At 38.5% G+C, this 144,179-nt stretch overlaps 1 protein-coding gene across 1 annotated transcript; it reads right to left on the bottom strand.

Moving 5' to 3' along the window:
* Positions 1-78,650: 78,650 nt before the first annotated feature.
* On the bottom strand, positions 78,651-135,552 carry APTX (APRATAXIN-like protein). Its single transcript, XM_089437280.1, has 6 exons — positions 135,186-135,552; positions 134,808-134,971; positions 95,493-96,451; positions 79,812-80,634; positions 79,548-79,718; positions 78,651-79,429 (listed from the first exon to the last, which is right to left on the bottom strand). The coding sequence occupies exons 1-6, from the start codon at positions 135,295-135,297 to the stop codon at positions 79,088-79,090; spliced, it is 2,571 nt and encodes an 856-aa protein (XP_089293406.1). The 5' UTR covers positions 135,298-135,552; the 3' UTR covers positions 78,651-79,087.
* Positions 135,553-144,179: the final 8,627 nt, after the last annotated feature.

Genomic DNA, 144,179 nt, shown 5'->3' with positions numbered 1-144,179 from the left:
CATGCCTTAGGCGGTTAGCACTCTTGTTCTGAGTCCACAGTGCCTAGTGGACGACTGTAAACTATGTAAAATATTTTTGACTTAATGATATAGAAGGAACGTCTCTTGCTTTAGCAAAAAAAAGATAGTTGGAAGTTGGAAAAAAGAAATATTAAAAAACATAAATAGTGAAAACTATTAATTGCTTAAAAAAAAATGAAAATAATTCCCAACAACCTAAACCAAGAAAGTAGCTTGGAAATTTAAAGTTTTTGTATGGATGAGAGAGAATGGTTAGTTCCTAACTAATCCTTGGAATGGTCATTTAAATTTATATGGAGGATCTAACCACGTTTAAGTTCAAGGATCTAAGGGTTGCCTTTAAGCATGCCATTAAGCTCCTATATAGTTAAAAATTTGAATATAATCTATGCAAAGAAACAACCCCTAAAAGATGATAATTTCAAGAGTGAATCAAGAAAAAAATTCCCCAGGTATTACTAGCCTAAGTTATTACTTTGAAGCAACAAAATTAGAAATGCCCAGAGTTCATGAATATAAATAACAATAGCAAGAGAAATCCACACCTAGATAAGAAGTAGCTCTTATTAGATGACCTTGATCCAATTATTTAGGTTGCATAAAATAGCTCCAATTACCAACAAAATTTGCCACATTATAGCCTCATAGGATCATACTTATAAGATACAAAATTCCCACACAATATTTTCTCCAAGAAATAGAAATGAAGCACTAGTTTAGCTCACTCAACAACAACGATTGCAAGTGAGGGGAACCTCTTATTTATAAAATTCTAAAATCAAATACCTCAACACAAAAATAATACCCAAGTGGTTATATCTAATGAGTCAAATAAATACTAAAATAATACCACAATGCTCTTGACCTAGTCATCAAATAACACTTTAATCCCTTTATGGAGTATAAAAAAAGGTAAGGTGCATGGCTAGGAGAGCTATCCAACAAATAATGATAAAATAATGTGCATGGGAGGTATGCCTTAGGGAGCGGTGCATAATGGTTACAACCATTAACCAAAAAATAAAAATGATAACTTTGAGCTTGTGTGCCCTCTAAGAATAGAAAAAACCATATCAATCATGAATAGTCTCCAAATAGCAAGTAGCCCAACAAGGCATTGTACACCAAAAATAGCTAGATACCAAGTCCATTGAATAAAATAATAATATCCATGTGATCACTACTCCATGCAAATCTGAAAACATGTGAAGAATAACTTTAAAATAGCAAGGGAACACTAGTTCCAAGATAAATATCATCATAAAGGAGATATGGTGTGAGCATGTCTTATTTCAAAGTGCGATGGACCTAGATGGGGCAAAACTTTGGTTAAATGAATGTGGAAGTGGACAAGCGGATAGGACGCAAGCATAACTAATTGTCAAACTATGTAAGCTCAACCGCTTCCTTAACATATGTTCCAACTTCCAAGTCCATGATTAGTTAGCTAAGGTGGCATATGTGAGTGTGAAAAGGGATAAAGGACACCCAACAAATTTGTGTGAGTGTAACAATATCTGGATATTATTTTTTAATGTGGGTTGCCTCAATGTGTGTGAAAAATGGGAGCGTTGCCTTTTAGTTGTGTTCCACATGAATGAGAAGTTTCATTCCATGGTGATTTTCTTTATTTTTTTCTTATTCTTTATTTTCTTATTTTTTAATTGCAACTTAGGGAACGGGACATCAGTAAAGGTCTAAAACCAATGATAAAATAGGTCGATAATGTAGCACTTCAACCTCAAATTTGGGTCTAATATCCCAACCCATTTTGGCATGTTCACACATGGAAAAGGTGATATAATGAAATATAATATGTCAAATGAAAGGTCATTTATGAAGGGAAAAGTATATGAAAAAAATCACGCCCCATCAAGGAGTAGGTAAATGATGGAATATGGGCACAATATGTATTTTTTCTACATAAAAATGAAAGGGTGATTAAATAATGGGTGGTACCAAGGAAAAATGATGAAGAAATAATGAAAAAGCTATGGCATCTAGGCAAACCACTAATAAATACCCCATCAAGCTAGAGAACATAACAACTAGGAATAAACTTTGAACTTATCATGCAATGACTAATGAAAGTAATGACTGAAACATCATGAGCACAAGAAAAATGAAATAAGATATTTCTCCATCAATAATCAATGTAGTAATATCCATAAAAATATAAATAGAGATAATATGCCTATGAAGCAACTTCAACCAATGATACAAATATGACCAATTAATCTGATAAGTTGAAATGAGTAAAACATGCATGATAATGATACTACCAACTCAGCTTGTAAGAATGCCACCTCCCCCCTTGGTTGGAAAAGGGTTGGATAAACTATGAGGTTACCTCTAAAATAACACGTGCAATATAAATATGTCCCCATATCTACAACTCGTACATAAGAATTCCGTGAGTGTCACCATATTATGTGTCATGAAATGGTCCTTCGTCACCCCATACAATATATGGTATAACACTACCATTTGATGTTTTACATCAAATAGCACCATTGGAAGCCTATAAATTTCAATTATTGGCATTTATGCACCCTATCCCCCTTTTGGGTTTCAATATTAGAGTCCCATAACTCAATTGAAGGGAACAAGAGGAATGGATACAAGAGTTCACTATTACAAATATATTGAAATAATGAAAAGAATACCCCCAAGGTGGTTAACTATTAAAAAAGGCTACATTATAGCAATGATTTTTCACTATCAAATTAGATGGATGGTGGTAGTTCCCTCTACCTTACAGAGCCATGTATTAAGTATGCATGTATCATTTGGTGCAGGTGAAATGGTGATGAAGGTGGTATTCGTGTGTGTGGCTCTATATTGCAGTGATGCTCCACTCTAAAGATAATTGACTCACTTGAGGGAACACTGATAGAAGGGAACTCATGGTGACAATAAGCGATATCATGGAGGCGTTTTGTTTGCAATGACATGGGACAATGGGAAAATTGGACTTTTCTGTAAATCATATCATTAAATACCTTAAAATATATCAGATTTTATGGATGAGCCTCCACTTATATTGTAAGTTGATCACTCATTTTTAGTTGTTTATTAAATTTAGCAATAAGTTCAAGGTTTTAGTTGCTGACTAGATTAAGGGCTCACAAGATTTATCTCAAGGAAATATTCCCTCTAGTTTTCTTACATGTATCATATTTCTCATATTCCATTTAATCTGATTTATTCTAGACCTTTATTTACCAACTAGTTTCTTGAATGTTTCTTTAAGTGGCTTAGTGGTTGTCTTCATTCACTCTAGTTTCTAAATTGTATTGGCTTGAATTTCTTAGGCTATAAGATTTGTTTTAAATGGGGCAAACCTTTTTTTGGTTTTGGTATCTTTGGTTCCATATCACTGATTCTAAAGCTTTAAAGAATTAGAAGAGAGCCTTAAATTCGCTTCTTACTTACTCTTGGTGGTCAGCTACTAGCCTTGATCGCACATTCTCAGGAAGTTAGCTATCACTTATGTATATATTTCTACTTAAATCATATTGATGTTCTCTCTTGGGGTGGCTAGTTTTACATTTGGGGCTTTACTGGTGAGAAGTTTGAAAGGTTCGATTTTAGTCCCTACTTTCACATTAGACCTCTAATTCATTATTTTCTTTAGTTATCCTTCCCTTTTTTCTCAAACGTTTTCAATATTTTTATCTTGTATTTGAAATTGGTGTTGGTATTAACCTTGTGGTGCACAATCTCTAGGCCTTAGATCATTCATTTTTTTGGGTAAGTGGTCTTAGTTTTAATCCCAGAGAGGTTTGTATCTAGTCCTTTCCTTCTTTGGGCAATTAAAATTATTCACTTAGTTGATACTTAATCCTACTCACTTTGTTGGTGGAAAATCATGCCTCAATGTAGAGGTTCTCATGGTGTAACGGGTCACCAAAACAACAATGTTTAGTCCACCTCTCATAACTAGATGGTAGTAGAACATTCTATAAATGTTTATTACAAAAACACTCCTCCAATGATTCAAAAAGAAATTGAGGACGATGAGAGGGCAGCGAAAATTGAGTGCGAACTTATAAAAAATGAAGAGATCATAGAGTAGATTGGAAAATGAGTTCTGAACATAAGAAACACAAGAACAATGAATACCAAGTACATGAAAATTATTGAAATCTTTTGGGAACTAAAAACCATAATGGGCAAGGTATTAGTGGAAAGATCAAAAGTGTAACCCACCCTCCCACATTTACCTGCTTTTACAAGCTCGCCATGGTAAATGTGAGGTGAGTGCTACTATGACATAACCTGAGCTCCAAATTTCAGTTATGGAAGTGGGGTCGACAAACTGATAACTTTACTGACATCCTTCAGATACCACATACCACTCAGAAGGCTGCAAACAACCTCGTGTGGTCAATCCCTGAGCTAGAACCCTTTTTCACTGACCTATCATGCCAACCGCACGCAAAAGAAGGCAGGATCATAGTCATAGGCCTCCAACTGCATGCATAAGCATGCTTCCATGCGGTTATGACCTAACTTCTCCTATTTGTGTCAGTGGTCCTGAGATCTGAGCCATTTTTCCAGGCTAGTCTCATACCACTACCAAAAACTTCTTGTAAATTTCTAGAATCATAGTTAACATGACAACAATGCTAAACATTCAAACTTGAAAATAGAACTTCACCTAGACTTCCTAGAACACACTAGACAATTTGTGAAACATATGGTAAACATGGGAGTTATAGGTCGTGAATGCATATATGATCTTAAATATTTGAACTTCATATGAGAATCACCAAGAAGGTCTAATTCCATCTCAAGTAGTTGCAACAACACTTGTTAGCCCATGCATTCATCAATCACTCAATTACTTATTAAATCATGAACAATAGCCATAGCTAGAGGAACCATAGAGCCATTCATATAACCAACATATAACAAAAACATTAACTATGACAAATCAATCATCAAGTCAAAATAATAACAAGTACAAGTTCCAATAAATCACAATAGGAAAATAGCTCTTATGAACATATGCAAAAGCCAACCAAATCAGAGACTTCCATTGACCACCCAACCATAGATTGAGATGAACCAAATATTTCCTTTACCCAATCACCCCCGTGCCATATTACAAGCATGAATGTGGGATCTCATGGGGTAAACCGAGACATAATAAACCATGGACTCCAAAGTTTAAACCACCTCTACCCTCAAAATGGCATTATCTCACCAAAACTAGTCTTGAGATCACAAAACCAAACCAAGCTTGGATGCCTCAGAATTTATTCACCATAACTTAAGGAAATTTCATGTCTCCACCCACATGTTGAGGGCTTCCCAAAGAAAACCATCTCTACCCCCAAACCTTGAGAATTTTCCTAAGAACACCTCACCCGGTTCCAAAACCTTCCACCAGTCCAAATCTCAACTAGGAATAAACCCCATCACACCATGGTTAATCTAGTAAATGGCAAGGCAAGGTTGAAACCACTGTCAAACCAAGAAAAACCAATTCCAATGACATCAAATGAACCAAATAAACATGTGCATAAACGATGCATTCACACCTCAACTAGGAAATCACATATGTAACTTATTACCTGCAAAATCTTCCTGCTGAAGTTGTTGATCCAACCTTCTCCTTGCTTTCACTTGCTTGTCCCTTTCCTTCCTTCTCTTTCCTTCACTTGTCTTTGCTTGTTTTCTCCTCTTGGATCTCTCTCTCTTTCTAACACTATTATCGAGCCAAAACTGACAAAATATAAACTAGCAAAATTTTTGAACTAATTCTTTGATGCCTTTTAAACATTCATGCCTCTATTTTCTTCATTTTCCTTTATTTTCCTTAGCATTCAAATATTTTTCTCTTCACCTTCCTTTTCTCCTATTTTCCTTTATTTTCATAATTAACTGCCAATTATTGCCTCTTTGCCTTTGCAAATTCCTTTGCCAATTTCCATAGCCATAAATAAACCAAAATTTATGCCCACTATAGTGCTTGCCCAAAATTCAGCTTGGAATACGTGTCCCAAGATCTTGGTCTTGTTTTTCCTTTATTATCCTTTATTACATGAACTTTTAACCAGGGTTGTTACAAACCCCTCCCCCTTAGGGGAACACCATCCTCAATGTTCAATGACACCTATGACCAACAAACCGTTGAAAACAAAACATACTGCTTATGGAACTTTATAACATAGCTCGATACAGTATTTACAAAGACATCCTGTTGAAATCAAAACAAAAATACCGCTTATTGGAGCTTTATAACCCAACTCATCGTGATTTTTACAACCATATTCATATATACATATACCAAAAACTCATTTGCTTGAACCAACAAATAATGAAGGATACAAGTTCCACGTCTCGTTAGCCATCTCCCATGTAGCTTCATTGGGCCCAAAGTGTTTCCATTGCAGTTTAACTTGCTCTATTGTTCAATTCCGAAGCATGAGTTATTTCCACTACAATACGCATTGTGGCTATGGATAGAATTATCCCTCTGATTTCACCTGCAATACAGACCAATCAATCACATGATCAATTTCCTTCAAATATCTAAGTAATGATGCATGGAAAACATCATGGACTTTCATTGTTGGCGGCAGTGAAAGTTTGTAGGCCACTAGTCCAATCTTCTCTAGGATCTCAAAAGGTTTGCAGTACTAAGGTGCCAACTTGGCACATGACCCAATCCTTAAGGAGGTACTCTTGGGTTTGATGAACAAGTACACATTCTCCCCAACTTAAAACTCCTTGAATGCTCAATGTTGATCTACATAGTTCTTATGTATATCCTATGTTTCCTTTAATTTCCTCTTAATAACTCATATTTCATGTTCCATTTCTGCCAACATATCTGGTCCAATCAGAGCCTATTCACTTGATCACTCCAGTTGATAGGATTATTACAACTCCACCCATAAAGAACCTCAAATGGATTCATCTTCAAGGACTCCTAATACCCGTTATTATATGCAAACTATACCAGAGGAAGATACTCCTCCCACTTCCTCTATTGACGCATGACATACATCCTCAACATGTCCTCAAGAATACTATTCACCCTCTCTGTCTGTCCATCTATCTACGGATGATAAGTTTTATTAAAAACCAACTTTGTCCTCAAACTTGCAAACAAATCCTTCCAAAACCTAGAAGTAAACTGGGCATCTCAATCTGATATAATCTTCTTGGGAACACCATGCAACCTCACCATCTCCTTGATAAAATTCTAAGCTATCTCACTAGTCGAATTCGTAGACTTAACTGCAAGGAAGTGAGCTACCTTACTTAACTTTTCAACCACAACCATGATGGAATCATGGTAATTCGATGTCCTCAACAAATTGGCGATGAAGTCCATGGAAATAACCTCCCATTTCCATTATGGAATTGGAATCGGTTGTAACAAACCAACTGGATGCTTACACTTTGCTTTTACCTGTTGACAGTCTAAATGGCTGGTGACAAACTCATCTACCTCGCTCTTTAAGTTCAACCAATAATATAAATTCTAAACTATTGTCAAAGTCTCTTGATATCCTAGGTGATTTGAATACCTTGACATGGAACTCCTTCAATATAAGCTTCTTAAGCTCACTACTATCCGACACATAAATCTTGTTCCTAAATCTAACCAATCCATACGTCGTGAGATGATACTCTTCATCCCTATCACCTTCACCATGTTGTTGTAACCTATGCTTCAACTACTGATACCTGTTGTCATGTTTTCCTTCTTGCAAGATCTTCTCCTACAAATCTATCCCATAAGAATTCATTGTCGTAATGTGATTCACCTACACTCTTCTAATGAGAGCATCTACAATCTTGTTCTTCTTTATCTTGATGTACGTGATCTTGAAATCAAACTCACTTAGAGTATAAAACCATCTAGCTTGCTTGGAATTCATATTGGGTTAGTCAAACAAGTACCTTAGTCCATTGTGATCACTCATTAGAATAATCTTCTAACTAAGAAGGTAATGCCTCCACATATTCAAGGCATGAATGATAGCTTCCAACTCAAGACCACGAGTCAGATAGTTATGTTTATGCTCATTCAACTTCCTTGACTCATAACATACTACCTGTCCTTCCTACACTAGGACTCCACCAAGTGCTCTCTTGTAAGCATCTATATATACCATGAAATCCTTATCAAGATTTGCAATCTTCAAGACCAAAGCATTTGTAAGAAAATTCTTCAACTACTCAAAACTAGTTGCACACTCCTCTGTGGATTCAAACTCTTTTCCTTTTCTCTGCAATGATGTAATATGATAGGAAATCCATGAGAAGTTCTTGATGAACCACATGTAATAACCTGCTAGTCCCATGAATGGGCTAAACTCATCCACATTCCTAAGAGCTTTCCACTCCATGATAGCTATAATCTTTTTTGGGTCCATGATTATACCTTCCTTGGGAACAACATGCCCCAAGTAATGAACTTTAGTCTAAAAGAAACTACACTTGTTAAGCTTTGCATATAACTGATGCTCTCTCAATAATCTCAACAATACTGCTAGGTTTTTTGCATGCTCTTCCTCATTCTTCGAATATATCAATATATCATCAATAAATACTATCACAAACTTGTTTAGATAAGAATGCAACACATTATTCATCAAGCACATGAAAGTAGTTGGAGCATTAGTAAGAACAAAAGGAACCACCACAAACTAATGCACATACCTGGTACGCAATGTAGTCTTGTAAATATCTTCTTATTTGATGCGCATCAGATGATATCTTGATCTTGAGTCAATCTTTGAGAATGCTACTTCTCCTTTCACCTAATTAAAAAAGTCATCAATCCATGGCAAAGGGTACATGTTCTTGATAGACACCTTGTTCAACTGCATGCAGTCAATACACAACCTAAGAGTACCATCCTTCTTCTTCACAAGCAACGGTGGTGCACCCCAAGGCAACAAACTTGGCCTTATGTATCCTTTATCAATCATTTCCTTTAGCTACAACTTCAATTCTACCAACTATGGAGTGCTCATCCTGTAATGTGCCTTTGACACTAGTGTTGCTCCCGGTACCAACTCAAGAGAGAAATCCACTTCCCTATGAGGCGGTAACTATGAAATCTTTGTTGGAAATGCATCCTGAAAATGTTGCAAAATAGGATACCTCTTCAAGACTTCATCATCCTCAACATCCTTCCCTTGTCACTAGAAACATGCACTACAAATAATACACACCATTTCCTACAACTACGTTTTTCCTACATAACTGTAACCATTCTCAATGAGTTAGGCTTCTTCTTTCCCTACAAGATTCTCTTCTATCCATCATCATTCAAGCACTCGATAACCTTCTCATAACAATCTACCTTAGTCTTGTGAGTAAACAAATAATTCATACCCAAAAGCATACTATATGAACCAAACGGAAGCACATTTAGATGTGTTGATGTAGGTATACCGTTCAACTCAAATGCATAAGCTCTCACCTAATGATGAACTCTTTTATTGGTCCTTACAGCCAACTTCACAAACCAAGACTTTGCATGAACTTCTTTATTTAAGCCACACTTATCCACTAGTTCAAGACTAACATAACTATACTTAAATACAGCGCCAATCAAAATGGAAACAACTCAATCACAGAGCTTACCTTCCATCTCAATAATGGATGCCTAATAGTCTCATTACCTATTATCAAGTGTTTCATAAATCTGATGAATTCTCTGACCAACATCCCCAACTATCTACACCTCCTGAAAAATGTAGATCCGTGGTTAGCCACCCTATACAATGGACAATCCCTCTTGCAATGATCATTGCCACAAATTAGGTAGTTAGTACAATGGACAATTTCTTGTTTGATTTTCTAATGTGTTTTTTTGTTTAATTAATTAGGTAGTTAGTTTTTTTGGCCTTTTATTTGACTTCTCTAGAGCATCTCAACATTATTTATATTTCTCTAGTTAAAGCTTGTCTTCCATCCTTGTCTTGATGATGAATCACAATAGAGAATTTGCAAAAAATCCTCGGTGATTAATCCTAAGGAGATTTTCTCTGTTAAATGTGTCTATTGTTCATTTTAATAGTTACTACTATTTGACATTAATATAACAATTTAATTAGAAAATATTCTATCACTAAAAATAAGGGCTTCGGTGAATGCATTTCCTCCTCTCTTCGGGCCATTGATCTCTGCGGGCCATTGATCTCTGCGGCCATTCATATCTTCGTGGCCATTGATCTCTGCGGCCAAGATCTCTACGGCCATTGAAACCTGAGCATCTGTTGCAGTTACGGCATCCTCGTAAAGTCTTCTGCGGCTCCGGCAGATTTATTGGCGGTAGATCTATTGTTGGTTGTTCATTATCGCAGATCTCTTCTGCGATCCGGCCTTCTGCGCTCCGGCAGATCTCTTCTGCGGCTCACGGTAAGGGCTTCGGTGAATACATTTCCTCCTCTCTTCGGGCCATTGATCTCTGCGGGCCATTGATCTCTGCGGCCATTCATATCTCCGTGGCCATTGATCTCTGCGGCCAAGATCTCTACGGCCATTGAAACCTGAGCATCTGTTGCAGTTACGGCATCCTCTTAAAGTCTTCTGCGGCTCCGGCAGATCTCTTCTGCGGCTCACGGTAATAGTATTAGTATATTATTAATACAATAATAAAGATTTTAATATTATTATTGCCGTAAGTTTAAAGATTTGTGGTCTTCTGCGGCTCCGGCCTTCTGTGGCTCCGGTCTTCTGCGGATCCGGCAGATCTCTTTTGGCAGATCTCTTCTGATCTTCGATCTTGTAGTAGGATTGCATGGTATATCTCGCAGATCTCTCGCAGTCTCTCGCAGTTTTTTCGCAGATCTGAATATCCAGCATTCTTAGGGTCTGCGGTTCAAATATTTGCTGCTGTTCCAGCATTCTTTCGATCTGGTGCAGATCTACGTAAAATATGGCTCCGAGCTTCGCAAAAATAACTGGTGGCTCATCCGCCTCTGAAGGGCAATCTCCTGCCCATATCGTGAGTGAAGCCCCAGCTCCCACTATCCAATTGGTCCAGGACTCACTCGATGAAGCTTCGAAGTTCTCCGAAAGTGCCCTAATTTGCCGGTTCAATGGTTTTTGGCCGCGGCTGATAGCACTCCACAATTGGATCTCGGAGGTATGGAAGCCTATCATTTCTGATGACATTAATATCTACCCATGTGCTAGAGGTTTCTTTATAGTAGATTTTGAAAATCCTGAAAGCAGACAATGTATTCTAGATTCCGGCCCTTGGTTTTGGGAAAAATCAGGCCTATTCATGAAGCCATGGAACCCATCATTCGACCCCTCTACAGCAGTGATAACCTCAGCACCAGTTTGGGTGAGATTGCCAAGCCTACCCTTGCATCTCTGGAATCTCTCCTCACTAAAAGCCATCGGAAATGCAATTGGGAAATTTTACTGCAGGTGCCCAGAGACAGAGGAATATGCCAGAACCACCTATGCACGCATCTGTGTGGAAATGGATTTCAGCGCCGGATTCCCAGCTGAAATAAACCTAACAAGTAAAGACTATGTGTGGAACCAGAAGCTTGATTATGAAAGTGTCCTTTTCAGATGTCGATCGTGCTTTGAGACGGGGCATCTAGCCAAAAATTGCCCAAAAGCCTCTGAGAAAAATTTTGCTAGGAAAAACCTCCACAGATCTACATGGTGGGAAGGAGCACAAAAAGAACACTACATTGTCACCAAAGAAGAATATTCTAGCGAAAACTCTGAGTCACAAGAAATCAAGGAAGAAGGAAACATCTCTCAAAGCAAGCAAGGAGAAAGCCCGCCCCAACAAATCAACAGTTATGAGGATTTGAATACCGCAGAAAATAAATCTTCATTTAACAGCAAAGCAGATCTCCTAAACCAAACTTCTCCGACTATAGATCGCAAAGCTAAGACACCAATGTCCCAAGAACCAGAAGAGATGAAGGAGATGCAGGACAAAGGAAGTTGGAAGACCGTAGAGAAAAGAAAGAAAGCTACAACACCAATCTCGCCAAGAAAGACGAGGAGCCAGACAAGTAAAAATTAAGAAAATTATAGGTCCGATAGACCAATTTGGTCTCAGTGGACGTTAACCATCATCATCATCATCATCATCATAACCTAAATGTAATAAACTTGAAACTAACGTTTAGTAGAGTAGGAAGATTTGGTTGAGTTGTTGAGATAATTTCTCAACAACCAATCTTCTTGTTTTGGAATCAATTGGATCTTCCAAGCACCATAAATATGTGATGTATCTATGTGATTTGCAATGTATAATAAAACTTTTTGTTTGTGTATGCATCTTTATTTTTCTACTTGGTATGAGAGTTGGTAGCTCTGGGTTTACTCCTTAGACTAGGGCCCAAGAAAATGTGAGAGGTTGTGAATTGTTTTTTCAAGGGGAAGGGCATCCCCGCTGAAGCAGCAACATATACAATATATACATCATCTATATATCAGAATTGAAACCAACAAACCAACGTCTATTGGGCTCAGGCAACACAGCAAATCCACGGAGCCGCAAAACACAATGTTACAATAAACTATAGAGCAACGCATCACCGTGCCAACCACCAGGGCAAACGACCACCTGCAAGAGGTTGTGAATTGTTTTGAGGTCAAAAGGTGTGAATTCGATCCTTTGAGCACCCCCTTCTCGATCCGCTTGCACGTCTAGACTGTTGCATGTAGCTGCATGACTGGTAAAGGACGATAAATTTATTTTTTCAGTATTGACCAGTGAGTCGAGTGTTCACGTGTGGTAAGGAGTCAACCTACGGGAACCACGGGGTTGTAAACTGTGATTATGTATTACATTACTTAATTTAATCGATTTCTACTAGTCGCTGCTAATTGACGCTCCGTTGAGCCCTTCACCATCACTGCGTTCGATCTGGTCATCTGGGCACAATCTGGCTGTAAAAGTATCGATCGCACTTGATGCTCTGATCCGTCACATGTGTATTGCAGAGTGCTTGGTAGGAAATGGCTGTGATCGCACTTGATGCTCTGATCCGTCACATGTGTATTGCAGAGTGCTTGGTAGGAAATGAAATTGGGACGATTCTCTTGGTCCTGATGATTCACTCCATCAGATGCGTATTGTAGAGTGCCGGGTAGGAAATGAATTTGGGATGATTCTCTGCCCAACAACTCTATAATCGATGCAGATCGATTCAATGAATTTGATTCCAAGGAGAAGTTTCAAAAGGCCTCCTTTTTCGATCGATGGATATTCAACGTGTTTCCTGGGATATTGTTTGCATACAGTCTTCTGATATATATCCAGGATCGTGTGGGATTCGCTGTGGGTTATGTTATTCCCACAGTGATTTGTCTACCACAGAGGGCGACAACATAGTCAAGAAGCAGATCTGCTTAGTAGAACCAATGCACTATTTGTAATGATGTTCAAAATTTTATTGAAAGCCTTTTTTGTGCGAGGTGGAATCTGATATACCCTGCTAGAAATTTTATCGTAATTGTTTGCAACCAGAGTTTAAATTTAAGAAAATGGTTCTTTTATAGTGACCTTTTACTTCTTGTTGAGGAATGTGAGCGAGGTCGTTTATACTACTGTTCGATAATAGTAGTAGCCGTCAGACCCATCATAAGAGCCATGACACTTGATGAATGTCTGTTAGCGCAGTTCTTTTATAATGTAGGCTAGCGATTCAAGTATTGCCTGTGGGCTAGCATTAGAACGTAACATTTATAGAGTAATTGTTTATTTTCTTTCTAAATATGGAGCAAATGGTGGTTGAGAAATTTAATGGTCAAACTTCTATACCAGTAAGGTTAAGGTTAAAGTCCAAATGAATTTAATGCATAAAAATTTGTGGAATTTAGTAAAAGGACAAGAACCAACACCCCAAGATCCAAAACAATTCGTTGATTGATTGAGAAGGGAAGATAAAAAAAATATATTATAGGTCTCTCTTTGTGAGACTCGTAACTTCATCTTATAGATGTAGAAAAATCTTCTGCTCAAATATGGGAAAAGTTATGCCAAATATTTGGGGAAAAGGTTGTGAATGCAAAATAATTATTTAAATTTAAGATGTATGAGGGAGTACTATTCTATTTTAATGGGTCAAACTTCTATACCAGGAAGGTTAAGGTTAAAGTCCAAATGAATTTAATGCATAAAAAATTGTGGAATTTAGTAAAAGGATAAGAACCAACACCCCAAGATCCAAAACAATTCGTTGATTGATTGAGAAGGGAAGATAAAGATAAATATATTATAGGCCTCTCTTTGTGAGACTCGCAACTTCATCTTATAGACCTAGAAAAATCTTTTGCGCAAATATGGGAAAAGTTATGCCAAATATTTGGGGAAAGGTTGTGAATGCAAAATTCACCCGAAATTCCAATTACTTAAATTTAAGATGCATGAGGGAGTACCATTCTATACACATGTAAATGATTTAAAATCACTCATAGGACAGTTGGGTGAAACTAGAACGAAAATAAAAGATGAAGATGTTAAGGCTATTCTGCTAAAAAAATTACCTTCAAATTATGATAATGATATTTTTACCTTAATTCAATTTTCTTCCAAATCATTAGATGAAATGGTAGCGGCTCTTTTAGCGGAAGAAAAGAGAATAAAAATAGGTGATGTAGAGGAAAACTCACAACGTGAGATGGCATTATTCTCTAGGGGCAGAGTTCATAAAAACAAGAACTCAATCACATTTGCAACTCTTCCTCTCACTTTAGGGTGTCTCATCTCCAATTCAAGATAAGTTTCCCTAAGTCATTTCTAAGTATAATTTGTTTGGTCTGTTAATGAAATGATTGTGGAGCAATATGTTGGTGTTCAAATTCATTTTAAGTGTTTCATATGCATGCATCTATATATAGGTTCCAACCAAGCTTCAAGTCTAGTGTAGGATAGTTTGTTTTATATTCTTATACTTGTGTCATATCTTAAAGTTTAATGACCTTATGTTGAATTTATATTTAATCTTTTACAAATAAATTAAGTGAATTGATCAAGTAAAGTGAAAAAATGAAAATGAAATGCTCAATAATGCTGAATTGATCAAGTAAAGTGAAAAAATGAAGATGAAATGCTCAATAATGCAATTTGGAAATAAATTTGTACATTCAAATTTAAATACACAATGGAAAATATAAGAATAAAGTCTTATCAAGGAAATTCCATAATGATATACATAGAAAATGACCATAAATGATTCTCTAAAAGTAAGGTCTAAGGCTAGAATACAATATGGAAAAGATATATTTCTCAACAATATCAAGTGTTGGAAATGCAATTAAAAATAACCAACTTTATAATGGAAAAATAAAGTCATAGGTCATGTTAGAAATACAAATTTATGAATTAATTTAAGTGCTAAAATCCACTTAATTAAAACACAAATATGAAATTTAATTCCAGCAAAAAAATATGACATTCACCTATTTTAAGATCAACAAATTGAAATTCTAGGCTAAAATGATAGTTAGAAATTGGAAAAAAGAAATATTAAAAAACATAAATAGTAAAAGCTACTAATTGCTTAAAACAAAATGAAAATAATTCTCAACAACCTAAACCAAGAAAGTGGCTTCGAAATTTAAAGTTTTTGTGTGGATGAGAGAGTATGGTTAGTTCCTAACTAATCCTTGGGATGGTCATTTAAATTTATATGGAGGATCTAAATTTATAGCTAAAAATTGGAATATAATCTATGCAAAGAAACAACCCCTAAAAGATGATAATTTCAACAATGAATCAAGAAAACAATCTCCCTAGGTATTACTAGCCTAAGTTACTACTTTGAAGCAACAAAATTAGAAATACCCAGAGTTCATGAATATAAATAACAAGAGTAAGAGAAATACACAGCTAGATACACATATTTGAAGAGCTCTTATTATATGACCTTGATCCAATTATTTAGGTTTCATAAAATAGCTCCAATTACCAACAAAATTCGCCACATTATAGCCTCATAGGATCATACTTATAAGATACAAAATTCCCACAATATTTTCTCCAAGAAATAGAAATAAAGCACTAGTTTAGCTCACTCAAAAACAATGATTGCAAGTGAGGGTAACCTCTTATTTATACAGTTCTAAAATCAAATACCTGAATATAAAAATCATATCCAAGTGGTCATATCTAATGATTCAAATAGATACTAAAATAATATCACAATGCTCTTGACCTGGTCATCAAATAACACTTTAATCCCTTTATGGAGTATAAAAAAAGGTTAGGTGCACGGCTAGGAGAGCTATCTAACAAATAATGATAAAATAATGTGCATGGGAGGTATGCCTTAAGGAGTGGTGCATAATGGTTGCAACCATTAACCAAAAAATACAAATGATAACTTTGAGCATGTGTGCCCTCCAAGAGTAGAAAAAACCCTATCAATCATGAATAGTCTCCAAATAGAAAGTAGTCCACCAAGGAATTATACACCAAAAATAGCTAGGTACCAAGTCCATGGAATAAAATAATAATATCCATGTGATCACTACTGCATGCAAATATGAAAACATGTGAATAATAACTTGAAAATAGCAAGGGCATACTAGTTCCAAGTTAAATATCATCATAAAGGAGATATGGTGTGAACATGTCTTATTTGAAAGTGAGTTGGACCTAGATGGGGTAAAAATTTGGTTAAATTAATGTGGAAGTGGACATGTGGATAGGATGCAAGCATAACTAATTGTTAAACTATGTAAGCTCAATTGCTTCCTTAACATATGTTCCAACTTCCAAGTCCATGATTAGTTAGATAAGATGGCATATGTGAGTGTGAAAAGGGATAAAGTACACCCAACAAATTTGTGTGAGTGTAACATTATCTAGATGTTATTTTTTAATGTGGGTTGCCTCAATGTGTGTGCAAAATGGGAGCATTGCCTTTTAGTTTTGTTCCACATGAATGAGAAGTTTCATTCCATGGTGTTTTTCTTTATTTTTTTCTTTTTCTTTATTTTCTTATTTGGTAATTGCAACTTAGGGAATGGGACATCAATAAAGGTTTAAAACCAATGATAAAATAGGTTGATAATGTATCACTTCAACCTCAACTTTGGGTCTAATATCCCAACCCATTTTTGCATGTTCACACATGGAAAAGTTGATATAATGAAATATAATATGCCAAATGAAAGGTTAGTTATGAAGGGAAAAGTATACGAAAAGAATCACGCCCCGTCAAAGAGTAGGTAAATGATGGAATATGGGCACAATATGTATTTTGTCTACATTTAAATGAAAGGGTGATTAAATAATGGGTTGTACCAAGGAAAAATTATGAACAAATAATGAAAAGGCTATGACATCTAAGCAAACCACTAGTAAATACCCCATCAAGCTAGAGGACATAACAACTAGGAATAAACCTTGAACTTATCATGCAACGACTAATGAAAGTAATGACTGAAACATCATGAGCATAAGAAAAATGAAATAAGAGATTTCTCCACCAATAATCAATGTAGTAATACCCACAAAAAGGTAAATATAGATAATATGCCTATGAAGCAACTTCCACCAATGATACAAATATGACCAATTAATTGGATAAGTTGAAATGAGTAAAACATGCATGATAATGATACTACCAATTCAACTTGTAAGAATGCCACTTCCCCCCTTGGTTGGAAAAGAGTTGGATAAACTATGAGGCTACCTCTAAAATAACATGTGAAATATGAAAACATCCCCATATCTACAACTCGTACATAAGAAGTCCATGAGTGTCACCATATTATGTGTCATGAAATGGTCCTTCGTCACCCCATACAATATATGGTGTAACACTACCATTTGATGTTTTACATCAAATAGCACCATTGGAAGCCTATAGATTTCAATTAGTGGCATTTATGCACCATATCCCCCTTTTGGGTTTCAATATTAAAATCCCATAACTCAATTGAAGGGAACAAGAAGAATGGATACAAGAGTTCACTGTTACAAATATATTGAAATAATGAAAAGAATACCCCCAAGGTGGTTAACTATTAAAAAAGGCTACATTATAGCAATGATTTTTCACCATCAAATTAAATGGAGGGTGGTAGTTCCCTCTACCTTACAGAGGCATGTAGTAAGTATGCATGTATCATTTGGCGTAGGTGAAATGGTGATGAAGGTGGTATTCGTGTGTGTGGATCTATATTGCAGTGATGCTCCACTTTAGAGATATTTGACTCACTTGAGGGAACAATGATAGATGGAACTCATGGTGACAATAAGCGATATCATGCAGGCATCTTGTTTGCAAGGACATGGGACAATGGGAAAAATGGCTTTTTCTGTAAATCATAACATTAAATACCTTAAAATACATCAGATTTTATGGTTGAGGTTCCGCTTATATTGTAAGTTGATCACTCATTTTTATTTGTTTATTAAATTTAGCAATGAGTTCAAGGTTTTAGTTGCTGACTAGATTAAGGGCTCACAAGATTTATCTCAAGGAAATATTCCCTCTAGTTTTGTTACATGTATCATATTTCTCATATTCCATTTAATCTAATTTAATATAGACCTTTATTTACCAACTAGGTTCTTGAACGTTTCTCTAAGTGGCTTAGTGGTTGTCTTCATTCACTCTAGTTTCTAAATTTTATTGGCTTGAATTTTTTAGGCTATAAGATTTGTTTTAAATGGGCCAAACCTTTTTTTGGTTTTGGTATCTTTGGTTCCATATCACTGATTCTAAAGCTTTATAGAACTAGAAGATAACCTTAAATTCACTTCTTACTCACTCTTGGTGTTCAACTACTATCCTTGATAGCACATTCTCAGGAAGTTAGCTATCACTTATGTATATATTTCTACTTAAATCATATTGATGTTCTCTCTTGGGGTGGCTAGTTTTACATTGGGGGCTTTACTGGTGAGAAGTTTGAAGGGTTCGATTTTAGTCCCTACTTTCACATTAGACCTCTAATTCATTATTTTCTTGAGTTATCCTTCCCTTTTTCTCAACCATTTTCAATATTTTTATCCCGTATTTGAAATTGGTCTTGGTATTAACCTTGTGGTGCACAATCTCTAGGCCTTAGATCATTCATTTTTTTGGGTAAGCGAGCTTAGTTTTAATCCCCGAGAGGTTTGTATCTAGTCCTTTCCTTCTTTGGGCAATTAAAATTATTCATTTAGTTGATACTTAATCCTACTCACTTTGTTGGTGGAAAAGCATGCCTCAATGTAGAGGTTCTCATGGTGTAATGAGTCATCAAAACAACAATGCTTATTCCATCTCTCACAACTAGATGGTATTAGAACATTCTGTAAATGTTTATTACAAAAACAATCCTCCAATGATTCAAAAGTAAATTGAGGATGATGAGAGGGAAACTAAAATTGAGTGTGAACTTATAAAAAATTAAGAGCTCATAGAGTAGATTGGAAAATGGGTTCCGAACACAAGAAACAAAAGAACAAGGAATACCAAGTACATGAAAATTATTGAAATCTATTGGGAACTCAAAACCATAATGGGAAAGGTATTAGTGGAAAGATCAAAAGTATAACCCACCCTCCCACATTTACCTTCTTTTACAGTCTCCCCTATGGTAAATGTGAGGTGAGGGATACTATGACATGATCTGACCTTCAAATTCCAGTTATGGAAGTGGGGCCAACAAACTGATAACTTCACTGAGATCCCTTAGAGACCACATACCACTTAGAAGGCTGCAAACAACCCCATGTTGTCAATTCCCGAGCTAGAACCCTTTTTCACTGACCTAACACCCCAACCACATGCAAAAGAAGGCAAGAGCACAATTATAGGCCTCCAACTGCATGCATAAGCATGCTTCCATGCAGTTATGACCTAACTTCTCCTATTGTGTGTCAGTGGTCCCGAGATCTGACCCATTTTTCTAGGCTAGCCTCCATACCACTACCAAAAACATATTGTAACTTTCCAGAACCATAGTTAACACGACGACGATGCTAAACCTTCAAAATTAAAACCAGAACTTCACCTAGACTTCCTAGAACACACTAGGCATTTTATGAAACATATGGTAAACATGGGATTTATAGGTCATGAATGCATATATGATCTTAAATATTTGAACTTCATATGAGAATCACCAAGAAGGTCTAATGCCCTCTCAAGTAGTTGTAACAACACTTGTTAGCCCATGAATTCATCAATCAATCAATCACTTATTAAATCATGAACAATAGCCATAGCTAGAGCACACCATAGAACCATGCTTATAACAAACATATAACCAAAACATTAAATATGACAAATTAGTCATCAAGTCAAGATAATAACAAGTACAATTTCTCATTAATCACAATAGGAAAATAGTTGTTATGAACATATGTAAAAGCCAACCAAATTAGAGGTTTCCACGTACCACCCAACCATAGATTAAGATGAACCAAATATTTCTTTTACCCAATCACCCCTGTTCCATATTCCAAGCATGAATGAGGGATCTCATGGGATAAACCGAGACATAATAAATCATGGACTCCAAAGTTTAAACCACCTCTACCCTAAAAATAACATTATCTCACCTAAATTGGTCTCAAGATCACAAAACCAAACCAAACTTGGATGCCTCAGAATTTCTTCACCATAACTTAAGGAAATTTTCTGTCTCCACCCACAAGTTGAGGGATTCCCAGAGAAAACCATATCCACCCCCAAACCTTGGGAATTTTCCTGAGAACACCTCACCCTGTTCCAAAACCTTCCACCAGTCTAAATCTCAACCGAGAATAAATCCCATCACACCATGGTTATCTAGTAAATGGCAAGGAAAGGTTGAAACCACTATCAAACCAGGAAAAACCAATGCCAATGACATCATATGAACCAAATAAACACATGCATGAATGATGCATTCATACATCAGCTAGGAAATCACATGTGTAACTTGTTACCTGCAAAATCTTGATGCTAAACTTGTTGATCTAGCTTTCTCCTTGCTTTCACTTGCTTGTCCCTTTCTTTCCTTCTCTTTCCTTTACTTGTCTTTTCTTGCTTTCTCCTCTTGGATCTCTTTCTCTCTTTCTAACACTATTTTCAAGCCAAAACTAACAAGATATAAACTAGAAACACTTGTGAATTAATTCTTTGATGCCTTTTAATGATTCATGCCTCTATTTTCTTCATTTTTCTTCTAATTTCCTTAGCATGCAAATATTTGTCTCTTCACCTTCCTTTTCTCCTATTTTCCTTTATTATCACAATTAAATGCCAATTTTTGCCTCTTTTCCTTTGCAAAATCCTTTTCCAATTTCCATAGCCATAAATAAACCAAAAGTTATGCCCACTATAGTGCTTGCCCAAAAGTCAACTTGGAATATGGGTCCCAAGACCTTGGTTTATTTTTCCTTTATTATCCTTTATCACATGAACTTTAACCCGGGGTTGTTACAAACCCCTCCCCCTTAGGGAAACACCATCCCCGGTGTTCAATGAAACCTATGACCAACAAACCATTGAAAACAAAACATACTGCCTATGGAACTTTATAACATAGCTCAATACAGTGTTTACAATGACATCCTGTTGAAATCAAAATAAGCATACCACTTATTGGAGCTTTATAACCCAACTCATCGTGGTATTTACAACCATATTCATATATACAAATATGAAAAACTCATTTTCTTGAACCAAAAAATAATGAAGGATACAAATTGTGCATTTGGTCATTCATCTCCCATGTAGCTTCATTGGGCCCAACGTGCTTCCACTGCGCTTTAACTTTCTCTATTGCTCAGTTCCGAAGTATGAGTTATTTCCATTGAAATATGAATTGTGGTTATGGATAGAATTATCCCTCTAATTTCACCTGCAATACAGACCAATCAATCACATGATCAGTTTCCTACCCATATCTAAGTAATGAAACATGGAACATCATGGACTTTCATTATTGCCAGCACTGCCAATTTGCAGGCTACTAGTCCAATCCTCTCAAGGATCTCAAAAGGTATGTAGTACTAAGGTGCCAAATTGGAACATGAGCCAATCCTCAAGGAGGTCCTCTTAGGCTTGATGCACAAGTACACATGCTCCCCAACTTGAAACTCCTTGAATGCTCACTGTTGATCCAAATAACTCTTCTATGTATCCTATGTTGCCTTCAATTAACTCTTAATAACTTGCATTTCATGTTCCATTTCTTCCAACATATCTGGTCTAATCATATCCTATTCACTGGATCACTCCAATTGATAGGAGTATTACAACTCCACCCATAAAGAACCTCAAATGGACTCATCTTCAAGGACTCCTAATACCCATTATTATATGCAAACTCTACCAGTGGAAGATACTCCTCCCACTTCATCTGTTGATGAGTGACATACATCCTCAACATGTCCTCAAGAATCTTATTCACCCTCTCTATCTATCCATCTGTCTATGGATGATAAGTTGTACTAAAAACCAACTTTGTCATCAAACTTTCAAACAACTCCTTCCAAAACCTAGAAGTAAACTTGGCATATCTATATGATATAATCTTCTTGGGAACACCATGCAACTTCATTATCTCCTTGATAAAATTCTAAGCTACCTCACTAGTCGAATTTGTAGACTTAATTGTAATGAAGTGAGCTACCATACTTAACTTGTCAACCAAAACCATGATGGAATCATGCTACTTCGATTTCCTCAAAAACCTGATGATGAATTCCATGAAATGACCTCCCATTTCCATTATGGAATTGAAATCGGTTGTAACAAACCAATTGGATTCTTACACTCTTCTTTTACTTGTTGACAGTCGCTGGCTACAAACTCGACTACCTTGCTCTTCAAGTTCAACCAATAATATAAATTCTTAACTATTGTCAAAGTCTCTTGATATCCTAGGTGATTTGAATACCTTGACATGGAACTCCCTCAAGATAAGCTTCCTGAGCTTACTATTATCGTACATATTAATCGTGTTCTTAAATCTAACCAATCCATATGTCGTGAGATGATACTCTTCATCCCAACAACCTTCACCATGTTGTTGTAACCTATGCTTCAACTGCTAATACCTATCATCATGTTGTTCTTCCTACAAGATCTTCTCCTGCAAATGTATCCCACAAGAATTCATTGTTGTAATGTGATTCACCTAAACTCTTCTAATGAGAGCATCTACAACCCTATTCTTCTTTCTATTGATGTACTCAATCTTGAAATTAAACTCACTAAGAGTATAAAACCATCTAGCTTTCTTGGAATTCATATTGGGTTAGTCAAACAAGTACCTTAGCCCATTGTGATCACTCATTAGAATAATCTTCCTGCTAAGAAGGTAATGCCTCGACATCTTCAAGGCATGAATGATAGCTTCCAACACAAGATCCTGAGTCACATAGTTCTTCTCATGCTCATTCAACTTCCTTGACTCATAACATACTACTTGTCCTTCCTGCACCAAGACTCCACCAAGTCCTCTCTTTTAAGCATATGTACATAATCCTTATCACGATTTGAAATCTTCAAGACCAAAGTGTTTGTAAGAAAATTCTTCCACTACTCAAAACTAGTTGCACACTCAGTCCATTCAAAGTCCTTTCCTTTTCTCTGCAATGATGTATTATGATAGGAAATCCATGAGAAGTTCCTGATGAACCACATGTAATAACATGTTTGTCCCATGAATTATCTAACCTCATCCACATTCCTAAGAGCTTGCCACTCCATGATAGCTATAATATTTTTCGGGTCCACGGTTATACCTTCCTTGGAAACAGCATGCCCCAAGTAATGAACTTTAGTCTGAAAGAAAATAAACTTGTTAATTTTGGCATATAATTGATGTTCTCTCAACAATCTCAACATTATTGTCAAGTTTTCTGCATGCTCTTCCTCATTCTTCGAATATATCAATATATCATCATTAAATACTATCACAAACTTGTCTAGATAAGGATGAAACACACTATTCATCTGGTAAAAAATGTAGTCTTGTAAATATCTTCTTCTTTGATGCACACCAGGTAATATCTTGATCTCAAGTCAATATTTGAGAACACTACTTCTCCCTTCAACTGATTAAAAAAGTCATCAATCCATGGCAAAAGGTACATGTTCTTGATAGACACCTTGTTCAACTACATGTAGTCAATACACAACCTGAGAGTACCATCCTTCTTCTTCACAAACAATAGTGGTGTAGGTTTTAACCCTGTACAAAAATTACCTGCGTACAAATTCTAAAACACAGAAAATAAATAATGCGAGAGCAGAACACATAAAACACATATACACAAAAATTTTCCCCTGGATCCCAAAATTGGGACTACCAGCTTGATTTTTCATTATGTTCCTTTCAATGTTATAATACGTATTTATACATGCCGAAGCATCCAATACCATGGACCGAAAACCATCGCGTCCAATACCATGGACCGAAAACCATCGCGTCCAAAAAACATGTGTGAAAATCATGCAAAAAACCATAGGTGGGTCCACCCAACCTAACCTAGGGTCCAAAACAAAAATTTTCCGGGGCGCTACGCTGGGCCCCATAAAGTGGGGTTACGGGTGCCCCTTAAACCCCATGTTAACTCTGTGGAAAGAATATAACACAACCCAACATTCTCCCCCTTCTTGTTTTCTTTCCACAAGGGCCCACAAGAGAGCTTAGTCATTTTTCCAGCCTGTTAGCGCTTGAGATTTCACCCTAGGCTGAGGAAGGTAAACCTTCAAGGCTACATCAAACCATTTCACCTCGTAGCTAGCCCTACGAGGTATGAGAAGGCTCTCTCGGGTCAGATTTGATAGATCTTTCAATAGGATTAGGCTGACCAATTAAGAATAAAGATTTTAGGCTAGTAAATTGATAAGGGGTTTGATTTGATGATTTGTGGGGGTTTTGGTGGCAATTGGTGGAAGTGCAATTCAAAGTGCGGGGATTGAGCACAGTTTTCACAGGGGGATCTAAGGGGCAAGGTAGGAATGAGTGCCGATGTCTTAATCTGAGATGGATGATCAGAGATGATAGAGGAGAAGCTAAAGAGGGCAAACACACAATTCGAATCCTCTCTAGACGGTAGAAAACATTAAAATTGAACAAACTAAAAAGCTGAGCATGTCAAAACATGAGTTCAAACTTTACCACTTCATCTGTCCAATTTAGAAGCATAAGAGAGATGTGAAACACATAAACAAACTTACAAGAACATGTAGAGAACACACCATCAACAATCAGATCCACAAGAATCCTCAAAGATGTCTGTAAAACCCTGGCTTTCCTTGCCTTGAATTGCAGAAATAGATGCACAATATACAATAAAGCTTCCTTACACAAGAGTCCAACCATGAAAATGAGAAGGAGAGAGCATAATATAGACCATCTAGACCATCTAACTCCTTTCCCCACCTCTAGGGGTCGAGCTCAGCTTTCTAGGAGCAGTTTGAACTAATTCTAAACTAAGAACTAGAAAATAGGCAGCCAAACAACTTGCCTCTATTACTTAGCTAACTCATCCATGCATTAATTTTTCACTTTTTACATCATGGAAGCTTATAGAAGGGTAAAGAGAGATAAAATCCATCAAAGTGCCATGAAAATATTACATTTATCCATCATCTACAAGTAAAAATAGTCAACTATAGTCAAAACAGTGTTTTTTGACCGAAAAAGTCAGTTCTGGCAAAACTGGAACTTATGGTCGCGTCCCTGGAAGTTCTGGTCGCTCCCCTTCACAGCTGTTTTTGAGTGGGTTCCACTGGTCCAAATCAGGTGCAAGATGGCTCATTGGAAAGCTTGGCCTGTCTACTTTCCATCCCAAGTGGAATTTCTGAATTTGGTGTTGATTTGACCCCTCAAAAACCATTTCTCCCAAGGTCACTTTCTGCAACTCAAAAAGTGGGCAGAAAGTCATTTTTTTGATGTATTTTGAGCTTTTGGAGGCTCAAAACTCAAAATCAGGCTTCTCCCAAGCATTGGTAATTTTTCTTTTTGCATGCCCTTTCCAAAAATGCCAAGTTTTCAAAATTCCGAGCAGTCCTCCAAAATGGTCTCACCCGGGGTGAGACCAAACCGTGGGCAAAACCTGTAATTTTACCAAAAATTTCCAAAATGCTCCAAAATTCTCAAAATTTTCACATTTTGATGCTAGATCAAGGCTGATCAGTACCATGATGAGTGAGAGATGCCTCAGCCAAGATGCGGAGTGGGTTTGTCTTTTTCTTCCTCTTCCGGGCCTCAGACAGCTTCCTTTGGAGAATTTTCATTTTAGCCTTGCAAACATGTAACCACTATGATGACCACCTTTGCCACCCTTACGAGGCCTCTGCTGTGTCTCAACCTCTGTAGAAGAAGACCAGTCATCACCTTGCTCATTAGTCTCAGTGGTTGACATGGTGTTATTGAGCAAGGTGGAATAAACAAGTCAAATTGACCGCTGCCCTGCCTGCAAAATGCTGTGAAGTATGTTGTTTTCAAGGGGAAAAATCATGAGGGACATGTTAAGGGGGGGAATTTACATAAGGAAAGGGAAAAAATATATATAAACAACAGGGAATTTTGAAGGAAACAATCACACAATGCTAAACATGTCATTCCATCTTTCATCATTTGCAAATGAATACTGTATTAGGGAAATATGTTTTATGATCACCAAGGAAAGGACAATATAGATTTTCATCATGGAGGGAATGAGGGCATAAGTATAAGGGAATAGGGTAGCATCAATCATAAACATTTAACAGGCTGCTGCTTTTATATTTTGTCTTCAAATATCTTTCATGAGCATACTCTGTTTTTTCCACATTTTGAAATGACCATTTGATGCTAATATGAAACAGGGATTTTGGGTATTAGATTGTAAGAAGAAGGGAAGGGGATTGCTGTGATTATGTTACAATGGAAGGGAGAGGGAATTGGTAACTTGGGAATTAGGGAAAAGAGAGGATATTAGGAATTAGGTTTAGGGGGACAATGAAACCCTTTTAATAATCACTGCCAACTAATTTTCGTAACAGCAATTCATTTAGGACAGTGGCAGCTTCATCATGCTTTTACCATGGGGAATTAGGGTTTCACTGTGTGCTTTGATCATAGGGAGGGACATTCAATTTGCATAAGGAGTTTTACATGAAGGGAAATGCAATTGAATTAGGGTTTTAATATAGGGAATAGATAGGGAAAAACAGAGTTCTAGGAAAGGGAGATGATACCATGTTACTGCAAACTCTAACCACAGCAAGACTGCTCTTTTTGGATAACTAGCAGCTGATACCTTTAATGAATTTTGTCATGAATTTTACACAGCTTGTAACCTTTGACATCATACAGCAAGATGACATTTTCCTTTATTTTTTCTAAGGCTATGCAAATGGTAATTTTCACTGTTTTTACAATTTCTTGTGTGCATGCCTTGTCATCACTTTTTTAGTTGTTTTTTACAATGTTTTCCTTTTTACTTTGCTGTGTATACTAGTGTTTAGGTTTTGAGCATATAACATGGTAAAAAATTAGGGTTTGAAATGGTTTAGAAGGGGTTAGGGTTTCATAGGATTGGGGGTAGGGTTTGTATGATTAATTTGCAAATGAGATTAACAAATATGACACATTTACATATGTAATTTAATCTTGGGAAAATGAATGGAGGGACTAAGGAAAAAATTGCCTTGAAAAACGAACATACTACCTAACATTAGCATGCAAAAACATCAAGTCATTTAACCTATTCTATTAATTTCTTTCATGAAATTGTGACTATTACCTTCCTTTGAAACCATAACCTTATCATACAACCCGTGGAGGAGGCATACCTTAACTTGATTGAGCGAATTTGAGGGAGACTTGGCGTTTGGGTGAGTTTTTACGTGGGCAGGCTGTTTGGTCGCGCACGTCCCCAGAATGGTCGCGCACCAGCAAATGGTCGCGCCCGTGTATTTTAACACAGCAAAAAACGCTCCGTTTGGTCGCGCACTACCCAGGTGGTCGCGCACACCTGTGGTTTGGTCGCGCACCTTCCCAAGTGCTGAAACTTGCAGAAAATTGCCACGAATTGCCTCCTTAGCCTCTAGCACGAATTTTTGACTTTCATTTGCACAATAAGAGTGACTAGAGAGGGAAATTAGCTTTTATAGGTTCATTTTAAAAAAAAAATAACTTTAGAACCCACTTTCTAATGTTTTCAACTTGCTTTGCTTTTTAACACTGTTTAGAGTCTTTTTGTCCTGAAATGAGCTCTCTTGATGCGTTTGACTCCGTTCTTTTTGCAGGTTGACCGCCTGATGGACTGTAGTGAAGGAACCAGGGTTGTTGCCGGCACTTTTACAAATTTTTGGAAATTGCTTTATTTTTACAAATTCCTCATGGCCTTGGACTTAAAAACAGGGTTTTTTTAAATCCAAGGCATAAAGTGAGCTGTAGCTGAAGAAAATGATAATGAAACATATGTACAAAATTCCTTCCGGCTTGCTGGGCACTTACTGACCATGACTCATTACCTTGAAATGATTTTGACTCAAAACCCTAGACCTAAGACCATGGGATCTCAAGACAAAAAATAAGAACAAGCATGACTCAATTACATTGTTGTATGACCTGATCCAGCAAAGCCAAGAAGGGAACAAAGAACAGCTCCTCCATTCAGTGTTATGGCATGCCTAGTGGGATGCAAAACTGACACTGATGAGACACCTATAAATGCATATGCAAAGAGTTATTGATCACTGATGGAGGGCTCAAGACTGACACTAACATTGGCTCCAATGGGGATGGCAGCTCCTTGGAGGTGCCAAGAACCTCAGACCTCTTGGGAGAGCAGACCAGTGCCTTATCCATTGGGCAATGGAGTCAACTAGTACAAATATAACCATACTCGAACAGACTTTATTTGACTTGGATTATAAACTAAAAACTTTCAAAGGACTATGACTCAAACCGACTTGAAACAGAACTTTACAAAGCTTTTGGAAAAACGGCAGCAATCCATCAAGATGTGAAATCATGATGACAACCACCTGTGTCTCTTACAAGACAATATACATCAAACTATATCAAAATGCCAATGCAACCAATCAAGAAGATGGCTTCTTGACTGATTCTCCTTATTAGATCTCATGATCAACAATAGATAGTGGTAACTGGGCATCCAAAGACATAGCTGACCATGATCTCCTTCATCACTGAATACTGCAATAAACACTATCACTGCTGGCTGCAACAAACTTGCTAGAGGATCGTGAAAAACATGAAGAGTTGCCATTGCCACCTCCTGCTGAAAGAACAAGGTGTCTTTCGTTTCAAATTCTGATCTGCCTTCCTCATGTGCTACGGTGAAAGTATGCTCATGGGCTTCAAAAAACTCCGAACAAATGGATGAGCAGATCTCTTCTTGGAAAAACATTTCAGCACATGAAACATATGAAGAATCTGAATGGAAATCCTGAATGCTATGATCTTCTATGGTGTGAATGTGCTGTAGGTCATCTTCATATGATATCACAACCAAATTATCAAGTTCCTTATTACATTCTTCAATCATAAGGAAAGAAACTTCAGCTGATTCTTGACGTGCAAAAATGACATTTCTATCATCTACCATAAATTCATCCAAAGGGACTGTTTCACTTACTTGAATGAAGATGTCATCTTGCTTTTCATGAACTGACTGAATTACCTCCTCATGAAGACTTGGTTCTAATGACAGACTGGCAGCACGACTGAGAACATTTGAATCCATACCGCTGTCTATGATCTCAACAACAAAATTCTCCTTTTCAGGATTCAGCACAAGGTATTCTTGGTCATCATGATCTGAATGTAGAACTGAAGTAGCTGTCCCCTCTTCTTCAATCTGCATGCTGTCTTCTTCTGTGGGCAGATCTGAAATAAGATTTTCTCTTTCATCAATTTCAGCCATATGGCCATCTTCAACCTGCTGATCTGCGTTAACTTGAGCCGGAACAAGACCTCTCAAGAGCTGATCTATCTCTTCTTCGGACAAAGGAGATAATGCCTTTTGTTTTCTTCTGCTCAAACAGTGATTGTCTTCATTGATTTCAAGTGAAGGAGTATACAGATTTTCCTCATACTGCTGATCCATTTCCTGCAATTTCTGTTGATTGTCAAGAGGCGAAATTTTTTCATTTTCCACCATACTAAGATCTTGGTCCTGCTGCAAATTTTCATGATCGTCTCTATGGGAATCCTCTAGGTTCTCTTCATGTTGCTGAAATGGATTCCTATACAAAGCCTCCATGATCTCAACATCCATAAAATTATCATCTTCATAATACTTCTCAAGGCTTTCAATAAAATTATGTACATGGCTACAACAGTTCTGAACTAAAATCAAAGATGGATATGATTCTTTATACTTTTCAAAGAACACGGTATGAAAATCCCTTAAACAATAAATTGAAGCAGATGGCAAACTTTCATACCAGAATCGGGCTTCATCTTCCAGAGTAGCCATAAACATTTTCATCAAACAGTCCTCAGGAAAATTGATCTTTAACTTGCGAACATGCATATGAAATCTAATCAAATGTAAAGCAGCATCCTTCTTACCATCAGTGTTAAATGTGGGCAGATTCCTTGACCAATCTACCTTGGGCATCTTATTCGGAAAACCTGGAATGTGATCTCGGCTCAAGGGAGCATATCTTCTTGCAATCCGATCCATCTTGAGAAATCTCAAAGCTACTGATCTCTCTGCAGTGAAGTCACCATGAAGCACTGATTGCTGGATTCTTCAGTGAAAGGAGTCGCCAGTGAATGATTTCAGCCTTTCAAGTGTCTGATCGTTGTCCACTATCAACAATCAGATCTGAACTTGATATATGTACTGGGGTGAAATGCAAATGAAGTGGTCGTATTCACAAGCTCACGGAGATTGACTGAAGCAGCGTTTATCTACTAACGCTGATGTAAAACAAGAGCATTTTCGAAGGCTTCTGGCGTAACTTCAGGCTCCGTCTAAGACTTATGAAACAAACACATCAATCAACAAACAATTTTGTTCTCCCCAATATGGTCGCCACTATGTTAGCGCTTGAGATTTCACCCTAGGCTGAGGAAGGTAAACCTTCAAGGCTACATCAAACCATTTCACCTCGTAGCTAGCCCTACGAGGTATGAGAAGGCTCTCTCGGGTCAGATTTGATAGATCTTTCAATAGGATTAGGCTGACCAATTAAGAATAAATATTTTAGGCTAGTAAATTGATAAGGGGTTTGATTTGATGATTTGTGGGGGTTTTGGTGGCAATTGGTGGAAGTGCAATTCAAAGTGCGGGGATTGAGCACAGTTTTCACAGGGGGATCTAAGGGGCAAGGTAGGAATGAGTGTCGATGTCTTAATCTGAGATGGATGATCAGAGATGATAGAGGAGAAGCTAAAGAGGGCAAACACACAATTCGAATCCTCTCTAGACGGTAGAAAACATTAAAATTGAACAAACTAAAAAGCTGAGCATGTCAAAACATGAGTTCAAACTTTACCACTTCATCTGTCCAATTTAGAAGCATAAGAGAGATGTGAAACACATAAACAAACTTACAAGAACATGTAGAGAACACACCATCAACAATCAGATCCACAAGAATCCTCAAAGATGTCTGTAAAACCCTGGCTTTCCTTGCCTTGAATTGCAGAAATAGATGCACAATATACAATAAAGCTTCCTTACACAAGAGTCCAACCATGAAAATGAGAAGGAGAGAGCATAATATAGACCATCTAGACCATCTAACTCCTTTCCCCACCTCTAGGGGTCGAGCTCAGCTTTCTAGGAGCAGTTTGAACTAATTCTAAACTAAGAACTAGAAAATAGGCAGCCAAACAACTTGCCTCTATTACTTAGCTAACTCATCCATGCATTAATTTTTCACTTTTTACATCATGGAAGCTTCTAGAAGGGTAAAGAGAGATAAAATCCATCAAAGTGCCATGAAAATATTACATTTATCCATCATCTACAAGTAAAAATAGTCAACTATAGTCAAAACAGTGTTTTTTGACCGAAAAAGTCAGTTCTGGCAAAACTGGAACTTATGGTCGCGCCCCTGGAAGTTCTGGTCGCGCCCCTTCACAGCTGTTTTTGAGTGGGTTCCACTGGTCCAAATCAGGTGCAAGATGGCTCATTGGAAAGCTTGGCCTGTCTAATTTCCATCCCAAGTGGAATTTCTGAATTTGGTGTTGATTTGACCCCTCAAAAACCATTTCTCCCAAGGTCACTTTCTGCAACTCAAAAAGTGGGCAGAAAGTCATTTTTTTGATGTATTTTGAGCTTTTGGAGGCTCAAAACTCAAAATCAGGCTTCTCCCAAGCATTGGTAATTTTTCTTTTTGCATGCCCTTTCCAAAAATGCCAAGTTTTCAAAATTCCGAGCAGTCCTCCAAAATGGTCTCACCCGGGGTGAGACCAAACCGTGGGCAAAACCTGTAATTTTACCAAAAATTTCCAAAATGCTCCAAAATTCTCAAAATTTTCACATTTTGATGCTAGATCAAGGCTGATCAGTACCATGATGAGTGAGAGATGCCTCAGCCAAGATGCGGAGTGGGTTTGTCTTTTTCTTCCTCTTCCGGGCCTCAGACAGCTTCCTTTGGAGAATTTTCATTTTAGCCTTGCAAACATGTAACCACTATGATGACCACCTTTGCCACCCTTACGAGGCCTCTGCTGTGTCTCAACCTCTGTAGAAGAATACCGGTCATCACCTTGCTCATTAGTCTCAGTGGTTGACATGGTGTTATTGAGCAAGGTGGAATAAACAAGTCAAATTGACCGCTGCCCTGCCTGCAAAATGCTGTGAAGTATGCTGTTTTCAAGGGGAAAAATCATGAGGGACATGTTAAGGGGGGGAATTTACATAAGGAAAGGGAAAAAATATATATAAACAACAGGGAATTTTGAAGGAAACAATCACACAATGCTAAACATGTCATTCCATCTTTCATCATTTGCAAATGAATACTGTATTAGGGAAATATGTTTTATGATCACCAAGGGAAAGGACAATATAGATTTTCATCATGGAGGGAATGAGGGCATAAGTATAAGGGAATAGGGTAGCATCAATCATAAACATTTAACAGGCTGCTGCTTTTATATTTTGTCTTCAAATATCTTTCATGAGCATACTCTGTTTTTTCCACATTTTGAAATGACCATTTGATGCTAATATGAAACAGGGATTTTGGGTATTAGATTGTAAGAAGAAGGGAAGGGGATTGCTGTGATTATGTTACAATGGAAGGGAGAGGGAATTGGTAACTTGGGAATTAGGGAAAAGAGAGGATATTAGGAATTAGGTTTAGGGGGGCAATGAAACCCTTTTAATAATCACTGCCAACTAATTTTCGTAACAGCAATTCATTTAGGACAGTGGCAGCTTCATCATGCTTTTACCATGGGGAATTAGGGTTTCACTGTGTGCTTTGATCATAGGGAGGGACATTCAATTTGCATAAGGAGTTTTACATGAAGGGAAATGCAATTGAATTAGGGTTTTAATATAGGGAATAGATAGGGAAAAACAGAGTTCTAGGAAAGGGAGATGATACCATGTTACTGCAAACTCTAACCACAGCAAGACTGCTCTTTTTGGATAACTAGCAGCTGATACCTTTAATGAATTTTGTCATGAATTTTACACAGCTTGTAACCTTTGACATCATACAGCAAGATGACATTTTCCTGTATTTTTTCTAAGGCTATGCAAATGGTAATTTTCACTGTTTTTACAATTTCTTGTGTGCATGCCTTGTCATCACTTTTTTAGTTGTTTTTTACAATGTTTTCCTTTTTACTTTGCTGTGTATACTAGTGTTTAGGTTTTGAGCATATAACATGGTAAAAAATTAGGGTTTGAAATGGTTTAGAAGGGGTTAGGGCTTCATAGGATTGGGGGTAGGGTTTGTATGATTAATTTGCAAATGAGATTAACAAATATGACACATTTACATATGTAATTTAATCTTGGGAAAATGAATGGAGGGACTAAGGAAAAAATTGCCTTGAAAAACGAACATACTACCTAACATTAGCATGCAAAAACATCAAGTCATTTAACCTATTCTATTAATTTCTTTCATGAAATTGTGACTATTACCTTCCTTTGAAACCATAACCTTATCATACAACCCGTGGAGGAGGCATACCTTAACTTGATTGAGCGAATTTGAGGGAGACTTGGCGTTTGGGTGAGTTTTTACGCGGGCAGGCTGTTTGGTCGCGCACGTCCCCAGAATGGTCGCGCACCAGCAAATGGTCGCGCCCGTGTATTTTAACACAGCAAAAAACGCTCCGTTTGGTCGCGCACTACCCAGGTGGTCGCGCACACCTGTGGTTTGGTCGCGCACCTTCCCAAGTGCTGAAACTTGCAGAAAATTGCCACGAATTGCCTCCTTAGCCTCTAGCACGAATTTTTGACTTTCATTTGCACAATAAGAGTGACTAGAGAGGGAAATTAGCTTTTATAGGTTCATTTTAAAAAAAAATTAACTTTAGAACCCACTTTCTAATGTTTTCAACTTGCTTTGCTTTTTAACACTGTTTAGAGTCTTTTTGTCCTGAAATGAGCTCTCTTGATGCGTTTGACTCCGTTCTTTTTGCAGGTTGACCGCCTGATGGACTGTAGTGAAGGAACCAGGGTTGTTTCCGGCACTTTTACAATTTTTTGGAAATTGCTTTATTTTTACAAATTCCTCATGGCCTTGGACTTAAAAACAGGGTTTTTTTAAATCCAAGGCATAAAGTGAGTTGTAGCTGAAGAAAATGATAATGAAACATATGTACAAAATTCCTTCCGGCTTGCTGGGCACTTACTGACCATGACTCATTACCTTGAAATGATTTTGACTCAAAACCCTAGACCTAAGACCATGGGATCTCAAGACAAAAAATAAGAACAAGCATGACTCAATTACATTGTTGTATGACCTGATCCAGCAAAGCCAAGAAGGGAACAAAGACCAGCTCCTCCATTCAGTGTTATGGCATGCCTAGTGGGATGCAAAACTGACACTGATGAGACACCTATAAATGCATATGCAAAGAGTTATTGATCACTGATGGAGGGCTCAAGACCGACACTAACACAGCCCTGAAATGCCCATTGTCCCTCTACACCAAGAGAACTTCTCAGAGCTCACAGATTTTGTCAATGCATCTGCAGTATTCTTCAAAGTGTCCACCTTTACTAGCAACACCTTTTTGTCTTCTATAATATCCCTCACAAATTGATACTGAACATCAATGTTCTTTGTCTATGAATGATATGTAGGGTTCTTTGCCAAGAAAATTGCACTTTGGCTATCACAGTCTATCCTTATAGCTTCCTGTACTAACCCCATACTTGAACACAATCTCTGCAACCAAACTGATTCCTTGCTTGCATGAGTGGCTGCCATGTATTCTGCCTCTGTAGTTGATAGTGCCACTACATATTGTTTCTTACTCATCCAATTGACTGCACCTCCAAATAAGTTAAACACATACCCACTTGTAGATCTTCTTTGATTCGTATCTCCAGCCTAGTCTGCATCAACAAAGCCATGAATATCCAACACTCTGTCCAATCTTGGTCTTCCTTGCTAGCACAAACCATAATCACTAGTGCCACGCAAATACTTGAAAACCCGCTTCACTGTTGTCCAGTGCTCCTTCCTTGGTTTTGACATAAACCTGCTCAATACTCCCATTGCATGTGCAATGTCTGGTCTAGTACAAACCATTGCATACATTAGGCTACCGACTACACTTGCATATGGAACATGGGACATGTCCTCTTCCTCTTCTTGTGTCTTGGGACACTGTTCAGCAGATAACCTCACACCTACAGGAATAGGAACCTTCACCAGTTTACTATCCTACATATTAAACCTCTACAATATTGTCTCGACATACTTCCTCTAGTTTAACTAGAGCTTCCTCTTTGCTTGATCTCTTTTAATTTCCATGCCCAAAATATAGTTTGCAGCACCAAGATATTTCATGTTGAATTTGGAGGACAATTGGGTCTTCAAATCCTGGATAACTTCTTTGTCATTTCCAACCAACAACATATCATCCACATACAAGACCAGATAAATAACACGGTCACCAATTGATTTAAAATACACACAGTGATATGCTTTGCTTCTGGTGAAGCCAAGTCCTCGTATAAATGTAACAAATTTCTAATACCACATCCTTGGTGACTGTTTTAACCCATATAGAGACTTCTTTAACTTACATACCAGTTCTTTCTTACCCTTCACCGCAAAGCCTTCAGATTGCTTCATGTAGATCTCCTCTTCCAGATCCCCGTGAAGAAATGTTGTCTTCACATCCATCTGTTCTACCTCAAAATCAAAAGCAACAACAACAAGTAAAAGTAATATAATAGAAGTTACCTTGGCAACAGGAGAAAAAATATCACCAAAATCAATTCCCGGCACCTGGGAATAACCTTCTGCTACCAACCGAGCTTTGTATTTCTCCACTTTTCCTTCTGCATTTGTCTTCTTTTTGAACACCCAATTGCTGCCAATGGGTTTCCTTCCAGCTGGCAATTCCACCAGATCCCAAGCCTCATTTTTTTGCAAAGATGTCATTTCATCAACCATGGCCTCTTTCCAGAGTTTTCCATCCTCTGAATCCACTGCTTCCTTCATAGTTCTGGGATCATCATCAGTAACAAACAAAGAAAAATATGAATAGAAAGCAGATGGACTATACCTTTCTAGCTTCCTTCTTTCTCAAACTGATCTTCTTACAACCGGAGTTTGTGGCTCTTCATCTTTTGATTCCTCCTTTGTTGTAGAGTCTGATTCTTCCTCCTTTAGCTCAAACTCTATCTTCTCAGGTTCCTTTGGTTGGACTTCATGTTTAATAACATCTTTCACCTCTCTGAACACCACATCTTGGCTGTACATAACCTTCCATATTACTGGGTTCCAAAGCTTATGACCCTTTAAACCATCCTTATACCCAAGAAAGATGCACTTTTCAGATTTACTATCCAACTTTGTTCTTTTCTCCTTTGGAACATGTACATATGCATCACATCCAAATACCCTCAGATGTGAAAAAGAGGGTTTCTCACCAGTCCATACCTCTTGTGGAGTCTTATCCTCCAATGCTGATGAAGGTGACCTATTGACCAGGTAACATGCAGTATCCACCACCTCTGCCCAGAATTCCTGTCTTAACCCGGCACCACTGAGCATGCTTCTTTCCCTTTCCATCAATGTCTTGTTCATTCTTTCTGCAACTCCATTTTGTTGAGGTGTATATGGAGTAGTCTTCTGCCATGCAATACCACACTTCTTGAAAAATTATTCAAATTCCTTATTGCAAAACTCTCCACCATTATCTGTCCTCAGCACCTTTATCTTCTTCTCTGTCTGGTTTTCCACTAGAGCCTTAAATTCTTTAAACCTATCAAAGACTTTAGATTTCTTCTTAAGGAAATATATCCATGTATTCCTTGAGAAGTCATCTATAAATGATACATAGTACATAGACTTACCCAGTGATGGACCCTTCACAGGTCCAAACACATCACTATGCACAAACGCTAATATATGTTTCGCCCTCTTACCACCAGAGGGGAAACTCACCCAATTCTGCTTCCCGTATACACAATTTTCATAGAAATCAAAATCTAGAGAGGTATTACTCATACCTTCTACCATACCTTTACCATGAAGTATTCGAAGGCCCTTCTCTCCAATATTTCCAAGCCTTTGATGCAAAATCATGGTCTTTTCTCCAGATACCACTAGATTTTCTGCTCCACTTTCAGGAACCATGGAACTGTTGCACCCATCAAAAACAGTGTTACCTTGCAACTTGTACAGAGTTCCAATCCGAACTCCCCACATCAATACCAATGCTCCCCGAACCATCTTGCAGGTATCCTTCTTGAACACTGTTTTTACACCTGCATCATCCAGCTTACTAACAGAAATCATATTTCTAGCTAATGCAGGAATATGGAGAACACCCGGAAGTGTTCTAACCCTTCCACCTTGCAGCTTCAACTTTACTTTTCCACGACCAATGATTCTAGCCTTCCTGTCATCCCCCAAGAAGACATCACCACCATCATATTTCTCATACTCACAGAACCACTCTCTATGGGGAGTGAAGTGAAAGGATGCACTTGAGTCAATCAACCATGCCTCATGATCTACATGTGTACTTGAAGAAGCCGAGTACACATCCCCACCTTCATCTGAGGTGGTTTTCTCCTTTGTAGAAGGAGCCTCATCAGATCAATTTCCTTTTTCAGGAGATTTAGATTTACAGTACCTTTTGAAGTGGCCTTCCTTTCCGCATTTCCAGCACACCACCTTTATAGGTTTTCCTGGAGATTTAAATCTCCCTCTAGATTTAGATCTCCCACTCGATGACTTATTTTTGTTTCTGTTCTGGGGCCGTCCTCGTACAAACAAGGCATCACCATTTTGGCTCTCCATATTTTTCCATCTCATCTCCTCTGTCAGCAAGGCTGAGACTATTTCATCAAACTGCAAGGCAGTTGCATTGCTACCTATTGCAATAACCAGACTATCCCACAAATCTCGTAGAGAACACAACAAACTGATGCACTTATCTTCATCTGAAATTTTAATATCAACATATGCTAACTGACTTACCACAGTATTAAATGCGTTCAGATGCTCTGTCACCGAGTCTCCATCTTTCATCCTCAGGTTATACAATTTTTTCCACAAGAACAGTTTATTCACCGGAGACTTAGATTGGTATAAAGTCCCTAACTTGTCCCACAAAGCCTTTGTTGTAGCTTCCCCTGATACATTCAGCAATATTGAATCTGAGACACACAATCGTATTGTGATCTTTGCCTTCCGATCCAACTTCTTCCATTCTTCATCGGACAGTCTCGTTGGTTTAGTACCCGGATCTACCGCAATCCACTGATCTTTATCCACCAACAGATCCTCCATCTTGAGTTTCCACAACTCAAAACTCTGACCATTAAATTTCTCGATCTCTATCTTTCCACTGCTTGCCATCTTCTTTCACCACCAGAATCGATCTCGCAGATCTCCCACTGAACAGGGTCTACCATAGGCCCGAGTGAAACCCCTCAGCAACAAAGGCGTCCCCTTGAAGCCAAATCTGCTCCAATACCAAATGTAGGTTTTAACCCCGTACAGAAATTACCTACATACAAATCCTAAAACACAAAAAATAAATAATGCGAGAGCAGAACACATAAAACACATATACACAGAGATTTTCCCCTAGATCCCAAAACCGGGACTACTAGCTTGATTTTTCATTATGTTCCTTTCAATGTTATAATACATATTTATACATGCCGAAGCATCCAATACCATGGACCGAAAACCATCGCGTCGAAAAAACATGTGCGAAAATCATGCACAAAACCATAGGTGGGTCCGCCCAACCTAACATAGGGTCCAAAACCAAAATTTTCCGGGGCACTGCCCCAGACCCCATAAAGTGGGGTTACGGGTGCCCCTCAAACCCCCTGTTAACTACGTGGAAAGAACATAACACAACCCAACAAGTGGTGCACCCCAAGGCGACAAACTTGGCCTTATGTATCCTTTTATCAATCATTTCCTTTAGCTACAACTTCAATTCTACCAACTCTTGAGTGCTCATCTTGTAAGGTGCCTTTGATGCTAGTGTTGCTCCTATTACCAACTCAATAGGAAAATCCACTTCCCTATGAGGCAATAACTTTGAAATACTTGTTGGAGATGCATCCTGAAAATGTTGCATAATAGGATACCTCTTCAAGACTTCATCATCCTCAACATCCTTCTCTTGTCACCAGAAACATGCACTGCGAATAATACACACCCTTTCCTGCAACAATGTTTTTCCTACATAATTGCAACCATTCTCAATAAGTTAGGCTTCTTCTTTCCCTACAAGATTCTCTTCTATCCATCATCATCCAAGCACTCAATAACCTTCTCATAACAATCTACCTTAGTCTTGTGAGTAAACAAATAATCCATACCCAAAAGCATACTGTATGAATGAAAAGGAATCACATTTTGATGTGTTGATGTAGGCATACCATTCAACTCAAATGCATAATCTCTCACCTGATTATGAACTCTTTTATTGGTCCTTATGGACAACTTCACAAACCAAGACTATGCATGAACTTCTTTATCCAAACCACACTTATCCACTAGTTCAGGACTAACATAATTATACTTAAATATAGGGCCAATCAAAATGGAAACAACTCAAATCATAGAGCTTACCTTCCATCTCAATAATGGATGCCTATTATCAAGTGTTTCATAAATATGAGGAATGCTCTAACCAATATCCCCAACTATCTACACCTCCCGAGCACTATAAATCTAGGGTCAACCACCTTGGTACAATGGAAAATCCCTCTTGTGATGATCCTTGCCACAAATTCAATGCTACAATAGTTCCCTGCCACTACCTTTATTCTACTGCTCTCCAGGCTGAGATCCATGTCTATTCTCAATTACAACTTCTTGTAAGGGGCCATATTTTATTTCTCACTTGCATCCTGAGCTCTTTCCCACTTCAGAGGCCATTTTCCTTAGCCTTCTTGTTCCCTTTCCAATCACGCTTAGGCTCAAACTTACGCTTCAACTACTCATATCAATTCTTCAACTTCCCAATGAATTCCTCCAATGATCGAGGCTCATCATACTCAATTCGATCCTTGAATGCTAATGGAAATCCACTGATGAACCTTTGAAACTATGCCTTCTCATCCTTGAGGTAAGGAATATACCTCAACAACTCCAGAAATTTAGTCATGTACTCTTCATATGTCATAGACCCCATATTCAACTCATAGAATTCCTTAGCCTTTCCATCATAATATCTCTCAGAAAAGTACTTCTTTCTGAAGAGTCTCTTAAACTCATGCCAACTCAACTTCTCTATGTTCATGCCTATGACACGCTTCACATCTTCCCACCAGATATCTACCTTTCCCTAGAGACTAAAAATAACTATCTTGGCTTTCATATTCTCTACATAATAATGCAATTTGAATAACTTCTTCATCCCAAGTATCCATCCTTTTGCATATTCTAGTTTCTTCAACTCTCCATGAAATGTAGGAGGCTTAGATTTCTTAAACTCATATGGAAGGTACCCCCTATCACTCTTCTTGTAAGGATGATGGCGATGATGGTCATGATGTCTATCTGACCAAAACTAGAATAGCACCCATAACCATTACTTCTCCTATTAGGTGTATCCATCCACTTCCGCCTTTGATTGTGTCATCCATGTCCAACCTATATCCTAATCGAGACCTTCTACCATATGCCCCATTAGTCCTTTCTTATTTTCCATAAATAATTTGTGGTTGTCTTTGTCTTTGCAAATTTGATAAGCTCTGAAGGATTACATCATTGACCTCGACTTTCTTTTCCTGAGCTTTGGCAAGCCTTTCCTACGACTCAATTATTCTATCGTTATCTTCCTTGCAACTTATGATTTCTGCCTTTAGACTTCTCAATGTATTTGCTATGTTAGGAGAGTACTCTTCTCCTTTTTTCTCATTTGATCATTAAGGTGAGTCACATGAACTGTATTTCACCATTTTTCTCATCATCTTTGATCTTCTTCTTCATGCAAACATTCCATGTTAGATAACCCAAATATAAACATAATTAAAATCATACCTTAGTGAAGTTCAATGGAGGCTACCTCATCTACACAAATCAGTATATATTAGAATAATATACTTGTATATACTCATAATGACACTAGCATATCAACCTATCCAAATCGTGCATGATAACTTAAACTGTAACACTAAAGATATACATGACAACCATAACCACCAATATGAATGCATATGACCAACATGCATGCATAACAATCACATCCCGCCCATCCAGTCCAAGTGTTTGAGCCTAGAAGCTCTTATACTAGCCTGTAAGCCCCCCTCCCACATTTACCTACTTTCACAAGATCCCCAAGTTAAATGTGAGGTGAGTGCTACTATGACATGAGCCAACCTCCAAGTTCTAGTTACGGAAGTGGGGCCGACAAACTAACAACTTTACTGACATCCCTTAGAGACCACAAACCACTCAGAAGGCTGCAACCCACCCCGGGTGGTTAATCCCTGAGTTGGAACTATTTTCATGTACCTAACACCTCGAACACAAAAAAAAAGGAAAGAGTGTGGTTATAAGTGAACTGAAATTAAAAATGAAGGTTTCATGTAATGTTTTGCAAGCTAGATTATGTATTTTGGGCAACATATTGGAATTAGAAAGTACACAACCTAAGTTAAATTTTTCAAAATTTTAACAGTTAAAATGGACAATAAGAAGCATCAAAACACAAAATATTGATGAGGGAGTTCACCCCTCCTAGGCTACGTCTCCAAGTCCAAATTCCAATGGTGGCCCTTTATATTATATGCTCAAATATTAAATTACATAAATGTAAAATGCTCAAATTAAAAAAGTAACACTACCATTGCATCCAAAATTCCCAAAAACCCATGTGTAGGCTCTTCTTGGGATAAAAAAGGTTCAAAAATGACAAAGTTAGGCTTATTTTACCAAATCTCCCTGCTAATTGTTCTACAAAACCCCCCTCTCTGCAAAATTTTGCAACAAATTGTGTTAGCCCAATTGATGGGTGCTTAGTTTGAGGTTTTGTGGGTCGGTGGTTCGATCCTCCCTACCCTCCGACATTTTCATTGTTTGTTTAAAAACATGGAGAGGGTTGTGTGACCGACCCTTCCCTTTTAGAGCCATCCACCAACAATGAAAGTTAAAAGGGAGGGTGTGACAGTGGTTTAACAAACCACGCTCCTGGCCCCATGGCTAGCGTGTGACTATTAAGGCTTTATGTTTGGGTCGATTGGGGGTTTGACCCACCGACCTGCCACTTTATATGCCACCTCTACCATTTTAAAACTTAAATATAAATTCACCCATTTGTATTAATAAGCACCTTTGTAGCTTGATTGGTCAGGCAATGATTATGTGAGTTGAAGGTCTTGTTTTCGATTTTCACGATGACTGGTCAGTCACCCCTAACTAATTTTGGCCCAGTTTGGGGTGCCACATGGCGCCACATGATTGGGCCATGTGTCACTGTACTATTGGTACAATTGTCCAAACCATATTTGCTCACCACTTTCCAACCGTTAGATGCCACATGTTAGCTCAACATGAGGCCACTTGTCTGGTTTGTAAACCTGGTTAGCTTATGACATCAACATGATGTCACCATATGTACTGCCACATGGGAGCCATATGTTGTCCAGTCAACACAGCAAGTTGACTTTATAGTTTTTGCCAAAAAATTTAGAACGTGATAACTTCCTCATATTATGTCATATTTAGGCGATTCAAGAATTGTTGGAATTAGAATGACAAGATCTACGATTTAGCACCAGTTTTGGGATATTTTGAGCACTTTAATTTCTTAGCATATTTTTGATCCCCTAGATCATTCCTCCCCACCAGAAGCTTTTGGACCACCAAAAGTTTGTTTTTACTCAGCAAGAAAGTGAGGATACAACTCCCTCACTTTCTCGATCTCTATCGACCTTACTTTGCTTGGATTGATACCTTTGAGCCCAACTCGAAGATACTCCACATTGCCTCTTCATGAAGTCCTTATCCTCTTGCCAATAATTGAGTCTTCCTACAACTCATTTAAATATTCAGGAGAAAAATATTTTATAGATGGAATATGAACATTCTCTTCTTGATCATCAATCATAGGACGCTCATACAATCTCAAGTTTTCCACATTCACAACAAAATAAATTTTCATGTAAGTTGGTAAATATCATCATAAAACATTTTTACCAATATTCTCTGTGTTGAAAGGACCATATCTGATTGGCTTGATCTTTTTACCTTCACCTTGTAGTCTTTCCTAGTTTATGTACAACCAAACTTGATCTCCCACTTGGAAATCATGATCATCCCGATGCTTATCATGTCTTGCTTTGTGCTTGGATTTTCTTTTCTCCAACTGTTCTTGTACCCTTTGATGCTCTAGTTGAATTTGTTCTATAAAATGCTTGGCTTTGTCCACATCACTATGTCCATCTATTGCAATATCTTTACTAGAGATGAAATCCAAGGGAGACTTTGGAAAATAGCTCAAACAATCTTCAAATGGAGATAATAGTGTATATGAATGCTTGGCATGATTGTATGCATGTTAGATGTAATGAAAATGCTCATCCCAATGTTTAGGATTCTTACCACAATATCCTCGAAGGAGATGTACTACTATTGTGTTCATTACTTCTATCTAATCGTCAGTTTCTGTACGAAATGTTGTGCTCTTCTTCAACTTTGTGTCCATGAGTTCCCATAAACTTGACCAAAACTTGCCGATAAATCAATATTCTCGATCAGTAATAATCAAAGTAGGTAACCCAAAATGAACCCATACATTTTGGAAGAACATCTTTGTGGTATTTTTAGTTGTAACTTGTTTCTTAAATGACATAAACACACACATTTTGTTGAAACGATCCACTACAACATATAGATAATCACGACCTTTCCTAGACATTGGTAGTCCCTACAAAATCCATAGAAATACTCTCCCAAGGACAAGAAGGGATAATAAGTTGAGTTTACAAATCCAATTTCCTATTGCTTGGCTTGCTAGTAGCACACATAGAAAATCCTTGCAGATATCTTGAGACAATTTCATTCATGTGAGGCTAATAACAATACCTATGAATTTGAGCAATTTCTCTTCCTACACCAAAGTGGCCAGCAATAAGAAAAGTGTGGGAATCCCTTATGACATTTTTTCTTTCACCTTGTGGAAGACATAAATTGCCAAGATGATACAACAACTTTTTATGAACATGATAATCCAACTCTTCAACATGATTTCCTTGACTCAAAGTTGCATACACATATTTAAAATCTTCATCTTGAAGACATTGTTCAATATAACTTTCATGCATGATTGATTTATGCTTAAGAATAACATATGCATTAACAATAGGCCTTGGTAAACATATCTCCAACTTTGTTGTATATACCTTTGTTATACCTAATTACTAAATGAAGTTGTTGTAGGAATTCCATCCACCTGACATTTTAACTTCTTGTAGCTTCGTTTGCGATTGTAAATATTGCAAAGGCTGGTGGTCAATATGAATAATCGCTTCCTTACCCATCAAATAATGCTTCCATTTCTTAATCTTTGTACCAAAGCATACAACTTTTTATCATAATTATTGCATTAGTAAAGGTTTCAAAATGATAACATATTGGCTTACCATGCTACATCAAAATTTCTCCCATATCATATTCGCTTGTATTGGTTTTAATTTCAAATGGTTGCTTAAGGTCTAGAACTGTTGATGTTGTATTTATTTTCTCTTTCAAAGCATCAAAGGGCTTATGCTCCTTGCATCCCCACTAAAAGACTTGTTTCACACTTGTCAAAGCATGTAATGGTGTTGCAATGAATGAGAAGTTAGCAATAAATTTTCTCTAATATTGGGTTGCTCTCAAAAATCTCCTAATTTATGTTACATTGTTGGGTTTAGGCCAATTTACGATAACATCAACTTTGGAGGGATCAATATTCAATTCACCCTCTCTACAATATGACCCAAATAAAGCAAAGAGGTTTTCCCAAATTCACATTTAGACATCTTCAAATACAACTTTTCATTTTTCAATACATCTAGAACTTGTTTCACGTGATTGAAATGCTCTTCACGAGTCTTACTGAAAATTAGAATATCATCTAAGTTGAATATGAAAAAATAATTAAGGAATGGTCACAATACATCATTCATAACTCTCATGAATGTGGAAGATGCATTGCAAAGCTCAAACGCCATAACTAACCATTCAAACAAACCTTGTTTTTTCTTGAAACTAATTTTCCAAATATCGTCTTCAACAATCCTTATATGATGCTAACGCTTCTCAAATATAGCTTAGTAAAATAAACAAATCCATTTCACAGATCTAGAAAATCATCAATGCAGGGAAGAGGATAGGGATTCTTTACCATAATCTTGTACAAACTCGGAAATCCACACACATGCCCCACGTACATTATTTCTTTGGAACAAGAAAAATCGGAGACCCACAAGGAGATGTACTAGGCCTGATGACCCCTTTTTCATGCAGCTCTTGAATTTTTTTCTTAATTTATGCATTCTCTAAAACTGACATTCTATACATGCCAATATTCAGAAGTGGCACATCCTGTTGTAAGTGAATCTGATGTTGGATTCCTCTTTTTGGAGGTAACCCTTCATGTTCTTGAAACATATTGTCATAAGTGTTAACAACTTCAACCAATTCATGCTTGAGATTAAAATCACATCTTGAGAAAGCTCCAGATTCAGCAGGATCTTTAGCTTTAATTATCAACAATACAAAATTCTTACTAGCATTTACAAGCCTTTTCATTTGACCAACACTAACAAGAGATAAGTTCATCTTCTTGCGATGTGATCTAACAATATACTCAACTCCATCTTTAAAAATATGATATTTTTTCTCATGATGATAGAATATGTCTTTTCGGTCATACAAGCATGGACTCCCTAAGCAATCCTACAAATATCAAGTGGTACAACATCAAGCTCTACCTCATCTATAAAATTAGCAGTGATGGAGAATTTGAGTTTACATTTTCTTGTCACTTGTAATTTGGAATCATCACATACCCAACCCAAAGGGTAAGGTTTTGCATGAGGTGTAGTTTCTAAATTAAGTTTCTTGACAATTGCTTCAAAGATAAGGTCGACTTGGGATCCACTATAAAATAATGTATCAACCTTTGTATTTTTTGTAATGACCCTAATATGGAAAATCTCACTTCTTTCCTTATTATTTTGAGATTCAATAGGCATACTAGAAGAGCTAGTACTTACATTAGAATCTATACCTTTCATAGCCATAGTTGTGATTTTGGTTTCATCACCTAAATTAGATCATAGATCTTGGTGAGTTGTAGTAGCAGTCTTTTGTTTCCCCTTGTTATTGAACTTATTTGGTCTCAATTCTAGATGTAATTTCCAATAGTGGTATTCATCATGGACATCTTTTGGAAAATGTTTACATGTAAGTTTCTCTCCCTATTTATTTATAACAATATTTTTTTTCCTTTTCCTTTAAACTTCCCCTTTCCTTTGTCTCCATATTTAAAAGGTTTCTTGTTGGTCCCTTGAGGAACATTATTGCCTCTTGATTCTAAATGAGTTTCCTAAACACATACTTCATCTAGATTGGTGGGATTAAACATAAGCACATTATGTTTCAAATAAATATGTAATCCACATATATACTTAAGGAGAGTGTCTTGTGAACTCAAATCAACACCAAAGATTAAATCTCTTCTTCTAAATCCTTGTGTGTAACTTTAGAAACTCTAGCCTTTAGCTTGTCTAGAATTTTTCCAATCCATAAATTATTTTTGCATGTAAGCTAATGGATAAAATTTCCTTCTTAATGAAGCTATAAAATCATTCCAAGAAGAGATAATTTTACCACTTTCCTACAAATCTTCTTGAGTTTTGGACTCCCACTAGATGAGAGTTGCACCTTCCAAGAGAAGACAAGTAAGCTGGATCTTTGTGACATCATCATCAATCTTTTGAATCCTACAATAGACTTCAATTTTATGAACCCAATTATCCAAATTTTCAGCTTTTACTTCCCCATTATACATAGGCAATTCAAATTTGACATCAAGGTTAATCAAAGGAGACTTAAGCCCCACGGGGGTAGGCGAGTTGGTAATCACATCGCGGGAAGTCGTTAGAAAGGCGACTCCGCTCTGAAGGTCACGAGTTCAAATCCCCCGGACTAAAACGGAGCTGTGGAGAGGGGCGGGCGCATGCTCCCAGTGGTTATATAGGTAGCGGTCAGAATCGACCCCGTGTAATGCGAGTCGCGAGGCTGCCCCTGTTGTCGATTCCATTGTAAAAATAAAAAAAATCAAAGGAGACTTAGCATGTCCTTTTGGAGATGGAAGAGGAGTAGGTCTATGGGATGAAGGAGGTGAAGAAGGAGGTGATGATGGAAGTGTAGATGAAGGTGAAGGAGGAGATGGAGGTGGAGGCTTGCTCCCATCACCACCATTACCTTTTGGTTGATTAGAACTTTCTCCTTGCAACCTTTCTAACCTCTCATTGTACAACACATTTACCATCTCAGTCATATCATAGAAAGCCTATATAAAAGCTATCTCATCCTCAAGCATCAAATTTGGTCCTTTTCCTTCTTCATGTGCCATGACTTGTGGAGTTTTTTTCCTTGTTGAACCAATTTTAGGGTTTGGTTCCTCAAGTAATCCTTCTCATCTTTTCAATTTAGACCTTGTAATAATTCAAGAAAAACACTTGCAAAATCTGTCAAACCTTCACAAAAACCATGCCCTGAGACGAAATTGATTTGAAATTAAAAATGAAGGTTTCATGTAATGTTTTGCAAGCTAGTTCATGTCTTTTGGGAAATAGATTGGGATTGAAAAATTATACAAACTAAGTTAAATTTTTCATAATTTTAACGGTTTAAATGGACAATAAGCAGCATCGCAAACAACAAATTGATGATGGAGTTCACCCCTCTTGGGCTACATCTCTAGGTCTAGCTTCCAATGGTGGCCCTTTATATTATATGTGCAAATTTTAAAGTACATCAACATATAATGCTCAAATTGAGAAAATAACACTTTCATTGTGTCTAGAATGCCCAAAAACCCCTCTGTAGGCTCTTCTTAGGATCAACAAGGTTAAAAAATGACCAATTTATGCCTATTTTACCAAAATTTCCTGCTAACGCTTCTGCAAAATCCCCCTCTCTATAAACTTTTGCAACAAATTGTGTTAATTCAATTGGTGGGTGCTTAGTTTAAGGTTCCATGGGTTGGGGGTTTTACCTTCCCCCCTCCGTTGATTTTTTTGTTGTTTGTTTAAAAACATGCCAAGGTTCGTGTGACTGAACCCGCCTTTTTAGAGCCACCCATCGATAGTGAAAGTTAAAAGGGAGGGCACGATGGTGGTTTAACAAACATCACACCCACCCCATGTGGATAATGCATGACCATTAAAGCTTTATGGTTGGTTCGGTCGGGGGTATGACTCACTGGCCTGCCACTTTATACACCACCTCTACCATTGTAAAACTTAAATATAAATTCACCCATTTGTATTAATAAGCACCTTTGTAGTCCGATTGGTTGGGTGATGTTTTCATGAGCTAGTCACTCGGACCTAAACAATTTTGGCCCAATCTAAGGTGCCATGTAGTGCCACGTGATTGGGCCACGTGTCACCCAACTATTGGGCCAATTGTCTAAACCATATTCGCTCACCACTGGCTAACCATTGGATGCCATGTGTCATCTTAGCAAGAGGCCACTTGTATGGTTTGTACACGTAGTTAGTTGATGATTTCAACATAACATCATCGTACAAACTACCACATGCTAGCCGTACATTGTCCAATCAACCTTGCAAGTTGACTTTTTAGTTGTTTTCCAAAAACTTCAAAATGCAATAACTTCCTCATATAGTGTCGAATTGAGGTGATTCAAGCATCTTTGGAATCAGAACAATGAGATCTACAATTTTACGTTGGCTTTAGGATATTTTGAGCACTTTAATTTTGAGCATATTTTTTTATCTCCTGGATCAATAGCCCTCCAACTGCACGCATAGGCCTGCTTCCATATAGTTATGACCTAACTGATAGAAATGTGAAAGAGAGTGAGATAGATCGATTAAACACAACACCAAACACAATGTATATTATTGATATCAAGAGTTACATATTTATAGTATCTAGATCACTGACAACGACACATCTAGATAGCTATTACAACTCACACATAGGAAATTGACTACTTCTAGATTGACACCTAGGGACTCACAATGACAACTCACACATTACATGGAAGCATTACTTCCAATGCCCTCCCTTAATTCTTACATGTAGAAAATATAAAAAAACCACATCACAATAATAAATAATTCTTTGTCAGATTTTTCTAATACGGTCATCATCAACACCCACATCTGCTTTGGAATCTTGCAAACACCACTCTTTCATGACCACATCTTCGAGTTGTCACTTGACCTCCTTTTAAAACTTAACTGCCTCTAACCATCGTTGATGAATTTTGTAGAATTGGTGCTTCTCAACCTCCCAGAGCGCAACGGGTCAGTCTCGATACTAAACCATCCTATGGAACTGCCACCATTTGTGAATCCACGACCCTCTGCAGCCTTCATCAGTTATCTAGGATAGCATTCTGGATACAGAATGTCTTCAGCAGACAATTCTACAATTTGACCTTATAAAATAACATGTACTAACGCTCCCATAGCAAGACGGGTCACACCAGCGTGACCTTATTAAGAACTACCTGTGAATAATGCTCCCGAAGCACGACAGGTCACATTAGTCTGTGGAATAGTTGGCCTGTTCTTTGTGGTTCTGCATCATTTTCACATTACAATCGAACAATAGCAATAAAACACCACAACATAATAGAAATGCCCCATAATTTTTTATTTTTTTTAATCACAACACAATATAGTTCACACCACAAACACACAAAATCCACCACACTAATTTGAAAAACTTGGCACAGAAAATAAATAAATAATAAATAATAAAATAATAAATAAATAAAATAAAAATAAAATATATATATATATATATATGCAGGTACAATGTTTTGGATGGCCTCCATTGCCTGTCTACCACATGAACACAAAAGACAACTATTTTTTCTACCACATAATAAATTGGGACACTCCTATACTAATATGTATAGAAACAATAACATTGAGGCTCTCTCACATTTTCCTATCCCTCCTATGAAGGAGTCAGGCCAGAATAAGCTCTAATACCATGATAGAAATATGAAAGAGAGAGAGAGATATCGATTAAACAAAACACCAAACATAATATATTTTATTGATCTCAAGAGTTACATATTTATAGTATCTAGATCACTAACAACGACGCATCTAGATAGCTATTACAACTCACACATAGGAAACTGACTACTTCTAGATTGACACCTAGGGACTCACAATGACAATTCACACATTACATGAAAGCATTACTTCCAACATTAACTTCCCATGTTCTGTGCTAGAAGTCCCATGATCTTAACTTAAACACTTTTCTAGGCTAGCCTCCAGACCACTACCCAAAACTTCTTGTAACTTTCCAAAATCATATTTTACATGACGGCAATGCTAAACATTTAAACTTGAAACCAAAACTTCACCTAGACTGCCTATAACACACTAGAAATTTCATCAAACATAGGATAAACATGTGAGTTATAGGTCATAAATGCATATCTGATCTTAAATCTCTGAACTTCATCTGAGAATCATCAAGAAGGTCTAATGCCCTCTCAAGTAGCTACAACAACACTTGTTAGCCCATGCATTTATCAACATCTAAATTACTTATTAAATCATCAACAAGAGCCATATATAGAGCATACAATATAAAATTTACTATAACCAACATATAACCAGAACATGAACCATGAAAAATCAGTCATCAAGTCAACATAATAACAAGTACAAGTGCTCATAAATCACAATAGGAAATTTGCTCTTATTAACATGTGCAAAATACAACCAAGTCAATGATCCAAGTGGATATTGGTGGCCACCCTCCTATTCCACCTAGAGCTCTAGTCGGTTTCATCAGTTTCCTTGTTTATAGTAGCATTTACAATTTTTAGCATTTTTTTAGGTCCTGAACTTCTGAAGCAGTTGTGAACCCCTAAACGGAGTTTTTTTTAGGTTTGCAGCAAGCCCATAAGTGTAGGTAGGGGCCTACAACAAATACTATGGTACTCAGATAGATATTTCCAATGAGGTATCGTACGCACCAAATAGAGATAATATAGCCAAGTTATGACCCTGGGAAGTTAGCTTCCCAGCTAACCTCAACGAGGCCCACAAACTCTTAGCGCTCCATCTCCTGGGGTTAGGGTTTTGGTTGTTTAGGATTTTCCCTTGGTTTTAAATGATAAAAATGCCCTTGAGCCTCATTATAACATAGTTCAGAGGCATGTAGCCACCACATCTCTCTTCAGAGATAAGATACCATTGCCCAAGCTAGTTTATTTCCATTCTCTATGTAAGCATATTTCAGTTCTTTGATATTAATGAAATTAAGTGTTACTTAAGATACATCTTTGTATTTATGGTTATATATTTATTCTATTGTGTTCATGTTTAAGTCAGGAACAACGGTATTAGAGCGGTATGTTCCTTGTCTGCTTTTCTTTGCATGTCCCCAACGACGTCAAGGTATAAGGAGTTAGGGCTCGAACTAGTTGAAATTTTGCAAGACTAACCTCGCAAACCCTGATGGCCTCCAATGGCAGAAGAAAATAAATATGAGGGAGCAGGATATGTTTTCAAAAGATTTATTGAGGAATCCCTAGAGTGACAAAGGAACGCGATGATGGACAACTTTGACCAGATCCTTCAACGACTACTCACAGACAACGCATCTTCTTCCAACAACCACTCTAGAAGCTCCACTCCCTTTAAGCTACAAGTTAACTTTTACATCCTCATACTAAAAGGTCAAATAGATGCAGATGCCATAAACAAATGGTTAAATTTGCTAGAAGGATATTTTCCGGTTCATGATTTTTCCAACTGAGAAAAGATTACTTTTTCACTCCTCAAAGGTGCCCCTTATGTCAAGGATTGGTGGAAACCTACTATGAGAAGAGGGACGAGAGTGGAACCTCACTATTTTAAGTCGCACCCACTTGGAATTCTTTCCAAGACAACATCAAGGAACAATATTACCTTGTCAAGAGCTATGAGGATAAATACATAAAGTGGACCACGCCGTGGTAGGGAAGAGACCAAGATGTGCCAAAGTTCACAAATATTTTTCATACCCTTCGCACAAAGTTGGGTATCAAGGATTTTGAGTAACATTTGGTACTCAAGTACCGCGACTGTCTACACAAGTAAATCCAAGACGATATGGAGTTCTTGGACATCTCCTCTCTCGATGTTGGCTATCGATATGTTGTCAAGATTGAGCAAAAATTGAAACAGAAGAAGTGAGACTTTGGATCTATGAATCTGAAGAAAGGGAAAGGTGCCCCCAAACCACAGGAAAAGTACAAAGCCAAGGCAAGGCGACCCAGGAAAACCTTTTGAATCCACAAGAATAGAACAACACCACGAAGATAAAGAAGTACACGGGAAAATTGTGTGAGTTCCATAAGAGCCCCACTCACAGCACAAGTGAGTGTCGGGCCAAGCAATCACTAGTGATTGAGATGAAGGCTTCTGAATCAGATGCATGTTCTGACTCTGAGTCGGAACCTGACTGATCTGGATTTAAGCAGGAACGCAACAAATTACAAATATAACCATACATATAGAGATGCAACAGAAATAATACTTCATTTCATTACTATAAAATACTGAAATATGCTTACAAACAGAAATGGAAATAAACTAGCTAGGGCGATGGTAGCTTATCTTTGAGAAGAGATGTGGCGGCTACATGCCTCTAAATTGTGTTACAATGAGGCTCGAAGGCCTATTTATTGTTGAGAAACAATGGAAAACCTTAAACATCCAAAAACCTAACCCTAGAAGATGAAACGCCAAACCATGGGCCCCATTTGAGTAAATTGGTACATCAACTTCCCGGGGTCGTAACTTTGGTATACGATCTCTGTTTGATTCGTACAATATCTCTTTAGAAATATCTATCTGAGAAATACAATTTTTGGAAGAGAAAAATTGATCCATGGACCCACGTTGCTCCCATTTTTCCCAAAAAACGTCGTTTAGGGCCTCAAAATGGCTCCGAAAGTTTAGGACCCGAAAAACTGTTAAAAATAGTAAACTATGCTACAATTAAGGAAAATGAAAAGCTGAAAGAAACAATGGTGGGGGTCCAAGTGGACTTGGTGGGTGGCCAACAATATCCACCTGGATCATTCCTCCCCCCTTAGGAAGTAATGGTCCCCATTGCGTTGAGTTCCTCCATGAGATGAGGAAACTTTTGCTGAACTTGGTCCCTAGTGAGGCACTTGCCCTAGTGAAGAAGTTGGCCTGCTTTGACAACTTGATACAGTTGGATATTCTGCTGGTGAGTGTGCTTGATCTGTGTGTCCATGATCTGATCAGTTGCATCTTGTTCCATGCAATCTGGATTTAACTCTGTGGGTGTGAGTTGTTCTGCAATGTCAGATGTGTCTAGTAATGGTGGAAAGTATGGCCAAAGGCAGTCCACAGTGAACACTGAGTGCAGGCCAAGGAATGGGGGAATGCTGAGCTTAAATGCATTGTCTCCCATAGCCTTGGTAATGGTGTAAGGACCATATCGGAGTGGTATGAGTTTTCCATAGGCTCTGGTAAGGCATTCCTTTTGAAAATGCAACCAGACTTTGTTGCCCACCTGAAACTTGTGTGGCACCCGATGTTGATCATGTCACTGCTTGTACTTGGCATTTCATTTCTCCAGAATGTCATGGACCTACTGGTGAATATGTTGGATGTGCTCAATGAAGTTGTTTGCCTTATCTGTTTCAAACTGGACATGAGCCAAATCTGCGTGAGTAGCTGAAAATGGCATAGCCACATCAATGGGACATAGTGGCTGGAATCCCAAGCCCACCTAAAAAGTCTTGTGGCCAGTCGAACTGTGGAGAGCCTGGTTGTAGTTGTGTTGAACATAGGGGAGGCTCTCATCCCATGTGCATGGATGCTTTGAGTTGTACATCCACAGAATGTATGACCATCCTGTTGACAACCTCTGTCTGGCCATTAGTTTGAGGATGGAAGGTTGTGGACTCAGTGAGTTTGGTGTCCAACATCGACGAGAGACTGGACCAAAATGTACTGAGGAACCTACTATCCTGTTCTAAGATGATAGATTGTGGGATCCAAAAGTGTACCAACACTCGTTCAAAGAATATTTTAACAGTGGCTTTCGTTGTGATATCCTTCTTGCATGTCGCCATAATGGCCATCTTTGAGAACCTATCGAAGACCACAAAAACACAGTCATTTCCATGCTCAGTAGAAGGAAAATTCGACATGTAATACATGGAGATGGATTCCAGCAGGGTATAAAGGCCTTGCTTCTTGATGGTTAGTTTGGCAATGGCGTAGGAAGTGCATGATCTGATGTACTTCCCAACATCCTGTCAAAGATTCGACCAATAGAAATACTTCTGCAGTACTGCCACCATTTTCTCGACCCCGAAATGCCCAGCGACCTGACTATAGTGTGCTTCCCAAATCATCTTGGCATGCTCACTTGAAGGAACACAAAGGTGACCCAAGTGGCATAACAAGGCATCCTGGAGATGAAAATCTGGAATATGCCGAACCTCCAAGAGTGTCTGGTGTGTGTGGTAAAATTCTAGGTCGCTTTTGTAGAGAAGTGTCCAATCAAAAGTCTCGTGCCCACAAAAGTTGATCACGGTGGTTAACGCGATGATCAGTGGTCGAATGAGGCAATCTGCAACATTATTCATGTTTCCCTTCTTATAATTGATATTCAAATGGAATTGTTTCAGGTTTGTGGACCACTTCTGATGGCGATCATTCTGCAATTTCCTTTGGGTCTATATGAACTGCACAGGTTGGTGGTGTGTGTGGATGATTGTTTCCTTCCCCAAAATGTAATACTTCCATTGTCAATAGGCCTGCACAATGGAATACATCTCTTTGTCATAATTGGGATACTTTTGGATTGTGTCTTAAAGTGTCTCACTGTGATATGCCACTGGATGCCCATGTTGAGTAAGGACTACCCTAATAGCATAGTCAGAGGCATCTGTTTCGACCTAAAATGGTTGTTGTAAGTCTGGTAATGCGAGCACTAGTGCCAAGCAAAGGTGATCTTTCAACTCTGTGAATGCCTTCTATTGAGATTCAGACCAAAACATTTTTTCTTTCACTCCTCCCTTGGTGACTTGACTCAAGGGCCAAGTGATATGAGAAAATCCCAACACGAACCTGCGGTAGAAGTTGGCAAGACCTAGAAAGTTGCGGAGCTCTGTAAGAGTGGTTGGATATGGCCAATCCCAAATGACTTGGATCTTGGCTGGATCCACATGCACCCCCCATTCATTAATAATGTATCCCAGATACTAAACCTGGGTCATGCCAAAAGTTCTTTTCTCCAAATTGGCACATAACTTGTGTTGCCGCAGTGTTTGGAGAACCTGTCGAATGTGGTGGAGGTTCTCTTCCCAACTCTGGTTGAAGATTAGGATGTCATCCAAGTATACCACTACAAATGAGTTGGTGAATGGCTGCAATATGTCATCCATTAGCCTCATGAAGGTTGCAGGAGCATTCGTCAATTCAAAAGGCATAACCAACCATTCGAAAAGGCCCTCCTTGGATTTGAAGACAATCTTCCACACATCGGAGGGTTCAATTGGTACTTGGTGACATCCTGACTTCAAATCGATCTTGCTGAAATATTTTTCCCCCTTTAATTGGTCCAGGAGGTCATCAATCCATGGGATCAAGCACCTATTATGGATAGTGATCTTGTTCAGCACCCGATAGTCACTACAGAGCCTCCAAGTCCCATCCTTCTTCTGTACCAACATGATCGAGCTCCCACAAGGAAATGAACTCGGATGGATGTGACCTTTCTGCAGCAGCTCCTGAATCTACCTCTTGATTTCATCATTCTCCATAACGGAGCACTGATAGATTGGTCCATTGGGCAGCGGCGCACCTGGGGGGTCAGATCGATGGAGCGCTTGACCTGATAGTGCAGAGGAACCCCTGTGGGGGAGGTGAATATGTCCTCGTACTCCTCCACGACCTTGTAATATGTAGTTGTCGTGCGAAGAGGACCTATCTGAAGGTCATGGCCACCATCTTCTTCCTTCCTTGAGGGCGTATTATCAGGAAAACAAATTTCGCAATTTTGGAAATGAGCTTACTGTATTGTTTTGCAGTAACCAAAGAGATGGCGATAGGCAGTGCTACCTCTGGTATCCTGTATAACTTATTTCCCAAAGTAACAATAACAACACAGGGCCTTGATTCATACACAGCATGTTGCTTCCACAAGTATGGTTGTCCTAATAATACATCACAAACCTCAAGGGGAGAAACGTCACACAATACCTCATCCATGAGGGGCTTGATGTTGTATGGAAGGTGACACTGCTGGCTCATGCGAAGGTGCCGTCCTCAGTGAAGCCACCTGATGGTGTACGATTGTGGATGTGATGTGTTCGATAAGCCCAGTTTCTTCATGACCTCTGCCAAAATGAGGTTCTTTTGGCTCCCGTTGTTGACAATGAACTGTAGTGGGGAGCCCTTTACCCACATCTAGGAGTGGAAGAGATGCTCCTCCTCCTCTGGATCTTCGGGTTCCTCCTTTTGGATCTTCGTGGTGGAAACAGTGGCGTTGGGCTCCGCATTGATAATCTGCTTCCCTTTGTCATTCCCCTTGTTGGGTTCTAACTCAAAGTCAAAACATGCATCTGATTTTGAAACCTTTAGCTCGGCCACCAATGACTGCTTGGCCCGACACTCACTTAAGTTGTGAGTGGAGCTCTATGGAACTCACACCACTTTCACGTGTCCCTTTTCAGCTTCGCGATGCTATTCTTTGCTTGCAGCTTTGCTGGGTTGTCTTGGCTTTGTCCTTTGTTCTACGGTTTTGGGGCACCTTTCCCTTGCTTCAGATTCGCAAATCCAAAGTCTCACTTCTTCTGTTTAAACTTTTGCTTGATCTTGATGGCATATTGATATGCCATGTCGAGTGAGGATATTTTCAGGAATTCTATTTCTTCTTGGATGTACCTATGTAGGCAGTTGTGGTATTTGAGTACCAAATGTTGCTCTGAATCCTTGATACCCAACTTTGTCCGAAGGGTATGAAAAATATTGGTAAACTCCAACACATTTTGGTCCCTTCCTTTCCACAGAGTGGTCCACTTTATGTATTGATCCTCATAGCTTCTGACAGGGTAGTACTGCTCCTTGATGGTAGTCCGGAATGAATTCCAAGTGGGTGCGACTAAAAATAGTGAGGTCATACTTACATCCTTCTGCTCGCATTAGGTTTCCCACTAGTCCTTGATGTAGGGGGTGGCTTTGAGAAGAGCGAAATTAATCTTTTCCTTGCTGGAAAAATCATGAACAGAAAAATACCCTTCTAGTAGATTTATCCGTTTATCTACGGCGTCTGCATCTATTTGACCCTCAAATATGGGAATGTCAAAGTTAACTTGTACCTTAAAGGGTGTGGCGCTTCCAGAGTAGCTGTTGGAAGTAGATGTGTCACCCCTGGGTAGCCACTAAAGGATCTAGGAAAAGTTGTCCATCATCGCATTCCTTTGTCGCTCGAGGGAATCTTCGAGCAAGATTGATAGGATCTCCTACCCCCTCGTCTTTCTTTTCATCTTCCATGGGAGGCCGTCGGGATTTGCGAGGCTAGTCTTGCAAAGTTTCGAATATTTCAAGCCCTAATACCTTATGTCCTGACCTTATTGGGGACATTCAAAGAAAGATAGAGAAAGAGAAGACCGCTTTGATACCACTGATCCGGATTTAAATAGGAACACAACAAATTACAAATATAACCACACACATAGAGATGCAGCAGAAATAATACTTCATTTCATTACTGTAAAATACTGAAATATGCTTACAAATAGAAATGGAAATAAACTAGCTAGGGCGATGGTAGCTTATCTCTGAGAAGAGATGTGGCGGCTACATTCCTCTAAACTGCAGTTCATTGTCAACAGCAAAAGCCAAAATAACCTCATTTCAGCAAAGGTCGTGAAGTGGTTAGGCCTACCAACCACAACACACACGCAACCATACACCATTGGGTGGCTTCACCAAAGACAAGATCTCCGCGTCAGCCAGCAATGTCGTCTTCCCTACATCATCAAGCCTTCACAAATGAGGTACTCTGTGATGTTTCTCCTCTTGAATTTTGTGATGTATTAATAGGCCAACCATATATGTGGAAGTGACATAATGTGTATGAGCCTAGGCCTTCCACTGTTATTATTACTTTGTTCGATAAGTTGGACAAGATATCGGAGGTACCACCACCTACCACCATCTCTTTGATAACTATGAAGCAATGAAGTAAAATCATTTCCCATACTAGGAAATTTGTTTTCGTTATGATTTTCCCTCAGGGAAAGAAGAAAATTATGGCCATGGCCTCCAGATAGGGCTTGTCCGCATGGTAGCATTAGATGGATAAGGTTGTGGAGGAGTACATGGACATCTTCACCTCACCTAGAGGGGTACCTCTACATTATCAGTTCAAGCACTCCATTGATCTGACCCCAAGCACGTCACTACCTAATGGATCGATGTATCGACGCTCTATTCTGGAGAACAATGAAATCAAGAGGTAGACTCATGAGATGTTGTAGAAAGGGAAAATCAGGCCAAGTTCATCACCCTGTGGGAACTTGATCGTGTTGGGATAGAAGAAGGACAGGACCTAGAGACTCTATATTAACTATCAGGCACTGAACAATAATAACTACCCATAATAGGTATCCAATCCCCTAGATTGATGACCTTCTGGACCAGCTCAAGGGGGCCAAATATTTTAGCAAGATTGACTTGAAGTCTTATTATCACCAGGTACCAATCGAACCCTCTGATGTGTGGAAGAATGACTTCAAATCCAAGGAGGGCCTTTTCGAATGGCTGGTCATGCCTTTGGGGTTGATGGATGCCCCCGCAACCTTCATGAGGTTGATGGATGACATCTTGTGACCCTTCACCAACTCATTCATGATGGTGTATTTGGATGACATCCTAATCTTCAGCCAGAGTTAGGAAGAGCACCCCCACCATATTCAATAGGTCCTCCAAACCTTGCGACAACAAAATTTATGTGCCAATTTGGAGAAATGCATTTTTGGTATGACCTAGGTTCAATATCTAGGGTACATCATTGATGAGAAGGGTGTACATGTGGACCCAAAAGATACAATTCATTCGGGATTGGCCATTCCCAACCACTCTAATATAACTCTGGAACTTTCTAGGTCTTTCTAACTTCTACCACGAGTTTGTGTTGGGGTTCTATCATATCACTTGGCATTTGAGTCAAGTCACCAAGGGAGGAGCGAAATAAAATTTCTTTTGGTCTGAATCCTAACATAAGGCATTTTCCGAGTTGAAGCATTGTCTCTGCTCTGCACCAGTTCTTACATTACTAGACTTGAAACAATCATGTGAGCTTAAGAAAAAGGTCTCTGACTATGTTATTGGTGCAGTTCTTACTCAACAAGGGCATCTAGTGGCATATCACAGTGGGACACTTTCAAACACAGTCTGAAAGTATCCCACCTTTGACAAAGATATGTATTCCATTGTGTAGGCTTGTCGTCAATGGAAGTATTACGTTATGGGAAGGAAACAATCATCTACATAAACCACCAACCCCTACAGTTCATACAGACAAAAGGGAAGTTGCAGAATAATCACCATCAGAAATGGTCCACATACTTACAACAATTCCATTTGAACATTAAGGATAAGAAGGGAAGCACCAACAATGTTGCAGACTGCCTTAGCTGGTCACTGGTCATGGCATTGACCATTCTGCTTAACTCTTAGGGGAACAAGACTTCGAGGTGGCCACATCTTTACAAGAGTGATCCACAATTCGAAAACACATACCAGATACTCCTAGAAGGCAAGAAGGTTCCAAATTTTCACTTCTAGGATGCAGTTTTATGAAACCTAAGACACCTTTGTGTTCCTTCAAGAAAGTGTGCAAGATGATTTGGGAGGCACACTACAGTGGGATCGATGGAAATTTCAGGGTAGAGAAAATAGTGGCAGTTCTATAAAATTCTTTTTATTGACCAAACCTTTGACAGGATGTTGGGAAGTGCATTAGATCCTGCACTGCCGGCACCATTTCCAAACTGAAAATCAAGAAGCAAGGCCTATATACTCCTCTGCCTACTCCTAGTCAACCTTGGGAATCCATCTCCATGGATTACATGTCGGGCCTTCCTTCTACTAAGCATGGCACTAATTGTGTTTTCATGGTCATCGACAGATTCTCAGAGATGGATATTCTGGTGGTCTGCAAGAAGAGTATCATAGCAAAATCCACTACTAAGCTCTTCTTTGAATGAGTGTGGGTACACTTTGGCATCCCATAGTCCATTATCTCAGATCGAAATAGTAGGTTCCTAAGTACATTTTGGTCAAGTCTTTGGTCATTGCTGAATACCAAGCTCACTGAGTCCACGACTTTCCACCCCCAAACTGATGGCAAAACAAGGTTTGTCAACAAAATGATCGTACACATTCTGCAAATGTACAAATTGAAGCATCCAGGAACATGGGATGAAATATTGCACTATGTCCAACATAACTACAATGAAGCTCTCCATAGCTCAACTGGACACATCCCCTTTCAGGTGGGGTTGGGATTCCAGTCACTATGTCCCATTTATGTGGACATACCATTTGTAGCTACTCAGGTAGATTCGGCTCATGTTCAGTTCTAAGAGGACATGGCTAACAACTTCATTGAGCGCGTTTAGCACATTCGCTAGCAGGTCCACAAAATATTGGATAGAGCCAATGCTAAGTAAAATCAATGACATCGTCAGCATCATGTGGCACACCAGTTCCAGGTAGGCGACAAAGTTTGACTATATTTGCAGAAGGAGTGCCTCGCTGGGCCCCACCGCAAGCTTCACCCACTCTGATATGGGTCGTACACCATCACCAAGGCTATAGGTGAAAATGAATTTGAGCTCAAAATTCCATCATTCCTTGGCCATCACCACGTGTTCAATGTGGACTGCCATCGACCATACTTTCCACCATTACTAGACAAAACTGACATTGAAGAACAACTCACACCAACATAGTTAAACCAAGACTGCATGGAACATGCCACAACTAATCAAATCATGGACACACATATCAATAACACTCGCCAACATAGGATCCAACTATATCGAGTTGCCAAAGCAGGCCAACTCCTTCACCAAGGCAAGTGGTTCACTAGGGACTAGGTTCAACAGAAATTTCCTTACCTCATGGAGGCTCTGCATGCAATAGGGACCATTGTTTTCTAAGGAGGGAGGACTTATCTAGGTTTATATTGGTGGCCACCCACTTATTCCACCTATACCTCAAGTTAGTTTCATCAATTTCCTTGTTTATTGCAGCATTTACTATTTTTAGCAGTGTTTCAGGTCCTGAACTTCCGGAGCAGTTTTGACCCCCTAAACGACGTTGTTTCGAGGTATGTAGCATTCCCACAACCATATGAAAGGGCATATGGAAAATCTTGTAGTATTCGAAGATATCTTTCCAACGAGATAAATAATAATAATAATAATAAATAATATAATATAATATTAAAATACAAGAAAATAAATAATAAACAATAAATTAAAAAATAGTAATAGTAAATAAATAATAAATAATAATAAAATAATAAATAACAATACTAAAGCTCTAAACAAATATAAATATAAATAAACAGAAAAATAGTAAAAATCAGTGAAGCTATCAAAAAGTAAAAACAAAATAAATAAAACAAGAAAGCAGTAAAAATTAGTAAAGCTATCAAAAAGTAAAAACAAAAGAAATAAAACAAGAAAGCAGCAAATTTGCATGTGGACACATGGAGTGTGTGCATGTGGTTCCCCTTCCAATGTTTGCTTTATTTAATAGATGGTGAGGAAGATGAGAGGCATTCCATCATTCCATGATTCCATCACCCATTCTCTTGGGAGAATAGTGTTGTGAGACAAAGATTTCCCTGGCAGTAGTACGTTGATTGAGGGCTCGGGGTGGCCAGTTGTAGCAAGATTTTGTGCAATTGAGCCTACGTTTGGGTGGAGAGTCGTCCCCAAGACTTTGTTGCAGTTAGCAGAATTCAACTAGAGTTCAACCCCGAAATCACAAGTGAGAAACATCATCACCACAGATAAGTTGTCTCTACTCATATTTTTGAAATTTGATGTTAATTGGTTGATAAATTGCGTGTTGATTATAAATTGCATGATTAATCTAATTAATTACATGTTTTTATTTCAAGGTTGTTACATATAATGTAATTAAAGAGAAAACATGCCTATGGAGATCACCTAGATGCGACATCTGGCAAACTTAAAATTGTTGTGTGTTGCAAACATTACACTGCCTATGATCTTGACTCTGGGCAAAGCTTCAGTCGGTTTGACTTTGATGTTGTGGTTACTCAACAAGACATAATGGATACTTTCCAACCGCCATTTGAGACATGCGTTAAGGATGGAGGTGTGAGCAGTGTACTGTGCTCTTTCAATAAAGTCAATGGAATTCCCGCATGTGCAGATCTTGCACTTTTGGCAAAATTGAGGATAGAGCCAAAGCCAAAGAGGGACAATGAGAAAATTTGTAGCCGCAACTTGCAGAGCCACATTATGTGAGTGATAAGTCACAACTAGAGTCAAAAGCTTCAAGTCATAGCCACACTCGAAAGTTTTCTTTGTCGCAACCCAACGATAAAACAATTGAATTTTTTTTTTTGTGGAAGGAAGGATGTGACTGTAATATTCCCTTTTAAGTGGATAGAATCATTAGGATGTGACTGTAATTTTTATTTTTTTCGTTAAATCATTTAGATCGAAGTTTTCTACATTAAAATGTCTATAGGCCCTAAGAGTTGAACCTAGGCTCTGATACCATATGTAACAACCCCGAAATAAAAACATGTAATTAATTAGATTAATCATGCGATTTATAATCAACACGCAATTTATCAACTAATTAACATCAAATTTCAAAAATATGAGTAGAGACAACTTACCTGTGGTGATGATGTTTCTCACTTGTGATTTCGGGGTTGAACGCTAGTTGAATTCTGCTAACTGCAACAAAGTCTTGGGGATGACTCTCCACCCAACCGTAGGCTCAATTGCACAAAATCTTGCTACAACTGGCCACCCCCGAGCCCTCAATCAACGTACTACTGCCAGGGAAATCTTTGTCTCACAACACTTTTCTCCCAAGAGAATGGATGATGGAACGCCTCTCATCTTCCTCACCATCTATTAAATAGAGCAAACATTGGAAGGGGAACCACATGCACACACTCCATGTGTCCACATGCAACTTTACTGCTTTCTTGTTTTATTTCTTTTGTTTTTACTTTTTGATAGCTTCACTGATTTTTACTGCTTTCTTGTTTTATTTCTTTTGTTTTTATTTTTTGATAGCTTTACTGATTTTTACTATTTTTCTGTTTATTTTTATTTATATTTATTTAGAGCTTTAGTATTGTTATTTATTATTTTATTATTATTTATTATTTATTTACTATTACTATTTTTTATTTATTGTTTATTATTTATTTTCTTGTATTTTAATATTATATTATATTATTTATTATTTATTATTTTTATTATTATTATTATTTGTTATTTATTATTAAGGGACATTACACCTTACGCACACTCCCTAGGCGCACATTGCAATGGCTATGACTATCAACAAAGAAGCATGGACCTATATTGTACACAGCCAGAGTACTCGAAGTTCCTGTAACTTACATTCATTTTGATGATATCCAACCACTTCAAAACCTCGGTCATGCTAATAAATTTAACTAGTACTAGGGGTCTTATGCGAGTTTCCTCCACGGACCCACTATGCATAAAATTTCATTATTTCAGCTTAACATTTAAGTTAAGTATTTAATCAACTCCCAATGTTAAAATGCCCTCCTCGGTGCTTACTCACATTGTTTACATAGTTATACACACTTGGTGCCTACATCACTGATATATATAAATATATATGCCTCCCTACTTTCAGAGCATTTAGAGCAAAATCACAGTCACAAGAACCATTGAATAGCCTTTCTTTGTTTTAAGATTATTATTGTAAATTATGCACATTTCAAGAAATCAATGTAGCTTAAATTTAATAGCCAAAACATATACAAATACATCCATTGGTACAGGACACATGTACAAGGACTTATCTTGAATTGAAAAAAAAAGTATGGGCAACTGAGTCTGGGACAAGGACGCTCCAACCAACCATAGATAGTTATCAGCAGTCCTCACTTGTAGTTGTCACCCTAGAGCCAGATTCTAGAGACTGAGGGGTTCTGCTTGGGAATTAAATATAGCCAACAGGGGAAACAGGAACCAAATATTTTTCCATCTCTCTCCACACATGAGCTATAGCATAACCAGTGCACATAGACATTGAAGTTCCACCCAATTACAAGGACTCTAGAACCTAGAACCAATCAAATAAACGTTAATGGTCCTTCAGAAAACTTCTAGGAATTTTCCAAGAGTATTTCCTCCACCCCATTCCTTAGGAATTTTCTGAAAAACCCATCTCCACCCTTTGGATCATGGGGACTCGAGACAAAAAGCCTCCTCACCTGAAGTGTTCTTTTCTTACAGACTCCTGCCAACCTGAAAATCTCCTCCTTTATTGTTGAATGAGAATTCCATCAAATAAATAGCAGTGGTTGTTCAAAAAACTTCCAGGAATTTTCCACGAGTATTTCCTCCACCCTAATCCTCAGGAATTTTATGACAAAACCATCTCCACCCTTTGTATCATGGGGACTCGAGGAAAATCCTCCTCTGACATGAAGTTTTTTTCTTCTATACTCCTTCAACCAGAAAATCTACTCCTTTATTGTTAAACAAGAAAAAAATCAGAAGTTAACTTGTTTTCTTTATTTTCACCCCAATTGTCTGCATAACCTCCAAGATTCATAAATTTCTTTGTATTTCCTTCCTTGTAATGTTTTCCAAGGAAGCATGGGCCTACGTACTTCTCTCGTAGCCCAATTGAATTCATGACCAAGTCATTTAAGGCTTAGAAACCAACTTTTAATGAATAGTTTAAAATTACTACAACAAGGAAAACTTGAACATCCCAAGCAAGCAATCCCCTCAACTCTGGAATCCATGTCCCTTGACTCGTCCCATTTAACTTTTTTAAAATTCAATTACATGATGTGATAACATGGCCAAAATCAATCCAATCTCGGGTTGGATAGACCGCTCCTCCTTCAGGGAACATTGTCCTCAGTGTTCTTTGTCCTTATACATAGATAAGCATGCTAAATAACAAAAATAACAACATACTATACTTGGAGCTTTATATTTACAGTTCTTTACAACATTTACGTAAACATATTCACATTTTACTCAATCACTAATTCAAAGTATGATCATAATTCAGTCATTTTTCAATGGTTCCTTTGCAATCCTTGGATGCTTTAGGCGTCTCTAGACAAACTTGGACAGTTATTTGCCTTGGAGTGTCGTATGCCCCAACATATAATGTTTTTATCATTAAGCCCTTTGTTCCTTCAACGAACAATTCTTGGCACCTTGCTTCTAGGCACACACCACCCCCCGCTGCCCCCACCCCCGCCTCCCAATGTGCTCTGAATCCAATTAGCTATGATCATGACTAAGGAACCTAATTTTGTATTTCAACCTGTCCTTCTCAGTCCCTCAGGCAATCTGGTCACCCTCTTATGTGCATTCACTCTTCTCCAAGCAAGTAACCATGTCCATGTGGCTAGCATGTATAACATCACAAGTTGTACGAAGATTTCAAATGCCCTAGGGAAGAATGTCATGCAAGCACCTAACTAAGGTTAAGCAATCATTCAATAAGTCATCTCCAATGTGCAAATACATCATAGACCGTCTCCAATGTGTAAAACCATTACCATCAAAAAAACAAACATACACCATGTATCTCAAATCTCATGATATAACCTTAAACATAATGTAAAAACACTTTAGTGTAACCCTTAAAATTATTTACACTAAAAATTAATAGTGATAAAGTGGTGTAAAAATCTACCTAACAATATAACATTAATCCCACACTAGATTTTAATATATAGCTTATGTGGTTAATAAAATTATTTTTTGACATCAAATAATGTTTCTAATCATTTTGTGTTAACAAAGACAAAATCTATCTTTGGATGTAAAATTGGTATTTTCACAATAACATTAAATAAATCAATTTACATAGAGATTGTTATTTCCATCGAAAGCCCTATACCACATCTCCTCAGCGTTTAAACTTTATATTGTTTTTGAACTATAGAAAGTATCAAACATAACTTCAGCGTTTAAACTTTTATATTGTTTTTGAACTATAGAAAGTATCAAACATAACTTCATATTTGTTAAGTATTTAAATATTGTCTTTCAATGTGATATATTTTTATTGCCACGAGTTAATCGAGGTATTTTAAGGTGGGAAATATGTTAGTATGACACATTAGGAAGACGTCAACTTATTTCAACTTTATATTATTTGAAGGTTTGATAAAAATCAAATATAAAGAGTTGAAGAAGTATTATCATGAAGGGATAAATGGTTAGGAAGAGGCGAACTTATTCCAATTTTATATTGTTTGAAGGTATAATAAAAATTAAATATAAAAAGTTGAAAAAAAAATTAAGAGATAGGGATAGCATCAGTGATAATATTTAATGATAAATGTTAATTGGGGTTATTTCGTTTGGTTGGGTGAAATGGTTGTTATCTTTTCTATTTAGGTTTAAATCTCTATTAGTGACATGATGTGCTATAATGCCTTGATAAATATTGTTGTAATGGTTCGTGTTTATGAATATTGTTGTATTGGCTTCATGCTTTGTGAACTCTTAAGTACGTATTCTTATGGGTTGGTTTGATACCAACCTCACTCTAACCCTCGGGATGAGAGGGGAGTTGATTTATTTCTTAAAAAAATAAAAAATACATAAATAAATAAATAATAATAATAATAATAAATATATAGAAAACTTATGAGAAAAGAAAGCATTTAAATGGAATTCCTTGTTTATTAGATATCTACATTTATGATTTCTTATGTTTACAGAACTTTTGTATAATTCATTCAAAATTTTCTAATTTACATCATTGAAGGCCTCTCATAATCATTCATAAGTTATCAGTTAAACATGAATATGCATTTAATCAATATCTAGTGATTTGTGTGCATGAAAAGTTTAAGTTATAACAATTACTTTAATGTTGAATTGTATTTTTATTTTTATTTTTATTTTTTCATTATTATTGTCTTCAAACTTTATTGTTATCAAACTTCCAAAAAAAACACAAACAAAGTCAGTTATTATGTGCCATTATTACGCAAATTTTGAAGAAGTTGTGTTTTGTTTGTTTTTCAATGGTTTGAAATGGCAAGTCAACATGTTCCTTATTTCCTATAAATCTCCTTCTTGCATACCAATTGTCGTCTAAAAGCTCGTAATCTTATTATAGATTTTTTCATTTTCAAATAATCAAAATATTAATCTTAAATGGCTCACCGTTGTCCGAACATAGTGTAGCCTTCCTCTAATACTTTTCATTATCTCCCTATATTTGTCTTCTCATATGATGAATTGTTCAACTTATTACCCTTTATTTGAAGTTAAATGCTAAAAGATCCTCTTCCAATAGCATTATGAAAGCCTCAATATATTTTTATCGAACACTTATATATTTGGTACCCTCAAATGGGGACGAAACCTTCCCTTCAAAACCTAAAAGGACATTTAACATGTTCAATAGTGCCCCCCAAAATCCACCCTATTTTGGGAACATCTTCATTCAAGCTAGGTGTATCATTGAGTGGATAACAAGTTGTTCATCAACTTGAGAGAGAACTAGAAATGCTTCTAGACTGTAACCTAACCCTCTAGTAATATTTTAAGGCTATAAGTATTACTATTTTCAAGTTTCCCTTCATAGCATTGTATGCAAAGAGTTCTCATGGTGGACACCAATGGGACATAATTTTCAATTGAATCTTAAAACTACGCAAAACATTTTTGTAATCAATTTTGATTTTTTTTGTTTTTGGGAAGATACTTTGCAATTATAAGTAAGTGTTTCTCTTGCATCAAGAAGTTTTCCTCCTATGAGCAATGGCTTACATATGGTTAGTTATTTTTTTCCAAAGCAAGAAATCCTGGAATACTTAGGGCCTATGAGCTAGCCTTTGTTGATACAATCTCAAGACCCTAAAATGTAGCAACACCATCATGAGCAATCATAACCTAGCCACCTAAAATAGCTCACTAGTGGCTCATAAGGGGGCAAACTTCCACTCTTTCCATATGCCTCCGAGTTTTGGGTGTTTAACATATTTCATTGTGTACATGGAAGATAAACATGTAGCTAATAAGCAGTAGTTTTAGGTCATACTCGAAGACCAGAAGGCAATTTCAGCCTATAAAGTATCCCCAAGAAACTCAATGTCCCTTGTCATTATCACTAAGGCCACCTCTAGCGGGGTCATGTGTGTTCTAGTTGCATTTAGCTTTAGTCTCATACATGAGAGAAAATACTACCCCCAGTTGCAGTTTAAAATCTTACCTAGGCAAATGTGGTTAGTTGTTACTTAGATATAGGAAGTGATTTTATATCTTCTGGGTAGAATCTTTTAAATTTAGTTAACGATAATAGCACCAAAATGTGACCCGATACACAATTATTGGATTTTGTTCTTAATTAATTCATGTAAAGAATCAAAGACACATGAAGATTGTTGGAATACACATCACATCTATGGAGATAAAAATTTCAAAAAATGATGTTGAAGGTACCTATCATCTTAACAACACTCTACAATTTTGGGAAAAATTACAATAATAATGAACTACAACAATAGTGCAAGGATGGATGTAGATCATTGATGGGACAAATAGTAGCAAGCTAAAATAATAGAAAAATAGTTGTCACAATAGTAAACAATGGGAAATAGGATAGAAAGAGGCACAAACTCAACCTTTTTTTTCTTTCTTTATTTTTTTAAATTCAACACACACAAGGCGCAAACTATAATGACCCACCTCTAATATAAGGAGCACAAGAATATTAGCATGCATATGATAGCTACATATGCATGTATTGCATGCGCTACACTAATATATATTCTAAATTAACTATAAATGTTCAATATCACGACACTCCTTCAAATAGAAGTTATACCCTTACTCATCACCACACATATTGCTTAGTATGTTAATAAGCAATACCCTAAGTAATTTCAATGATATAAATTTAAAGCATAAAGTAAATATGCTTATAAGAATAAATGTAAAATTTAAAGTCAATTATAAATATGGTTATATATTTATATATCCCATAATATATAAAAGAAATAATAAACTATATTAATAAATTGTCAAATGATAAATTAAATCAAATTATAGTACATACTATGGACCAAAGGTATTGATATAAAAATGAATTCTAAATTTTAAAGATAAACCTAGCACACATGTCAATATACCAAGTAAATATGATTACACACTACAAAAGGATTGAAGGTGTCACCCTGTAAAAGAGCGGTGGATCTGTTGGTAGAGCAAGTAGTGACCGCCAAGGAGTAGATATGCAGAGACAGAAGGGAGAACGAAAGGGGGAAGCGGTGGTGGAGTTTGTTTGGGGAAACATGAGATTTTAGGGAGTTTTACAGAGATGGGAATTTCTAACAAAGTCACAGATATTGAGCTTGATTGTTTTTGGAGTTTTGGGTACGAAGGCCAGAAGATTTATCTTCTAGATCTGGGGACCATACAGGTAAACCCCAGATAAGTTGGGAGGTAAAGGGCAGTTTGGTAACTGCAACAGCGGGAACAACGATAGTCCAAAACACCTTCAACCGATTCCAGGTATTCTTCTGTAATTTAAATTTGTAAATTCTAATTACTATCTGGTTAAAATTACACAATTAGGGCTTTACATTGTCTAGTTAAAATTGCACAGTCAAGATACTAGACAAACTCATCCCTTTTCATCTTCCTTTTTTTCAACAACACACACACACACAAATATGTGTGTGTGTTAGTAATACAATATAGCTCAAGCAGTTAGATAAACTAATTGTTTGTGATGTTTTTCATTTCCCCTTGGATGAGGTGTACCAATGTATGCCAACTAACTTATTAGCAATGCTTAGATACATGGGTGAAGCATCACCTGGTTTTCCTTATGATGTTTCCTTGGTAAAAAAGGGGTTAATATTACACATGTTGCAATCACATTGTATATAATAATAAATAATAATATGTGCATTCCTTAATACTAATCTATATTAATAATAATAATGATGATAATAATAATTATATTAACACATTAATATATTAACATGTAACTCTCAGCCCTTGTTTCCAACCCTTAGCTCTTAATTCCAAACCATAAAATCTCATAGCCACAATTTAATACTGACATTAAATCCATAAATTTATATCTTAACCTTTGACCACTACCCCTAAACCTTAATCCTTCACACAACCTTAATGAAATCTTAGACCCTTGACCTAAACCTAGCATAAATCTTAAGCCTCAATTCTCAACCCTTAACGCTCATTCCAATATCTACAACATGATCTCCCATTACTTAAACCTTAACCATAAACCCTTAACCCAACCCTTAATAAATGGCATTTGTTCCATAACCTTTAAATCATATTTCTTATACCTTATCTATAAACCATGAACCCCTAAATATAATTTAACTAAGAGTGGTTTACCCTAAGCATTAATCATAGGGTATAAACTTCAACCCAACCTACACCTAAAACTTTTACGCCCTAGACCCTTAATTGTCAACCTATAATATCATGTTAACTCTAACCCCTTATTTTTAAACCACTAACCCTAATATTTAACCCCTAATACCAAGGCATATCTCTAAACCTCAACACCATAAACCTTAATCCTTAACCCTTCAATTGTTGACTCTAACCCCTAAACCTTAGCCTTGATCTATTTTTTTATTCTAATTTTTAAATGATGTTTCCTTTTTAATACATTTGGAAGCTTCATATATGCAATGGTATATACAAAAAACTAATTAGAGTTATGTTATTAGTAATGTTTTTTGAGCAAGTCGATAGTTGTTGCCATTGATGTCAAGTCTAGTCATTGATGTCAAGTGAAGACAAGTACAGGGGGAGCTTGTTGATCTCATTATTGATGTGTATTGTGTATGGTGAATGTTGGATATGTATCCTAGTAGCCTACCTTTGAAAGAATTTTTATGTAGATAACTTGTTCAAAAGCACACACGAAATGCTTGGTTGGATAGCCCTCTTAAAGACCTTTCCAATGGTTTATGGCACTTGGTCAAACTCCCAAGGAATGAGGAGAAAAGTTGGTTTGAAGTGAAGGCGGGTTTAGCAAGCACATATGTATTCAAGGAATCTGTGCATCCAAGTCATATGGGATGCAACCAAGTTGGCACTTGGCAGAAACAGGCAAATGTTGGATTCATTTGTACCCATCCAAGCATCATGAGCATTCCGGACTAGCGCAACTTATAAGTAGAGGCGTAATATCCCGATATACGAATATCTGAACTTATTTGGGATGCATAAGGTATCTGAACATATGGGTATCCAAGGCTGCACAATGCAACCACTAAAGAAAAGTTTCAGATCCAAATATAATTCAAACGTGGACATGTCAAAGTTTCCGTAGCATGGTTCAGCATCGAGGAAAAGGTACATGGGCATCTGAGTATCCAGGAGTTACACAATGCAACCACTCAAGAAAATCCTTGCATCTGGATTTAGTTGAAATGAAGAGGTAGGCACATCAAGGTTCTAACAGATAAGTTCCATGGTATAAAAAGCATCTAGGGATCTTAGCCTTCTGGAGGTATAATAGGAAATCACTTAACAAAACTATCAGATACTAGATTTGTCGAAGGAGGCAATGATGTGGCAAAAAATTTGCATAGATAACATGTGGCATATCGTGATTGGTTAGATTAGATGACTCGGAAACTAAGTTGGTTTGATGGCGTGGTAGAGCAATAGGTCGTGAGAGGAGGCATTCGGGTATCCGAGCCTCCAGGCATGGGAAAGATATGCCAGTTCTCAAAAGACCCAGATCTAGATTTTTCTTGAAGATAAACTGACAATGGACTTCAGACAAGTGGCAAAATGAGTTGGCATCCAAGTGGCAATAGGGGGTCGCAATGTGGCACTTTATAATCATGATATGTGGCAAGCATATTTGTCCTTTTTGGGTGGAAAAGTGGCTATTTTTCGAGTGACACCTGGCAATGACTTGCCATGACATGTGGCAGAGAGCTGACGTGGTTGGTGAGGTAGAAATACGTCGAGATTCGCAACAAGGATCAGTTTTGTAAGGTTCCACAGTGTTAAACAAGTTGGCAAATGGATGTGAGTGATCATTGCAGTTCACGTGATAATCCATAGGGCCCAAATAATCGATGTGGCACCATGCTAAATCGAGGGCACATACAAAAAAATCATGTCCCCCACATAAAAAATTGTTGGGGGCGGGGGGTTGGCAGGGTCCGGGGGTGGGTTGGGTTAAGTACCATCCTTGTCGTCAAATCATATCAACCTATACAATTTGCTTAGCGCCCTTACAAGAAGTAGGGGTGAGCTAAGTCACATATGCGACAAATATCAGACCGCTCCCCCAGCCCCACCCCCACCCCTATTCGTTAATTGTCAGTTAGGCAGGGGCACTCAAGAAGAAGTTTCGGCAATCAATCTCCACCAAAGCACCTAGCATGCCTTTACAAAGTTTTGATTGTTTAATGTTTGGGTGAATTGCTTTGGTCAAGTACCTTATGGTTTTAAAACTGTGGTTCAAACCTACGGTTATGTGCACCAAGAGATAGCCAACAAGGGCTATGAGATAGAAATTTGGCATTTGGGTGCCAAATTTCATTAAGGAAATAAAGTTTGTAGGGTTGAAGATTAAAGGGGAAATGCTTGTAAATAAAACAGTATGATGACGTGAGAAGTTAATGTTCCCATGCATATCTGAGAGAAGTTGTTGTCAACACAGAGACAAACAGGGAACTCAATGTGGATGTAGAGTAGAAAAGGGAACCACACAGATAAGCTAAAGATTACAGACCTGAAGTAGAATAAATCGAATCAGCGAATTAAAGGAAGAAAGGTTGTAGAAAAGTGGGAGCAGATCTAAGAATTAATCAATTATATCAAAAATATTTTAATGGTTTCATATCTGAGTTTGAAAATGAATGAAAAATTAATCTAAGTCGTTGCACCAGGTTGGTACCTATAAATATTAGGGAGTTGGTGTCTCCAACTAGTTGATGCCTCCAAATAGTGGGAGTTGGTGCCTCCATCAAGTTGGTGCTTGTAAATAAAAGGGGGTTGGAGCCTCTTGTAAGCCGGTGCCTACATAATTTGATATAATCTGAAGTGGGAGATTAAATTTACATCATAATCAAAAAGACGTTGTAGTTATGTCGTGTATGTGTTCCCACGTTGAATTGTTGATTGTATTTGATTGATTAAATAATTGTCAAAAAAATTATAATACCGATTCACCGATACTTTGATTCCCAATAATGTTATTCAAGTTTTGAGTCATCGTGGATTGCACTACATGATAAGGGGCAATTGTGAAAAGGATCTTCGAGTATAGTAGAGCACTAACAAATTTTAAGATCATGTTCAATGGGAATTTACAAATTACGATGCTACTAGATGGTTATTGTGAAAAGATCAAGTCATTGATGTTAATAAGCTCAAATTTAAATAGAAGTATTCTTTCAGAATTGGCTAGTAAGATCATCTCATGCACAAGAAAAAATAGCCTACCATTTTTCATCAAGTGCCATGTTTTACTAAAAAGGAATTGATACATGTAAGAAAATTACTAAAGGATATTGAAATAGATCAATTGAAATCTTAGGATAAAGATTGCATTGTGATGATTAAAAAGAACCATTTTATTCAACGCCAAAACATATTGAGAATAATACCATGATGTCTATGAAAAAGTTGATAGAGGGACTTCACAATTGGAATTGTGCAAGATTGAGAAATCGTTTGTTGATACATTGATAAAACGTTCACCAATGATCAATTGAAATATCACCAACATGTCTTCTACGTAACCTTTTTGGATGAGCTTGTAAACTTCAAACTAAATGTTTACGTATATTTGCAAGAGATTGGGAAAATCACACTTCTGCATAACTTTCACATGGTTATAATGGTTGTAACAATTGTAGAATGAGTACTTGTCAAGGGTAGACCAAATGGATGGCACTGACAATGTTAATTCTACCCACCTCAATTTGCATCTTGTCTAATCCCAACATGTGATTGTTTATATTGTCGACCCAAAAGATTCAACTCTATGTTGAGAGGGCAAGATTTTGCCTAGTAAGTACCGTCCTTGTCGTCAGATCATATCAACCTATACAATTTGCTTAGCGCCCTTGCAAGAAGTAGGGGTGAGCTAAGTCACATATGCGACAAATCTCAGACCCCTCCCCCACCCCGACCCCAACCCCCGTTCGTTAATTGTCAGTTAGGCAAGGGCACTCAAGATGAAGTTTCGGCAATCAATCTCAACCGAAGCACCTGGCACGCCTTTGCAAAGTTTCGATTGTTTAATGTTTGGGTGAATGGCTTTGGTCAAGTACCTTATGGTTTTAAGATTGTGGTTCAAGCCTACGGTTATGTGCACCAGGAGATAGCCAACAAGGGCTATGAGATAGAAACTTGGCATTTGGGTGCCAAATTTCATTAAAGAAATAAAGTTTGTAGGGATGAAGATTAAAGGGGAAACGCTTGTAAATAAAACAGTATGATGGCATGAGGAGTTAATGTTCCCGTGCATGTCTGAGAGAAGTTGTTGTCAACACAGAGACAAACAAGCAACTCAATCTGGATGTAGATAAGAAAAGGGAACCACATATATAAGCTAAAGATTACAGACCTGAAGCAGAATAAATCGAATCAGCGAATTAAAGGAAGAAAGGTTGTAGAAAAGTGAGAGCAGATCTAAGAATTAATCAATTATTTCAAAAATATTTTAATGGTTGCATATCTGAGTTTGAAAATGAATGAAAAATAAATCTGAGAGGTTGCACCATGTTGGTACCTATAAAGATTAGGGAGTTGGTGTCTCCAACTAATTGATGCCTCCAACTAGTGGGGAGTTGGTGCCTCCATCAAGTTGGTGCTTGTAAAAAAAAAGGGGGTTGAAGCCTCTTGTAAGCCAGTGCCTACATAATTTGATATAATCTGAAGTGGGAGATTAAATTTGCATCATAATCAAAAAGAGGTTGTAGTTATGTCGTGTATGTGTTCCCACGTTGAATTGTTGATTGTATTTGATTGATTAAATAATTGTCAAAAAAATTATAATATTGATTCACCAATACTTTGATTCCCAATAATGTTATTCAAGTTTTCAGTGATCGTGGATTGCACTACATGATAAGGGGCAATTGTGAAAAGGATCTTCGAGTATAGTAGAGCACTAACAAATTTTAACATCATGTTCAATGGGAATTTACAAATTACGATGCTACTAGATGGTTATTGTGAAAAGATCATGTCATTGATGTTAATAAGCTCAAATTTAAATAAAAGTATTCTTTCAAATTGGCTAGTAAAATCATCTCATGCACAAGAAAAAATAGCCTATCATTTTTCATCAAGTGTCATGTTTTACTAAAAAGGAATTGATACATGTAAGAAAAATACTAAAGGATATTGACATAGATCAATTGAAATCTTATGATAAAGATTGCATCGTGATGATTAAAAAGAACCAATTTTATTCAACGCCAAAACATATTGAGAATAATACCATTATGTCTATGCACAAGTTGATAGAGGGACTTCACAATTGGAATTGTGCAAGATTGAGAAATCGTCTGTTGATACATTGATAAAACCTTCATCAATGATCAATTGAAATATCACCGACATGTCTTCTACATAACCTTTTTGGATGAGCTTGTAAACTTCAAACTAAATGTTTACGTATATTTGCAAGAGATTGGGAAAATCACACTTCTGCATAACTTTCACATGGTTATGATGGTTGTAACAATTGTAGAATGAGTACTTGTCAAGGGTAGACCAAATGGATGGCACTGAAAATGTTAGTTCTACCCACCTCAATTTGCATCTTGTCTAATCCCAACATGTGATTGTTCATATTGTCGACCCAAAAATTCAACTCTATGTTGAGAGGGCAAGATTTTGCCTAGTTATCAATTCCCCTAATTCAATTGATACATCAAAATAATAATTCTAGCATAAGTTGTAACAGTAGTAACAAATGTAATAGTCGTTGATTTGATGTGAAACTTGCATAAATATAACTTTTGTTGATTCCATAGATTTTAGTACATCATTATACTATATGCATTCAAAACAATGCATTAACAAAAATATTGTCTAAATATAATAATATAATTTTTTTTCAATTAATAAGAATAGACACATAAAATTTACCTTATATCAAATGATGATATATAATTACTTGTTTAAATCTTAATTTATATATAATTACTTATTTAAATCTTAATTTATCTATATATATATAATATGATTAACAATTGATTTCTTATTCTCAAACAAAATTGATTTCTTCTGCTTAAACAAAATTCTTATGACAAATGATTTTTCACGGATTTTTCCTCCCATTATTAATGGGATGCAAAATGAATGAATGAGAACGTAATTATACATCTCACAACCAATTTAAATTGGAAATCATTATTTACATGATCTTTGTTATTTATTATATTCCTATTTAAATTGGAAATCATTATTTACATGATCTTTGTTATTTATTATATTCCTTATTTAAAATAATTTGTATTAATATAACTAGAATTATTTCTCTATTGCTTTTTATCTCTATTTTATTTGTTCAGCGTTTCTCAAAAATATTCGTAATAACTTTTAACAATCTTCAACCATCGATGCAACCTCTATAATACCAATTTTTTTCACTTAACATTATTACCTAGTTTCAAACTTATTCGTAATAGCTTTTAACAAGCTTCAACCATTGATGCAACCTCTCTAATACCATTTTTTCCCCTTGACATTATTACCTATTTCCCCTTGACATTATTACCTAGTTTCATAAACCATGGGGAGCTTTTTTTAACCTACAAAAATTTAAAAATAATAAGTAAAAATATTATTGTAATAAATGTAAATTATTCTTTTACCCTTATCAGAAAAATTGGAAATTATCATACTGAAGTTAGATGGGAACGCTACATCAACGGAGTCATCCCTCAGTCATCCCTCTCATCCCTCTCTGGTGCTATATTATAATATAATTATATCTTTTTTTCACCTCTGGGGCTGTAGAATCGGAAAAGCATTTCATGTTGGAATGTGATGCATTCAAAGACATCAGAAAGTTATGAGAACATGTTAGCATCAGTTTCTTGGCATTGTCTTTTTAGCAAGGGCATCGTTGGAAGGTTGGGCCAGCTCATCATTAGTTTGAATTGGAAAAAGATTGAATTGCAAAAAGCGAAAAACAGAGAACTAATGGTCTCGTTGACTATTTTTAGTCTCGTGGACCTTAAAATATCATTTCATTTCTTAAAGCCTTGAAATTTTGGCGAGGCGAGTGCCTAATAAAGATAAACAATTTGCAACATAAGTAGTTTATTTAGCATATTTTCATGTAATAGTTCCACACATATTAAATAAGCTTTAATATAAGAACTTGTAAATTAAAGCCTTGAAATTTTGGCGAGGCGAGTGCCTAATAAAGATAGACAATTTGCAACATACATAGTTTTATTTAGCTTATTTTCCTGTAATAGTTCCACACACATATAATCAGATGCTTGAGCAAATTAAATAAGCTTTGATATAAGAACTTGAAAATTAAAAAAACCTGAAGTATGAAACATGCCTCTACTATGCCATCCATGTTAAGAATCCAAAAACAAGACAGGGTCACCTCATCCCTATGCAATCATAGTAATATAAAGATGCTCGTGCAAATTAGCTTTAGCTACAGATGCTCTGCTGCAGACGATCAAAAAGCTGAGGTAAAAAGTTTTCCACATATTATGGCTCAAAGCTTATGATTAATCATAGAGAAAAAGCAAGAGATTGCTTCAAAGATGACCCTGGCAATCTAATCTCCCATTGCCATACAGAAGTGTCATTCAAATTCTCTTCTCCGAATAGAATATGTAGATAGGGTTTTTGTACAATTAGTCTTGAAGCCACAACCCGGGGAAAAACATGAAGCTTAAGCAATGATGTCAGTCCGTCTTTAAATTGTCTCCAACAATCTTTCCCTAGACGGAGATGACATCAGGTGGCGACCCCAAGAAAGCGACGATGGAAAAGGAGCTTTACAGTTAGCAATATGGTTTTTAAGACGTGGAATATTAGGATGAGCACTCCTACAGCGATGACAACGCAGCTCCATTGAGAGAATATCTTTATCATCTTTTATTTCGAACTTTCCAACCTTCTCAACCTCTTCAAGCACCTCGACAGAATCCCGGAAGAATTTAGTTGTGAAAGAATTCCAATGCTTCTTGTTTTTCATGTGCTGAGAGTCGAAGTCCAGGCTAATGACATGTAGATGTAATTGTCGCATTGAAGGAACCTGACCCAGATCAACAAAAATACATCAACAGAAAACACACGCTATCCAAAGGTTAAAAGAAAGAAACATATATTTAAGCAAACTCCAAAACTTAACTGGTACAAGTGGCAATACTTACCGAATGATAGCCAAGGCGGAAGATCATTGATGGATCCTCCTGCAAGAAAGAAGTTGCCCATTTTTCTCCAACAGAATGAATGTGTCTTAAGAGGGGAATGTGCTCTTTCCGTACATCTGCTAGACTGTCAAGTCCATCTAACCTTGCTACTACGAGTACATGTTTCTTTGCCTGTATAAGGGTATATTTTAGCCAATACAGAAAAGCAAGAGAAATTAGAATGTGAAACTATTCTTAACACTTTAAAGGATTAAGCAAGCTTACCTTAGGATAAAGATCAGGAAGTACAACAACGGAATCCGAGCACTCAAGAACTGTCTTCTCATGTCGTTCAGGATTTAAAGCAATCTCATGTAAAGCTTGTGCCCAGGCCTCCCAAGTTGTGCCCTTGCCATTTTTCCCAACAATACGATTTACAGTCTGCCTTTTGATTGTCGTTGTGCTTTGAGCATTGTTTTTGTATCCCAATAAGCAATCACCAGTAGGATCCAAATTAGGTCCTGCAGTTTCATCTCGCAGCTCGAGTTCAATATTTGTAGGAAGATGTTCCACGGTGTCTGTCTTGCATTTCTTGCTTATCTCAGGACCTGCCAAGTCTTGTCGTTTTGTCTTTTTATCAGATTCACATACATTATTTTTTCTGGATGCTTGCATAAGCACTGCAAAAGCATTCTTGGTGGCAGAATCTTTAGTTTCCTTTATTTGATTACTATTCCCAACTTCAACTTTATTTTCAGAATACAGAGACTCTCGAATTTCTCGATTTGGAACCAATTCTTCTCGTGTTTTGAATATGGAGGCAAAACTTCCAAAAAGAGATGAATAAGTGTCACGTAGAACTTTGCATCCTTTTACATAGTCTCCTGCAAGACAATTAGGTCTTTGTGGATTCATGTTTGGACCAACAACATGTATCACGTGGGTGACCCCTTCTTTTTCGTATAACGGAGAGCTTCGAGGAAGTGGAACAACAAGAGCAGTCCCAGTGCTGAGAGTTTTAGCATGTTCTTTTGTAACAACCTCAAATTCAGGGCCTGCAGCCTTGAATATGGCTGCATTGACACCACCACCCCCTGCTTTCAAGCGCCTGCATGCAGCCAAAAATTACTACTTAAAAAAGAACTGATGTTGACACCCAACCACGAATTAAAATCCATTCAACTATAGAAGACACTCGTCTACATTCCCATCGTAAAATTTCATTGTAAATGACAATTGTTTGGAAAGTACCTATATGATAAATATCCTCATACTAAATAATCATACAGGAAGCTACAAGGAAGAGACCATAAAATAAAAGAAAATGGTTAAATGAATCGTTTTTCTTATTCATAACAAGAGGCTTCTTAAAATTTATAACACGTCTGGCCCCAAGAACTAACTAAAAATTAGCGACTTTCTTTGAAAGAAAGAAAAATAACCCTCTCTATTTGCACGCCCGAAACAGCTTAAATTGTAGTTTGTAAGTTTGTAACCCTTATGGGCAGGCCAGGAGAGCCTTATGGTGAAGGATAAGGCTAGTTAAGGCAGCATTTGCAGAGGTTTGAACGTTGTGCAAGGCTGCCAAGTGGAGGAAACAGTGAAGCTGTGCTGTGGGGTTTGATGTGGGTAGAGCTGCCCGGTGATTTGAAATGTGGAGCCACCAAAAGTGACAAGAGTTTGTAAACCCTTTTTCAGAAATATTTTTTTTTTCGAGTTTTTTTTATGAAAATGCGCCGTAAAACCCTTGGATAAATAAGCAAATGAACCCCAGAGATCCGGATCTTACCCTCTAGGGCCTAGATCCGGACTCTATACTATCTTTGTCCTCAGATCCGTAGTTGCACGGCAACAAGAAAACACCCAAACGATATATACAATGATAAAATCGGAAAAAACCTCAAAAACCCAATTAGATAATTACAATAATTACAAATTGAAGGCTCTAATTAGCCAGATCTATCATTATGCTGCACAGAAATTTAAAAAAAAAAAAAAGGAGGTGCTAGCTCGAAACCCTCATGCATTACGAAACGAAAATCTTATGATAAGCCTGGAGCTTATTTAGCTAGGCTCTTTGGGAAATACAGATCGAGAGTTGGCTGGTCCAACTGAAGACTATCCCCTGACGCCCGATAATCTATCTCAAAACTTCCGTGCAAAACTTGATCCAGCCATTAAAAATAGAGTGAGAAAAAAATAATTAAATTTAGACAAATAGAGATACCTACTATTACGTTCAAAATTAAAATTATTATTCAAACCCCAGCAAACTAAACAAGATATCACTCTTTAGAAGCTATCATCAATGGCTATGAAAAAATTATGCATGAAATAAAACATCTTACAACATTCCCATGAAGAGTAACACTAGCAAAATTTAACCCCAAAGTCTTTCTTTATTATCCAGAAAAAGATTACAGTAGAGTGAAAATTCCTAATACGAAATTCTACTGCAGTCACTGATTTATTTCACCTACTTATCTCTCACAATAAGTTATTTGCGAAAACCCTTTAAGAAACATTAAAATAAATTCTACTGCAGATATCACATAATTACATAGAGAAAATAACAGTGATATACAAGCACAAGAATCAATCACATCAACACAATTGTTTTTGGACAATTGTCCCCGAAAAACCCCAATGTGGGAAAACCGGTGCAGCAGATGAGGGTTTTATTAATCTTCAGCAACAATCGCTTTACAAGGAATGATTTCACAGAGAAACTGAGACACTTCTGAGAGAAAACACCTAAGACAAAGTTTCTCTTCCTCCTGGAGGAGTTCTGATACCCTGGAGACCCTTCACCCAACTCTGCGTCACTTTTGCGTCACTCTGCATAAGCCTGCGTGAGCACTGCGTCCCCAATGATGATGCTTGCCTACTCTTCCCTCTGCGTTGTCTCTCGAATGCCCTGCGTCACCTCCTCCTCAGTCACGTGCCCTCCTCTTCCTCCACCTTGCAACTCTCCCTCTGAAATCGAACTCCTTCTCCGTGAGAATCGATTTCCCTCGGGGTACAGAGTATTTGCCAAGTGTATCTCCAAGTGACTCTCGAGTCTTCTCTTATACTTTTCTTGTTGATGAATCAACAGCGGAAATTAAGTCTCTAATAGACTGCTAATAAGATTAAAACAGACTTGATCCTCGTCTCTTAGAAGCTTCTCACCCATACCTTTATTAGTACCCATTAATATTTTTATTTTCCTAAGTTTGGACTTAGGAACCCATTAAAAATATTAATTATTTTAATAACTCCTCATCCAGGTGAAATTTCTCCAAACGATTTCTCGGTCTTGGAAATCTCATGTGTTTTAGCCCCTCCACAAAATTTCGGAGATAAAGCACATCCGAGGCTACCCAAAATCAACACTCCCTCTTAACGAGGAATGTGCTCTAGCAATACTTCCCAACAGCAGTATCACACTAATCCACGGCATGGTCCTTTGCACTGTTGATGCTTGGCCTACTGCCCCTCATCCACTGCGCTGTTACAACCTGTACTACTGCCCATGACACTGTAACTGTCACTGCTACATCTGTATTGTAGCTCCCTCTGAATATGTTGCATCATGTTGCCCATAGCACTGCCACTGCTAATTGTTGCACTGCAACTCCTTATACTATCCGCTTCTGCTACTGAAACGGATTCTTCACCATCCCCATCTTCTCCCTGAAGTAAACAAACTTTGTTCTTCCTAGAGCCTTGGTGAGAATGCCTGCCACTTGTTCTCCTGTTGGGGTGTACATCAACTGTGTTACCTCTCGTTGGACACAGTCTCTGATAAAGTGACACCTGATATCAATGTGCTTCGACCGATCATGAAAAATTGGATTCTCAGAGAGCTTGATGCAACTCTGATTATCACACAGAATATTGGTCGCTTCCATCTTTCTGCTGAATAGATTCACAAGAAATTTCCTAAGCCATATGGCTTCGCACGACGCTGTGCTAGCTGCCACATATTTAGCTTCAGCTGAACTCAGAGCCACGGATTTCTGTTTCCTACCACACCAGGAGGTCATTTCTGATCCAATGTTGAAACAGTACCCAGTGGTGCTTTTCCGATATACTGAACTTCTAGCCCACAATCTGCGTCAGTGAACCCACTCAACCTGATGTCATTGCCTTGGGTGTACATCAGTCCATGCTCGACTGTTCCTCGTATATATCTGAGAACATGTTTGGCTGCTGCCCAGTGCGCCCTCTTTGGTTCTACCATGACCTGACTGAGAGTGTTGACAGCGTAACAAATGTCTAGTCTGGTATTGACCAAATACATCAGGGACCCAATGAGCTGCCTATACAAGGTGGGATCGACTTCTTTATCTTTGGATACATCAATCTTCTTCCAATTAGTGATCATTGGAGTAGCCATACGTCTACAGTCCTGCATTCTGAACCTTTTCAAAATCTCTGTAGCGTATCTCCTTTGCCCAAGGAAAATTTCACCCTTCTGCAACCAAAATTCCAACCCCAGGAAATAATGCATCTGTCCCAAATCCTTAATGTCGAATTTTGTGGCTAGGTTCTCCTTGCAATCTTTGATGAGCCTCGATGATCCTGTCAGAAAGAGATCATCCACATATAAAACCAGGATTAGAGGCTCATTCTCTACAACCAAATAGAAGAGGTTACAATCTGCATCACTCTTGACGAATCCCATCTTCTGCAAGTAGCCATCAATTCAACCGTACCATGCTCTAGGTCCCTGTTTAAGCCCATACAGAGCTTTCTTCAATCTGCATATATGAGATTCCTTCTCATGTGTCTCAAAACCCTCTGGTTGTTCAATGTATACTTCTTCTATCACCTCGTTCAAGAACATCGTCTTGACATCCATCTGGTGAATCTCCCACCCCATCTAAGCTGCAAGGGATATCACGGATCTAATAGAAGTATACCTGGCTACTGGGGCGAAGGTTTCTTCGTAGTCTATCCCTTCCTTCTGAGCAAACCCCTTAGCCACAAACCTAGCTTTGTATTTTTCTACATTGCCTTTTGTAGCGTATTTGACTTTGTAGAGCCATTTCGACCCTATAACTAACCTGTCCTGAGGCCTAGGTACCACTTCCCGAACATCATTGACCATTATGGAACTCTATTCGTCCACCATAGCATCTACCCATACTTGATGCTAAACGGCCTCCTGAAAACTGGAGGGTTCTCCAACCTGAGCCACCAAGGCTTGGTATCTGCCTGGCTGTCTACGCTCCCTTTTCTCGTTCCTGGGTGCCCCGAAAAAATCCTCTGCATCTCGTAGTATCTGTCGAAGTTTCCATCTCGCTCTACCACTAATAGTGGGTATATCTATCTGCTCCTCCTCTTCCTAAGGCTCCACCTATGGAGTTTTGTCTTTAAGAGAAATACTAGCGCTAGTTCCTGCTGGTCGAAGTGGCTGAACCAACGGATCATCCTTTAACTGCTCGTCGGAAGGCATTTATCGAAATTTTCTGAAGGCTCTATCCTCCATGAGTTTTACATCCCGTCGAATTACAATCTCGCTATTTCCCAAAAGATAGATTCTATATGCCTTAGCATTCTCGTTATATCCTACAAGATATCCTCCTCCACAGTCTAATCCAATTTCTTCCTCTTCTCTTCAGGTACATGGCAGTGTGCCAAACTCCCAAATATCTTGAAATGAGTCACCTCGGGGTTCTTACCGAGGACACTCTCCGGAGTAATCTTACCTAATGCCCAGAGATGGGTCTTGTTCTCGATATACATTACCATGTTGCATGCTTCTGCCCATAGAAACTTGAGCATATCCTGATCATACAACATTGCCTTGGCTGCTTCAACAATAGTCCGGTTCTTCCTTTCTGCTACTCCATTCTGCTCAGGATTATAGGGGGTTGTCCACTCTCTTTTGATGCCTTCCCTTGCGCAAAAATCAGTGAAATCCTTGTCGATGTATTCTCCACCATTGTCTAAGCGCAATATCTTTATCTTCTTTCCTGTCAGATTCTCAACTAGAGCCTTGAACTCTTTGAATCGACCAAAAAACTCATCCTTGGTTTTCAGAAAGTAGATCCAAGTCTTTCTAGAATTGTCATCAATGAAGGTGACAAAATATTCGGCACCACTAAGAGCTTTTGTGGACATGCGTCCGCAGATATCTGAGTGTATCAGCCCAGAACACTCTTAGCCCTATTGTTGCTTCTGGCAAATTCTGCCTTGGCGTATTTGCCTAGTGTGCATCCTCTGCATACATCATCTCACTCGGTACTTAATTCTGGAACTCCTAATATTGTTTTCCCGAGAATTCTCAGAGCCCCATGGTGTGAGTGTCCCATTCTCCTTAGCCATAGTTCACTCAAATCTTTATCCCCACTACTGCCTATCAGTGCCATTGGAGATTCTAGCTGTAATCTATACAACCTGTTACTTCTGATTCCAGTCTGGGCCTTCTTTTTCCAACTCGGGTGTTTGACATATACTTTCTCCTTAATCAAGAAAACGTCATAGCCCTTGTTTTAAAGCTGAGATACAGAGAGTTAGTTCATCCCCAATCCTGGCACATGCAGCACATTGGTTGCTCGAAGGCGATCCCATGCTTCTGTTTGAAAGACTACAGTACCTCTTCCCACGGGGGTACACTTTGCCTTATTTCCCATAGTGATCTAAAATTCAACCTTTCTTCCTAATAATTCGAAAAACATTCTCGTATTCCTGTCATATGCCAGGAAGCTTCGCTATCTATATACCAAACCTCAGAGGAGGCAGAACTTGCTAGGCAAGCGACTTCTTCTTCTAGTCTAGAAGCTAACATAGAATAATCGTGATCCACGTTCTTCGTGCTCTCTTCTTTCTCTGGTGATCTACGTGAGTCCCTCTGATTTGATGCCTCGGCATCATGCCCCTCACTCATAGCAGATTCTTCTATCCTGTTGCCTGATCTCTGCTCTGATACCATGTGGAATTTTCTAATACGAAATTCTACTGCAGTGACTAATTTATTTCACCTACTTATCTCTCACGATAAGTTATTTACGAAAACCCTTCAGTAAACATTAAAATAAATTCTAGTGCAGTTATCACATAATTACATAGAGAAAATAACAGTGATATACAAGCACAAGAATCAATCACATCAACACAGTTGTTTTTGGACAATTGTCCCCAAAAAAACCCAATGTAGGAAAACCGGTGCAGCAGATGAGGGTTTTATTAATCTTCAGCAACAATCGCTTTACAAGGAATGATTTCACAGAGAAACTGAGACATTTCTGAGAGAAAGCACCTGAGACAATTTGTCCTCTTAGAGAAGTTTTGACACCCTGGAGAACCTTCACCCACCTATGCATCACTTCGGCGTCACTCTGCGTCAACCTACGTGAGGACTGCGTCTCCAATGATGCTGCTTGCCTGTTCATCCCTCTGCGCTGTCTCTCAAATGCCCTGCATCACCTCCTCCTCGGTCATTGACTGCTGTTGATGCCCTCCTCTTCCTCCACCTCGCAACTCTCCCTCTGAAATCGAACTCCTTCTCCTTGAGAATAGATTTCCCTCGAGGTACTGAGTATTTGCCCGGTGTATCTCCAAATGACTCTCAAGTCTTCTCTTATACTTTTCCTGTTAATGAATCAACGGCCAACATTAAGTCTCTAATCAACGAATAAGATTAAAACAAACTTGATCCTCGTCTCTTAGAAGCTTCTCACCCATATCTTTAATAATACCCATTAATATTTTTATTTTCCTAAGTTTAGACTTAGGAACCCATTAAAAATATTAATTATTTTAATAACCCCTCATCTGGGTGGAATTTCTCCAAACGATTTCTCGATCTTGGAGATCTCATGTGTTCTAGCCCCTCCACAAAATTTCAGAGATAAAGCACATTCGATGCTACCCAAAATCAACACTTCCTCTTAGTGAGGAATGTGTTGTAGCAATACTTCCCTACAGAAGTATCATATTGATCCACGGCATCGGTCCTATGCACTGTTTATGCTCGACCTACTGCCCCTCATCCATTGCGTCGCTGCAACCTGTATTGTTGCCCATGAAACTGTAACTGTCACTGCTACATCTGCCCTGTAGCTCCCTCTGAATATGCTGCATCATGTTGCCCATAGCACTGCAACTCCTTATGTTATCCGCTTCTGCTACTAAAACGGATTCTTCACCATCCCCATCTTCTCCCTGAAGTAATCAAACTTTTTTCTTCCTAGGGACTTGGTGAGAATGTCTGCCCCTGTTCTCCTATTGGGGTGTACCTCAACTGTATTGCCCCTCGTTGGACACAGTCTCTAATAAAGTGGCACCTGATATCAATGTGCTTCGACCGATCATGAAAGACTGGATTCTCAGAGAGCTTGATGCAACTCTAATTATCACACAGAATATTGGTCGCTTCCATCTTTCTCCTAAATAGATTCACAAGCAATTTCGTAAGCCATATGGCTTCGTATGAAGTTGTGCTAGCCGCCATATATTCAACTTCAGCTGAGCTTAGAGCCACAGATTTTTGTTTCCTACTACAACAGGAAGTCATTCCTGATCCAATGCTGAAATAGTACCCAGTGGTACTTTTCCGATCTATTGAACTTCCAGCCCAATCTGCGCCAATGAACCCACTCAACCTGATGTCATTGCCTTGGGAGTACATCAGTCCATGCTCGACTGTTCCTCGTATATATCTGAGAACATGTTTAGTTGTTGCCCACTGCGCCCTCTTTTGTTCTACCATGAACTGACTAAGGGTGTTGACAGCATCACAAATGTTTGGTCTGGTATTGACTAGATACATCAGGGACCCTATGAGTTGCCTATACAAGGTGGAATCGACTTCTTTATCTTCGGATGCATCAATCTTCTTCCAGTTGGTGATCATTGGAGTAGCCATAGGTCTACAGTCTTGCATTCTGAACCTTTTCAAAATCTTTGTAGCGTATCTCCCTTGCCCAAGGAAAATTTCACCCCTCTGCTGCCAAACTTCCAACCCCAGGAAATAATGCATCTGTCCCAAATCCTTCATGTCGAATTCTGTGGCAAGGTTCTCCTTGCAATCTTTGATGAGCTTGCATGATTTTGTTAGAAAGAGATCATCCACATATAAAACCAAGATTAGAGGCTCATTCTCGACACCCATATAGTAGAGTTTAGGATCTGCGTCACTCTTGACGAATCCCATCTTCTACAAGTAGCCATCAATTCGACCGTACCATGCTCTAAGTGCCTGTTTAAGCCCATACAGAGATTTTTTCAATCTGCATACATAAGATTCCTTCTCATGTGTCTCAAAACCCTCTAGTTGTTCAATGTATACTTCTTCTTCTATCACCCTGTTTAAAAAAGTCGTCCTGACATCCATCTGTTGAATCTCCCACCCCATCTGAGCTGCAAGGGATATCACAGATCTAATAGAAGTATACCTGGCTACTGGGGCGAAGGTTTCTTCGTAGTCTATCCCTTCCTTCTAAGCAAACCCCTTAGCCACAAACTTGGCTTTGTATTTTTCTACACTGCCATTTGTAGCGTATTTGACTTTGTAGAGACATCTTGACCCTACAACTGACCTGTGCTGAGGCCTAGGTACCACTTCCTAGACATCATTGACCATTATGGAACTGTATTCCTCCACCATAGCATCTACCCATACTTGATGTTGAATAGCCTCCTAAAAACTGGAGGGTTCTCCAACCTAAGCCACCAAGGCTTGGTATCTGTCTGGCTGTCTACGCTCCCTTTTCTCGTTCCTGGGTGCCCCGACAAAATCCTTTGCATCTCGTAGTATCTGTCAAAGTTCCTGGCTCGCTCTACCATTGGTAGTGGGTATATCTATCTGCTCCTCTTCCTGAGGCTCCACCTCTGGAGTTTTGTCTTTAGGAGAAATACTAGCACTAGTCCCTGTTGATCGAAGTGGCTGAACCAACGGATCATCCTTTGACTGCTCGTCGGAAGGCATTTGTCGAAATTATCTGAAGGCTCTGTCCTCCATGAACTTTACATCTCGTCGAATTACGATCTTCCTATTTCCCGGAAGATAGATTCTATATGCCTTAGCATTCTCGCTATATCCTACAAGATATCCTTTCTCCGTAGTCTAATCCAATTTCTTCCTCTTCCTTTCGGGTACATGGCAGTATGCCAAACTCCCAAATATCCTGAAATGACTCACCTCGGGGTTCTTATCGGTGAAGGCACTCTTCGGAGTAATCTTACCTAATGCCCTGTGAGGAGTCTTGTTCTGGATATACACTACCGTGTTGCATGCTTCTGCCCATAGAAACTTGGGCATATCCTGATCATACAACATTGCCCTGGCTGCTTCAACAATAGTCTGGTTCTTCCTTTCTGCTACTCCATTCTGCTCCGGATTATAGGGGGTTGTCCACTCTCTTTTGATGCCTTCCCTTGCGCAAAAATCAGTGAAGTCCTTGTCAATGTATTCTCCACCATTGTCTGAGCGCAATATCTTTATCTTCTTTCCTGTCAAATTCTCAACTAGAGCCTTGAACTCTTTGAATCGACCAAAAACCTCATCCTTGGTTTTCAGAAAGTAGATCCAAGTCTTTCTGGAATGGTCATCAATGAAGGTGACGAAATATTCGGCACCACTAAGAGCTTTTGTGGACATGGGTCCGCAGATATCTGAGTGTATCAATCCCAGAACACTCCTAGCCCTATTGTTGCTTTTAGAAAATGTTGCCTTAGCGTATTTGCCTAGTGCGCATCCTCTACATACATCATCTCTTTCGGTACTTAATTCTAGAACTCCTGATATTGTTTTCCCGAGAATTCTCAGAGCCCCATGGTGTAAGTGTCCCATCCTCCTTACCCATAGTTCATTCAAATCTTTATCCCCACTGTTGCCTATCATTGCCATTGGAGATTCTAGTTGTAATCTATACAGCCTATTACTTCTGATTCCAATCTGGGCCTTATTTTTCCAACTCGGGTGTTTGACATATACTTTCTCCTTAATGAAGAAAACGTCATAGCCCTTGTTTTGAAGCTGAGATACAGAGAGCAAATTCATCCCCAATCCTGGCACATGCAGCACATTGGTTGCTCAAAGCCGATCCCCTGCTTCTGTTTGAAAGACTACAATACCTCTTCCCATGGGGGTACACTTTGCCTTATATCCATGGTGAACTAAAAAATCATCCTTTCTTCTAGATAATTCAAAAAACATTCTCGTATTCCTGTATGCCAGGAAGCTTCGCTATCTATATACCAAACCTCAGAGAACGCAGAACTTGCTAGGCAATCAACTTCTTCTTCCAGTCTAGAAGCTAACATAGAATAATTGTGATCCACGTTCTTCGTACTCTCTTCTTTATCTGGAGATCTGCGTGAGTCCCTCTAATTTGATGCCTCGGCATCATGCCCCTGCCTCATAGCAGATTCTTCTATCCTGTTGCCCAATCTCTCCTCTGGTACCATGTGAAAATTTCTAATACGAAATTCTACTGCAGCAACTGATTTATTTCACCTACTTATCTCTCACAATAAGTTATTTACAAAAACCCTTCAGTAAACATTAAAATAAATTCTACTGTAGTTATCACATAATTACATAGAGAAAATAACAGTGATATACAAGCAAAAGAATCAATCACACCAACACAGTTGTTTTTGGACAATTGTCCCTGGAAAAACCCAACGTGGGAAAACCGATGCAGCAGATTCGGGTTTTATTAATCTTCAACAACAATCGCTTTACAAAGAATGATTTCAAAGAGAAATTGAGACACTTCTGAGAGAAAACACCTGAGACAAAGTTTCTCCTCCTCCTGGAGAAGTTTTGACACCCTTGAGACCCTTCACCCACCTCTGCGTCACTTTTGCATCACTCTGCGTCAGCCTGCGAGAGTACTGCATCTCCAATGACATTGCTTGCCTGCTCTTCCCTCTGTGTTGTCTCTCGAATGCCATGTGTCACCTCCTCCTCAGTTACTGACTGCTGCTGATGCCCTCCTCTTCCTCCACCCTGCAACTCTCCCTCTGAAATCGAACTCCTCCGTGAGAATCGATTTCCCTCGGGGTACCGAGTATTTGCTTGGTGTATCTCTAAATTACTGTCAAGTCTTCTCTTATACTTTTCCTATTGATGAATCAACGGTTGAGATTAAGTCTCTAACCAACTGCTAATAAGATTAAAACAAAATTGATCCTCATCCCTTAAAAGCTTCTCACCCATATCTTTATTAATACCCATTAATATTTTTATTTTCCTAAGTTTAGACTTAGGAACCCATTAAAAATATTAATTATTTTAATAACTCCTCATCCGGGTGGAATTTCTCCAAACGATTTCTGGGTCTTGGAAATCGCATGTGTTCTAGCCCCTCCATGAATTTCGGAGCTAGATCACATCCAATGCTACCCAAAATCAACACTCCCTCTTAGCGAGGAATGTGCTCTCACAATACTTCCCAACAAAAGTATCACACTAATCCACGGCATCAGTCCTCTGCATTGTTGATGCTCGGGCTACTGCCCATCATCCAGTGCGCTGCTACAACTTGTACTGTTGTCCATGACACTGTAATTGTCACTACTACATTTGTACTGCAGCTCCCTCTGAATATGTTGCATCATGCTACCCATAGCATTGCCACTTCTAATTGCTGCACTACAACTCCTCATGCTATCCACTTCTACTACTGAAACAGATTGTTCACCATCCCCATCTTCTCCCTAAAGTAAACAAACTTTGTTCTTCCTAGGGCCTTGGTGAGAATGTTTGCCACCTGTTCTCTTGTTGGGGTGTACCTCAACTGTACTGCCCCTCGTTGGACATAGTCTCTGATAAAGTGACACCTAATATCAATGTGCTTCGACCGATCATGAAACACTGGATTCTCAGAGGGTTTGTTGCAACTCTGATTATCACACAGAATATTGTTTACTTCCATCTTTCTCCTGAATAGATTCACAAGCAATTTCCTAAGCCATATGGCTTCGCACAAAGTTGTGTTAGCTGCCATATATTCAGCTTCAGCTGAGCTCAGAGCCACAGATTTATATTTCTTACTACACCAAGAGGTCATTCCTGATCCAATGCTGAAACAGTACCCAGTGGTACTTTTCTGATCTACTGAACTTCCAACCCAATCAGCGTCAGTGAACCCACTCAACCCGATGTCATTGCCTTGGGTGTACATCAATCCATGCTCGACTATTCCTCATATATATATGAGAACATGTTCGGTTGTTGCTCAGTGTGCCCTCTTTGGTTCTACCATGAACTGACTGAGGGTGTTAACAGCATAACAAATGTCTGGTCTGGTATTGACTAGATACATCAGGGACCCTATGAGCTGCTTGTACAAGGTGGGATCAACTTCTTTATCTTGGGATGCATCAATCTTCTTCCAGTTGGTGATCATTGGAGTAGCCATAGGACTACAGTCCTACATTCTGAACGAACAAAGTTTTTACACTCAAAGGAATGCTCTAATACAAATGTAACAAACAACGTTCGTATACTCGGAGAATTGCTCTGATACCAATGTAACGAACAAGATTTGTTATAGCAGGTTAAACACTCCAAAAGACTTGGAATATGTAGATCTCCATTGAAGATACAAGAATATATATTAAAATGTATGAATGAGAATGATGTTACAAATGAGAGTGAGGGTCTGCTTATATACCCTAGGCAGGTGTCCCTTTATGAACGGTCATGTCCTTTAGGGACATACCTCTTCATTAACCAATTACTAATTAATCATTATTTATGATGTGTTATTATTATTTATATTTACATTATTTATATCTATATTTTATTCATAACAAGTTCTCAAGGAGTCATGCAAGATGGAACTTGGCTTGGCACAGTGTTTGGAGTTGGTTGCATCAAGGTCAGTGTATTCCTCAGTGTCCTAAAATTGAAGATGCGGGATGAGTACAAGGCCCTTTTTGGCGGGATTGAGGTTGGAAATTTGAAATCCAATTCAGTGGTGTGATTCCAAAAATCTTTACTCTTCTTCATCAGAAGCACCCTTTATCCCCTGTTTTGAAAGCTAGATGAGCCTCTTGTGACCTAGAGGCTAGGTAGGTTCCCTTGTTCCATAGTGTTTGGTTGCTCCGAATTAGCTATAAGCTCCAAGGTTTTCCTTGGCTAGTTGTTTCCTAGGGGCTCCCATCAAACACGGACCTTGAAACACAGTCTATGGGAGTACAAGTTTGCTAGAACTCGTTAGAAATATTTTCAGGGATGACATTCAGAGTTCTATTTTAGGGTCAGCTTCATTTGTGCACAGTGCTGTTTAGTGACTCTCAGCCATTCGCACTTTATCCTGTCATGGACATTTGGGACTTTCATCATATTACTGCTTTATTTATCATCTGAAATTTATAGTGCAAATCTTTGTTTTCTAATGAGGTCAGTTCAATCATGTCATTTTGTCACTCTTAGCGAGACAAGTGATGTATCCAATTCTCTGCCGAAGGCTATCATCTGATTATGAATGTCAAAGGATTAGATGTATTAGCTCACTCCAAATATATAGCAGCTTTAGTAGCTCTTAGGAGAAGGATATAATCCTACATTGTATATACCCTTCTGCTCTTATTTCAGCTTTCTTGTAATATTATCTTGTTAATATATGACATTATTAATCAAGCCAAGATGCTTATATGCTTCAAAATTGAAAGGAAATCGCTTGCCCAATTTGTCAACTTCTCAAACCCTTGAATGACAGAAAGGGTTCATGAATGGAAATTTGAAAAAGCAAGAAACAAAAAATTAGGGTTACAAAACTAATAAAATACAAATTTGGAATAGCAGATGGCAGACTGCAAAGTTTTGTAAAGGGAATATTGATTACTCTCTTGGCACCATTTGGTGCAAGTACAACAGGTTCAGTGCAGCACCAACTGCTGCAGGTCACAAGAGTTACATGGATAGTAAAGTAAGAACCAAGCACACAATTGTAACAATTGGCATGGTTTTGACTACCACCCTCAAACTAGTCTGGAACATACAAAAATAGAACTTGCAGCATGTATCCAGCAACTTTAAAGTTCAGCCAAAATGCCAACACCTCACATGCTCATGTCCAGTTGCATTGTGCAAATTAAAATTCAACCCATTTAACAAAATACAAAATTTCTGGGGGAGGATTACTTCTGCTTACAGAATTTTACAGATGTTCCTTTCACTACTAAGCTGCCGTGCTATACATTATGGGGACATGATTAATTGCACATCACAAGTAAGATTAATGAATGGATAATCCATCATCAACCCTGGCAAGTAAATTTTAGCAATCAACTTTCTTTTTTATAGTTTCAATGTTAGTCAATCACCTACCAATGTACACCAATCGCTGCGATAATAAAAACAAGATAAGATTAAGAAAATATGACAAGACCACAGAAGCAATACTATTCATATATGAGAATGGATATTCGAATATCATCCACCAAAACACTATACTTGATCAAGGCTAAAATTTAGAAAAATAGGTAGGATGGTAATCATCTGAAAATTTGAAATGTATGCATAAAGAATTCAAAGAATGTAGCAGCAGATTCCTTAGCACAATATGTGGGAAAGGATTAAGACAAGGAGACTCCACTCAAGAGGCTAAGAGGAGAGGTCAGCTCAAAGGAATCCCACAAACAATTGTCCACCCAGATAATGGGGGCCAGAGAAAGGATGATTCTGTGAATGATAAAGCATGAAAATTGAGAGGCTCTGTCCTGAGATTGGTTTAAAACTGTTATGTAGTGAGACTTGTTCCTCTGAGAACAGTTCCTGCAACATGCCTAAGCTTTGACTAATTTACTGAGCCAGACATTCATCCATTATATTTTGCTAGCAATAACATCTTGCCTCCAGAGAACCAAAAAGAAGGTTCTGACATGAAAAAGATTTAGGATGAGAATTCCCAGAGTCTTTTCATTTGATAACACAGCTTCCAAACCCACATACAAAGTTAGCAACCAAGACCATATCTAAAGAACTTTGAAATAGACATACAAGCACGAGTACCTCACCAGTTAGCAGCATTCACAATTATGTTACACTTTAGGCCCCCTTTTGAATATAGCTTAGTGATGTCACCCACAAATGTAAGAAACCTTTTAGAATCCAATCTCTTTTCAGCTGCCTTGACACGAACCCTTGAAAGCATATCAGAGTCATGAACCAAGTCTACCATAATAAGTCTGAAATCTGAAGTTTTGTGCATCTCCAAAAACTCTGAAACTTTCTCTATAATTATATTAGCTGCTTTTTCATGGTCAAAATGAAAATCAGATGTTGAAATAGATGGAAAGGCAAGGGTTTGGACACAGTCATTTGAAGATGTCCCACTGACACTGCAACCATAGCTGTGCACAGCATTGCTTTCGGTTGCCTTCCTATCTGAAGTTTTATTGCATGGATTAACTTGCTTCATATCTTGTGTGTCAAATTTCTCAGAATTCCTCTGACTTGTATGGTGACTATTTAACAACTCAATACTTTTACTGCTAGAGTTACAGTTTTGTGAATCCCTTTCTTTCTTAAAGTAACGCAACATACCACCTTCAGGTTTGTCCCCATACATACCAGATGGAAGAACATCATCTGGACCCAGCTCTTTGTACATAGATATGGCCTTCTCCACATCAGATTCTGTTTGACAAAACATGATGCGGGAGAATCCCTCACTCAAAGTAGGTGGTTTTTTGGTTTGTACCATCTGATTGATAGCAATTGCAGCTCTACCTCCTTGCAAGCCTCCCTCATGTTCACTACGTTTTACTGCCCTGCTTATGCATAATTTAGTAGGCAAGTCAAGCACAACTGCATGCACCTCTGTTTGGGATCCTGCAAGCTCTATGAACTCAGCCCGCTGCTCTTTATTAAGATTACAGCGATCAATGATAACACTTTCACCTTTATTCAATGCTTCTGATGTGCATTTCAAGCATTGGGACTTATTGCCTCGTTTTCCAGTTGAGATTATATCCTGTACAGAAAAAATATTCACTTCTAAGAGAGGACAACAACAAAAATGCTTATACAACTACCAGTACTTTGTATGGTAATCAAAAACTTTTGAAAGTTTAGAACATAATTATTTGTTCATGACAAGCACACAAACGTAAGAATCCCAATCAAATTATTAGCAAGAAATGCAGTTAATTACAGAATCAAAATAATTTGAAAGAAAAGATATCCAGCCACAAAAGGTAGATTTCATTTCTGGTAGATAACACTATTGGCTAGGTAAAACGCCATGTGCACTTCCAGCAACAAAGGCAAACAACATTCTGACTGACAACATAGGTTGACATTAGATAAATAACATTGCAGTGGATATTTTGTCAACATAATAGAACCCTTTTCTAGTAGTGTTTCGCAAAATCTTACCCTCTTAATGTGGCTTCTAACAAACATAACAGGAGCAGGGTAGAAGATCCACTCATTACAATCATAATACAGTTCAAATCCTATGTGATCTTAGCTAAGTTGCACAAAACATGGAACTGTCCAGAAGTTTGCAAAATCAGAACACCTGGAATTGGGACTCCTGAAGATTCCAAAATTGGAACACATAGAAAAGGACCCCCTAAAAATGGAAACTTCAGTGTGTGTGTGTAAACTCCCATAGATGAAGGCTAGTTTTGGAACCTTGGATGTATAGCCCATAGTTTTAAAACCCGGCCGGCTTGAACTGGAAACCGGTCAAACCGGCCAGTTCACTGGGCGACCGGTTCAAACCGGAAAAAAAACCACAAAAACCGGCCCAAACCGGCCAGTTTTCCGGCATTTTGTGGGACTATTCGCTAAATAAACATAATCTTGATTAACAGCATATGGAGGATTTCTAAGTTGTGATTTGGATTGTGATTCCAACCCTCATTAGGGCTTATTTAAGATACGAGTTCAGCCTTGATTGAGACTGTTTCAGTCTCAAAACAGAAGCTCGTTTCTGTGGAGTTTGGATTGTTGGAGTTTCAGTGGTTGATAATCTTGTTCTTCTTTTGGCTCTTGAGTTTCGCTGGACTAATTTGAAATATATCTGAGGAGGAAGCGAAAGTATTTTCTAGGCAAAATTGATCAAGAGATAAGTGAGCAAATATTTGAGGGTTCTATCATTAATTTGACTGCAGCCTTGTGTATGATATTCATTGGATCTTTGCAAGGGATTTGTGCTTTTGGCCCTCTTCCTAAAGCAGTTCCAAGGCACAGGTCAAAGGATGTCCTAAGGAGTTCTGAGTAATGGTTATGCACCTCTCAAGCAAATTTGTGAGTTGTTCGGACTTGATTGTGACAACAAAATTATTGTGGCCCTCTTTAATCTATTACACTTTAGTTCTTAAGCTTGTTTGGCAAGGATTAGCTGAGGTTTGGAAAGACCCTATCCCTATCTAAAGAACTCATTACAGGACACACTACTTATGATGCCTTGAACTCCCGTATGGAGCATTTTTGCAAAGCAAATAATGTATGGCTACCTGCATATCATAAAAATAATGGAGTGAGCAAGAAATTGTGCAAAATATGGAATTTGTCTTATAGAAGCCATGACGGCACAAATGCGATGATGTGTTGTAATATCCCATAATAATAATAATAAATCAACAAATAATAATCATGAAGTAAATAAAATAATATTAATATAAATAGAATAATAACTAACAAAGAATAGATAAATTAACAATTAACGAAGAGAAAATATATGAATAAATAAATTAAACAACAAATAACGAAGAAAATATAAAATAACAAATAACGAAGAAAATGTAATAATAAATAAATAAAATAAAAGTTGGCATGGACACATGGATGGTGTACACGCAGATCCCTTTCCAACCCCTTTTGATTTGTATAGCCATTTGTTCTATATAATCGTGGAGAAGGGAAAAAAGAGGCAAGCATTCATTCACTCATTCTTGAGGAAGGAAATGCTGGAGGGAATAGATCATTGGCAGTAGTAAGTTGGTTGAGGGCTCAGGGGTGGCTAGCTGTTGAAATATACTGAGCAGCTAAGCCTACGGTTGGGTGGAGATTCATCCCCAAATCCTTGTTGCAGGTAGTGATTCCGGATCAGCGCAAGCACGTCACAACACCATAAACCTCAGTAAGAAATCTTCACTCCTAAGGTACGCATCACTGTTTAAATTTTAATTGCATATGTTAATAGCTTGGTTGTTGAATTTTTTTTAGGCTTAATTTATGGGATGTTACACATGGTATCAAAGCAAGGTTCAAACTCTTGGTACCTTTGGGAATTAAACATTAATGCAAGAACTAATAAGATCTATTGTTATTGTTCTAGATCTGCTTGAAAATTGTTGTTAAATTTTTGGCTTTAATGTTGCCTTTCTAAATTTGTTCTGAAAACTATTGTTAAGGGCTACCCTCCAAAATCTATATCGGATCCAGGAACCAAATCTCTCTAGACTTCATATACCGCGAATCAGATCAATTGTCATTTTAATTAATTCTGGTGACCATTCTAGGATGGGTCCTGAGATCTGACACAAGTATTATTCTTCTATGATCAAATCAAATCTCCAAAACGATTTTTTTTGTATTCTTATAAGAAATCTCTGCATTATGGGTTTTATGGCTAAGATCTTAAACATAAATTAAGGGCGAGTATTTTTTTTCAAGTTATTAGGATCTTAGTATTACATCGCATAACCCATATATATATCAGAGCACGAGTATTACTCATCAAGATTTCTGAGTATGACCCAATACCACCTTCCAAGCATGCTCGCTCAAATGGCAACAAATTGCATTGTTATTACTTCCCCTCTCCAATCATAGGCCTCGGCTCGACCTGCAGATATCCCCTGATTACAAGAGATAGCGTTTGCATGGGGATTGTTGGTAAAAGAATGGAGAAAAAAACAAGATTGTCATCTACTTTATGCTCGATTTCCATTGCAATACAGTTGTTAAATCTAGGGCAGGTTCATATGCTTGCTTTTTCTGTCCATTTTAGGGTGGGATTTTCCCCATACCTCTATCATTCTGCGTTGTAGCTATCTCTATTCCGTGATGTTTTTTTTTTCCAATTCCTTATTTGTTCTAGGAAATAATACATACGGCATTCCTCTTAAAAAAAACCTACAACCATGAATTAATCCCGCTCTCATCTAACCGGGCATGTCAACTACTCACATGTTTTCCATATTTCGTTCATTGATTTTGAATTAAAATTTGTAAGCGAGAGCAACAATGTGAGGAGCTCAAGTAAGGCTTATCACAAGAGCCACTCAAGTAAGAAGCTCAATGCCCCATTGTTGAATCAAAATAAAAAGAAAGTTGTTAGGAACCCATTTCCTTTAAATTTGATCATTCGGCCATGGGACTTGCGTTAAGAATTTTGCAGAGGTTCAAAGTTTGGTACTGTACAATATATAATTCTCAAAGCATTTTGTGTTTTTTATCATTGGCGTTGAAACTCTGCGGCATTAATGGTGACATATCTGTATATTACAATTATGCTGAACCTCAGCCAGATGTGGGCAGTGGTATTTCAAGCTTTTCTCAGCCAAGGCCAATTCTATCCCTCCTCTCCAAATATTAATCGGGTGCTTCTGTTTAACATGTGCTTGTTGATGATGTGTTTCCTGCCACATCTAGTTAAAACCCTAGTACGTGTTAAAAGATAAAATAGAATTGTTAAATGAACAGCCATGGCAAAAGGTTATGGAGATTTTGGTTGCAATTACTATTTTCCGCAACAAGTTCTTTGACATTTTTGGGTAACGGTGACAGTTCCCTTTTAAAATTCTGTTGAGTTTCCCAACTCTATTGGTGATGGTTTTTGAAGGGACTCCTGGGAGTTGGACTGCCGATTTTTGAGAAATAACTAATTGAATCAGATCTGTGTCAATTAACTTTGCCCAATATGGATAACTGAATTACGATCCTTTGAGATTATTTACAGTTTAAAAAAAAAAAAAACTGAAACCTAGATTAACTAGTGGTCGTTGGATAAAATTTGGTAAAAAGATAATGCAGCCTCATTCATTAAATTCAGCATTTGGAATGAATTAAATTGACTGCGTTTAAGTTTAATAGTTGATGTGAGTGGTATTAATTGTGAAAACTAGCAATTTGTTTTTGTCAAAACCATGAGCAAGCATTTGTAGAATCCTGGATGAGAATGAAATGGAGCCAACATTATTTTCATGCTCGTGATTATATCTTATTCAACTAACATATGGCTATGTTTTGAATACCATGGGCTGGAATGGTGAACGGTAAACCTTGAAGTGTAGAGCCATGGGTTCTTGAAACCATGGAAATTATTGAAAATACATGGTTTTTTATTTTTAAGATTTATTGGTGGCTGGTCATATATTATTTTGCAGTGTTTTTAATTTTTATCTATTTATAGGAGAATGATGTGGAGGTCGTTGGTTGGTGGATAATGTGTAGAAACTATTGGTAGTTTTGTGAAACTATCTGTTGGTTGTATTCATAATTTCATTGTTGTTAAAATTGGCAGCTAGGGCCAAACTCCACATGGGTCATCTTATTTATGACCGCTGATATTTTTCTTGGATTCCTCTCTCCGAGAGGTGTAGGATTGATCTAGAGATCATCCGATTCCGACATGTACAAATGAAGTTATGAATTTATTTTGATTATGGACAAATCTTCAAGGTTGGCCAGCAAACTTATGTAGGCTCAAAAGCCCAACAGTGGCGTCTATTCATCATCAACGTTTGCTATAAATACATGATGACACACTCATCTTCACACTTCTCTCTCTCTCTCTCTCTCTCTCTCTCTCTTCATTGATTGGGTGCGGATTTCTAGGCCTCTCTCTCTCGACAAGCCCGAAATTTCAGGAGAGCGAAATTTCAAGAGGCCAATATTTCAAGAGGCCGAATTTCTGCACAGTTTGACCAAGCGTTGACCAACATGCATTGACCTCCTTTGACTGTGTTTTTGTGAGGGCTATCTCTGTTTGGGCAGGCCACATTTCTGGGCAGAGAAATCGAGGTCAAGCTTTGACTTTGACAAGCGTTGACTGCAGCTAGGGCTGACCGCAGGTTGGCTGTTTGAGCAGATTTGACTGAGCTAATTTTGGGCTGTTTTGAGGGCTGATTCATCTTGCTGTTTGGAGGCTGAGGTTGACTGAAGTTGACCAATTTATTGAGGATCAAATCTGCCCCATTGACCAGCGTTGACTTTTCTGATTAGGGCTCTTTTGCTGCTGTCATAAATTATCAGATTTGTAAATTTTACTATCTCTCTCTCTGCTGAACTATTGAAAAATATAAGAAGAATTAATCAAGGGTTTCCCTACATTGGGGTTTGTCCCTGGCTGGTGCCACATCTTGTGTCCTCTTGTCTTGGCTTGTCTTCTACTGTTTATGTTTATGTTCTATTTACATTTTACTATCATGCTGATGTGATTGCTAATCTGGATATTGATATTGGGCTAATAAAGAAATTGAAGTAAAATTGCTCTAAAGCATAGAACATACCATTGTTGCCTAAAATTAACAATTGTAGAATTTGAGAAGCACCAATAAATTATATTATGGTAAAGTATGAAGCTTAATAAATATGTTGGATGTGGAATATTTTATTTTAAAGTTGACTTTAGAATGATAAGAAAAAAAATAATAATCTATAACTTCCCAAAAAAAATAAGAGAAAAAGTAAAAAGAAGTATCGTAACAGTCATCATACAAAAAAGTAATAAGTATTGAATATTTAAAAAGAAAATGGTAAAAATAAGGAAAGTCAAAGAAGACAAAAAAAAAGGAATAGAAAAATATAAATAAATAAAGGATGTGAAAACCAAACAAACAAAAATAAGGGCAAAGGAATAAGGAAAATAAAATAATGAAAAAGAGATCGATAAAGAAAAACAATGGAAAAAAAAATAAACAATAGATAAAGTAATTAGGGAATGAAGAAGAGTGAGACAATGTAGCAAGTAAAAGGTAAAAATAAGTGAAAAAGTAAATATAAAGTATATACAGAGAATTATGAAAAGATACAATAAGATTAATAAGGCAAAATAGCAAAATAATAAGATAAGAATAATGAACTAAATAAAAGCAGACATAGAGAGAGCAAAAATAATTAAGTGAGCAAAGAAAAGTGATATATATATATATATATATAGGATTTTAATTATGGAGATTCACTGCCACTTTACCAAGAAAATCCTTACCATGTAAATAAGCCTTACTACAATACCATTAAATCTATAAATTTCTTGGTATCTAAGTTTACTGAAATTAGTGAATTTTGATGTGTAAAAAAAAGGGGGTAAAATATATTTTTGAGAATGATATTATATAAATTTGAATCCATATATTTGTGATATCATTATTTCAAAAACTTTAAATATTCAAATTATTTATATTACAGTTTTAAAGAGTTGAAAAACTAAAATAAAATGTAATTTGGAATTGATATTATAAAAATAATTGTATAGAAAGCATGTTTAAATAGAATTAAATATATTTATTGTGTTGAGACTTTTATAAGCTAAAGTATAAAATGAGATTTTATAAGTTTTGGGTAGTAAGGAATTAATAATATTGTTAAGTAATATTATTATTAATAGGCATATTAATATTTTAGTATTTATTGAATATATGGATAGGAATTTCATATATCAAGAAAAAGGAAGCAACTTATAATTAGTTTAAAAGAGATCATAGAAACATTTCATACACTTCTTATAGGATGTTGATGTTCGCAATCAAGTAAGGAGATAATGGAATTATTATGTAGTCAAGATGTATCTTAAGTATCATTAAGTGTTTCATACCATGAACTCAATGGGCCATTAGATATATGAAATTGGTTGACACTAGCTATTCAGGAAAGATGTGGATAAATGATAATTGGGATAATAGTAGTAACCTATCCTAGAATATGATGGGAAATTTAGGATTTAGGAAATAGTCATGATGAAATAACTTAGCATGATGTTGGTATCTTGATTAAAAAAGTGTCACTTTCAACCTTCAATATCTAGTCAAATGGTAGCAAAGGAATTAGCATCAATTCTAGACCAATGGTCACTTATTTGGAGGAAATTACACCACAAATCCTTCAAGAGAGTCGTTTAGAAAAACATTGAGTTCAATAAATGGATGGATTTTTCTTCATTGCATGTTACATGTTGACTTCTAATATCTCCGAAATCATGATGGATAATGCCAAGATGGATATTGGAACGAGTAGAATGGAATGATGTTTTGGATATTAATTCTAGATAAGTATGTTTTAGTTCTTGGTTTATAGTTTAATAAGAATTCCATTCTTAAGTCTTTTGTCGTTATGGGGAAAGAGGGGTGTTGTAGCTTGATGTCTTTGTCTTATTGAGTTTGTGTAGTTCTTGAGTGTTATTTTGTTGCTCACAACATTCAGTAGTTATACCTTTAGAAATTTCCAAATTGTAGTTGAAAATTATAAGTCCTTGTTTACGAGTATAAGTGTGTTCCAAAAAAAAAATTGGTGATAAATGGTTTGTGTGCCATTGAGTAGAATGGTACTAGAAGGGATAAGAAAATATGCATAGTGATCATGAAATTTTAATTTTGAAATTGATGAATCATGATAAGAATGCTATAGTGTATTATTGCTCTATATGTATGATTCTCATACTTAGAATGTTACGATATGAGGATATGATTTCATTTATTATGTGATGACATAATATGTCTTTGTTACAGAGAAGTTGATGGCATATGGAGCATGTAGCTATAACATGCAGATTTCATGAATGCATGAGCATACAAATCATTACTATTCAAAATGTTGTGATAACAATGATGTTATGTTCTCATGATGGCATGCATGAGTTGGCATGTCGAGTATCTTATATGATATGGCATAAGGATTATTTCTATGAGGTTATGATGATAACTAATGCATGGGTTGCATGTTGAGATGTGGTGATTGATAGGAAATCCACAATCAAGATGAGAAGGCTGGTTTATTTGATGATCTCGTAGGAGCCCATACCTACAAGGGAGAATATGTAACATCATATGGGTTGGGGACAGACTCAACCAACACTACATATGCTAGTGTATCTATTGCCTTGTATATCTCTTGATGGATAGCTCTTGAAGAGCTATAGGACCATCTTGAGGAGGTCAAGTGCCTGATATTGGATTGGGATGCTGAAGTCCAGAGGGGTCATAAGGACTTCGATTCCGAAGTCTAGAGGGGGCATAACGACGTCGATGCTTGGGGTTGTGCACTTTAGTGAGTTGTGGAGGGAGTTGTGCCAGCGTTGTGAGATGTCTGGAGTCATTGGGTACTAAGATCAGACGCCTGCCTTGCGGCAAATGAGGTCTAAGCGTTGGAGCGAGACTTGGGGCTATGGTATAGACCGAGGAGGCTATATGCCTGGTTCCGAAAGTTGGGAAAGAGGCTTGAGATTCCTCAGGATTTCCCCGTTGTTGTGGAACTTTCGATGCCTGTTGGTATACTAGTTCAGCAGAGGGTGTTTGGCAATCATGGGGTAAAAATAATAATAAATAAACTTAACTTTGAGACGAAGTTCCTTAAAGAGGGGGAGTATGTAATATCCCATAATAATAATAATAATAAATCAACAAATAATAATAACAATAATAATAAAGTAAATAAAATAATATTAATATAAATAGAATAATAATTAACGAAGAATAGATAAACTAATAATTAACGAAGAGAAAATATATGAATAAATAAATAAAACAACAAATAACGAAGAAAAGATAAAATAACAAATAACGAAGAAAATGTAATAATAAATAAATAAAATAAAAGTTGGCATGGACACATGGATGGTGTACATGCAAATCCCTTTCCAACCCCTTATGATTTTTAGAGCCATTTGTTCTATTTAATCGCGGAGAAGGGGAAGAAGAGGCAAGCATTCATTCACTCATTCTTGAGGAAGGAAATGCTAGAGGGAATAGATCATTGGCAGTAGTAAGTTGGTTGAGGGCTCGGGGGTGGCTAGCTGTTGAAATATACTGAGCAGCTAAGCCTACGGTTGGGTGGAGAGTCGTCCCCAAATCCTTGTTGCAGGTAGTGGTTCCGGATCAACGCAAGCACGTCACAACACCGTAAACCTCAGTAAGAAATCTTCACTCCTCAGGTACGCATCACTGTTTAAATTTTTATTGCATATGTTAATAGCTTGGTTGTTGTATTTTGTTTTATGCTTAATTTATGGGATGTTACATGTGTAATAATAAGGCAGGGTGCAAACTATGGTACACTCAAACAACATATTTGATGCTTGACGTTGTAGCAAACTGTAGGCCCAATTTTGTGGTACCTATCTTTCGAGTTGTCACGAATTATTTACTTGTTGAGAGACTGGAATTTGAGAGGTCGGTGTTTCCCTTTGCATTTGGAGCAAGAGAAAGTTTACACAGTAGGGGAATATAATGGAGTTTTGTTTTAGTCTTCACCAATACCATCTTAACTAATATGAACGCATGGCTATGGACGGATGGCAATAGTCGCATGGCTATGGATGGATGGCAAATTTTTTTAACACATGTAGTGCACATATGATTTGCTCGGTGTCGAAAATAAACCAATTTTATTTATTTTCTTTCTACCCAAAGTCACAAGTTTGATATGTAAATCAACGGTTTGAAAGAAATTAACTTTATGAAGTCCATTTTGTTAAATAGATTGGTAACCTAACGATCTACCTTTTGTAGTTCCAGTACTAGTATTTGACCAATTTGTATAATGTGCACAAAAAGGGATATTATGTACAATACTTAAGCTCTATAAGGTATATGGTTATTTTGGATTTTAGAATTAATGTTTATCCAAATTAATATCAGGAAGATGTCAGAAAAATTGTAGTTCGGAGGTGAGAAAGGTTTGCATTATATTTTGCTGTCCAAGGTTTGCAGTGTTGTTGGCCAGATTGAATGTTGCTTAAGAGTTATTGTGGTGGGGAACTTGACAGAGTCCTTATCTCTTGAGCAAAGGTAGACCAACAGTATTGATAGCAGTGTTATGGGCTAGTGTGGATAGTTGATGAGTTTTAGGGCTTGGATGGAGGTTTGATGATAATATTGCAACTGATATAACTTGATAGATATGTTGTTAGGGTTTGTACAACAGTGAGGAAGCATAGGTAGTTACGTGAGTTTGGTACAGATGTTGAGCAGAGACAAACTTGTTTGTGACAGTGGACTAAGTGAGCAAAGGATGAGTTTCAAGGTTGATGTTTTGTGCAAAAATTGATGTGCCTTACTCATGACTTTGTGCCATTACCATAGAACGACAAAAGCCAACAGACTATTTGATGTTTATTTTTTAGCGCAAGGGGATCTAGTCTAAAAATTGTGAAATGTGGTCTGTTGACTTATCAGAGTGGCAAGGTGGTGGAAGGCAAGAGAGTGGAGTCTCCTTCAGGTTGGAACCTCAAAATACTTTAGGGCAGCAAGGAGGTGCTAGGGCAGGTTGGAGCTTGCTTAGTGCATTGGAGTGTCCTTCTGGTTGCAGCTAGTAAACAGGGTGTTGGAGCATCCTTTAAGTTGGGATCTGTAAACTAGGGCATTGGAGCGTCCTACAAGTCGGAGCCTATAAACTAGGGGGTTGGAGTCTCCCTCAGTTGGAGCTGAAAATAATAATGTACATTTTATTAAAGACAAATATTAAGAAGAGTTCGGTGGCTTTTGTCCCGAAGGGGTTTCGACCTAAAAAATTGTTGTCTACTGTGTTGATGTTTTTGCATTGTTGAATGGTGTTGTTTACTGTTCATGTGATGTTGAATTATGTTGATTTAATGTTAATGATAATTAATGCTCTATGAAGTTAAAAATACTAATTGAAGATAAATATTGATTGATAACCTTCTCAGTATTCCTATATGATTGAACATTGTTGTTTTAAAGGCATGGATATGGAATGGTTTAAGTTTTCATGTTGGCCTAAGGCCTGTATTGGTATGTACTCAATGTGTTGGTTCAATGCATGTGATATGTCATGAAATATGATTTTGTGCCTGCTTGAGGAATTTTGAATTCCTATATATTTCCTGAGTAAACGAGAGGATTCTTGCATGTATCCATGGGCTTGTTTTCTGCTTATCATTGGCCTGAGAGACCTGTAGCTTTATAAATTGTTATGAGCTTGAAAATTGTCTAAAGGACTAAATGAACATGAATGGGCAAATCTAAGTGTATGAGTTATGAAATTGAAAAGGATCGGTTATTAAGCCATGTTTAAATATTACTAAGCCTAGGAGGAAAATTTGTACGTATGTGCATGCGCGGCCAGGTCCAACCTGTATTTAATTTACACACACACACACATGTGGCCAAGATAGTGTTGAAATTTTGATGTTCTATGTTCTTACAATCACTTAAATCCAAAACTTCTTTATGCTGCAAAATAAGTTAAGTAATTGTAGACAGAACATAAACCATATGCACAATGGAAGACAACCAGGAACTCAATGAGACAAAGAGAAGTTAGGTCAATGACTAGGGCAAAACCCACAAGGGGAAAATCCAACCAAATTCTTCTTCTATTAGAAATAAATTGTTCAGCATAGATATAAAGTACAATGAGAGAAAGAGGAAGTTCACCCAAATCTAAAGAAGATCTCTGATAGTAGTAGTTGATGCAAACACTGAATCACTTTGGCTTTCCAAGATCTGCTCTTGCTCTTCAAGACTCTCTTTCTCTCTCTCTCTCTCTCTCTCAATCGTCCTTTAGACTCCCCAATTCTCTCTTTCTCAAGTTTTAATTCTTCTTTCACAAGCACATGTAAGTGTGTCAAGTGAAGATGAGAGGCACAATATATAGGAAGAGCAAGGGGGTCGAATTCATGAGGGAGTAACTCCTATGCCTTGAGGAGTTACATATGCCAAACTATAAGTATAACTTATGCCGTAAAAGAGAGGAGTGTAACTTATGCATTTAGGAGAGAAGCGTAACTTATGCATTAAAGAGGTGTAAGAGGAATCCTTTTATGACAAGTCATTAAAGTGTGTAAGAAAGTGTAAGAGGTGTGTAAGAGCATTAAAGAGAGAGAGGAATGAATCCATTAAGAGAGAGAGAGAGAGCAACATATGCATTAATTGAGGGGAGTTACATATGACATGATTAAGTCTCATGATTGAGAGACTTGAATTTCTTTTTAATAATAATATAATAATATCATAAAGAGAATAATAGTAATGATATTGATGATTAAGTTAAAAAATTAAACAATTGAGATTGATTAAGGACAAGTTAAGTGATTTTCCATCATGTATATATGATTACGAATTGATGGAAGGTGATTTACTATTTTTGGAAAGTCATTGTTGCAAAGATAGACATAACTTTCTATTTTTAGAAAGTCACTTTAGAAATGTCAGAAATGAAATTATATTCAAGGAAATTCATCCTATAGTTGTCAATTTTCAACAGATAGGTCGAAGTTTAACTATAAGCTCAGAAGGGATAGCCCGAAAAAACCTGCATATACCCTCGTACAACTATAGATTATGCGTTGAAGGCTTGGGCGAAGGCCCTTCTATATGCATTAATAGTTACCAAACTAAGGGAAGGATCCCTTAAAAACCACCGAATTTAAACTACAACTGTACGCATATGTAACAAGCGGGGGTTGAGCCCTGATGCATTAAGGTCCCGAATGAACCAGGATGCTCGAGTTTGATAAGCCAAGTGACCAAGCATGACAATCAAAGGCGGAACAAGAGAAAATTCAGATCGATGAAAGGTAAGCGTGTTACATGTATAGCAGTCCACGTGTCTCATAGGCCTTACCCTGGAAAAATTTGTTGGGAGCGCAAGGGAAACTCCCAGGATTTTACTCCGGGGTTAACTTGGCACAATGGGGCCAGTTGAATGCCCAATACAAAGCAGCAAAGGGAAAACCCAAAATCACTTATAACGTGAAAATTCAAATTACCGTGCAACGAAGGACTAGGCAGGACCCACGCCCAACGTGGCGGGTGATGTTGCCTCAAAGCCACATGGTGTCCCAAGAGGCGAGACACATGTCAACAAAATTCAGGATTATTACGAGGCCTAATGGCCTAGATCTAAGTGACATGTGGTATACCAAGAGCAAAGCAAAGTGTAGGGTGACGTCACCCCGGCGGAAGGGGTCACTAATGTCACCTTGATGCCCTGTCCCCGGCAATTTCCAATGGAGTCGTGTGCAATGTTGTCAGGATTTAAACTCCAAGGTGAAGTGGCAGGGCGGAGCCCACTCGCACAAACGTAAGGAAATGTGATTGGTTAGATGGAGTTGTGGTGGCGGGTGGCCAAGTGGCTGCTCCACGTAACCCCGACATATGCGAACGAAGGCAGAGTAGAATGGGCCAAGACAACATGGCGTGGTGGGGCTCAATCGCACGTCTGCAACAAATAGCGAGAAAAAGCGTGGAGGAGGGACCACCAGTGGTCCACATAATCCCTGGAGGGTTGTCCTCGACAATTTCGACGAGGGCCTGCGTAAGGAATTCCAAGGAAATTATTTCCAGGGTGACATGGCCATAAAAAGGCCCGCGTCTGCATACATTGTATATGTTATATATAAATATTATGTTAGGCCTCATGAACCACGAGAGAGTCATAAAGTGTCACAGATATGAACTAGTTAACAACTGAGGTAGACTGCCACATGGGTGGTGCCATGGATATGACTTAGGTAGCCACATGGGTGCCACGTGGCAAGTTAGATGACATGGCATTATTTGATAGGCCAATCTTTGAACGGACATATCTTTTGATCCGGGAGATGGATTAGGACAAACTTTATATCGTTGGAAAGCTTTCGACAAGATGAACACAACGATGACGTTTGTTTAAAGTTTTGAGAAAGTTGAAAAAGGCCAAAAATTTTGGACCCCATTTCCAAAACGAGACATTGGAGGTCAGGTCAGCATAGTAACTACCCCCTTTTACCCTCAATAGGGGCTTGGGATACTAGGGGGTACATTACACTCTCCCTAACCTTTCTTTTATAACTTTAGATTGAACTAAAATGCTAACCCTAACCCTAATCTCAAAGGGATTGATGGTCGAGATTACATCTTGGCCTCACTTGAGATCAATGGCTAACATTAAAACTTACTAAAGTAAATTACTTTATTTTTCCTAAGTTTCTTTTAGTGAAATAAGCCAACAGATTAATATGTGTTTTTCCCTTAGTTAGGCTTAGGATAAGTTACATTAGCAACTTGCTCACACTAGAGCAAGTGTTCTAAGGAGAATGTGGGTAACGTCTACATGCTTAAACACAAGACCTGTAAAGAAGCACCTTCCCGAGTTACAAAAATCAATATTCCCTCTTAACAAGGGAGGTACTTCTATAGAACCTCCTCCACCTAACTCTATCTCCAATCCCACCACATCAACCGTTGTTGTAGCTACTCCTCCAAACTGGAAGATTTCCCTACTACATGCTTTGGAATCTGCTATGAAAACATGTTTGTCCCCAACATGGTCCTAGGAAGCTACGCCTGAGCATCCATCATTGTTAGCTCATACCAACTAGTTCTAACAAATCTGGAACAGGCCTCCTTCCCTTTTTCTAGATTAGAAAACTGAGGCCCTAGTTTCAACTCCTACTCAATCGTTGTCACTAAAATCGATCCAAGATCCAAGATCCCCTTGGATCTACCTATAGGTCAATAGGTCAGCGCTACAAGTTGTACAACTTACCCTTCTTGACACCAAGCCTTACTACTATATCCTGGGTAGCTCCCTTTGAATGTATGAATACTTGTCCTTTCTAAAACACACATCATACCCTTCATCCTCTAGATCTAAGACTAAGAACAAGTTTGTCTTCAGCTTTGGGACATATAATACCTCTACCACCTCCAGAGGCCCTCCTGATTCTAATTGGAATAACATTGTTGCAACCCCTTTCACTGTATGTATAGTACTCGTGAGTCGTACCAGCTTTCACATGCATGTTTGAATCTGTCTTTGAAACACTAAGGAACACTTCCCTCATTCCTGTAATATGGTGAGATGCCCCACCATCCACGAACCAAACACCTTTCGTGGCAGTTTTAGAAAGGCATGACCCCAAGGAAAAGTTCTTCTCGAACTTCTTAGCCAACCTGTCCATCTGTGCAATGGTAGTCATGGTTGTCTTTCCCTTGCCCTTTTTTTATCTGGACATTGGCTCGCATAATGTCCTGGCTTATGACATGCAAAGCACTTAACTTTGCGTGTGTCTTGCTTACTCCCGTCAGGAGAGGATCTTTCGTCTCCCTTGTTCAATTTGGCAATCGCCTTGCCCTTTCTTACATTACCTGAAAGAGCAACGTTCTCCTCATCCCTTTCATCTTTTATCTGATTGCCATGTAAAGCCTCCTCACAAGTCTCCTCCTAGGTGAAGTCATCCCACAACTTATCCTAGTTTGGGAGATTTCCTATGCAAGAATTCTTTTAATGAAGGTAACCCATTGCTCTGTGAACCCATTCAGAATTGTCATTACCAGTTCTAAGTCTAACACTTTCTCCTCTACTGCAACAAGCTCATCTCGTAATTGAGATATTCAGGTAATGAGAAGAAATTGTCTCAGCCTTAGACATCTTGGTGCCCTTAAGTTTCTCTCTCGGCACCATTTTCTAATTCTTGTTGTCGCTTTGGTATAACTTGGTCAATGCCTTCCATATTTCTCTAGCAATTTTCTTCTCGAATATATGAGGAATAATGTGATTCTTCACTCTATCTAGCATAATCCTTCTGGCTTTCACGTCCTTCTATTTATGGGTGGCTATGAATGTTGCATCAGTACGAGGAATCTGAGTGTGTGCTACAAACTCCCAATCCCGTTCTCTATTGCATTGGTAGGAGGAATCTAAGTGTGTGCTACAAACTCCCAAATATTGTTCTCCTCTAACACCAATGCAAGTTTCTCCTCCCAGATGTTGTTGTTAGACAACCCATCCAAATGATCTTCAAACCTAATATCAGTAGCCATCTTCATCCAACTAATCAAACCCTACAAAAAACAATTTTACTAATCCTACACTGATGCACTCGGTTGCTTTCTCCTGCAATGCATGTAGCCCTGTCCTACAACAATTCCTCATGGTGTTGCCACTTTGTGATGTGTACAGCCTTTGGCAACTCTATGCGACTATTTTGCTCTCACATTGCAGTTGTATTGTCATTACTTGGCCAAACTCCCTCTACACAAACCTATTCCAACTTACCTGCGGTTTAACTTCTTCCACACGACCCTCATGCCATTGTTATTCACTTGTAGCAGCCATTGCTTGCGCCCCAATCCACGCCTGTGCTACAGTCTACTCTAACAGCCTCCTTCCACCAACATTGTTGCTCCCATGTACATGGCCTGTCACCCACAACTTCAGTTGCATTCCTCTATCCCACTGGGTCGTCCTCCCCGGTTCTTGACAGTCGTCCACTGTCGTGACCTCACTGTTACACATAACATCTTGCCCCTCAATTTCTCTCTACCAATCTGCGATTGGATTTAACAGTGTTGAGGTTGTCATCTTGCATAGCAATTCGGCCCTTCGTGGTCCCCCTCAGCCACCATCCCTTGCGTTTTGGTTTTGGTGGAGCCTAACAGCCTTGGTGGCTATCGGCTTGATGGTTATCGGCCACCCTAATGGCCTACCCTTTTTATTCTTTCTTAAAATTGTCTTTAGCCCGTCGTACTTTGACATTCGGATTTTTTTGTGTTTGAAGAAAAAAATTTGCCTGGGGCACTATATGATTCATATAATCAATGTGAAACTCTTCTTAAAAAAGTTCCTCACCTTTGTATGATTGTGGGCATATCTGGCTCCCAGCAATCCAATATGAACTTGGCACCTAAGATTCTGAGATCAATTCTCTTTAGAGTTTCAGCTTTGATACCATGTCAAATTTCCAAACCCTATTGAGAAAAATGTTATCAAGGAAAACACCTTAATGACCTTTTGTCATGAGACACTACGTTATATTAATATCATGGAGTAAAGACACTTTATGAGGTGGTACATGTGCTAAGTACTTTTTAATTAAGTCACGTTGTGTTTTAAATGTGACTTTAGGGAGAAAAAGTACAAAGTGACTTTTATGTTTTAAAAAGTGAGAGAAAAAGTGCACATGGTACAAAACATATTGTTAAATTATGGTATGTTCTATGCTTAGAGCAGTTTACTTATCTTTCTTTTTATTATCCACAGATTAGCAATCATATGTACATTAAGTAAAGTGCAGATAGAACATTTAAACGATCAACAGAAAACAATCCAAGACAAGAGACACAGGATGTGACGGCTAGCCAGGGACAAACCCCAATATGGGGAAACCCTTTAATCAAATCTTCTTTTATATTCAATAATTTAGCAGAGAGAAATAGTACAAAAGTCTGATTTATATCAGCGACATCAGCCCTAAACTAGGGCAGTCAATATCTGTCAAACCCGGGGTCAGATCACCTTGATTCCTGTGCCAAAAAATGCAGCCTTCCAAGGAGAGTCAACTTCACCTACTACGCAGTTAGAGAGAGAGAATGCCAGTCAACGCTGGTCAAAGTTTCAATCTGCAACTAGTAAACCCTAGAAAACTGTGTCCTTCCTTCCCACGTGTGAGAGAGAGACCTTTCTGCACAAGAGAGAGAAGAGACTCTTTTTTTGCGCAGGAGAGAGAGATGTGTGATGAGAAGTGAAGTGTCCAAATGAGGAGAATGCTCCTTGTATTTATATGCAAAACGTTGATGATGAATAGATGCGTTCGTTGGGCTTCTAAGCCTACATAAATTGCTAGCCGACTTTGACAATTATTCCATAGTCAAAAAAATTCATATCTCCATAAATACTTATCGGAATCAGATGATCTTTAGATCAATCCTACACCTCTCGACGAGAGGAATCCAAGAAAAATATAATCAGCCATGAATAAGGTGACCCACATGAAGTTTGGCCCTAGTTGCCAATTTTAACACTCCCTCTCAACTAGGGAGAACTTCATCTGCAATCTATTGGACTGTCACTGTTGTCCATCCATCAAATGCACTGTCCGATATGGCTTGACCCTTCTGCTCTGCTCTGCTTTGCTTTGCTCTGCTCGGTTCTGCTCTGCTTTGCTCGAATTATGGAGAAAACAAAATGATTGAGGATGTATCGTACCATCCTCCACTGACCCGAAGTTAGTCTCAGAGTGTGTACCACTCTCACTGGTCCCAGAGCAGTATCATTAATCCCAAAAAAATGAAGGTCATCCTAGCATAAGGAGTACGATAGATACAACGATGCGTCCATTGGTACTACTATGGTCCCTATTCTCATTTCGCTGCTCATTGATCAGATGAGAGATACTTCCCATGAGTCCCAAACTGCATGGGTAAGATGCCTCGACAGGAGAACTAATCTTGTCCATAGGAGAGCGAATCATCCTGTCCACAGGAGAGCGAATCATCCTATCCAGTGCATGCCACGAACAACTAATCATCCTGGCCTATAGGAGAACGAATCATCCTGTTCCACAATCGCCATGGAGAACACATCATCCAGGCCCCAGTGTTTTACAACCAGGCCGAGTTGACTCGGAAACGGCCTGGTCATACCGAGTCGGAAAAAAAAAATGCGACCAGGCCAAGTAACCGGCCAGTTTGGCCGAGTCAGCTATGACTCGGCCTAGTCATCTAATGACCAGGCCGAGTCATAGCTGACTCGGTCAACCAGGCCGAGTCCGCATTGACCAGGCCGGGTCAATAAAAAGCGGCTGGGCAGCGTTAAACATGTTTTTTTTTTCACTTTTTTTTTTCACTTTTTTCAGCGTTAAAATCCATAAATATGATCTTTTCTAATAATTATTTATTCCGTCTGAAAAATCCATCCTCAAGTCTAAACTGTTGTACCGAATTTGAATGAATTCTCCACTAGATAAGAAAACAGATCAACTCTGCACCAAGAGATTTGTGGTGCTCTACAGCTCAGGTTGAGGTGGGAATCATAATTACTTCATGTAGATATACATTAAATCTGTTGATACCTTGTGTGCATTGAATATGGGCACTGCACAGACCCATCTAAAACCAGGTCCAATATGTACATGAGGCTGCAAGGGTCAACGGTGAATGTCTTGAATTCACACAAATGCTAATATATTATGCATTGGAATTCAACATATTAAGTATTGAAATTCAATATATGCAACCTTAGGCTTTGAAACTTCGAAGGGCATCTCACAGTAGGCTTTAGATGAGTTTGTGCTGGTATGTAAACTTCTCCAATTTTTCTGACTAGAGAGGTTATAAAGCTATGGCCAATCCCATCTATTCATGATACAAGAGTCATGCTAAACCATTTAACCTATAAAACTCCAAATTTTGAAATAGAAAATGTTGAACTGGATCATTTTCTAATAAACACAATAAATAGGCTCAATTTTACAGACAGGTGATTTTTTTTGAGATCAGAAGCGTTTATGTCATTTCAAGGTTTCAGGCCAGGGACCTTGACGAGGGAAAATCAACAACAATACTGCAACAAACCCACATTGCCCAAATGATGTTTCAGCTCATATCTTAAACCCGTTGGAGTAAACTTAGTAGCCAGTAGTACTAGTATTGGAGTCTGGTCAGCATCACAGTTTACTTTTGTTGTAGAGGCCATTTCTAGCCTCCTTGGTTATTTGTATTTTGTTTTGAGTCTTTGATCATGTATGACAGTTGACTATGTATTGCCATTGGGTACCATTTTGATATAATGGATTGGTTCATGAGCCTACTTTGATCATATGTTGTCTTCCATCTATATTATAATGCTATGTGTTTGGAAACATGAATGAAAATCTTTAAAATTATGTTTAAAATATTTAAAATTATGTTTTTTTATAAAAAAAATAAATATTTAATGTATTTTTTACAACGACCGAGTCATTGAAATCGACTAGGCCGAGTCATTACCGAATCCTGGTCGGAGTCGGAGTCGATCCTCGGCCTGGTCGGAGTCCTGGTCCTGGTTGTAAAACACTGCCAGGCCCACAGGAGAACTAATCATCTTGTTCCACAGTCGCCACAGGGTGTCACAGGGAAGGTTGGACCTTTTACCCTGTACAAAGTGCACCAACAGGGGTTGGTGAGTCACCCTGTGGTCTATTGTCGCTCCAAGAAGTACCTCGTGCCCCCCCTGGAGCTCCCAAAGCTTAGTACATCATACTTGACCCTCATCAGAGGGTCTCTGAACGACACCAAGTCATTCTCGGAAAGTCAGGAATTTGATCTTTCCTAGGGGCTTTGTCAGAATGTCGACGACCTCTTCATCCGTACCGATATGTTGGAGCCTTATTGCTCCTCTCTGCACCATATCTCGAATATAGTGGTATCTAATATCGATATGCTTGGAGCGATCATGAAATACAGGATTTTCTGATAAATGGATCTCGCTCTGGTTGTCACATAGAATCACGGTGGTATCCAATGTAAATCCAAATAGCTCACTGAAGAGCTTTCGCAACCAGACTGCCTCACAGGAGGCCATGCTAGCAGCAATGTATTCTGCCTCGGCGATGCTCAGAGCCACCGACTTCTGCTTCCTGCTCATCTAGGATATCGAGGCAGATCCCAAAGAGAAACAACACACGAATGTGCTCTTCCGATCCTCCGCATTGCCTGCCCAATCAGCATCAGTATACCCAAGTAGTCTCACATTTCCGGCAGTGTATCTTAATCCATGAGTGATTGTGCCACAAAGATATCTCAACAGATTCTTGGCACCAATCCAATGTGAGTGACGAGTCTCAACCATATGTTGGCTCAAAGTGTTGACTGCAAAGCATATATCCGGACGGGAGTTCACCAAGAACATCAATGCTCCGACGAGCTGTCGATACTCAGTAGAATTTCGTAAAACGGGTCCGGCTTAACTTCTTAAAGTTAAGCTCCATCAGGGTAGTTACGATCTTGCAGTCCACCATGCCGAATCTTTCCAGTATCTTCACCACATAATTTCCTTGAGATAGGAAAACCTCCCCTGGTTTCTGCCAGACTTAGAGTCCTAGGAAATAGTGCATGAGTCCTAGATCTTTCATCTCGAATTCAGAAGCTAGCTCCCTCTTACATTTGTGAATGAGAGGGTCTGCACCTATTAGGAAGAGGTCGTCAACATAAAGCACCAATATGAGAGGCTTGTCATCTATAACCTTAAAGTAAAGGTTAGGGTCGGCTTCACTCCTAGTGAATCCCAGCTTCATCAAATAGCTATCGATCCTCTCATACCATGCTCGGGGTGCTTGCTTTAGCCCATAAAGGGCCTTCTTCAACCTGCACACATGAGATTCTCGATCATAAATCTCAAATTTTCGGGTTGCTCCACATAGACCTCCTCTTTGATCGAACCATGTAAGAATGCAGTCTTGACATCCATTTGATGTAGGTTCCATCCTTGTGAAGCAGCAAGGGCTATGATCGAGCTCATAGTGGTATATCGAGCAACAGGTGCAAATATCTCGTCATAGTCTATACCTTCTTTTCGGGAGAAGCCTCGAGTGACAAAACGAGCTTTATACTTTTCCGTACTTCCATCAGCTACATGCTTTATCTTATAAAGCCATTTAGAAGTGACAATTGTCTTGTCCTGGGGTTTGGGGACCACATCCCAGACATCGTTCTTCATAATAGACTCATATTCTTCGGTCATAGCATCCTTCCATACTTGATGCTTAACGGCATCTGTGAATGATGAAGGCTCATTTTGGATGATCGTGCTCATGATAGTCAGGTATCCCTGATACCTGTTCGGCTTCTTACTTTCACGAAAGGTTCCACAGGGAGTTGTGTGTCCTTCAGCATCATCAAGTGTCCCCCTAAGCCATGAAGGCCTCTTCCTTGAAGAGGAAGGCTCAAGTGGTGGAGGATCAATAGGATCCATAGGTTCTTCCACATCGGGCATTGTCTCTTCTTCCTTTTCCTTTAGTTCCCTGGTGTCAGCTTCTTTAGATCCCCTTAAAGTAGGAAGATTGTCTACTTTGCTAAGAGCCATATCTTCGTCAAAGGTGACATCATGACTAATCTTGACTTCCCTTTGACTAGCTACATAGATTCTATAGCCATTAGTGTTTTCGCTATAGCCCACGAAGATTCCTTTCTTTCCAGATGCACCCAATTTATTCCTTTTCTCTTTCGGCACATGAAAATATACAAGGCTTCCAAAAATTCTAAAATGAGATACGTCAGGTTTCTTACCGGTGAACATTTCTTCAGGAGTTTTGGAACCCAATGCTTGATGAGGGCATCGGTTTTGTACATATATAGCGGTGTTTGCAGCTTCGACCCATAGAAACTTCGGAAGTCTTTGATCATGGAGCATAGCACGGACAACTTCCACAATTGTACGGTTCTTCCTTTCCGCCACACCATTCTGCTCGGGAGTATAGGGTGTAGTGATCTCCCTCTTAATGCCAGCCTCTTTGCAAAAGTCATGAAACTCAATGGATTCATATTCAGTCCCATTATCAGTCCTTAGGATCTTGATCTTCTTTTCGGTTTGATTCTCGATCAAGGCTTTGAAGTGTCGAAACCAGGAGAACACTTCATCCTTCTTTTTCAAGAAATATATCCAAGTCTTGTGAGAATAATCATCTGTAAAAGTGAGGTAATATAAATATCCTCCCAAAGAGTTCACAGGCATCATACCGGATATATCTGAGTGAACTAACTGCAATATATCGAAGGTCTTGCTTTGGCTTGAGGGAATGGTCCCCTTTTTAGCTTTCCTTCGGCACATCCTGGATATACACCTTCTTGCGCTAATCTGAACTCGGGCATCCCGGTCACCATTTTTCTTATATCAGGTAGAGCTTTATAATGAAGGTGAGCAAGCCTTCGATGCCATAGTTCGGACTAAAGAGATGTGTCACTAGTCATGACACCCAGTGGACTTCCTCCGACCTAATATAATGAATCAACTCGAAATCCAAGAGTAAAAGCATCTTTATAGTCCTTTTTCCATACACGTACCTTGCCATCGCTGAAAGCCACCTTGTAGCCTTTGTCTTCCATTGCCGAAATGGACACCAGGTTCTTTTTGAGATTAGGAACATATAATACATCTTGTAAGTGGATGGTATTACCTTGATTCAATTGAAGAGTGAAATTTCCTACGCCTTTCACGGGATATTTTGAATTGTCTCCAAGAACAATTTCCAGGTTGGTTTCTTTCTCTACCAAATTATAGAGAGCTTCTTTGTAACCAGTGAAGTGCCTTGAGGCACCACTATCAATAAGCCAATTTCCCAGCGAGTCCGAGGGAGCAGTGGTAGATAGAGCAGCTAGTAGATAATACTCATCTTGCTTATTGTCAACAGTGTTAGATTCATACCTGGAATTTCTTGCCTTCTTGAATGGTTGTCCTCTTCCTTGATTTCTAGCACTCCTTTTACCTCGGCCATTTGACCTGCCATTTCTTTGATTGCCTTGAGAGGGATTTTGATCATCATCTCGGTGTGAGTTCCTTTTATCAGGACACTCCCTTGCATAATGACCTAGTTTATTGCAATGGTAACATCGTCCTTTTCCACCCTTTGGTCCAGCCTTCCTTTTGGATTTAGCCTCGAAATTATTTCTTCTTTTAGCATGAGAAGAAAAGGCAGCGGGATGACCTTTAAGTGTGGGCATTTCCTGTTCTTCCATTCTTGCTTCTTCTTGAATGCATCTAGCCATTAATTCCTCAAATCCAGGAATTACATTATTGTTGAGGAGAGTAGTCTTGAATATATACCATTCAAATGGTATTCCTCCAAGAGTTGTGAGTGCCATTTCCCTGTCAGGAATTACTTCCCCAATAGATAGGAGATCGTTCTTGATCTCGGTGATCCTTAAGAAATATGCTTGCATATTTTCATCTTTGCCCTTCTTAATTTCCTTCAGCTTATTTCTAAGAAACAGAACTTGATTTGCATCATTAACTTTAAATAAACTCACCAGTCTATCGTAGATTTCCTTGGAGGTGTTCAGCTCAGAAACATAGGCCACCAAGTGCTTGTCGATAGAGTCCCGGATGATCTTCTTTGCTTTGACTTCTCCCTTGGTCCATTTGTTCCTGGCAGCAACGGATGCATTTGATGGAGGCTCGACAACTCCGCCTCTCACATGGTCCAGCACTTCTTGTTCTTCTAATGTTAGATCGAGAGACATCTTCCATCCGTGGTAGTCAGACTTCTCACGGAGTTTGTCTTCAGCAGGGAAGTGTGTTGAGGACCCCATAGTTCTTTTTAGATAGCCTTGTCTTCGATGATTGCTCTTGCTCTTACTTGGGCTTTGTCTTCACCTCAGCTTTGATACCATGTTAAATTATGGTATGTTCTATGCTTAGAGCAGTTTACTTATCTTTCTTTTTATTATCCACAGATTAGCAATCATATGTACATTAAGTAAAGTGCAAATAGAACATTTAAACAATCAACAGAAAACAAGCCAAGACAAGAGACACAGGATGTGGCGGCTAACCAGGGGCAAACCCCAATATGGGGAAACCCTTTGATCAAATCTTCTTTTATCTTCAATAATTCAGCAGAGAGAAATAGTACAAAAGTCTGATTTATATCAGTAGCATTAGTGGCATCAACCCTAAACTAGGGCAGTCAATATCTGTCAAACCAAGGGTCGTATCACCTTGATTCCTGTGCCAAAATATGCGGCCTTCCAAGGAGAGTCAACTTCACCTACTGCGCAGTCAAAGAGAGAGAGAATGATGGTCAACGTTGGTCAAAGTTTCAATCTGCAGCTTGTAAACCCTAGAAAACTATGTCCTTCCTTCCCACGTGTGAGAGAGAGACCTTTTTGCGCAGGAGAGAGAGATGTGTGATGAGAAGTGAAGTGTCCAAATGAGAAGAATGCTCCTTGTATTTATATGCAAAATGTTGATGATGAATAGAGGCGTCTGATGGGCTTCTGAGCCTACATAAGTTGTTGGCCAACTTTGACAATTAGTCCATAATCTAAATAAATTCATATCTCCATAAATACTTAACGGAATCGGATGATATTTAGATCAATCCTACACCTCTCGACGAGAGGAATCCAAGAAAAATATAATCAGCCATGAATAAGGTGACCCACATGAAGTTTGGCCCTAGTTGCCAATTTTAACATATATTAAAGTGAAAAAGTACACAGAGTGGTGGGAGCATGATCAAAGCATCCAGAGAGTATGGTTTTGTCACATCGGAGCATTTTCGAGAGCATGACATTTAAGGCAAGAGCAAGCTCCCACTTAGAGAGCAGTTTTGAGGCTGAAGTAGGGGGCATGGGTGCTTCTTGCAACGTTGTATTTAACAATAGCAAAGGTTAAATTTAGAAAAACTCTACCTAACACATGCATGTTGATGCATGTGCCCTAATGTCTATATAATTCCTATGTGCCTCCCAAGATGACTATTGTTGTTCCTTTACCTTGTCAAGAATACTGCAAAAAATTACTAGTGTGCCTTCCATACTACATTAATCACTATTGCACAGAAACCTAACAATCAAAATGGATCTACTCATCATTGTTGTGACAATCATAACTCTACTATCATTATTGTTGTTTGCACATTAATAGAGGCTAAATGGATTTGTTGGGTGGCTCTCTACTAAAGGAGATCAACTTCTAAGTACTAAGTAAACTTAATAGTTTGTCATATGTCTCTTTTACTGGTGATTCCAATAGAAAGACTATGGATGAAGTATTCAATAAGTTCACAAAGTTCTAGGCCTTGTATAAGAATCAGACAAGTCAAAAGATAAAGGTGTTAAGGTCCGATAATGGAGGAGATTACACCTTCAAGGACTTTGATGCCTTTTGCAAGGATGCAGGGATCAAGAGGGAGTTGGCAGTATCACACTAGTAGCGGAATGGATTTGTCCACGAGTCTTTGGGCAAAGGCATGCAAGGCAGTTGTCTAAAATTTGAACAAATGTAGTCACAGGATACTGAAGGATGAGACACTAGAAGAAGCATTTACTAGTGAGAAACCTCAATTGTCTCACTTTCATGCAATTGATCATCTTATTTATATTCATCTCCCAAATGAAAGAGGACTAATTTTGTGCCCTTAAGCATCAAGGGTATATTTGTTGGTTGCAGTAAGGTCTCCAAGGGTTACTTGATCTATATTCCAACATAGCAAGAGATAGTGGTAAGCTGAGATGTTAAATTTGATAAGGATGAATGGTTTTCTAAGTCTCGAGAGCCTCTAGCAGAGGTTGCAGAGAGAGATATGCTTGTTATCCCAAAAGCTAGTCAAAAAGAAGAAAAATTGGATTTAGATCAAGCAAGGTTCCAGTCACAAAATTGATGCTTCAATGCCATTTATTTCAATCAAAACACCAAGATAGCTTAACCAAACATTGCTAGAAGCACAAGGATAAGTGGGAGCACCTAACGGTAAATTTCAAGTGAATAATGTTCCTAAGAAGTTCTCTACCATGTTGTATTAATCACTTCTATTCATCTGACATAACCTTCCAATTGTAAGGAAACAACCAAAGAAACAGTATCACAAAATGACATGACAAAGGAGTCTAATGTCTAGGAAATAGTTCCAAAATCCACTGTTAAAACAATAATCAACTCCAACTTCCAAGCATGCAGCTAATGTTAACATTAAAGAGTGCAAGTCGAAATCCAATGGCTGCGAATTCTCTCAAAAGGGGGAAATTAATCTTGTTCAGAGTTGTCATTGAATTGCCAAAATCTTTACGTAAATGAGCAAGATACCCACAATTGCAGATAGAAAATATTGGCCTGGGAGATTGACATGAAGATTTTTATCTACTACATTATTTCCTTGTATTGAAGAGATTCCCGAGTACATAAGTGGTCAGAAGTCCTAATTTACATTCCTTAAAATTCATAGGTGAAAAGAACATTTTTTTTAAATCCCCTAGCAAAGGGGAGGTTCAAGATTTTCTGACAATATCTTGGTTTGGTGGAGAACGCTTTCCTTGCAACAAGGGACTATTAGATTTCGCTATTGTTGCATATGTAATCTCCTTGTTTGCTAGATTTTGGGCACTAGACTTAGTGCACACACACACACACCAAATCTGGTAACAGCTTTCTATTAACTTTTCACAGCTAATGAACTGAAACACACTGATGTATCTAACCAAAAACAAATTTAGCACAACTAAACTCATAAAACTAGCAATTAGATCGTACACAGCAAACACAAAATTTCAGCCCCAAAACACAATTCTCATTAGTCCTTCAACAAGAATCTAGGGCTCCCATACAAAGGAAAATGGCCCTTTTACAATGCTCTATAAAATGCCAAATAAAAGGGAAAACTTACACAGAAAAACCCTTGTCTATACTACAGAAACCCTCCTTAGTCTCCATGCCACAATCTACTCATTCTTGGCTACTCCTATAGCTGTCCAATATGTGGAAGTCAAGGGCAAACACAACCCTCCAAGTTGTCCAAATGCTATTGTCAAACAAGCGCAAACTCGACCCTTCTCTGTTGTCCAAAGGGGCAAACTTAGCCCTCAGCCCTTCTCTTAGCCTACTTGGCCTCTGCCTTTAGTTGTCACATCTATAGCATATTTAGCAGCCTTACTTGGCCTCCTCAAAACAACCTACTTAGCCTTCATATACAACTCCCCTTGCTACCCCATATTTGAGGCCTACTCAGCTTGCTCCACAAGACGCATCTATTGTTCTTTTTGCCACCTTCCACAGGCCCTCTCAACCCTCCACGTGTTTGAGGCCTACCCGACCTTCTCCTCCACAAGATGCTCTCTTACCAACCATAAGAACAATCATCCACTCTTGTACTTATGCTTTTCCAAAGGGCACAACACCATGGGTTTATGGGTGAAAAGCCCCATCACTTAGCACACTTTCCCCACACGTGAGAATACTCTCAATGCTATCCCAAACATCAACACTCCCTCTTAGCGAGGTATGTATTCTCGCAACCACTTGTATTCGAACCTGGAACACATTTCCACCCTTGATTCGCTACCATAGTTGCTCCATATGACATAGAAGCAATTTTCGCTACATGAGAGGGGCCCTTCTTCAAAGACACCCTGCTCCTAGAAGCCTCCCGCTCCTCAGCATCCTACATGGCCATCTTGTACCATGACACAACCTTGGAAGACTACCCTCTCCCATCCACATGGCCATCTCATACCATGACTTCCTAAACTTCACAATTGTCTTCCTTTGAGCCGCTAACTCCCTCCAAGCCTGCTGACTCTCTCTAAAGATTGACTCCAACCTGAGCTTGCCCACTCTCTCCGAAGCCTAACTCCCTCTAACACTAGATCACAAGCTTTCTCAACTCTCAAGGTCTTTGCTTGACCTTCACTCCAAATTTCTCACTTGGATCTCCAACAGCGATCTCAACGCTCTGACCATCTTGATCTTGCCTTCTTGGCACCTCTCCTATCACAAGAACAGATCGACCCCTCCAAGCTCAAATATCTTCCCAAGACCTTCATACCTGGATCATAATGAATCTCTCATTCTCTTGTGTTGATCTCCTCTCAAGACCCTAGCACATCTAATGAATGAATCTCTCATCCAATTCTCTCTATCTATGCACCATACTGCAGTTGTCCACAACTCCTCGTGTAAACGATCTACTCCATGTCTCACTAGACCTGTTGATCCTGGCTTCATGACCCATACAAGCAGTTTGCCATTCTTAGCCAACTCCCTTGGCATAGGTCTTCAAAACACTATTGCTACCTGCAACAATTCCTGTGGCTCCCTCTATGACCTATCACCTATGCATATCTCAGATCCAACTACCTTTCTCAGAGACCATGCTCTGATACCATGCTAGGTTTTGGGCACTAGACTCAGTGCACACACAAACACCAAATCTGGTAATAGCTTCCTATTAACTCTTTAATCAATGAATGAATTGAATTGATTTACAATGAGCAATGAAGCTCAATAAATAATACAAATGTATTTACAGAAACAGCAAGTTTCTACTAAGAAACAGAAACAGCAAGTTTCTAATAAGAAACTGCTAATAAGATCACAGACGATCTTATCTGAATAAAATACATAAATGAGCATTAAACACTAAAATAGCATTATTCTAATACCCTCCCTTAATGCTCAATCTATTTACAACACCTATAGACCCTCTGAATTTTACAAACTTATCAGGACCAAGGGGCTTGGTGAAGATGTCTGCTGGCTGCTCCGTTGTGGGAACATACAACAACTTAATGGATCTGTCTTCAACAAGCTGTCGAATGTAGTGACAATGGGTTTCCACATGCTTTGTTCGTTCATGGAAGACTGGATTCTTGGCGAGTTTGAGCACTCCCTGATTATCACAGAACAAGGGAGTAGGACCTGCCTGGGAAACATGCATATCCGCAAGCATACGTCGAAGCCAAACTGCCTCACAAGATGCCTTAACTGCTCCCCGATACTCTGCTTCTGTCAAGGAGAGAGCCACTGCATGTTGCTTCTTACTAGTCCATGTGACAACACCGGATCCCAAACTAAACACATACCCAGTGGTAGATTTACCGTCATCAACCGAACCTGCCCAGTCGGAATCTATGTAACCACTGAGTGTAGGATCTGAACTCCGAATGTACAGAAATCCATAATCAGGAGTGCCACTCACATAACGCAACACACGCTTTGCTGCTATCCAATGATCAGCCTTAGGAGCTGTCATGAAGAGTGAAATGTAGCTCACTGCAAAACTGATATCAGGTCTAGTGGCAGTCAGGTAGATGAGGTTGCCCACTAATTGCTTGAATAAAGATTCATCCACAAGTGAGGATGACTGAGCTGAAAGTTTGAGCCCTGGTTCCATAGGAGTCGTGGCAAGTTTGCAATCCTGCATTCTGAACCTGTCCACAAGACTTTTGGCATACTTGGACTAAGAGAGAAAGATGTTGTTCTCAATCTGCCAAACTTCAACCCCCAAACAATAATGAAGAAGTCCCAAATCTGTCATATCAAAAGTGCTGAACAAATCCTATTTGATCCCATGGATCAAATGTGTTGAACTGCCAGTAATGATAAGGTCATCCACATAGACAACCACAAACAGAATATCATCACCAGTGTGCTTGATATATAGGTTTGCATCAGATGGACTCCGCTAAAAGCCATAATCTGTTAGGTACTTATCAATTTTCATGTACCAAGCCCGAGGGGCTTGTTTCAGACCATAGAGTGCTTTGACTAATCTACAGACTTTTTGTTCTTGACCGGCAACCTTGAATCCTGGAGGCTGTGTCATGTAGACTTCTTCCTATAAGTCACCATTCAAAAAAGCACTCTTTACATCCATCTGATGGACTTTCCAACTTAACTGAGCTGCTAAGGCAAGGACGAGCCGTATGGTACTCATCTTGGCTGTAGGAGCAAAGGTCTCCTCATAGTCTATGCCTTCCTTCTGTGAGAACCCTCGAGCAACAAGGTGAGCCTTATACTTGTCTAGGGTTCCGTCAGCTTTGTATGTCACTTTATACACCCATTTGCAGCTAATGGGCTTCTTCCCTACAGAAAGATCAGAAAGGGTCCAAGTGTGATTCCTATGAAGACTCTGGAATTCAGCCTCCATAACCTGTTCCCACTCAGGTATACCCTTAGCCTCTAAATAGGTTTGAGGCTCAAAAACACTGTGTAGTTTAGCCATAAGAGCAAAATTTACTATAGGTTGTTGTTTGCTCTTATTTCTGGAAGTTCTACCTTCAAGGAGCTCATTATCCCGGAGATCACCAATAGTTTTAGCCCACCATTTAGGCCGAAGAGTAGAAGAACCAATATCTGGAGTAGGTGGAGGAGGCTCAGGAACAACAAGAGCAGCGAGAGGAGGATTATTTTCCGAAGGGAACTCAGGTAGTGCATCATCAAATACTGATGTTGCATCATCCCTCCCATCAGGTGGACCTAACGGACAAAGAACATTGTGAGGCTGATCCTCAGAACACTGCTCAGAAGGAGGGGACTAAAAGAACCCTCTGTCTTCATCAAATACTACGTCCCGACTGAAGATAAGACGATCAGTGTCTATATCTATCAGCCAATAGGCCTTGTGGTGATCACTATACCCTGTCATCGTGAGTTTCTGGCTTTTGGAATCCAACTTAGAGCACTTAGCAGCTGGAATCCAAACATATGCAACCGAGCCAGACACTTTGAGGTGACTAATCTTAGGCTTACAACCAGACCAAACCTCTTCTGGAGTCTTCCCCTTAACAGCCTGAGTAGGTGATCGATTAAGAAGATAGACAGCTGTAAACACTGCTTCAGCCCAAAATTTGTTCGGAACACTCCTGTGTTGTAACATGGAATGAGCCATTTCAACAACCGTACGGTTGCAACGTTCGATGACACTGTTCTGCAGAGGAGTGTAGGGTGTAGTTAACTGGCATTTGATGCCATGGGTATCACAGAAGTTGGAAAAAGCAGAAGAACAAAATTCCCCCCCGTTATTTGTCCTAAGAGTTATGATGTTACAGCCAGGCTCTTTTTCAACTAAGGACTTAAACTTCTGAAAGATACTAAATACATCAGATTATTGTTTTAGAAATTACACCCACATCTTTCTACTGAAATCATCTACAATAAGCAAAAAATATTTGCAACCAGTAACTGAAGATGTATTCATAGGACCACAAATATCAGCATGAATTAACTGGAGTATTTTAGATGCGCGCCAAGATTCTCCATCCTTGAATGAAGATCGATGTTGCTTGCCAGCTTGACAGGCGCCGCACACTCCCAAATGCTGAGTCTGAATATCAGGTAACCCTGACACAAGTCCCTCCTGAGATAACTGAGAGAGATACTGAATGTTTAGATGCCCATATCTCTGATGCCACAGAGTGCTGATGGGAGAAACACGGGCTGCTAGAACCAGTGTTTTACAACCAGGACCAGGACTCCGACCAGGCCGAGGATCGACTCCGACTCCGACCAGGATTCGGTAATGACGCGGCCTAGTCGATTTCAATGACTCGGTCGTTGTAAAAAATACATTAAAATATTTATTTTTTTTTATAAAAAAACATAATTTTAAACATAATTTTAAAGATTTTCATTCATGTTTCCAAACACATAGCATTATAATATAGATGGAAGACAACATATGATCAAAGTAGGCTCATGAACCAATCCATTATATCAAAATGGTACCCAATGGCAATACATAGTCAACTGTCATACATGATCAAAGACTCAAAACAAAATACAAATAACCAAGGAGGCTAGAAATGGCCTCTACAACAAAAGTAAACTGTGATGCTGACCAGACTCCAATACTAGTACTACTGGCTACTAAGTTTACTCCAACGGGTTTAAGATATGAGCTGAAACATCATTTGGGCAATGTGGGTTTGTTGCAGTATTGTTGTTGATTTTCCCTCGTCAAGGTCCCTGGCCTGAAACCTTGAAATGACATAACGCTTCTGATCTCAAAAAAAATTACCTGTCTGTAAAATTGAGCCTATTTATTGTGTTTATTAGAAAATGATCCAGTTCAACATTTTCTATTTCAAAATTTGGAGTTTTATAGGTTAAATGGTTTAGCATGACTCTTGTATCATGAACAGATGGGATTGGCCATAGCTTTATAACCTCTCTAGTCAGAAAAATTGGAGAAGTTTACATACCAGCACAAACTCATCTAAAGCCTACTGTGAGATGCCCTTCGAAGTTTCAAAGCCTAAGGTTGCATATATTGAATTTCAATACTTAATATGTTGAATTCCAATGCATAATATATTAGCATTTGTGTGAATTCAAGATATTCACCGTTGACCCTTGCAGCCTCATGTACATATTGGACCTGGTTTTAGATGGGTCTGTGCAGTGCCCATATTCAATGCACACAAGGTATCAACAGATTTAATGTATATCTACATGAAGTAATTATGATTCCCACCTCAACCTGAGCTGTAGAGCACCACAAATCTCTTGGTGCAGAGTTGATCTGTTTTCTTATCTAGTGGAGAATTCATTCAAATTCGGTACAACAGTTTAGACTTGAGGATGGATTTTTCAGACGGAATAAATAATTATTAGAAAAGATCATATTTATGGATTTTAACGCTGAAAAAAGTGAAAAAAAAAACATGTTTAACGCTGCCCAGCCGCTTTTTATTGACCCGGCCTGGTCAATGCGGACTCGGCCTGGTTGACCGAGTCAGCTATGACTCGGCCTGGTCATTAGATGACTAGGCCGAGTCATAGCTGACTCGGCCAAACTGGCCGGTTACTTGGCCTGGTCGCATTTTTTTTTTCCGACTCGGTATGACCAGGCCGTTTCCGAGTCAACTCGGCCTGGTTGTAAAACACTGGCTAGAACCACTTCTGAAGAATCACCAGTGTCAAGAAGCTTGTATAGGCCATGATCCTCTAGGCCAACAGCGACCGTAAGACGAGTTTCCCTATCAATAATGGAGCACTTGTGCGCACTGAACACCAAATCGAGCTTAGGAGAGTTCCTCATAATCTGGCTGACAGATAGCAGATTAAGTTCTATACCAGGAACATAGTACACATTCAGGAAGATGAGTGTGCGCACATCAGACTGGATCTGAACTGTACCTCTGCCAACCACTGTGTACTCCTCACCTCCGCCGAATACCACGAAATCACTGAAAGATGAGAAGTCAGTAAACTAGTCACGCCTGTGAGAGAAATGACGTGATGCACCAGAGTCAATGTACCAGGCAGAAGACGGGGCATGATCTGAGGACCTCTTAGCCATAAAGGCATAAAAGGTAGATTCCTTCTGCTCGGAATGTTCTGCAACATTCGCTTTCTGATGAGACCCTCCCTGCTTTTTATGTTCAGAAGCAATCCTCTGTCGGCAATCTTTCTTCATGTGGCCGAACTTGTGACAGTAATTACACTGAACATTTTTCTTCTTAGCAGGATCAGAAGGCTGAGAAGAATCTTTCTGCTGAAAGGACTGAGAGGACTGATATTTGGCAGCAAAAGCATTTTCTGAAGAGGCTGATGAAGCACCACTACCAAACTGTTGTTTCCAACGATCCTGCTGCAAGAGTTTGGTGCATAACTCCGGAAACTTCAGATCAACATTAGTGGAGGTAATGTTGAGTGTTTCTATGAAGTGCTCATAAGGTTTTCGTAGACTTTTCAGAGTGATGACTACCAGATCTTCTTCCTCCATGGTCCAACCAATGGCTTCGAGCTGATCTCGAATGTCTTTAATCTTGTTAAGATGTTACTATTCCTGTAAAGACATACGTTCGTCCATCATGATGGAGAACAACTGATTCTTTAGAAAGAAAGCTCTGCTATTGTCGGATGTCTCGTGCAATTCCTTCAAATGTTGCCAAATTTCGGCAGTTGTTTTGCTGGAAGGAATCTGTGGTAACTGATCATCAGTCACAGAGAGTTTGAGAAGCATAATAGCCTCTCGATTTCGATCATCAAACTTATCTTGATCTGCACCAGGTGTACCAGGACTGAGCTCTTTGCCCAAAATGAGCTGGTCAAGACACCTATATTCAAAAATGGTCAACATTCTCTGTTTCCAGATGTTATAATTGGTGCCATTAAAGCGTTGACTGCCTTCCAACATCAGGTTGGTTAGCGAGGCCATCTGCACGTTTCCCAAGACACAGAAAACAACAAAGGAGTCCGGCACATATTTCAATGCAGATGTCGACAGATCCAGACAAAATCTGACAAGTGCGTTGGCCAGGAAATACCGAATCGACCGCTGGAAAAATTACGAAATAAAACTCACAGCAGCAGCCCGTTATATGTCATTCCTGCATACCACCGAAGAGAGAAAACTGGAACCTACTTCACCGCCTTCGCATACAACCATAAAAGTGACAATAGAGGCCTTGCATTTGTCAAAAACCAGGTGGTCAATTTAATTAACCTTGGTTACGTTGTTGGAACTGCAGTATATTACGGCAGGGTGGTCATAGATATCCATCTAACCCTCGCTCAGCTGAAAGCGCTCGCCATGGTAATTCCACAGTGAAGAAGACCAGGGCAGGGAGCAATGGAGTCGGGCGCAGGAGGTTCAGTTGGGACTCGCGTGCTGTCTGCGAAGCCAGACATGCTGCAACAACCACCGTAAAAGTGTTTTCCGGTCGAAGAAACCCGCAGGTCAATCAAAAATATTACCGATTTGCAAAGCCGTGTACAAGATTGAAGAGTAAAACCAAGGTCAGCTGCTAGCCCCCGAGCTTTGTATTGGAAACAACTGTGCATCCCGAGAGAAGGAAAAGGCCAGGGAGTCCAACGTACTGCCGTAGTCGAAGACGTCCCAGATTCGAGAAACAGGTACCCTCGGATCGAACAGGCAATTCGATGACCAAACGTAGAGAGAGGGAAATTTAAAGGATTGCGATGATGGTTCCAAAGACGCACAACAATAGTTGAAGTTTCCAGAACAGCCTCTTCTGGGATCTAATTGATACAGAAAAAGAGTGGGTTCCGACGATGGCTCCAGAAACGCCCGGCAACAGTGGATTCTTTGCTGCTATAATAATATATCGATCTAGTAGAGAGCAATTTCGAAATGAAGCACGAAATTTTTCAAATAATGAAAAATTATTTCGAAAAAAATACCCAAGCTCTGATACCATAATCAATGAATGAATTGAATTGATTTACAATGAGCAATGAAGCTCAATAAATAATACAAATGTATTTACAGAAACAGCAAGTTTCTACTAAAAAACAGAAACAGCAAGTTTCTAATAAGAAACTGCTAATAAGATCACAGACGATCTTATCCGAATAAAATACATAAATGAGCATTAAACACTAAAATAGCATTATTCTAATACTCTTCACAACTAATGAACTGAAACACACTGATGTGTCTAACCAGAAACAAATTTAGCACAGCGGAACTTATAAAACCAACAGTTAAATCATGCACAGTAAACACAAAATTTCGGCCCCAAAACACAATTCTCATTGGTCCTTCAACAAGAATCTAGGGTTCCCATACAAGGGAAAATGGCCCTTTTACAATGATCAGTAAAATACCAAATACAAGGGAAAACTTACACAGAAAAACACTTGTCTTTAATGTTGAAACCATCCTCGGTCTCCATGCCACCGTCTGCTCATTGTTGGTTGCTCCTGTAGCTGTCCAATCACTAAAAGTCGAGGGCAAACTTAGCCCTCCAAGCTGTCTAAACACTACTGCAAAACAAAGGCAAACTCAGCCCTTCTCTGCTGTCCAAACAGGGGCAAACTCAGCCCTCAACGCTTCTCTTTGCCTACTCGGCCTCTCCCTTTTGCTGTCACAGCTACAGCATACTCAGCAGCCTTACTTGGCCTGCCTAAGGCCTACTCAACCTCCTCAAAACAGCCCTACTCAGCCTTCATACACAACTCCCCTTACTGCTCGGCCTACTCCACGAGACGTCTCCCTAGCTCTTTTCGCCACCTTCCACAGGCCCTCTGGGCCCTCCACAGGTTTGAGGCCTACTCGGCCTTCTCCTCCACAAGATGCTATCTTGTCAACCACAAGAATGAATCACTCATCCTTGTACTTATGTTTTTCCAAAGGATGCAATACCATGGGTCATCAAAATACCATCTGTCTATGGGTGCAAAGCCCCATCACTTACCCCAATTGCCCCACACGGGAGACTACTCTCAATGCTACCCAAAACATCAATACTGTTGTGGCACAGCATGAGTCAATTCTTCAGCAGCAGTACCTTGGTTTCTGTGCACAGTGGAGCAAGAGGTGGGAAGATCGCACCACATTAGTGTCTTGGGGAGTAAACAACAGTTATGTAGACTGATCGAGGCACATGCATGCTCCCAAGAGTGCATAGTGGCTATGTGAACAGAGATCAAAGCAGATGCATACTCCAGCACGTAATGCACCAGCCTTGGACAGTTTCCACTTTTACTTGTTTCCATAATTAGGAATTGCTTTTCTCATTTTAGCGTAGCTTTTCCAGATTTATCTCAAGCACATGAGTTACAGATTTTTCCAAACTTAAAACAACGCACAGATCCATGGGAGTGGGGCACTTGCTTTCATGCATACACTATCTCCTAGTGGATGTTCAATTCTAGAAGATTTACTCATGCAAGAGAGCATATTATTCTAGGCAGAGTTAGGATATGACATGGTCAACGTAGGTGTCTTTATTAGACTGTCTGCATGCGTTGTAAATCCTAATCAAATATGTCTTCGAAATTTTGGCAAGTAAATTGCTATGTAATTTTCTGTTTCAAAGTTAATAGACAGAATGTGATTGGGTGCTGCAAATGTGTGCTTTCTGTCATAATTTACCAGTTATCCATGTGTTTGTAGATCTAGTATTCCTTTACTTCTGCTTTGACAGGTTATCAGTTTTCAGTTACCTAGGGTTTGTTTAGCAGTGCAGGTCTGCTTACTGTAATCTGAAATTTAGTGTTGTTCTCCTTATTATATGCCACAATTCTGCTTCAGTTTTGGCAATTGTTCATCGTAACCAAGGTGGCAGATCCTTAGTTCATTTAGATTTCAATCTATCGTGCGTTTTAGATAGCAAGCTCTGAGATCTCGTGGAATATTGAATCTCCCTCCAACCGCAAGGAAACGATGATCACACAAATGTTGAACACTTAAAAAATAAATAAACGTGTATTTCTCAATGTTGAAAATCTCGGTGAGGTGAGGCCGTAGTGTTAAAGTTCATCTCAGATTCAACAAAACTCAGCGGCAGGAATTATTTAAAATGAGAGTTTTTTTTTCCTTTGTGGCAATTATTTTTTGATATTGGCCAGTTATTGCATCTGCCTGCGAGTTGCACTTGCCCAGTAGCAAATAACCTGCAGTATTCACTGGTCGACTTGCTGCCGGCGACTCAAAGTGTCAGACTTGGGACCCAAGTAACTCAGAGTTAGACAACGGACCAAGGTAACTCAGCTTGGCAGCAAGGCCGAACACAGTTTGATTCGGAGTACTCAGTGATTCATCATTTTTTGCTACGAAAATTCATGCCTGAGAGAAACTTTGTCAAATAATATTTTTTTTAATGTAGTTCAGAGCTATGTTGAAGAAGCATTCAGATATAGAAACAAATTTATAAAAACATAAAAAATAATAATAATAATAATATTGCAAGTAGAGGAAATTTGTCCCCCAAACAGAATATTCAAAACTATAACACTTCAAAATTTTGGTTTCCAAAACAAACACAGAAAACAAAGTGAATTTTTAGAAAACGATAACAGTGGAAATTTTCAAGAAATTTTTCATGACCTATAGCAAGCTATACATTAGGGCAGATAACTTGGGGTTTTATGATCTTCCATCAAACACCCCCAAAAAGATCTCGACAACTAAGCATTTCCCTAGTGTGCATCCAGACAATCAAACCAGTGATTAAAACAAATGAGAATAATGATAATAATAATAATAACAGTACCTGGCATATTCTGGTCCAAGGTCTGCGCGCACCCTCAAGGACTTTCTGACAAAATGTGCTCTTCCCACTGGCAGGAAGCCCTACTAGAATCACCATAACGCTCTTACCGTTCGCACTGCCTGAATTCGAACCGCGTTCAATAACCATGGTCGGCTTAACATTCCCTGTTTCAGAATACAACCATAAGCAAAATTTTATTATTTACTATTTTAAATTAAATTTCAGCTGACTGCAGAATGAAGTATTTCTGCTAACAGAATTCATTGTGCAATAAGCCGGTCGAAATAGGGCAACACCATATACCAAATCAATGATCAGATATCTTTTGCTGACTCAGTGGATAATCAATATAGCTATTACAGGTTTTGGCATTGATACCTGGGGATTCTTCCTCCTGTTTAGATGGATGGCTATATTGGAGAAAATGATCTTTATTCTTTCGGTGGCACTCTGCTCCATACTTGCACTCCGGCCAATTGGGTTTCTCCATCCGCAAGGACAATGCGGCATTCGGCTAGAGCATTGGAACATGAGCATCAAAATTGACCAAATTCAAACTGATGTCTCTTCTCTAATCCTCTGCTATGCGCCTCGAATTAAAAATGATCTCAAAGCTTCGCCTTATATCGATTTGTTTAATGCAAACGTAGAGGGTTACACTTCCACTTAATACCAAAAGCCAGAACGGGGGCGATGTTGTAAAATTCACTGTTCCCGTTGAGGTTTTGAAATTATGTTGGTTTTATGTGAGGTTTGAAATGTTATTGGTTTTGTGCGATGTTTAGAGGTTCTGTGTATTGTATTTAGTGAATACCAAAAGCCAGAACGGGGCAATGTTGTAAAATTCACTGTTCCCGTTGAGGTTTTCAAATAGTCTTGGTTTTATGTGAGGTTTGAAATGTTATTGGTTTTGTGTAATGTTTAGAGGTTTTATGTATTGTATTTAGTTTAGGTTGTTGATTTATTATTAAACTAGGGCTACATAGTAGCTAGTACTTTCATCTAATTCAAATATAGTTTAATGAAACAAAAAATAACAAAGACAAATATTTCTTCATAAAAATGAAACAACTAATAAAATATTATATTGTTAAATGCCATCACCAAAAATTAAGAAATATGATTAACTAATATAGTTTATATTAAGATACATATATCTATATGTGTGTGTGTTTTATTTTTATTAATATATAATTGTTTGTAATTAAATTTATTAAAATATATTTTTAATATAATAATAAGTCACCTTAAATGGTAATAGTGTGTAGGGAAAAGATGGAGCTCCGGTGATTCGGGAAAAAATGAAGAGGAAGGGTTTCGATACCGGAACTGGTTTGACATTACACAAAACCCTTTGGTGCTAGGGCTCAGGATATCGAGCTTCCGGGGTTAGCGAGTAAACCTTGTTGTGTGTCCACGAGTTTACCTTTGTTTTAAAGCTTTTGCAAGTGTCAAACCCAGTTTTACGGTGCTATCATTTTGTGTTTTTTCACGCGAGCACATGCAAGTTTCCGATCAGAGATTTCCGACTCCGTTTTTCCTACCAACACCTGAGCAAGTTGAAAGAGTGACCTTGTTGCAAGTGGAGGGTTCTTCGAGCGCTACCCATCGCGGTTTCAAGTCTGGAGGTTTGAGTGCTACCGCAACGGTTCCACAGGTTTTCGGTTCGTGGGTTTTGACCCGGTTTACTCATCTGTCCCAAGGCTGTTTGGAATGGAGGAGGGTTACGAGGAGGAGTCAGTAGACTATTCCTCAGACAGTCTCTCTCACACTGAGATTTTCGTGACACCCCGTCCGCAGGCTCAAATAGGTTTTAGACCGACTATCTCCCCTCCACTGGAAGAGCAGGTAAACGAAAGTTGTTTAGGGATGGTTGATATGGAAGTGTCTCTACAGGGGCTGGACCTCACTCAACCGGACGCAACGGTTACAAAAGGGTTTATAAGCCTTGTTGAAGGCACCTGCTCACCTTTCTTGTCAATTATGTCGCCCTCAAACCTCTTAGCTTGGAGTGGGCAGCACCAGCAAGCAGCAGGCCTTCAGAACAGAGAGGGATTCACTAGTTCAGGAACAGAAGGCCTAGGTCTCGACACCATCAATTCAGACGAAGCTCATGGAACAATGAATGCCCCAACCCACAGGTCCGAACCCTTCCAGGACGATTTCGTAAACTTTGAACTTAGAATCAGTGTCCCGCCATCTCATTTTTTCGAGGGCTTGGTGAACGAGGAGGTGGAAGGGGAAGGGCCCCAGGCCTCGGACCCGGATGGCAGCCTGGCTAGTTCTGAACGACAACAAACCGCCAACCAAGACCCAAAGGTGAAGTCTGGTAAGCAGTCAAAGCTCTCCAAGACAAGGGAAAGGGGTCGGTTGCTCATTTTCGGAGAAGGAATCGGCATGGATAAAGCAGCTTTAACAGAGAGCATTGTTTTGGTGGGCCGTGTCCGAGGTAGAAATTACATGTCGAGCCGCCTGAAGCGATGTACAATGGAGGTCTGGGGGAACGTTCTAGAACAGCTTCCTGCGGTCTTGGCAATGTCCAGGGGATGGTTCGCCCTAATTTTCTCAGAACCGGATGATGTAAACTGGGTGTTGACTCGTTATTGGCATTTGGAGATGACCCCGATTCTCCTTAAACGATGGAAAACTCTATTCGATCCAAAGAAGGAGAGTATAGGTGCAGGGCCGATTTGGGTTCGGCTGCCAAGCCTCCCCCTGCAATTCTAGTCTGAGGATATTTTTTGGGTGATTGGCGATGATCTGGGCACATACCTAGACCACGATAGATCGTACATGGACACAGGAGTCTTGGCTATGGCTCGCATTCTCGTTTACCTGGATACAAGGGAGGGCCTGGTAGAAAGCTATCGCTTTCAGTTGGGGACCACCATCCGTTGGCAGGAACTGGACTACGAAGGTATTCCCTTCAAATGTCAGAGATGCCATGAAGTCGGCCATCTCTACAAATCATGCCCTTTGGTCACTAGGAGTAGGTTGAACCCCCCGAGAAGCTTTGCAGCTGCATGTACTCAAACGGATTTGGGGATGGAGGAGCTCAAGGCACTACAAGGTAGGCCAAAGAAGGGTCTGTACAGGCCGACTTTTGTTCCCCCAGACCCAGACAACTGGAACACGAAGGCCCCCATCACCAAAGCTCGCTCCAAAGAGGGATTGGGTTTCACGGGGAAAGGAATGAAGTCGTTGATCTTCTTTCCAAAGAGGCCGCATAGATGACCAAAGGACATTGGTTGATACAGGAGTACAGGGATAGGGCCTTTTTCCAGATCTACCATAGGCCCTTCATTGAAGGGGCGGTTCAGCCTCAGGACTGATCTATGTGATCATTCTAGTTTTTGCTTTTTGTTTTTTGTTGTTTAGTTTTTACATTGCAGTTGTTGTTTAAAGTATACAGACCTGGATTATTTTTTTTTACCCTTCAAGTTTAATGAAGGATGATATGTAAATATAAAACCTGAGCTCATGACATTTGGACTGACACTCTTTTGGATAGTAGTGAAAGCATTTATCATATGCTGGCATACAACATGTAATTTTCTTAATTTCTTAATGAAAATTACGCTTTTTCCTTGGAAAAAAAGTCACCTTATATTGAAAATATTGTGAAAAAATTATAAGTCATGAAAATATAAATAATAGGAAAAAGAAAAAGAAAAAAAATCAAAAAAATTAAATAAAACAAAAAATTAGTAACTAATAGAAATGGAAGTTACTAAAAAACCCATAATAAGACCTCAACCAATCACCTTACAAATAAATAGATAAAAATTGAATTACTAATGTTAAACTATGGATAATCATCATAAATTTTTTGTCAAAGACAAACTAATACCCACTCAAATGCAAAACTATAATAAGTGCTACATAGTAGCTTTTCTTTGCGGCTTAGTTTAAATATAGTTACACCAAAGTAAAAATATTGAATTCTCTCCACTATGAGTGATTTGAGAAAACAAAATCCGGCTTACACTAAAGTAAAAATATTGAATTCGAGTTATTGTTAAGGTTTGTAGTCTAGACTATGAGTAAGTTGAGAAAACAAAATCCCGCCCAGTGAGTTAGCAGAAAAAAAGAAAATAAAATAAATATATATATATAATGAATAATAGTTCACTGAATGAAACAAAAATTATCTTTACAATAATCTAGTGATAATTTATCAAAAAAAATACAACAATTAAGTAAGTTTAATATTTTTAACCTTTAACAAGGTGCATTCATTGTTTAATGTGTATTCAATAAATACATATATATATATATATATAAATTGTGTTCCGACTTTTTAGATATTAGTCTTACACATTCTCATGGCTTAAGATATATAATAATAAATGGAATGACTATTTTTATTAAAATTATAAAATAGATGCATTACTATATATGTGGCTAAAGCTTAATTGTTATTGTTTTAACACCAACAAGTTTTGAAATCAATTAATATGAAATTGTATTATCCAATTATACATTTATATATTTAACAAGGTTATCCTTAAATATATCATATTAAAGATAAAGCAATCATGGATGCCTTGAAACTATAGTAAATAGTTTTATTACATTTATTAAATTACTTAATTATTTTATCATTATAATATGGTTTTAATTATTAGGTGATATTTACTTACATGTAATATATTGAATATAAAGCAATTATTAATAGTTAAAAACACTTTTCACTATTTCATCACATTCATTAAATTATTTAACATTTTTCATTATCATAATTTAATTTTAATTATTGGTTTATATAAATTACAAGTAATTATAAGAGAGATTGAAAAAAAAAAATTATGTCATTGGTAGAATTAAAATAATATTATTTTAAGTAAATTTAAAAGTAATAGTATTTGCAGTAAAGTTTGTAAAAATAAAATTATGAATTTCTTATATTTAAATAATTAAAAAAAAATAGATTAAAAAAATCAATAACATGTATAATTAATGATGTCCAACTCGGCCTGGAGTATGCCGTAAAATGCTTCTGCTTGGCTAAGAGCTCGTCTTCCTACGTAAGGAAACTTAACAATTGGCAGGATGAGAGCCTGCTCCCGATTACGTTATGCCATGCGTGGTTCCTATTTAACAGTGATGAGTCAAACCCAGCATTCGCGGATAGCAGCCAGAGATGGCTGTCCTCACTGTTGGTTTGACACCTGAGTTGATAGGTTTTACCACCTTCGGAAAAAAATTAATGATGTCCAACACATTCTTATGTTATTAACTTTATTGGAACGGTATATCACTTTATGTGTCTTTTTTGTACTCCGAAAAAATATCGCTTTATACAGCTATTACACTTAATAAAATAAAATAAAAATATAACTTTATACAACTATTACACTTAATAAAATAAAATAACAAAGTAAAAAAATATATATATATATATATCGCTTTATACAGCAATGGTTCCTCTCCCCAACATGTTAACAGTACATTGTATTTGAGGTATGTACACTAAATGTATTAGTAAAAGATGATGTATTTGGTTCATGAAAAAAGAAAATGAAGTTTCATCTCAGAACTAGTGAATCATTAATTAATACAGAGCTCATTATGCTTGAGAAACAGGACGATGGAAAAGGCCTAAAGAAGCTTGGGAAGAACAGGTGTGTACATTTTGCACGTCTAGCGTTGTGGAATCAGAAAAACATTTCATTTTGGAATGTGATCCATTCAAAGACATAAAAGAAAGTTATGAGAACAGGTTAGCATCAGTTTCTTGGCATTGTCTTTTTAGCGAGGGGATTGTTGGAAGGTTGGGCCATTTGAATCGGAAAAGGATTGAATTGCAAAAAGCGAAAACAGGGAACTAATGGTCTCATAGACTATTTTTAGTCTCGTGGACCTTAAAATATCATTCCATTTCATTTTATTTCATACGCTTGCAAGGAATAAAACACATTATTCCAACAATAATAACCCATGGTTGAATAAATGCGTTGAGGTGACATGCATTTTTGACCCAAGAATTGTATTTCACAGCAAGTGCACGAATTTCGTTTAGAATTTATAACCTGACACCATTGTTATTGTACAAGCACAGATTACCAAGCATGCAACTATAAGATATTTAAAATTACAGCGAATAACATTTGAAAAAAAAAATGTTAAAGTTTTACTTTAAGAAATTAAAAATTATTTAACATTATTGACCAACTAATAGTTGGTCTTATAAAAAAAAAAAGATATTTTAGATTCATGTATTTTTATTGTATTGTTAAGACATTAACTTTGAGTCTTTTTTGAGAGTTAATGGTGTTGTACTCATGGTTTAATTCATATGTCTTATGGGATTAAGTAATTATTTGGTTAGTGAATGATATTTGTATTTGTGATTTTTAATAATTATTGAAAATTTAACTATTAATAAAGTTAATAGTTTAGTGTCTATCTCATATAATTCATCATCATCGTTTGATGAAAACCCAACATTAATATCTCTATTTATCTATTATTGTGATAATTTCTGCAAAGTTATAACCAATATTTCAAATCCCAACTTTACTTAGATGTCTTACAGCCATGATAGGTTGACCCAGGTGGATGTTGGTGGCCACCCACCTATCCCATTTGGACCCCCACAACTGTCTCTTTTAGTTTTTCTGTTTCCTTAATTATAGCACAGTTTACTATTTTTAGCAGTTTTTCGGGTCCTAAACTTCCGGAGCCGTTTTGAGGCCCTAAACGACATTTTTTGGGAAATCCACTGCCAGCGATTTTTTAATAAAAATCGTCTTTTTCGTCGTAGTCCTCGGAGAGATCTTTCCAACGGGCTATCATGCACGTCAAACAGAGATAGTACGACCAATTCGCGACCCCGGGAAGTTGATGTACCAACTTACCCAAAAACGGGGCCCACAATTTGGCGTTTCATCTTCTAGGGTTAGGTTTTGGAATGTGAAGGGTTTTCCATTGTTTCTCAACAATAAATAGGCCCTCGAGCCTCATTGTAACACAGTTTTTGGAGAACAGTTCAGAGGCATGTAGCCGACACATCTCTTCTCAGAGATAAGCTACCATCGCCCTAGCTGGGTTATTTCCATTTCTATTTGTAAGCATATTTCAGTATTTTACAGTAGTGAAATGAAGTATTATTTCCGCTGCATCTCTGTTTTTATGGTTATCGCATCTCTGTATTTATGGTTATTGCTGTAATCTATTGCGTTCCTGCTTAAATCTGGATCAGTGGTATCAGAGCGGTCTGCTTTTTCTCTGTTTTTCTTTGCATGTCCCCAACGAGGTCGGGATATAAGGAGTTAGGGCTTGAATTGGTCGAACCTTTGCAAGACCAGCCTCGCAAATCTCGACGACCTCCCATGGCGGATGAGAAGAAAGACGAGGGGGCAGGAGATCCTATCAGAATCTTGCTCGAAGAAGCCCTCGAGCGGCAAAGGAACGCGATGATGGATAGCTTTGCGCAGATCCTTCAGTGGCTACCCAGAGGTGACGCATCGGCTTCCAACAGCGACTCTGGAAATGCCACGCCGTTTAAGGTACAAGTTAATTTTGAAATCCCCATCTTCGAGGGTCAAATAAACGCAGATGCCGTAGATAAATGGTTAAATCTGCTAGATGGGTATTTTTCTGTTCATGAATTTTCAAGTCGGCAAAAGATTGTTTTCGCTCTTCTCAAAGCAGCCCCCCACGTCAAGGACTGGTGGGAAACATACTGCGAGTAGAAGGATGAAAGTACAGGCTCACTGTTTTCAGCCGCCCCCACTTAGAATGACTTTCGGGATGCCATCAAGGAGCAATACTACCCTGTCAAAAGCTATGAGGACAAATACATCAAATGGACCACACTGCGGCAGGGACGAGACCAAGATGTGCCAGAGTTCACAAATATTTTTCATACCCTTCGCACACAGTTGGGTATCAAAGATTTTGAGCTGCATCTGGTACTCAAATACCGCGGCTGCCTACACAGATACATCCAGGAAGAGATGGAGTTCTTGAACATCTCCTCACTCGGCACAGTGTACCGATACGCTGTCAAAATCGAGCAAAAGTTCAAACAGAAGAAGCGAGACTTTGGATCTGCAAATCCGAAGTCCAAAGGACAAAGCCAAGGCGGGGTGACCCAAGACAACCCGTCAAAGCCGCAAGAAAAGAACACCACCACGAAGCCGAAGAAGGACACAGGAAAGTGGTGTGAGTTCCACAAAAGTCCCACTCATAACACAAGTGAGTGTCGGACTAAGCAGTCGCTGGTGGCCGAGTTGAAGGCTTCCGAATCAGATGCATGTTCCGACTCTGAGTCAAAACCCGACAAGGGGAATGACAAAGGAAAGCAGATCATTGATGCGGATCCCAGCGCCACTGTTGCTACTGCTAAGATCCAAAAAAATGAGCCCAAAGATCTAGAAGAGGGGGAACGTCTTTTCCACTCACAGATGTGGGTGAAGGGTTCGCCACTGCAATTCATTGTCGACAATGGCAGCCAAAAGAACCTCATTTCAGCAGAGGTCGTGAAGTGGTTGGGCCTACCAACTACACCACACCCACAGCCGTACAGTATCGGTTGGCTTCACGAAGGACGAGATCTCAAAGTTCGCAAGCAGTGTCGCCTTCCCTACAGCATCAAGCCCTTCACAGATGAGGTATTGTGTGATGTTACACCTATGGATGTTTGTGATGTACTATTAGGCCAGCCATACTTGTGGAGGCGACATGCTGTGTATGAGTCAAGGCCTCGCGCTGTCATCATTTCTTTGGATAATTCATTATACAGGATATCGGAGGTAGCCCCACCTACCGCAACCTCTTTGATCACTGCTAAGAAAGGCAGCAAGCTCATCTCACAGACTAGGAAATTTATTTTCTGTCTGGTTCGCTCCCAAAGTAAGGGGAAGATCGTTTCTACATCCATGACCCTCGCGAAGGGTTCCTCCACACAGCAGCAGCAACAGAGGGATACAGTCATGACAGAACACAAGAACAACTTCTCCTTACCCGGAGGGGTACCACACAAGTTTCAGGTGGGCGACAAAGTTTGGTTACATTTGCAGAGGGAGCGCCTTACCAGAACCCATCAGAAACTCAGACCACTTCGACATGGTCCTTACACCAGTAACAAGGCTACAGGAAACAATGCTTTGAAGCACAACATTCCTCCATTCCTTCGCTTGCACCGAGTGTTCAATGTGGACCGTCGCCGACCATGCTCCCCACCATTTCTGGACACATCAGAGATTGCAGAACAGCTCACCAGAGACCCAGCTCACCAGAAGCTTCCTCATCTTAGGGAGGAACTCAACGCAATGGGGACCATTGCTTCCTAAGGGGGGAGGAATGATCCAGGTGGATGTTGATGGACACCCACCTATCCCATTTGGACCCCCACAACTGTCTCTT

Source organism: Pinus tabuliformis, chromosome 5_2 (assembly GCF_031772625.1).
Source record: "Pinus tabuliformis cultivar Carrire ecotype Pingquan chromosome 5_2, CPIR1, whole genome shotgun sequence".
NCBI lineage: Eukaryota > Viridiplantae > Streptophyta > Pinopsida > Pinales > Pinaceae > Pinus > Pinus tabuliformis.
The sequence above is the reverse complement of the archived record's forward strand: the minus strand, read 5'-3'. Positions and strand labels throughout refer to the sequence as shown.

What these genes read in the sequence shown, in the direction of transcription:
- APTX (XM_089437280.1), bottom strand. Translation starts at nt 135,297, where the DNA reads ATGGAGAAACCCAATTGGCCGGAGTGCAAGTATGGAGCAGAGTGCCAC. An exon ending in ATTGTGAATGCTGCTAACTG is followed by an intron (nt 80,635 to 95,492) that starts GTGAGGTACTCG and finishes GGCTGCATGCAG; the next exon opens with GCGCTTGAAAGCAGGGGGTG. An exon ending in TTCCTGATCTTTATCCTAAG is followed by an intron (nt 79,719 to 79,811) that starts GTAAGCTTGCTT and finishes ACCCTTATACAG; the next exon opens with GCAAAGAAACATGTACTCGT.